Genomic DNA, 144,179 nt, shown 5'->3' with positions numbered 1-144,179 from the left:
TCAAACATGCAGATGCACGGTGATCTTTTCAGTAAATTGCCGTCCTAGTGGTTCCCGGAGAGGCAGACCCTACTGGGAATGTTTAGTTAACCTTTGACAGAAAAGAGTACCCATTAGAGTTTAATGTCTTCCACTAAGCCCTCTCATCACAAAGACATGGAGGAGTTCAAAAGCTGTACAGGAAAAGCCCCGGATGAAAGAGGGTAGAGGAGGAGATGCAGCTGAGACGCACAGAGTCAAGGGGAAAGAAGGAGACAAAGAGAAGAGAGAAGAGACAGATAGAAGAGAGGGGGAGAGAGAAGAGAGAAAATATACTAGAGAAAGGAAGAGGGAGAGAGAAGTGGAGAGGGAGAGAGAGAAGTGGAGATGACAGAGAGGGTTGAGCGTGAGGTAGGGAGAAGTGCATCTGATGCTCGGCCCAACTGCCTTCAGGGAGTTCCACAAGACAAGCTTTACAAGTCATTAGCATGGGCGCCTCATACTCACGCTGACAGCTGGGCGCTCCGAAATAACCCGCGGGGCAGACAGTGGGCTCTGGGTAAAGAGAAAGTCACACAGAGAGGGAGCGTTTTGAACTGGCTACATCATTGGGGCATGTGACAGAATGCAAATGAAAGTGAATACATGTGAATGACGAACCCTTAATATTGCCAGACGGAGACTTAGTGGTGGTTGGGTAGAGTGGATACCCTAGGAGCAGAGAGGGAGCACAGAATGTTATGGGCCAGTTCACTACAGAAAGGATCATGCTTGTTTGTGTGCATTTGAGAATAATATGCTCAACATAACACTTACAATGTAATGTAATGTACATCTTTGAAAACCGAATACATTTGGCATGGTCGTATCTATTTGGAGATAAGTCTGAAATCCAGACATCCCAGAGAAATTGAATACATTAACAAAAAAGACCTGAACATGTCATGTGTTTTTTCATCATTGCCTGCTGGGGAATACGGACATGTGTTTCGGCTCGAGAGCTAATACGTTCTAAACTCCCAGATCAAACACAGAGTTGGCCTAGGCTTCAAACCCTGTGGGGCATTTCCTGTTGTGAGAGCACTAAGGGCCTCTGAAATGACAAAGTCCAAAGTCAAAAGCAATGCTTTGAGATGAAGTGTGACACATTTAAATGTAATCCTTACGTACAAATACACCTGTGTCAAAAGCGGAGTAGTCTGCAGGTCCCCACAGAAACCTGTCAAAGGCTCTTTCAAGAAGCTGTTCTGCCCTACAAAGAGTCATCAAAAACCCCTCTCCAGATACCTTTTCGAAGCACATTCCACAATATTTTTTTTTCAAACAGTGAAAGGGAGACGCCTTAACCTACAGTCTTGTCAATCACCATGAGCTGTCTGATGGCACTGAGGGCGTGGTGGAACTAGATACTGAGGAAACCACATTCTCCGATCATTTGTGTGCTTGGGATTAATTGTGTAGGTTGGAAGAGTTTGTTAAGTGTTGTTCATGGATCCATGGTGGACCTAGATCAAGGGTTTGAATTTGTTCCGCATGAAATGCAATGCTTTCATCCTGCTATAAGTCACCTCCAATGCCGACTCAAGCCATTCGAAGAGTAAAAGTTTGCTTTAGGCTTAAAGGAAAAACGTTGGGATTTTTTTGACCCTGGGCACTGTTTTTAAACAGGTTTTTCTTTTTTCTAGGGACACTTGGCGATCGCAATGGGCCTGGAGGGCCTTTGGGAGATCATATGTCAAAAATGTCACAGCTCTTCTCCACAGGGGAGAAACCAAATATGTTTTTTCACCCAAATCATCCAATTATTTTGCTCTGCCTCTGTTGCCCCAGGTGTACATTCTCCCATGGCAGTCTGGGAGTCTCCTTCTGACCTGCACTCATCTAAACATGAGCAAAACCTGTCGGAACAGGGGGAATGGAATGGAATGGCTCTCTGTCTCCAGGAAGGGGGGACGCGATGACTCATAATCCTGGAGGCGTCAACGCCCTTCTCCCTGTTGGCTGCTTTAATTTGCTGGTGTCAGGCACTGCAGATGGACTATCTTTGGTACTATGGACTAAGACAAGCAAAGATGCTGGCTGAAATCATGGTGAGGCACGCTGAGGATAATGCATAACATGCAAGCATCGCGTTGGCGCCTCCCGATGCTGTAGCATGTTGTGTCTGCTGCTGTGCAGACTAAACGGGTGGCAGCGAGGTATTCCCACACTGGGCATGTGGTGGCAGCGAGGTATTCCCACACTGGGCATGTGGTGCCAGTTTGGGAGGGTCTGAGTGCGGATGCAGAGGGCGGACACAGAGGGTGCCAGCATGCCCTCGCTTCCTGTGAGGTCAGCAGCAGGACATCCTCAATTAAGGCCTTCTGCCCATGACATCCTCTCTCACCCACTGACCCACTGGGAACCCGAGGAGCAGGGCAGAGGCCTCACCGCCACTGGACCTCTTCTTCAATAATGCTCACCGCCACTGGAGCTCTTCTCCATTAATGATGCACACAATCTCCTCTGGTCTCCACTGGACCTCCTCTTCAATAATGCTCACCGCCACTGGAGCTCTTCTCCATTAATGATGCACACAATCTCCTCTGGTCTCCACTGGACCTCTTCTTCAATAATGCTCACCGCCACTGGACCTCCTCTTCATTAATGCTCACCGCCACTGGACCTCTTCATTAAGGCTCACCGCCACTGGACCTCTCCATTAAGGCTCACCGCCACTGGACCTCTTCATCATCAATGCTCACCGCCACTGGACCTCTTCATCATCAATGCTCACCGCCACTGGACCTCTTCATCATCAATGCTCACTGCCACTGGACCTCTTCATCATCAATGCTCACCGCCACTGGACCTCTTCATCATCAATGCTCACCGCCACTGGACCTCTTCATCATCAATGCTCACCGCCACTGGACGTCTTCTTCATTAAGGCTTCACACAATCTCCTTTGGTCTACACTGGACGTCTTCTTCGTTAATGATGCACACAATTTCCTCTGGTCTTCAGCCGCACTGTTATCCACGGCTTCATGCAACTACCTCACAGTCACCTGTAAATTCTCAGACCATAAAACTTGAACGATTTACTGTTTCACAGCTGTAGTTCTCTGATCCACTGTCCATAGTTCTTCAGAGCAAACTCCTGCACAAAAACAGTTCTAGTGCTGGGCTTACTCAAATGAATGAAATTGCGATTGAGTTCCTCTACATGAGGTTCGTTTGGTAAATACGTCGCTAGAAGGTTGACCTTGTTGCATATGCCTGAAATTACCGCCTCTCCTCCGCTTGTTTTTCAAAATGAATGTTTGGATGGGGAAAAAACTCATAATGGGGGGTAAAATGACAACCTAAGGGACACCCAACTAATCTCAGATAATGCAATAGTAATTGTGCTTACTGATGCATCGAGGGTAACCATAGTAACCATGTGCACAATGATCGCAGTTGTCTCCGCTGAACTCCGGTCGGCACTGGCAGCGTCCAGAGCCCATCTCACAGCCCTGTGTGGTCTGGGGATTGCACCTACAAGCTATACCACACACACACACACACACACACACACACACACACACACACACACACACACACACACACACACACACACACACACACACACAAAAACACACAGACACACACAGACACAGAAAGAAAATCTTATTACATAGTGTAAAGTGTGCCAAAAAACACACAAGAAGAATCATACTGATTGCTTCAGGGAATCAGGGAGCCCGTATGACATATAAGGGATTATGTGTGTCTTATGAGATCATTTTGTGCAGTTGTTGTCTAATACAAGCCAAATAGTATTATTTCAGCATGCGTGCAATTTCAGAGTGTCTTTCATAAAGTTTGATGTTTTTGTAAATGCTTATGCTCCAACAGACTGACATCAATCGCTATTCTAGTCAAGGTTTGAACCGTCTCCCCTCTGAGCCACCATAGATGACTGTTCCTTTGAAACATCCCACCTATTTCACCTATGCTGTTTTGCTCATGAAGGCCTATCACGATGGGGGGGCCTCGACTTTGTTCCCCCCCCCAGTCAACGCCATGCGCTGCTAAGCCCCCTTAATTGAGCAGGAGGCTTCTTTGGTCTTTGCGACGCGCTAAGCGCCACCCTTTTTAATTCCGTCACCTTGCGGTGTGCAAACACAGCCGCCAGCTATTTCTGTGGCAAGGAGCAGCGATGTAAACAGAGTCACTCTGAATTTAGTGTGTTATGTCTGTGGAGCCGGGGAGGGAGCGTGAGCCGCGCTCAAGGGGGCTTTGGACCCTGTCGCCAGGGAGACAGGCGCCTGATGAGGCCTAGCTGCTGCGCAGGTCACCAGTGTAGACAGATTTTTTCCAAAGGGCCATAGGGACTAGTCAATGTGACTACACTATAAACTTCCTGTGCCCCAGGTGTTACCACCACAGTGTTAATGTTGGATGATTACCTCTTGATTCAAAACGTTGTGCTAATGTTGATATCACTAATTACAAGAGCAAACAGACAAGCACAGGCAGCAATGTTACAATATACAAGCTGCTGTATAATTATATATTTCCAGTGACGCCATTAGGTAATGGGAATGAAGCCATGGCAGGCTATGCATTCTTAGCTTCATGCAAGCATTCCATACACTTGACTTCCAGTCTGTGAGCTCCCAGGTGAGAGGGGATAATGAGGGGATAAGTCTACTGAAGAGAGAAGCAGGACGTGTTCTTACATATGCATCCTGTGGGGGATTCCCTTGGCACTCCATACGGCCTGTAATATCCCTCTATGCAAACTTCGCAGTTCACTCCTGCTGTGTTGTGCTGAAAATCACACACAGACACACATATTAATGATAACATGCACAGAAACACACACAGATATGTGCACACAGACACACACACACACACACAAACATTTGTACATGCATAAACACAAACATATAACAATGTTCAAATACATTCCTGTCTCTCTTTTAGAAGTTCGTTAGGCCAGCGGACAGCTCAGCGTTCTGATTGGGCCAGAGGTCAGCCCAGCGTTCTGATTGGATCTTTAGGCCTTTCAGCCTCTCTGATTCTGGTCCACTGCTACATGAAGCCATGCCAGGTTTTTTACGTGGTTTGGGTATGGACGCCATTTTAATCAAAAGCGTGATGCAGGATAGAACACTTTGTTTCCCCTCACAACAGCACATTCCATCACGACAAAGAAATGAAATAATTTCACAACCATAAAAGGCATGATTCCTCATGTTTAACTAGGAAGCTGTTTCTGTTTTATTTTAATTGGGATTGCAATGACTCCCCTTGTGTCAACAGAGAGATAATCAAATCCACCTGCTGCGTGTGATGAGTTACATTGTTTGTTTCTTCACGGCACAGGCACAGCTGAGAGTTTCAAACTAAGGAATAACTTGGTCGTTCTCAGCTCTTGCATTAGCTGAAGAAGATCCCATTTGGGTAGACAAAGGCTGAGCTTGGCAGACAAGTTCACACAGAAAAGAGAGAAAGAGAAGGAGAGAGAGAGAGAGAGAGAGAGAGAGAAAGAGAGAGAAAAAGAAGGTTGGCCAATGGCCTTATACCTGGCAGTTGAGGCATACTCCTCCACCGTCGTAGCGACCGTAGATGTCCAAGCTGGCTGTCCTGCGCTCCACGTCTGGGTCGTAATAACAGTCAGTGGCATGTGAATGGCACTGGCAGGCTGAGAGAGAGTCCAAAGACACACACACACACACACACAAAGACACACACCAGAGTACAAATTAATATATGTCGATTGAGGCTTACACTGGCTAAATAAGTACACATTCAAAAAAAAATATATATGCTTTTTTTTCTTTGTTTTACTTTTCCATCCCCATCACAAATCTATTCATGTTATTTCTGGAAGGAACAGACGGTCAAATCTGCAATGTCAATGTCTGTGTACGCCAAGGTGTCAGGGGAGAGAGTTGAGGTCATCAAAAAAGGGAAGGAATTGGGTGGGGAAAAACCTGCACAAGAGCCTGCATGTTCCTTCTACAGCACATGACTCCTCATTCTTGCAAAACTGGGTTTAGGAAAAGGTCAAGCTGCGTTTTGAGAAAAAAAAAAATTGCCAGACGTTTCCAGACAACAAGCACATAGATGAGTCGAAATGAGGGGTATGTGTTGGCTCCTGTTACCCATCACCCGAACGTCTGATTCACCCGAGCCTGTGCCTCAGACCCAGACTATCGTTCCACACACACAGACACACACACACACACACACACACACACACACACACACACACACACACACACACACACACACACACACACACAGAGATCAGGTTAGCTGCAGTGGTCATAATAAAGCAGCCACACCCATGTGGGCACACAAGCCCCCCAACTAGATTAGAGCTGGTGTGGGGGGGTTAGGGGTGGAGGGGACGGATGGGGGGTCTTGTTCTTGTTGTGGTTTCAGGTTCACGTTTCAGCACCTCAGACACAGGAGCCGGAGAGCTGTCAGCGCTCCAGAACAATTAGGACCCAGCTGGCGCAGGGATGATACGGTCTGCCTCGGTCTGGGCCCCGGCAGCAGACGGCACGCCGCGCTGGTGAATCAGACGCACCAGGTGATGGAAGAGCTCCGTTCAGAGCCATAACAGGACGTGCGTGAGGGTAGGCACACGCGCGACCAGGCGCACGCGCACACACACACACACACACACACACACACACAGACACACACACTCTCTCTCTCTCTCTCTCTCTCTCTCTCTCTCTCTCTGTCTCTCTCTCTGTCTCTCTCTCTCTCTCTCTCAAAAACAAAAACATTTCACAAGGGTCTGCGCCTAGCACCAAAAGAGGGCAAGGAATGCCAGTCAGGTGAGCTACAGTATAACTCAGGTCTAGCTCTGAGCTGGGAAGTGAACACATGATTTACAACGTTGTTATTTCCTCGGTTTGGACCTGTGCTTTGTTGACATCCACGCTCAAAATCTATGTATCTGCAGTGGTGTCTCGCAGAGGGAAATAAGATACGCTGTTATGTGCTAATGACAGCCCACAATGTGACGCCCAGTGAGAGGAAAACCTAAAAAGGCACTGGCCTCGGATCAGCTGGCAGAGGGAGCGGGTACAGCCCAGTCGCAGTGCCACAGGAGCGGGTGATAAGAAAAGAACAGAGGAACTCACGCTGGCATTCGTTGGCACTGTCCGCCGTGGCTGGTCTCCATGGCTTCTGGTTGTATCCCGGGCAACAGCGGTCACATGACCCTCCACAGGTGTTGTGCTTACAATCACATTGCAGCCTAAATAAATAATAATGGGAATACATATGCATCAAACAAACCTGCATTATATACACGTTAGGCACACACAAACACACACACATGTATAAAATGATGGTTTATATGTTACTGTCTATTCTGTCATTTGAGTTTGTCTAAAGCGTTATTTCACCTAGATTTGATTATAACTGCTGATAATGCTATTCATCATTAAAACAAGGCAACAGCGCTAATCAAGACTTCAAAAATATCCTTCTCCCATTACAAAGGAAGGGACTAAAGAAACAGATGCCATCATTTCCTGTCAACCCAGGACTGAGCTGAGAATAGACATGTTGGATCTCAATGCTGCTGTGTTGAGGTGGGACCTAGTTGAAGCTAGTTTTACTACTTGTCCGCAATAAAATAAAAGGCATGCCTGTTGGGCAAAAACAGAAAAAAAAGGGAAAATCTCCTCTGCTTTAAATGCACCTGGATTGCATGCCAGCTACTGCATATCTGAACTTCTACCTGCACAGCTCAATATGATACAGGATAAGGCACATGCATAAATGGCAGGCTGGTCCCCGTCAGAGAAAATGAAACAGAAACTCAGGGAACTGTGAAGTGAGGGTTGGGGTGTGTGTGGAGCTCCTGCTTACCGCTCCGGGCCGCGGCCACCGCACTCCTGGGCATGACCGTGGCACACACACCGCCCGCCCACGCTGATGTCTTTGATGCTGTAGTAATACTGCCAGGAGAGAAATGGAAAAATCAGTTGGGTGGATCCACAGTGTGCGTGTGTGTGTGTCTGTGTGTGTGTGTGTGTGTGTGTGTGTGTGTGTGTGTGTGTGTGTGTGTGTGTGTGTGTGTGTGTGTGTGTGTGTGTGTGTACGTGTGTGTACGTGTGTGTACGTGTGTGTACGTGTGTGTGCGCGCAAATCACACCCTGGAAACTAGAGCTACAATCTAAGGCCCCTTTTAGTCTTTGCCATGCCTGCCAGGCATCTCTTCTTGACAGGCAGATTAGCGTGGCTAAGCAAAGGGATTAATATGGGCCTGGTGGGCAGCCTACCTGGAAAGTGCAGATTGGGGCAACATTAAACACATGGTCCATAGATCAAACTAAAGCATTGACTGGTTCATAAACGTCCTGATATGAACTCGGGATTCCAATGAAGATAAAAGGGGAACTACCAACCCATCTAGAGCACTGCCTTATTTCAAACAAGCATGACTATCCCATCTAAGACTTAACAGACAGACAGACATCCCATTTGGCTTGTACTTGATGAATGCCTGCAACCAGGGGAAGAAAAAGATATATCTCTTCCGTTCCATCCTTTAAAAAGCAGGTCCTTATCCCCCAGTGGCCCGCTGTGAAGTCTCAGTCTCCAGACAGACAGCACTTTGTGTCCGACAGAGCGGAAGCTGAGCGCTGTGTCAGACTCCACAGGGCCGTGTGAGCCGCAAGACGATGGCCGGCCGGAGAGCCGTCTGAGCCCCGATTGTACATTCCCTCCTCCAGGGCCATTTCACTGGAGCCTGTGCCCACTCAGAGTGGCCTTGGCAGAAGAGACGGCGCTGGCACTGCGCCCACCCAGGAATGTACAAGTAGGAGGAGGGGGAGGGGGGTTGAACTGGGAGGAGGGCGAGCGGTGGTGTCAGCAAACAGAGAAGTAAAATCAACAGAACCCCATTCATCATCATTAGGGATTGAACCCGGGCAAGGACGACAAAAGTCATCAGTCATCTGTGTTTGATCACTGTGCACGTATGCACTGGGGCACACTTGCTGTAATTACTGCTGGACATGTCATCGCATGCATCCGGACCAATAAAAAACATTTTAGTGCGGGACAGATAATGCAGGATGAAAATGGTTTCTGGGACATGACGGTCTTAAGACCAACCAGCTGAATACAATGCAACATGCCAAAAGAACTAAGTGTTCCACCAGAAAATATTCACAACTTATTTCATTACGTTAAGTAATGATCTGGCTGAGATACAGGCATTCATTGTTCAGAGCATCTGGTAATGGACTCCTGGCTGGTGCCATTTCCCCTTGCCTTTTCCTTTTCCCGAATTAAAAATGCAAGTCCAGGAGCTCAGCTTGATGCCTGAACTCCTTACTGAAATACAAGACGATGATAGGAGGTATGGGGGAGCACAATACCATCTCAAAACAGTTATACTAAACTCAAAAAGCCGAGCCTGACACTTATTTCATGAAAAAAATTGAATCATTCATATCTACGTATTGATATCTTAAGGGTCGTTCTGTTCCACAACCCTCTACAGTGGTCGGCCTACCCTTCGATTGACGGAGGGGTCTCGCTGGGCCTTGGAGATGAGGTGGCCCAGCAGGGTGTTGGTTCGCAGGAATCGCAGGCGAATGTTGGTGGCCTTGGTGAAATCCCGAAGCACCGGAGAGTAGGACCAGTTTCTCGACCCCGGCCGGCCATTGACCAGCGACACCACAATCTGTGCAACGCAACAGCATTAGCAAGAGCTGAACCCAGTGAAACAGCTGTAAAGTACAGATCTATCTATCGAATTACCGTACATATACCTACAGTAAATATAAAAACTAAAGGTAACACTTTAGTTAAGGGAACATATGTCAACCATTAACACATAATGAATATGTCTTTATTAGTGCCCAGACTGAAGAAGTCTGCATTAAGCAGCATTGACCTTTTATTAGGCCTGTATTTATTATTACTCACTGAAGATGTTCATTATTCTTGGTACTTCCTTTCACTGCTCAATATAATGGCACAGCAGGTTCAAGTAATGGTAGATGTCCTCACCCACGCTAATAGTGGTGACTGGGAGGCTGGTTCCCTGTTCTAAAGGGAAGGCTGATAGTTTGCATATGACAACATAAAAACGGATGAAATCCTTGTGTGAGTTTGAAATATTTATTTAGAGAAAAAAATGACAAGACAATTTCTCAGAACATACAGCGTGTGTCCAAAGTAGCCTACCCCTCCAAAGATACAGACCTTTTCCAAAGCCTTAAGCCTCCGTCAGATACTACTGATGCACATGGTGGTAAAGTCTGTTTGTTGGTAAAGTAAAGTTTGCAGGTAGGAATACCTACTCTACAACTATGCTGCCAAGGTAAGTGACCTATTCAGACAGTATATTAAAGGCTAAAACATATTTTTTTTGATCCTTGATATATCAGTAAGCTCAGGTTAAGACCAACTAGTTGGTTATTAAGGATGTACAAAGAATAAATGACCTATTCAGTGAGAAGAAGAAATTGATGAATACTGGCCTAATAAATGATCAATGATGCTTAATGCAGACCGTATTGGGCACAAATACAGACACCGATCAGTAATGTGTTAATGGCACACATTTCTTCCTTAAAGTAAAGTGTAAGCAAACAAATATTACGAATGATGGATTAATGACAATTGAAACAACTGTGTGATTCTTACTTCCCCATTCTCCAAAGGCACAGTGCGTGAGTATTCAGTGGTGCAGATCTGTTCATCATCTCCGATGATTTGCACGTTGGGCTGCTTCCCAAACCTTTCAATGCATTCCCGTTTTGAATCTGAGTTCAGAAAAATGACAATCCAGAAGTTATGAGCAGTTTATAGTCTACAAAAATAAAATAAAAACATTCAAATATGTTCCAAAATCACACTTAGATAGCAAGATATCTACGTCTTACAGGGCCGAGCAGAGAATACGAGAATTGATTAAATTCACCCCACCGATAACGATATCACATCCTGCAGCAATCTATACTTAATTACTCACACCCTCCTAGGGAAGCTCATTTGTCATCCATGACCACACCGTCACACTAGTAAATGAGAAAACAGCTTAGAGAGATAGGAAGCCAGATAGGAGAAATGACACACACTGAATACTAAGAAAGCGCTGTGAACAGAAGCCATAGGCTATATCCATATATCCATTCCATACAGAATGTACAGGGAAGGCAGCTATGCTACATGAGATCCATTATTCTATAAGATCTAAACCAAGGGAACGGTTTGATTCACGGTACAACATGATAGAAAGAAAAAAGAGACAGAAGCCTGCTAAGTGTTGTCTCATTACTCCTCTCTGTTCCATGTTTTTCTTGTCTGAGACACACACACACAAACACAATGGATCCACCTGTTGAAAGACCAAATGATCCCGTGCTTAACAGGTCAGCTGTGTGTGTGTGTGTGTGTGTGTGTGTGTGTGTGTGTGTGTGTGTGTGTGTGTGTGTGTGTGTGTGTGTGTGTGTGTGTGTGTGTGTGTGTGTGTGTGTGTGTAGAACCATAATGCATATTTTATATGACAGCAGAATGTGTGAAATTATATAGAGCTCTGGTGACTCACTGATCCTGTTCTGAAATCACAGCGAGACACACCCTGAGGTGATCATCTTCATTTATATATTTATAATCACAAACCGCCCCTGGTGGAAAATGCTGAATATTATAAAAAAAATCAAATATGCCCTGAGATGCACTCTGCAATAGCACGTCAAATGCCATTTGTTGGATGAGGATGTTCACAACCAAACACCACATGTGGGGACCTCATGTGTCTTCCCAACACTCAGTGAACTATGCTGACACAATAAGAAACAGCTAAGTGTGAACATCCCCGCAAAGCAGCAGCTCACTACACAGCTGAACACAGTCCTCAACGCCCACGGAGCAGTCGCCTTACACAGTGCTGTGAACCAGAGCAGCATCCGAGGTCATCAAATCTAACTGCCATTACAGTGCAATGTCATCCATCCAATGACACATGAGAAATGCCTCTCCACACACACTCACGTGCAAAGTACTGCCAGGGCGTGAAAGTCCTCCCGTGGTCCACAGAGTGCTCCAGGACCCAGAGGTCAGGGCGTGGTGAGTTGGCAAACTTGATGAGGACATAGGCCACGTGGAAAAGCTAAAAATAAGAGCAACAAACAACACAATACATTGATAACGAATGATGAATCACATACCAAAGTCAATCTCCACAATCTCAATTGTTAAACCATACAATAAACTTGTCTTCAACAAAACTTTCTTTGTATACATAATTTTGTGTATATGTAAATACACATGTGTTTTACATATACACACACACACACATATATATATATATATATACATATATATATACACATACGATACATGTATATACACACACATATATACACACACAGTATTTCTGTATCCATGCTCACTGGAGGATAGGGGTGTAAATCACACCCATCATGGCGATTCGATTCAGTATCGATTTCCTGACCCGATTCGATTATTTTCGATACTCATGAATACACCACGATACGATTCGATTTCGATTCGATTCGATTAATTTGTTCTTTTTTTTACCTTACAGGCTAGACAATGTTTCAGATTTGAAATAAATCAATGAAAGCTGTTATATCGTTATGCATTTTATTTGAGAAACAACAGCCAATAACAGAAGTAGAAAAGTTGTACTCCACCTAGGCCTATGACAACCTCATTCACTGAAAAATAATAATGCCCCTGTTATAGATTCTGAAAGGCCATGCATCAAAAAGTACTGTACAAAGTACAAAGTACAAAGTGTTAAGTAACAAAAATAGGCCTATACCGCATTCACTATAGAATAACAATACTCAACAAAATCAGTGCAAAAGTGCACTAGCAGCAAACGGTAACAAAAAATAGGCCTGTAGTTAATTCAATTTAAAATGACAATGCTCCACAAAATCAGTGCAATGAGTGCAAATGTGCACTAGTAGCAGCAAATGGTAACAAAAAATACCCCTGTAGGCCTACTTCATTCACTATAAAATAAAAATACTCATCAAAGTGCACTAGCAACAAAAAGTAAAAAAAAAAAAAAAAAAAAGTTTTTTTTTTTTTTTTTTTAGATCGATACTCTTGCGGACGTGTCGATGCATCGTATCGTCGGCTGTTGGATCAATGCATCGATGCAAAACGATTCTTTTTTACACCCCTACTGGAGGATATTAAATGCTGCATTCAGATGCTGCATAATCCAAGAAGAGCTGGAGGAATGACATCTCTCTCATTAACCAGCATGATTGACAGTTATACACCTGTACTCTGTCACCTTAAACCTTAAACCCTGTTTACTTCCTACATGATTTCCTTCTCAATCAGTTTCTTACTTATTCAAAGAGCCAGTGATTACACTCGACCACAAAATGTAATCAGTGAACAAAGACGAGCTGCCTGAGCGTAGCTAGCAGGAGACCACCCCTTTCCTCAGTCAAAGGCACTGTTGTTGTTGGCACACAAGGTAGCACCGAATTACACCTGGGCCCACCTGCCTCCATGTGAAAGGACTGAATGATGAGGTAAATAATACGCGTAATAATACACAATGGGCAGCTTTTGTGGAAGGAACCTACTGGAGGTCTTCAAAGGCTGGCACAGTTATCCTACGTGTCAGAACACAGTAGCTTGGAGCGAAAAGGAATTTGCGATGGAGGATGACTGGAGAGCGCAAAGCTGCCAGACATGTGCAGTGTTTCTGTTGGGGTGGGGCATATTTCAGAGGAAGTTAAGGGCAGTCAGGATCATTTAACTGTGTGTGGGCAGTCTGTCTTCTTAATGACAAATGATTTTTGCACCTGAAGGATTGGGATATTACCGAGCGCTAAGACACATGAGCCTAAAATCAAAATGGTCCCTTTAGTTTCTTTGAGCTAGCATCAGCATAGCCCTTTAACGAGTACAGTCACAATAATCAGGGTGGAAAGACAGTCTTTAAAAGGTTTTAAAAGACTCAATTGACGACTGCTGACAGGGTGCCATTTTGCCAAACAGGCCAACTTATGTACAAAATTAACATGCATGGCTTTTCCTCTGAAGAGAATTCAACCAGAAGTGCCTCTCTGAAAACCATATGCCACCTCTCTGTGCCAACGCTGCTGCCCTCTGCACCACTGTGCCAGCTTTGTTGTCGTACTGAATGCCCCCTATTTGAACAACTTTGTGCGTGAAAAGGCTTGAATGCCATGCTGCTGTAATGCACACCTGATACTGTTGTTACTGCTGCAGTGAAGGTAAGGACCTCCACCGGAGTGCCCAATCCACATTTCATACACAAGCCAATAGCCTTAATAGGGAGTTTGTAAATCTCTGTTTGAGCTTATTGAACCAGCTGCGAATAAGAGGATACTGGCTCCCAGATAGGATGGAGTAGGAGTAGGAGCATGATTGAGGCGTGTGACTTAGTGTCTGAAGCGTGCTCCTCCAGTTGGGGAGGAACAGGTCCACACTGGTTGAGAATGTATGTTGCAATGCATGTTGCCCTTCAGATGGCTTGGCTTGTCTGTGCTAATAAAAGACTTGCAGAAAAATGAAAAAAGTGACCTGCTGCCAGGAAATGCAAAAAAAAAAAAATCAGCTAGGCCGTATGATGGATGGGAGGACTTCAGGGGCCACGGACAGGTCTGGCCTTGCCTCACACACTCATGCTGGACAGTTTAATTTTACATTTAGTCATTTAGCAGACGCTTTTGTCCAAAGTGACCTACAAGGGAGAGAAAAGTCAAGTTACGAGCAATAGAGACCTAGTGTAACAATAAATATTATTTTACACAAGAAAAAGAAAAAAAAAGTGCAGAAATGTAACTGCTGTAAGTGCAAGTTAGGTAATAGTAGAAGTGAAAGTTAGGAAGGGAGGTGCTCTCTGAAGATTTCGATCTTCAAGAGCTTCTTAAAGGTAGAGAGGGACGCCCCTGCTCTGGAAGTGCTAGGCACCTTGTTCCACCGTACGAATGAAAAAAGTCTAGATTGCCGTACTTGCTCAGACAGCAGTGCTGAACGAAGCTCATTAGACAAGCGCAGCATCTTGGGGGTAACATTTGCCCTTACAAGAGCATTTAAGTAGGTGGGAGCAGAACCAGCAATCACTCTGTAAGCAAGCATAAGTAACATGAACTTGAAGTCGCTTCTTCTGGACAATAATCTTGCGCTTTAACCATGTGTGGTTTTAAATACAACTAAGTTAATGGCTAACATCAGCACTCCAACATTCAAAAGTGATTTTTTTTTTGTTGCTGTTGTGTTTTGTGGACTTCAGCCACCATGGAGAAACTTTTCAGCTTTCCATGTGAGTGCCTGCACGTCAAATGCCAGCAGGACTTCCTTGCCTGGGAGTAACATAGGAGTGGCTCCCGAGCTAATCAGGGAGCTCTTCCAGCCACGAGTAACCGGATAGGGAGAACAAAAAACAGATAGCCCACTCACGTAAACACATTCTGGGTTTCTGACCTAAAAACAGCATCAAGGACAGACTGTAGGACCAGCCAATTCTAACAATAGACGTATAGTTTCCTGGGTATGCTGTCAACAAGGATATCACCAGTGTATCCTGTCAGTCAGGTTGGAGGCCATTATTTGGTGATTTTGTGTGAATGTCCTGGAGAATAATACATTGTGTACAACTGTGTGCCTTCGATTTCCAGGTGCCTTTGCTAAGTAAGAGTTCTTCACATATTTCATTATAACTAAAGTACGGTATGTTTGCTTACGCAGGCGTGTGTGTATGCATGTTTACATGCATTCACAGAACCAGAGATAAGGGACCACAGGGACCTTCAAGCAGACATGTGCTAAAGTCTAAGATTCCAAACATGGTGTCAACATCTCACACACACATACGGGCATACATACAGGCAGGCCAAGGCAAGGCTTCATCGTCAACAACCTGTCACACAGATGGTCATATAACACTCTAGGGACTTAACTGCTGATTTAACAGAAATGTCAGCAGTTAAACTACAGACAGACAAAACATAACTATGCCAAATAAAAAACTATTATCAAAAAATACAGGCAGAGTGTGCATAAAGTGATTTTGTAATTAGACAATCACCGATGTTTAATATACACCAACCGATTAGGAGAACTATGTAGAATAAGATTAGCACACAATAAGCAGCCTAAATTGTTAGCCAAGAGCAAGAGTGAAGAAGGAAATAAGATTTGGTTTGGTATTTGTGGCCGACTTGGTTTTTCATAATGGCAATGGCAAGTGAGGACAAGCAGCAGATTTACTGCTAGGGATTTTGGTCCAACTTGCTTGTGATAAGTCTTCATCTAGTTCCAAATTCCCAAAATCCACATCCTAAAATTATTCATCTCACAGCCAACACCAAGACCTCCCCTTAGAAGCATACATTTAAGGCCAACCTCTTTTGAACTCTTCAGAACTCCTGAGGCAAACATAAAGAAAAACCTGTTTCATGTTGAAGCATATCTAGAAGCAAACGCCAAAATGGAATATTACCATTTTTATCCTGGAAAAAGAACACAGCGTCTTATATTCATGACTGTAAATCTTTAATTCCATGTCTCAGAGAATGCCTTGCGAAATGACGTGATGAGCCAGGTGTGCATCAGCAAAACACACTAAGAAAAAACTCACAAAGGCTCATCGGGACCATCCTGGTACCCTCATGCAGGAACCTACAGTGAGGAAACAACAGCCTATATTTCATTATAATGTTCTTCTTTTCACCAATATCATACAGACATGCCCAAACACTGAGTCTGGGAATAAATCAAGCTCCTTTTGTTCATTCAGAATTATGCCAATGACATCATGAGACGTGGAGGCATGAAGGGGCCTTCATGTATTGAATCGGCATTCAAAAGATGCAGCAAGGAAAGTCCCTTATCATCCTCCTGACACTATACCTGCATTGGGATTACTAGCTTTCTCCAGGGCTACAGGTGAGGGCGCATCTTTCCTCAAAAATCAGTCTACTTGTTTTTCAGGTGGGTGCTCATACATCACTAACATTATCCATCAAGCGTAAGAATGAGCCAGGGTCAGGCAGTCGAGGCCTGGGGGTCAAACAGTCAGAGGAACGGGACCCTTCACGCTCCACCTCCTGAACTTGAGCACATTCCTCCACCTGACCCCTATAAACAAGAGCATGAGTGTGGGCCAGCAGCGCACAGATCCCACTCGTGCTCCGTGATTATCACTGGAGGAGAAGAGGCGCTTGAGAGGCCTCCGGAGGTGCCTGTGCGAGCCCCATGGCTGACCGAGCCGTGCCTGGGACCCCCTGCACCTCTGCTCCCCCTGCTCCCACGGGGGCAGTGTGACTGCCCTGCCCTGGCCCGCCGTCACGGCCTGGCTGTGTTGAATGTGCGCCCTGAGGCGTTAAAAAAAAAAAGAAAAAGAAAAAGTCAGTTACAGTCACTGCTGTTAGTGCCGTGCCGTGCTGTGCCGCACCCTTCTGAATTCCTCCTCCAACTTCACACATGCCTGCGCACAGCGCGACAGCGCCAGGCACTGTTTGCCCATGCCTCTCAATCAGACGGCAGACACTGACGAGGCAGCTAGACACGCAAGGCCTGCTGCCAAGCCGACGGGATGGAGCCGGTTCCTGTTCGCGAGGAGCGCGTCTTTTCCTTGCGGCCACATGACTCAGTGGGGCCATGCATGGGACTGGTGAAGGAGTGTTGGGTGTCTCTCAGCACCTCTCTCTCTCTTGTGCAGCCATCTGCTCCAGGTGCACACGAAGCCCCAGCGACATTAAGACCGTTGTGCTACAAGCACGCAAAGAAATCGCACAACTGTCAATCAGGGACATTGCTCAACTGTGCTACTGAGTAGTAGTGATGGTGCTTCAAAGAAACCTTCAGAGAATGACCGTTCTTCATTATATAATATATTATATTGTCCAGTTATACCTAGAATACTAAAAGAGTGATTGCTTTTTGAATTCATACTCAGTGTGTGTGTGTGTGTGTGTGTGTGTGTGTGTGTGTGTGTGTGTGTGTGAGGGAAGAAGGAGGGGGTTAGAGGGAAGCCCAGCGCAGGCGGATGATCATGTGAGGTATGTGGAGAGCCGGACAGTGGCTGCATCACAAAGCCCCCAAACTGCACACGACCTCAGGCTGGAGGAATGCACAACAGATGAAGAATCACCTCACGCTTGCTGGGAGATCAGGGTGGCCAGACAGTTGGTGCTGTAGCATTTAGAAAGGCGCTGGAATCCAAATACCTCTCCTAACAATGAGGGGCAGGTTCTGTCTGTCTGCCCGGAACAGGTGGTGAAGGCGGTGTGAATCTGGGGTAGAATTATTTTCTCCTACGCAAGCATCACAAACATTCATGCCTTTGTAACCAATAGCTTCTGCAATTCAGTTCAAATTCAAAGTTAAGTGAATAAACATGATGCACGTTACCAGATTTGTAATCACTGCGTGATCTGACCAGACATTAAACCCCAGTGCCTCACAATAGTGAGCTCTTCTCTTGGTCCACCAGGGCCGCGACACCTGCTGTGAGCGTTTTAAGAGCATTTTTTTTTTTGCCCCTCACACTATTTATAAACGTCACCATGGTGCAATAACTGGGAGCCTAGCTGTGCCAAATTGGGATTACCTGACTCTTTGTGCTGTCCGCCATGTCTGCGCACATCAGAGTGCCCTGGTGCAGCACAGTGCGTCAGTGCCTGTGTCACTCAACCCTTCCACCGCCAGTGAGCACGTATCCATGGCCAAAGGCCTGGAAAAAGGTCTGACAAATCTTAGAAACAAATCCTTCAACGTTATTTCCATACTGTAACCTGGTTCTGCTTTAGGAGATGCCCCTTACGCAGACGGACCTGTGATCCACTTCTAAGGATTGGCTGCTTAACAGTGACTACAGGAATCATAAATATGGCCCCTCAGACAGAAGTCTGGCTCAGGGCCCATTAGAAAGAGAGCTTAGAGACTGCAGTGCTTGCTTTACTGAACTTCTTTCCATTTTTGCAAAACACACTTTTCAGTTCAAAGCTGTATGAGCACAGTGAAGTCATTTTATGTCTTAGAGACAACAACTACAATGAATAAATCATGACAATAATGTATTTATAGTTAAGGATATGTGTGCTTTCCCACCGTTTTGCACATTGCCACAGCCCTACAAAGGAGAAGTCCTCCAGGCTAATCTGAATTTTAACCACGCAAGGTTGAGCATGATGCAAAGAAAAGGTTTGGCTGTCTGTAACCTCCAGCAGAGAGCTGAAACAAAGCCACCTCCACCTCTCCAGGAAATAATCTGAACAGAATGCTGCAGTAAGCCCAACGCTGAGCCGGAGCCAAGGACCGACCGCAGCAAACTCCACACAAGTACAAACTCTCAGACGAACACTTACGCTTGGATACATGTGTAAACAGACTTAGACGCACATATAAACAGTTAAACAATGTACATAAGTGCACACGCACGCACACACACATGCACACGTTCTTGATGGGGCAAGACGCTACATGCACACACAATCACCGTCAGAGTTGCCACTGCCAAAAGCTACATAGCTTGCTAACAAGTGTATTTTGGTGACATATTTTTCCGACAAAGTGCAAGGTTTGGCTGATCTTATATTTTTTGACGGGTCTCGGACCCAGATATATACAGTACATGTTGAATATGGACAACAAATGAGAATGCCAGGTGTTATGCATCCATCCTTCACATGACCAAATGCCATCAAAAATGAGTTTGAGGATGTTATACAAAATAGTTAGACACAAAACATATCTTAAAACAAAACTAAAATCAGTCAAAATCTTTGAAGGGTAGTCTAAAAATTGGTAAAACGGCCCTTAGTCATCTAACTATCCGTTCTGTCTGTGTGCTCAAAAAAACTCTTGTGTTTGTAGGCAGTCCAGGCTCTGTAAATGGCAAAGAAATATAAAGACTCCGGCCAAGCCTTAAACCATTCCAGCCAATCAACACTTCAGGGTCACCGAAGGGACGGAAGTAATTTGATTGGGTTCAGAGTTCAAATATCAACAACCTATCGCCAGAATCTAAGACTCTACCTGGAAGCAAAAGTTATAACTGAAGGGAGAGCCTATAGTGAGCTGGAATAGTGTCAGATATAAACATTACTGAATCACTATGAGACAGTTAAGGGGAAAATTGTGTACAATAGTACTTGGGGTTTTACAAATAACCAAAAATTGCATACAACAATCATGATGTAATTGGATCATGGACCTAAATGTATGTGTCTGTTTACTAAAACAGTGTAACGTTGAAAGTATTTTATTTTGTATTCATAGTCCATCCGCTTTGTCAATTTAAATATACAGATAGGCATGTTTAACTGCTAAAAATAACATGCCACACAGATTAAGCTAGTGTATTTCTACAGAACACACACACACACACACACACACACACACACACACACACACACACACACACACACACACACACACACACACACACACACACACACACACACACTCACACACACACACACACACAGCTGACCTGTTAAGCACTGGATCATTTGGTCTTTCAACAGGTGGATCCATTGTGTTTGTGAGTGTGTGTCTCAGACAAGAAAAACATGGAACAGAGAGGAGTAATGAGACAACACTTAGCAGGCTTCTGTCTCTTTTTTCTTTCTATCATGTTGTACCGTGAATCAAACCTCAACACACATGTAAGATACAAAATTGAGGCTGTGCCTAAGAGAACAAACCGTGAGAAGAATATAACGTTGGCCGATATCTGAACCCACTAGGGGAACTTCCACAATATGAGCAATACCTATAGCGTGTGTTTAGACAAAGGAAAACCAGACTGCCAGACTGCATGAATACCTTACACAGAGAGAGGGGCACACAAGTCTAGGTGGAATGAGTGATCACTGGTTGTATGTGAAATAGACAACCAAAGCAGATATTATGTTATGATATATATTTACTAGACATTAGCAAACCATTTCAGTTTTATATCTAATGCATATCCATCCTCATATGGATCCTATCTAAAGATCACCATACATGATCTCCTCTTAGTCATTGCAAAAGTTACTATCAGCCTAACAAAGCCCCAATGAAAGAACCACTATGCAGAGAACATGCAAAGAACAACCTGCTCCTCTGCTGTCAATCCATGAGATTAAGCATTAAATGCCAGAGTCCAAACACTTGTTTAAACCCCCTAGAAAGAAACTATTCAGACAGGCTTGCATTTGATCCAAATAGGAATCCAATCCAATGACTGTTCTAAATCTACTTTGTCTGCTCCTGAAGGCTACCTCAATGCCCCTCATAAGCACCCTGAGAGGGGAGGCCACTGAGGCCGCAGTTCAGGACCTGAGAGGCATCTTTTAAAAATGCCCCACAAAACACTGAATCGGCCAAGCTTTCAGATCAACCCCAACACCACCACCTCTCTATGAAAAGTGCCTCAAGCAAAGAGCATGGGGTGACCCTCACCCACCGCGTAGATAGGCACCCTGATCTCAGAGCACCTAAAATACATTGCCCAGAACAATGGCACATGCCGTGGCATGTGACCAGTTAGCCTCTGCTTTCCAGGACAAGCTGTTGTTGATGTCTGCAGTAGTTTTATGAATGCCACCTCTGGCAACAAAAAGGCTGGTTTCTCCTCCAAATAGCTCTCATATTTCTACAACACATGTCTCTTCAGCATCTATTACTCAGGCAGTCTGACACCACTCGCTCCAAACCAAACCTCAAGTTTCGCTTCCAAAATGGACCATTGTTTGATGACAACCTGTACTTTTTATTCATGATTTCTGAATGGAGTCTCTAGACACAGAGTGGATTAGGCAGCTGAGGCAATAGCTTAAGGTGGCCCCCTAAACCCAAGATTCCCTAGGCAATCGTTACTAAGAATGCTCAAGGTCGCCTCCTGCCTTAAAACAAGCTTTGGTCACAGGTCAAAGTTCAAAAGGGAGAAGGAAAACAGTGGCTCTAATGTTGTTGGGCTTACACTAAGTGAATGGATTGCAAATGATTGACAGTTTTTTTGCCCTCAAGGCAAAAGGAAGTAAGTGCTTTCAACCAAACAACTAATTTTACTATCCACAGAATCAATTCTTTCATAATTTGACTGATTTCCAGAGCATTTACCCAGACAAATGTTAGGTCAAATAAGTCCATCAGAGATTCACTGGTGCATTGAAGAAATTCCAAAAACACGAAGTTCAGGTGCAGTACATCATATGCCTTTGTCTGGCGACAAAAAAAAACACTGAGCTCTTTGAACTTCCTATAGAGTTCATAAACCCAGATCATGCCATTACCCATTATGTCTGCTGAGAGTTGTAGATAACACTGGCAAAAGCAGGCACCTGTATTCTCCCAAACATGAAATACAAAGATCAGTCAGCTGGATCACAGATAGCAGACACCACATCATGAAGTCATTCATGCGTCACCAACTTATCTAATATGGTAGCACAGTAAGCCAACACAGTCTCTTTCACTCAATACAGGTTTGGGATTGAGCAAGGAACGCAAATGCCAGGAAAGCGAACGGAGTGAAGTACTCTGCGATATTTCTATTTTGACAATGCGCCTTTATTTTCCAAGATATGGTCCTTGATGTGGAGTCATGAACTTTACACGACTGTTCTCACAATAGAAATGACAAAAACATTTTGACTTGTGAATTTGAAATATGGATGAAACTAAAAGGGTTGCAACATGGTTACAACATGGGATAACATTTTTCAAAAATCAGCCCTTTTTTCCTACAAGACAAGTATGACAAATCCTAACTAATATATCACTTTGGCCAAACAATGACTCTAGACATGTATAACAGCCAGACAAGGCAAGCTTGCGCTCTCAGGGCTCAATAAAGGGTGTTGTCTGCGCCATCGGAGTGAAGTTATGGGTGAATACTTCGGGCCTGCCCTTTATAGCACCTCTTAATCCAGTAATGCCACTTTCCCCCACCATCCCAAATAAATGGAGCATTACCGCGTCTTCTGCATTGAGGTCCCTCGAGGCCTCCACCCAGTGCTATTCATAAGGCCCGCCCTCTCTACTTCCCATCCCCGAGTGAATGGGAGAGTACTTCCCACAGTCCTCTCACAGAGACAAGGCAAACCAGGGTGCAATTGTTACATTTTAGGGCTAGTGGGGGTGGCAGTTGAATGAGTTTGGTGCCAGGCTAAGTTCCAAGAGGAAACGTGTCTCGCAGCAGGTCAAGCCCACCCCCCCACCCCCCAACCCCCCACTGACCGTCTTAACATCCCCTCTTCTGATCCTTAATCCCTCGCCGGAATTCCTCCCTTTTCTACATGCAGTGCATAATTGAGCATGAGGTGGGATTTCACGGGCAGTGAGCCAAAGTTTGCGTGCAAATGCAAGCTGTAATGGATGCATATTCCCCAACCAGAGGGGGTATTAGACACTGGACTGAGGCAAAGTCCACCAGAGAGCCAAAAATAATCTAAGAGCACCTAATTCACACCTCCATGATTACAATAATAATAATATGAAGGAAAAAAACTGTGTAACACTATGAATCTGTCTGTAACTGTGTAATTGCAGCCTCACACATTTCATCATTAAACAGCATAAAGCATACAGGTACATGCAAACACATACACACAACACACAGGTACACAATGCCAATATTTCCCACTCTTTCTTAGAACAGACCAGGTGAGACAGATAATCAGTAACTGATATACAATGTTCAGTCATGCTAACAATAGCAAACATCACAGTCCCATTGATGTATTTCCCCCTTCTCATTTTCATCAGAACCTAAGAGGGCAGAGATATATTGTCCCCATAGCAACCTCAGGTAGCAGACAGATGACATCACACGCACAGCAGCAGTCATCAGAAAAGGCCAAAGCACAACTAAGACAACAACATTCCGACTGTCCACTACTACTGTGACTTCAAGGAGTTACATTTCAGATGCACGCTGGCCAGAGCAGACGTGCCAATCAACATTGTAGGCACCCATGTTGGGATGCAGAAGAGCCAAACACTCTGCCCAGGACTCACCTGTCCCAAGTCCAAGGTGACGTTTACTTCGTTGTATTCCAGTCCACGTGAGAGAGGCGGACTCTGCCACCAGTTCTCAGTTCCATCAATAGCATTTGTAACTGGATGGGCCTTGTTTGGATCATTGGAGTTACAGCGGTCGCAGAACTGACCCTGCAGAGTGGAAAACCCATACCTAGTGAACTTATTTCATGACATATTGAATACATGCATCAACTGCAATGACAAATACATGGTTTGGATAAATTAGACCACAGCGCATTAAAAACCAATTCTGGCAGGAATATCAAGAGCCCAAACTCCTTGAAGCGCACTCCAGGATGATTCCCGCTTAACGTATACCCTACAATGGGTTTGTAAAAAACAAAAAAGTACATTTCGTTGAAAATCGACTGTTCACCGTAACCCCCCGGCCAGAAAATGCGCAACATGTGCCGAAGTTTTTTTTACATTGCTCAATGTTTGAGATCTTAACAAAAACATGCATTAAACTACAATCTATCACTTTTTTATAATCTCCGCGACTGATCAGCCTCATTCAAGAGACACGGAATAACACCCATGTGGTTCATACCTGTATAGTTTGACTTGGAAGCCCAGCAGTTGGACCACCGACCAGCTTGCAGTAAAGGTCCGATCTAGGTCTTCCTAATTCGTCCTCTCCACAGGTAGCGGTGGCCGAGATCCGTGACGCTGATGCCAAGTTAAAATATGGAGGACTTAGGCTGAAACCCGAAATTTCATTAGTTGACACCTGTGCCTTCACATTACTCCCCAGTAGGACCGCGATGGCCAACAAAATGTTGCAATTAGTTCCCGTTTTCGCCATTTATGACATTTAACAGATTTCGGTTTCAAGAGAACGGCGCGCTTTTCATAATGTACAAAACATTCAAGCAAATCTCCGATATGCCGTCCTCTGTTAAATCCATAATTTGGCCACACGAGATGTTGACATGTACGCCGTTGCGGTTTTATGCCTGGTCCCTCCCAGTGTCATACTTTTCTCTACTATGATTGCGCTCGCATCATCTCCACCTACTGCAGTTCGAGCCACCCTCCGGCGTATCAAGTGTCAAGACGGGAGAGGCTAACAGCAAGAGCCTAGTGAATAGACTACCAGGCACCCTTACAGATAAAACTTCAATAGCTTGTCCAAGGTACGTCTCATGCGTTTGCCACGCATTTTGTCTGTAGTGCAGATACACTAAATAGTGGACCCGCGCAATACTGGTAGAGCAAAACAAATTACAGGATGGAGCCATTAATGGCTGCTGGCAATGGTTTCTTTGGTAATTGGCACAGAAATCAAATAATTGTTCTCAACATTTCACGTAAACTTTATTGACATGCTTATTCATGAACAAAACACTGTTATGGTGTGTTGTTGAAAGTCACTTCATCACTGAAAATTGGGTTCACATAACTGGATACATGCCATAGCTGGCGATGCCACAGGAGTTCCATTTCCTCTCGTGTAGCCCTTCTCTCCCCAGGCAGTGCCCCAGCTAGACATAGAGGGAAACAACGCTCTTACAGCACAGGCATGAAAATGACAAATTCCTCCCAAAATCAGGCCATTATTAAATTGAACCTGCATGTTCTTTATGATCCAGGAATGAACTTCTCTCTCAAACTCATAGCCCACCAATGCCACCGCATTTGTTTAGATATCTGGCAGGCTACTGCAGGATGCCTCCACATAGATACCTAACCAAGGAAAAAAGGGTATTTCATATTTTCTGATCCAACAGTCAAACACTGCTTGGTGGCATACTCACCTGATTGGTAGAGTTGGAAGCCCCCCCCCCCCAGTTGAAATAAGTAATCCTTGTTTCCAGTTGATCAGTGTAGTCTGTAGAGGTCTAAATTGGCACACAAATGTTGTCATATTGGAACTCAGCATAAGCATTCATAAATCACAAATGGTAGAGCTCATGACAGACATAAGATTCAGTGACCCACCAGACTGGCCAGGTCATTCAAGCCCATGGTAAAGCGGCTAGAACCTCCTGTTGTGTGCTTGAACAACTGCCATATTCTGTACCCATATACCCTTACGCGCTCTCGCCTCAGCGAATGAATCATTATTAGGACTGCAGGCACGAATTTGACAACCTTTCATTTAAACCAATAACTTGGTTTAAACCAAAGAGCAAGGTGCAAATGGTTTTGTAAAAAGTAATATTGCCTACCATAAACACAAAACATGATCAAGTAGGCAATTCTACCAAATAAGTAGGCCTAGTGTGTTGTACAACAATGTCTACTGCGATTCAATGAAATAATGGTTGCCTATTTCAAACCAATGGCATATCGGCTGCAAAAAAAATATTCTGAAAGACCAGTGTTTCATGAAGTAGTGAGGCCTGCTAGTAATGTGAATGTTGTTTGAGTGACATCTGGTGGTTCAAATGAGTGCTCCCATCACCTTAATCACACTTTTTGAACATGAGATAAATAGACATTTGTTTAAAAATGCTTGCTTTCTCAGGGCTGGATTGATTTAGTGGCAGCCATCCTTAGCACTATTATAACAGGCTATTTGATTCACAATAAAGTGGAGTTTCTTGGTGTCTAAGTAGAGGTTTGAGGTCATGTTAGAAGTAAACATTAAATTAGATAACTTGTTTTTAACTGTGTTGTGTTATATAATAGTAACTAAAACAGCACAACTGCACAATAGACTTAGAAGTTGTAGAAGCTTCTGATTTAACCATTTACTGTCTGCTTTCCATAGCTACTTGGTGGAAACCAGCAGCTCTTCAACTTCAGGGTAGCCCTTTTCTTCAAAGTTTGAGGCCTACTACACTCATTTTAAGAGACAAAGGGAACACCTTTCACAGGGTAAATGTCTCTGAAATGGTAATGTAATTTATCATGCATAAGACCAACTTCACAGTAGTGGTATTGCACAGTACTATTTCATGAAATATGCTTTGATTGGTTTCAGAGCCACATGCAGTTTAGAGTGTTTTATTAAATTCATGGGCTGTAAGCCAAAGGAAACAATTCAGAATGTTCAATGAATATGCTGATAAATCAAACAGAAAGGACAAAAAAATGAGTACTCAATAGTTTATTTAGAAATTGTACAATTCAGAAGTATCATCGCAGATGAGAGTCTTTGCAGTGTAGCAGCCTTTTCATTCTACTTATCTGTTGACCTGCAAGGAGTAAAAGCAATACAAAATAAGTTAGTGCCTTCCATTTTTTATTTATTTTTCAAATACAATCATAAAGATGGACGAGATCAGAATTTTTAGTGACATCAGTTGTTCAGAGAGAGAGTTCAAAAATAGTATCATCATTATCATCCATCAATACCGTTATTTAGTTCACCTTGCTGAGAAATGTTCCTGTGTATTTTAGACATTACTTATCTACATGGGCTTTATTGTTAGTCTGATTTTAAACTTACTTCAGAAAGTCCAAGCCTTTTCAACAGCAGACACCTGTCCCTGCAACAAGTTAAAGCAGAAAACATAAAATTCCTTCCATGATTCCCCAAAACAAAAATCGTTTCAAAAAGAAAAAGGATGATGTCAGGGTTTTTGTCAACATCAGCAGCTCAGAAAGAGAGTTCAAGAATAGTATCATCATTATCATCCGTCAATACCGTTATTTAGTTCACCTTACTGAGAAATGTCCCTGTGTATTTTAGACATTACTGATCCCCATTACTATAGTAGTTACACAACTGGATGGACAAACAGAACCTTTACCATAGAGGATACACAGGGGTTTTAGCAGCTCAGAAGATGTTATGGAGGATAAAATGAATCAGATCAACTTTAACTAAATGGGCTTTATTGTTAGTCTGATTTTAAACTTACTTCAGAAAGTCCACGTAACAGCCTTTTCAACACCAGACACTTGTCCCTGCAACAAGGTAAAGCAGAAAACATAAAATTCCTTCCATGATTCCCCCCACAAAAATCGTTTCAAAAAGAAGGATGATATCAGGGTTTTTGTCAACATCAGCAGCTCAGAAAGAGAGTTCAAGAATAGTATCATCATTATCATCCGTCTTGACAGAATGTGGCAAGAAATAGGGAGAGCGGTCTCAGCTCACCTGTTAGGGGGTCACACACAGTTCTGTTCCAGCATTGCAGTAAGTGGAACATGTTGAAGGGAGAGAAAAGGTAAGATTACAACAATACCGGAGGCTTCCAAAGCATTCAGAAATGATATCAGGCTGAACACTCATCATATATAACAGTACTGGACACATCAATTTCAAACCAGTTTCTTATGCCTCACTTTAAGGCACATTGATGCACTCAGGATTCTTATGAACACCACGTAATCAGGGAGTTCTGGAATATGCTCTTCATCCATCATATAAAAATAATTGCACTTGTTACTCTGGTTAGTTTACCAAACACTTATCCCACTCTGCCTACTGAGCAATCAGCAAAGGTTTTGTGACCAAAGGGCAGATGACTTGTCTATTACCTTCACAGATTGTATTCATAGGTCCTGGATTCACTGGAAATATTAACCTCGAAGTAAAGTAATATAAGTGATGCAATGTTTTCATCAGATATCTCTATCACTTGTAGCCAACGTTAGCGTTGTTAACTGAATTTGAGTTGCCACGTGCAAACCAATAGACCCACACGTGGCGTAGGCCCCCCAAGTAGGCTAAATAATCACCGAACTATCAACAAAAAACTTAACATTAAAAGGCATAAGCTTCAAATAGTTTTTCTTGCATTTCCTTGTCAAAATATAACCGCTAACTTACAAAAAACAACTGTACACTGCAACAATCACGATATCCTACATTTGTCACAGCATACGTTACCTTGCTAGGTAACGTTAGCTGAATATCTAGTCGAGCCAGGCCATAGCTGGAGTTCTATCGCATAAATGACCACCAATTTACTTCACATTAACCTGCAACAACCGTTACCAAGTACGCCAAAGTGGGGATGAATGTGAATCGCCGAAAACATCATTTATCTCCGTTCCTCATGCCGATATAGTTAGGGACTAGACAACTCCCGCATGTGAATGAATGAGGTTCATGTTTCTCTGGTGTTGGAATCGGTAGTTTCGCAATGGATTGTGGGATGTTGTTCAATGACGTCACATGTTAGCTTCTTTAACCATAGACATGTATAGATATACATGTCTATGTCTTTAACCCTTGTGGATGTAGCGTTACATTGATCTTAAATTATGCCTTGTCAGTGGGCGTGGTGTTAATTTACCCTGCAGCACAAGCACGGTATTGAAATGTATAACAACAGAACAAATTCTCCACAACATTATTCAAGTTGCATCCAATTTGCGAAGCATAACAATCACATCGGATTGACTGCATGCTTTCACCAGTATCTCTCTCCTACACCATAGGCCATATGTAGAAATTCCTTCTTGCATGCTGTGCTTGAAGACTGAAACCTGTCATGAGTTGATAATGGAGCCAGCCAGCCCTGTTCTGCAATGGAACCATCTTGCCAGATCTTTGCCAGATCAGGTCCAGATCTGTGCCAGGGTCTGGTGCCATCTTGTACCTTATTTGCTGAGCAGAAGAGCTGTTGCAAGCAAGCTGTAAGCTTTTGTATGGCTATTCCTAATTGTCAAATATTTATTTACTGGTGGAATTTAAGTATTGCTTATTGAGGAAGGCTCTTTGGACAGATGGTCGTTCCTCTTTGGAATTATCTTTTGCAGAGCAGCGATCATGCCTCCATTAGTTATTGAAAGTTGTCAGCAAAGCATCTGCAACTCATTACACTTCAGCAATCCACTAATGTTACATTCCTGTGGCATGCTGTGTTTGCTTTTTCTGAGATGTAATAAGATAAAAAAAAAAACTCTGTTCTCCTTATACAGCTCATATTTCGCATTTATCCACATTCCATTGGCCCCTGCCTGATAGATGATGGTGCTATGCCAATTTGTGGAAGACAAAATGCTATCACTCATCTGAATGTTAGCTTATTTGTCAATGTTGACAGTTGCCACCCCATTAAAAAGATAGATCACAAAAGGTGATCATTTATTTGAGCTTGTATTGAATTGGGGCGAGGCCAGTGGCAAGCTACATTAGTAATGCTATAACCTGTAATGAATGTAATGTATTATCTTAACCATTCACTTGACAAATGCTACTCTACTGCTGATGAAGTTTCTATGAAATAACAGATTTCTGCTTCATTAAAATGCTAAACACATTTCTGGTGAATCAAAAAAATGTTTGAGTGCAAGCTCTTACTTGTTTACAATAGATGTTACCTTCTTCCCTGCAATATTTTGTCTGTTTTCATGTATACATCTTAAACAAGAATCTTCTTGAGACATTATACAACCGGGTTAAATTGAAATTCACACTGGAAAATTCCTGAATGTTTTGTTTGGGAAAATTACTCCGGGAGACTGATGAGTGCAATCCTGTGCCTGTCAGGCTTTCACATCATCTCTCAACTATATCCTGGCGCTCCCTATGCTGTTGACTGCTGTATTAATAGCACCGTCATTTCGATCTTTAATGGCACGGAAATTACCAGTAACAACCTTAACAGCATGAGCTCCACTCTGATACATGCAAATCATACTTGAAATGCAATTAGTGATCAGGCTTTTGTGGGGACAATAGTTCCAGCATGTAGCTCTTCAATTCAGAATAAAGCAACATTTATGGACACATTGAAATGTTTTGATGGGTAGGATAACTACAGTCTAAATTTGCTATAAAGTCTACAACATGATGACTGTCTTCATATTATGCTTAATTCCCTACCTTTATGTGTATGAGACATGTTAGATGAAGAATCATTAAAAAATAGCCAAATATCATTAAACCACTTTTTTATATTAACATCTGACATTTATTCAACTAGTTTGGCTCATTAAACATCCTTCACTAAGTCTAATAAATAAAAATCAGAATCAAGAAATTATGACAACATCCATAAAGGGCATCAGCGTGTTTTGTGGATTATGTCTGCAATGCCACGTGTCAACAGTGACGTTGAATAGGTCATCTGTACTTACAGCAGATGATTACTCTCATACTTCATTGACAGCCTGCCTCACACTTTGTCATATCAAGTCTATACTACATGAGATATTTACAACATGTTCAAATATACATGTACAGTACTCACTGAGTTGCAAGGCAAAATGGAGTAGGTTCCTCACGTTCGAAAAACAGAAGTAAACATCACACATGAAATTAAATTCACACATTCCTCTGGGTGTGTGACCAAGAGACGTTTGGAAGATTCTAAGAACACCGCACATGATGGTGTTAGAGGATTGCAATTTTAGTTTAGTCTTATAATGCAGAGAGTTACTAAACAATTAGATGTTAACCGATTAGTTTGATTTTCTAAAGCATGTCCAATACTAAATGAAACTTCAAAACAAGGCAATTTGCCAGTGCATATCATTCTGCTTCCAGCCCAAAGCCAAAAGGATCATTTAATCTGGACGAGCAGATTCTTGTGATTGATTTTCTTCTTTTTCACATTTAAACACAAACTATTTGATGACTGCTTTTTTACCCAATATTATCTTGAACAGTCATCTGTAACTTCCGTCTCTACAACCTTCATTACAGCGCTGCTTTCGAGACAAAACAAGTTATGAATTTATGAAATTATCATGAGGCAAAAAAACTATTTCAATTTGACTTCATGCATAATAACTGGGATTTGACAGTTTGTATATGTATCATAGCACATTACAAGTGCATCATAGGCATTATAAATCATTTCTCTGTCATATTTCTGCATTAGGAGACTGAACAATATCATTATGAGTCACTAAAGAATGAAAACCCCTTCTCTTTCCTCTGGATGGTAACAAGGCTAAAGGTGTTGGCGCCTAAGATTCTTCTGATTAACCGCCTGATCTTTATGCACTTACAGTGTTCCACATAACACCTTAAGCCATTGGACTGCTCAGAGGAACAGCCAATCAGAAGTGAGGTAATCTATACAGTAAAACCTTCCATCTGAATAGCTCACCACATGGCGTAGACACACACTCAAACACATACACACACACACTGTATATACACACTCTTTCTTGCACACAGGTATACGCACTCACACAAAATGTAAATCTACATAAATACATAAATACACTCAGATATACACAGATAAAATAATTTGTGAATTTAAGGCATTCAAAAAATATTGCAGGTAGAGTTTGGACCTGTTTTTTGACAGACTCCTTCAACAGTCTACAATCTCCAGCTCTCAGTTACTACCTCAGGCAAGAGCAAAGTTGAAAATACAATAAAATGAGATGATATAAGCAATGATGAGAGAAACAGAAAATGAAAAGCAATCCTCTTTGGAAAGTAAGGTCATATTTGGTTCAGTTATCAGTCTGCATCCACATTTAGGTTTTAAGAGGGACACTCAAGTCCACACTTAAAATGATATACCTATAGTGTACAGAAGAGAGAAAAGTCTCTGTCTTCAGCTCTTTATTGTCAGTGTAGTCACTTCAGTTTGAACAAAGAAAGATCTCGGTCCAAGATGGCTTTGCACACTCAGTACTTGTCCTCGCATTTGGAAGGAAGAGCAAACTCCTTCAGTCAAAGAGGGAATCCCATTCCTGTCCGCTTTCTGACCAGAACGGACTGGTCTTCACGCCACATGACCTGAACTAGCCTAAACCCAAAGATCTCATGGCAAGACTTTTTTTTTGTCTATACACTACCAGCTGCTAAACACTCAATCAGCAGGAGCATTTTGGTGGTCTTGACTTGGTGGGGTTTGGGGGGGGGGGGGGGATTGAGGGTGGGCGGGGGGTTACTTGATGGACAACTCTGCTCCTCCGCGTGCGCGTGCACACCAGCGCTGCCATCCCGCTCACACCCACTCCTGCATGGAGCGCTTGCAGTACAGTATGTGGCGCTGGGTGTCCTTCCTCTTGAAGCGGAACACCGTGTACAGCAGGACCATCATGCACAGGGCCAGGATGCAGGGGATGGCGATGGCCACGGCCTTCTCCGTGCCACCCGTGCTCTCCAGCTTGATGATGATGTCCACGTCCTCTGGGTCGTACTGGTGCTCCTCCTGCTTAGGCTGGGCCCAGTCCATGTCCTGGTCTATGGGGATGTGGTCGCAGCCCATAAAGTCCCGCAGGATGGAGCGTGGATATCCCGGCTCCGTCCGCAGTCTCTCATTGCTGAACTTCCAATATTCCTTCCCCTTATAGAAATATGTATATCCTGCAGATGAAGCCGGAAAGAGAGGTGTTGACATATCAAAATGCTGAAAAATCATATATAAAATCTTATTTGAAAATCCTCAGGCGCTGTATTTGTTTTGTAGACTAATCTAGATTGCAAAAAAACATTATCATAGTCCTACCATTAGCTTTGTCCACGAAAGCCCCCTGCGGGGAGTCTGGGATACCCTTCCAAACAGAAACGGGTTTGGGGTACCCAGGGTCCATGGTCCTCATATCCTCATTATACCTCCAGTATCTGAACAGGGTATAAGGCAGTAAGCAGACCGAATTAGGACAATGTGCAAGCAAGAATTTACCAGACAGCAAAACCTGCTTTGGCACAACAGTGTTTTTGTAAAGTTTTCCAAAAAGATACATGGCAACAACCACAAAATTTGCCGCCCCCTTTTGTCCTTCTTGCTAATGCAGAGCAGCAGGCAGCAGTTATGAACTTTGTCATACTATTTATTTCCTGCCAAGAATGCTGCAGTACATTGCTAAGGACATTCGCACTTCTTGGGATTTTAATGACATTGCCATTGCAACTTGGCAGCTCCACATAATTAGGCACAATTATTACGGCTAGCAGTGCTCATGCAGGAATGCTGTTGTGCTGAGGGGCAGAGGCTCGGTCTGCAACACTCACCTGTCCCCTTTAAAGAAGTATGTCTTAGCAGCACCCTCCCACCAGACAGCCGTCTCAATGCTCTGAGTGGGCATCCCAGTACCAAACAGTGAAATATCCTTAGGATATGTAGGCTGCAGGGTCGTGTCTTTGAACACCCAGAACCGGTTCCCTACAAGAAACGACGGCAGTCAAACAAAAACAAAATAAAAAAAACTGTCAATCCACAGTAATTCTACATTAAAAGAACATGTGTACATTGAGAATGAATACAAATTGGGAAGGTTAAGCAACCTTAAAGGTCATTCTCACCTTTGAAGAACACAAATTTCCCTTCGCTGTTTTCATAGACTGCATCAATCTTGGAAGGCAGTCCTCTCCAGAAGTAGTTGATTTGCATCGGATACCCCGGCACCACAGAATTATCTCGCACCCTCCAAAACCACTGGTCCTAGAAAAAGAAGCGGACAAACAAGGGATTAGCATAGTTATGCCTTCAATGGGTGTTTAGAATAGTTGACAAGTTTACTATCACTTGTCAATGTCAATGAGAAGAAATAACATTAATACACACATCCTTGAAAGTCTCCCTTTCAATAAATCCTGACCTCATCCTCCAAAAACACCTGATTTCACACAAAAAGGTACCTTAAATACAAACAACTCCTTTCGCAGGATTGCCAGTGTGTTGAATCCGCCGTCGCAGATATTGGGTTTGGAGTTTTGGTTAGTTGTCTTTGTCTTCTGTGGAGGCCGGTGTGGTCGGCTCTGGCGGTCGTGCTTGCGGGGGTCAGAGGGTGGAAGCTGCAGCCGTGGGGGCGCAGCTGTCGTCAGCAGCCTGGTGGGCTGGGGGCTCCTGTCTGGAGGGCCTGTTGAGATCAGAGAGGGTGCAATGAATGACACCATGTTCAGGCAGAGGTTTTTACGGCCAGCACCACTTACAAATTGAAACACTACATTTATATTTCTGCACGTAAGCTTTCATTACGGTTAAGTTGGATCTACAATCTACCAGTGTTCCTAGACTCGTGTTTCCCCTAGAGGTGTTATATTAACCCATCATCCTATGGATGAAGTGACAGAAATATCAAATCACCATGGGCCGCAAGTAGCTCACCATAGATCTTCTGAATGCCTTGCAGATCGTCATGCGGTAGCTTGAAGCTATCTGTGTCCATATACTGGTAGAAGGGGGCCATAATGGCTGTGGGGTCATTGGAATGTTCCAGACCAAGAGCATGGCCCAGCTCATGCACTGCCACAAGGAAGAGATCATTGCCTGTAAAAAGACAGAAATGACAGAAATATACACATTTACAAGCAGTTCCAGGGCGTTCAATATTCCTTTGATATGAGTACCAGGTCCAGACAGTCCATGGATTTTCAGGTGTGTTTAGTTTTGTTGTGCTTTCACAATAATGTGGATTTTGTGCCATGTAACAGCAGCTGGCATGGATTGCGAGTTAAGTAGCGTGTTTCAGATATAATCTTGTCTGTAATCTGGGGTCATGGCATTTTGGTGCATCACATTCTCAGATAAGCTAACTGACAGTGAAAGCCGAGGGAAAGCATGGTGATCTGAACCCGTGCAGTAATTCAACCCGGAGCAAAACATAAGAGAAAATCTCGTCCTTGCCATGGGCAGGGGGGTGGGTGGCTACTGTCTTACACAACATGCCGAATGAACGGACCTATATTGCCCGAAAACACAGGGAAGTAAAAATACACACATGCACAATGAACAGTGAAAAAAAAAAAATCAGTTTTTCACCGGACCTCCACTGACAGCAAACACCTCAGGGCTTGTCTCACTAAGCACTGTATGTGTGCATGACAATTGTTGGCTTCAGCATTCCAGCGTGATACAGTGTAAGAACGTGTGCAGGCTAATGTCCACTAATCCCTGAGCCATACTGCGCCCATATCACCTTAACTGACCTTGACTCTCATCAGCCTACATGACTAACATGAGCACAACAATTTCAGCACAGGCTCTGCTTCCTTGTCCAGCTCCTCTGCGATTGAATCATCAAGTAAAAGAAAGTGAATTTCAAATCAACCGAATACGACAGAAGAAAAAACTTAAAACCATTTCCCTGCCCTTGACAGATTTGCATTATTCCTTAAGCCCTTTTTAGTGGGTGTCAGCAGTAGCATTAGTATTGCAGATCAGATAGTACTTTGATCAACATTCAAGATAATCCAGGGACCTCAAGAGAAGAGCCATGACCCTGCCCTATTAATGGGTTAAATGAGAAGCTGTAATTATGATTCAGAGCACACACACTGTCATAAAGGCCAAAAGCGAGTGATTTCAGGCTGGCAGACAGCAGTGTGAGTGCCTCTGGCTAATGCCTGTGTTTGCTGCTATCCATTATCGCTATGCTGGAGCGCTTGTCTTAAAAGCACTCAGGTCTAGGTAATTAAGGTTAAGTGCCTCTGGATGCAACAAAGTGGCGGATCTGATTACCCCATCAAAGAGTGGCTTCAGCCACCAAGTAATATTCCCAGCGCCTACCCCCAACCCAACCCCCCATCTGATCCACACACACATACACATCATCCACACTCCACAACATACACTGGCACACACAGGCCCACACACAAGTACCCATGAGGGGTGGCTGACATTTTTCATGGAGCTCGTTCTCACCATCATGGTTAGGGTTGCCAAGGGTCCAGGGCTCGTCCGAGTCAAAGTGGGTGTCCCCGCCTATGCCTGGGCCTGGAAAGTAGGCGTGCGCCAGGAAGCCCCCCTCCCCATCAAAAGGGGAGCTGTCACCATGGAAACCTGCAGCGAAGATGATGGTGATGTCCACCTCACGCTTGCCGCTCTCCAGAGCGCTGTACGGCACGGCCTCAAAGCGCAGCGGCGTCACGCCCTGCCACACGTCAAACGCCCGGCGGATGGCAGCGTGGGTCTCCGGGTTTCCCACCTTGGGCGTGAAATTCTTTAAGCTGGAGACGGAACAAAGGGTTATAATAGCTTAAATAGTTTAAAGTGTGTTTTTATACTCCTGGGCTTAATCTATTTGGAAACTCACTGTGTTACTCTATGGGACTATTTTTAAAATTGAAAAATGGAGCTCTATTTGTATGTTTGATGAGTCACTTGAGTTGTATTCCTGCATAGAGAAATGTGTGACACGCACTGAATAAAGACAAATATCCTGGCACTGAATGTAATTCCTGCGCCATGACTGTCTGAACAACAACTTAGGCAATCAATGAATTCCACTGCAGTCTAGGTCACATAGATATGAAATGAAGGGGCCCCATGAGGATGGAAACAAACACTTCTAAGGAGCACTGAAACAATCAACTGCTTATGTGAGACTGTGCATTATCCACATGAAAAACACACACACAGAGACACTCACACACACACACACACACAAACCAAGACTCACAAAACCTGGAGATGGTGAGAAAGCAATTTCCCAAAACCATAGTCCCTTCGAATCCTAGAAGCCTGAGAGTTTACTTTTAAACTGTTCCAGCAGCAGTAGCTTTGCTGAACTTTCACATTCAAGTCTTTATCTCTCGCTGACAGACACAGAAAAAAAAAAGAAAATCTCCTCTCTTTCCTCTGATTTTCCCAGAAAGAGACGCAGTCAGCAGCCTGTCCCCTTCCTGTACTGATTTACATCCCATTTGCATAGGTGCCTCAGCAATTAAAAAATAATCACAGGAGGAAGGATTTGAATACATCAGTTTTGTTATCACATGCTCTAGTCGGTCTAGTCTAAATTGGGGTGAGAGAACCTTATATTTCCTCCCTGCCTTTCGTAAATGTAAACTTACGAGCTTTAGAATATGTCCCTGAAAGGTTAGAGATAAGCAGAATGCAGTGAGGAGGTTTCTCAATTACGTGTACCGGCCGGGTCTCCATTGCAGTGGGGGAGTTTGAGAAAATGTATTCATGGCGACTTACCCGTGTAACATCGTGGAACATGCGAGACGTTTACGTCATTATAAGTGAAGAGGCACTAACTTGAAAACAGATTGTTAATAGTTACTGATGCTACCGAGTCTCAGCTCGTCATCACACCACCAGACAAGTCATCTTCCTCACTCACTCCCACCTGTATGTGATGTGCGTGCGCTGCCACTTCTGGCCCGTGAGGGCGTAGCGCCGTTTGCGGGGCCGGCTGCCGGAACTGGACACGTCGCTAAGTGGATCTGTGACTCCACACCGGGGTTTCCTCATCCAGCTGAGAAGAAGAACATGACGCATGTACATCATGGCTGGCATCTCTATCATTTTCCTGTCAATAGCTAAGCAGGTTAATGCTGTTGTCTAAGACCCCAAAGGTCCCATGTTGCTCATCACAAATCCTGCACTTAGGTTCTGTTGACTTGACTACTTTCATCTTTTTTTGGCGTTGGTTACTTGTGCATTTGTATCCCACATCGCACAAGATTCATTATCACTGCAAGCTGTTTGTAATGGTTGCCACTTTTCATTAATGTCTGCAGCCGATAAATAATGGCTGAAAAATACTCCAAAAAGCACCTGTCACCAACAACAACAACCATCATTTAGCATTGACAAGCGCATTGTGTTGAGCCACTGAAAAATTATCTTAGCTGTTCTGTTTGAACAATGCACCCTAATGGGGGAAAAAAATCTTGCCTTGTAATAAAATGATGTCGCACAGATGCAGATTGAGTATTATTAATGACTAGACAGTATTATAGGGTTTAGCCAGGGCATATCAGTGCCATAATGCACATACTGTATTTGCATTGAATAAATCTGATGCACAGATTATGTAACATTGGGAGATTATGATACATCTTCCATCAATCATACTACCCATGAAGACATCTCTCAAGTGTTTAAACCTCACGGCATAAAATCACTACATCTGGAGCACTTGTCAAAATGCTGGTACACAACTTTTAGTTTTGTTTTGTGAGTTTGTATATTAAAAGTGTGTATGCAAATATGTTTGAGAGACAGATCCTGTCTGTGTGTGGGTATGTGTGTATGTGTGCCTGTGTGCGTGTGTTTGTGTGTGTGTGTGTGTGTGTGTGTGTGTGTATGTGCATGTGTGTGTGTGCGTGTGTGCGTGTGTGCGTGTGTGTGTTGAACTGGATTTAGGCTCACCTTATAGTGTTCCTGTTTAGTGTCCCTGTGATATTAAGGCCATAAAGACGTTGCATGGCAGCGATGGCTGAATGCATGGACTGTGCTGAGCGCAAAACAGCCATTCCAGGTTCTGTGTGCGGGAGATAGCCATACTTCTGCAGCCAAGCCTACAGTAGAGTGGAAAAAAACACAAGTGAGTGAAAGGAAAGAGAGAGAGAGGGATAGGGTGAGCAGAGCTAGTGTGGGAGAGAGATTTTATCATGGGCTGCTCGTAGCTTGGACTTAATCCACATTTGGACAGACCTACATGTTACCAGCATTGTCCTCATAATGGACACATTGACTAATTAAACACAATGCAATGGAAGTAGGGATGCACCGATACCACTTTTTTACAAACCGATACGAGTACGAGTATTTTTATTTCTGTACTTGCCGATACCGAGTACCGATACCGATACTTCCAAGATTTGATTTCCATGAAAGATTTTATTTTATCCTCTGCAGGTTATGTCAAGCCTATAGTACAACATTAACAGAAGGCTATCCCAAGCCAAAAATAAAGAGCTTTCTGGTTTAAACCAAAAAAAAAAAAAAGAGTCAATATCATCACATTAGACAAAATTTGCATATAGACAGATGGCAATTTAATTTGCTGCATAGTTAACAACACAGTCTGCTTAACAAAAAGTGAACAGAACTATCCTGGATGATAAGAACATGAGCACAGTTCAGTTACAAAAGGATCAACAACTCTCTTCCTCCCCTTCTCTCTCTCTCTCTCTCTCTCTCTCTCTCTCTCTCTCTCTCTCTCTCTCTGTCTGTGTGTGTGCGTGCGCGTTTTTGTCTTTTGAAAGACGTCAGTAAAGATTGGTTGCTTGGTCTCTTAAGCCACTGGCATGAGTGAACTTTGTGTGCTTAGCACTATGGTGCGTCTTCAGATGTTTAATCAAATTGCTTGTGTCAAACGAAGTACTTTCCTTTCCCCCCTTCGACACTGTAACAGTGCAGATCTTACACTGTGCCTTACTCCTTTCATCATTTATCTTAAAATGAATCAAAATCGCCGTTAAGGCAGCACAACGGTATAGCGATTTCTTACTAGAGTTTAATGTTGACAATGAACTGGACTACGTTCTTGCAGCCAAATTGACACTTGCCTGAAGTTTGACTGTGTTAGGGAAGTTGTTTGCAACCTAGCCAACATAGCTATCACAATAACATTGCAAAGAAGTTAACGCAAAAGCACTTAATATTAGCATCAGGCGGAAAAACGGAAAAATACTAGCATCAATGTCCAAGAGTGTTAAAACAACCTTGCTAACATCGCTAACGGGATGTCTTGCTAGCGGCTACTTGCTAGCGGGTGTTTATGACAAACTAACAAGATTCCTGAAACACAAGACAAGACAGACGTCCTCTTTTACCCTCACATGTCCTCCTTTCGAGACCTAAATGCGTCCGTGTAAAAGAGGAGAAAACAAATACATTCCTGTCCCCGTCAATCAACCGTAGCAAATGGCAATAATATGTTATAGGCGCAGCGTCGCTAAAGACAGTAGGCTAGCCCCTACACTTTGCCTATGTAACAGCCGTTCTAAGTTAACTGCAAAACATAAAATAGCCGAAGATAGCACTTACCTTTACTGGAGGTCGTACGTGTTAAGTTTAAAATCTCTAGCGAAACCGCTAGCTTACGCAAGCCACCTCCACACATCGTATCCAAGCTGTTATTGAATTAATTTAAACTGCAAGTTTAACCTCAACTTATCTGTCTGCAATACCGCTCTCGGCCTCTATGCAACTCGCCGCTCTCACACCTGGCAGGCATAGACAGTAGAGGAGAAGAAAACACACGCGTTAAGACGCAACACTGGTATCGGTTTTTGGTATCGGTAATTTAAAACGAGTACGAGTACGAGTATTTTAACGAAGTATCGACCCGATACTGGTATCGGTATCGGTGCATCCCTAAATGGAAGTATAATTGCTTATTGTTGTATGAATCAATAAAAGAATGAATGTATAAATATTTGTCAATACTTATTATGGCATCTTACTGATTGTTCAAAGACAAGCAAAAAACAAAGACTTCAATTTCGTGTACTCCATTAAGAGTTTTGATATTGTCCATGACAGGACTTAATATGACTAGTATTTCTAACACTTTGTACTGACTGCTCCAGTGAGTACCAGCTGGCCTGAGGGCACAGTTAAAAGGCAGAGATTGCCAAAAGCAGTGCAACATGGGTAGCCAGTCATAGGGTTAGTTCATGGGTGTCATTAGGCCTGGGCGTCCGAGGCTACTAATATTAATATACTATTCCCCAAAGGTTTTATGAATAGCTCTAGATCTCAATTTTATTTAGATTTAAATTTTAAATAATAAAATAGCAAAACATTTTAAAATATTTTTCATAGCAGATCTATTTATCTGCCGTTCTGATCATCCATTAAAGTCCTTGAAAGCAATATGAAATTGTTAATCAAAAACCTACGGTTTGGGGTCATCTGTGTCATTCTAGCAGCAGATCTACTTCAAACCCCTTGACACTGCACATTTTGTGTAAGCACCGATTACAGGGCTTGTCAATGTTGGCATCGGGTAGGAAGCTAGCCAGCTAATTCACAATTGTAGGACTTGAAGGCCATGGAGATGATACACTTTTAAAGGATGAAGGAAACGCAGGAGCAGGCGAGGCTAGAAGAGGTGGAGGAAGAGTTATCTCCTGTTGCAATCTCCTTTTGCTGACCATTTGGCCAATTGGGGCAACCGTTTAGACCGTTTAGAATCAACTTTATTATCTCCTAATTTTAAATCTATCCCCAGACAACACTCTTTGTAGGCCTATCTACAACTCGGTTTACCTAAGGCTGACGTTGTTTTCTGATATTCAAAAAAAATGATCTTCACATGAAACGTAATTTCTGTCTATAAAAGTCTGTCCCTTTCCTGTGTCAGTGTGACCTAGCATAAACGTGTGTTCATGCAGACAAGCAGTGCGGTATAATGGACGGGGTAATGTTCATGTGAGTCAGACGGATGATGGGCCCTGTCTTTAGGCACACTGTCTCAAACTGTGTGAAAATGGTGCATTTAGCTGTCAGAAATAGAAAAAAAAAATCCCCGGGGGACAATTTCCCCAGATCTCCCTACAGGTCTGGGCTAAGCCCTAAATATGTTCAACTCTTAGCAACGCCCCTGGCTGGGTAAGTCCACAAAATCCACAGATCTGCTTGTTCTCATATATTAAAGAGTGTGGGCACTACATGCATGCACACACATGTTCTGGTGTGTGTGCATGCACGTCTTGAGAGGGGATACCTTTGTCTCCCAGGTCATCCAACCAATACTGATACAACATGATGCTGCAGCACACAACACACGTCCAGACTGATTTTACCAAACTGAGCCCTATCTCTGTTGTTTTGGAGTGTGTGTTCATGTTACCCGCTCATCACTGCAAGATAGCTCCAAAGCTGTGGCCTACTGGTTAGGGTTTCGGGCTGGTATCCAGAGGGTGGCCGGTTCGATCCCGTAGGAAAAATGTGGGCAGGGGAAGTGGTAGAGCACTGCTCTCCCATGCCCACATCCACGGCTGAGATGCCCTTGAGCAAGGCACCTAACCCCGATCACTGCTCCCCGGGCGCCGCCAAAGGGCAGCTCACTGCTCCGGGTTAGTGTGCTTCACTGTGTGTATCACTAACCTGGATGGGTGAAATGCAGAGATAAAAAATACAGAGTGTGTGTGTGTCACTATCTCTGCCGTAAAACAGTCACTAGTCACTAGGGCTCCATTTCCATTCCATTTCCATTTCCAAAGATGGGGAGAACTTCTCATGAGCAACGCCGACTAACATCACAGCTGTGCCTCCACGCTAGGCGCTCACATGGACGTGATAAGATGGAGCCAATCACTCCACCATTTCCTTCCATTCAATCAGCTCCTCCTCGAGTGGGCATCAACACCCCCCCCCCCCCCCCCTCTCCAAGCAGAAGCCAGGAAGTGAGGGAACACACCAGCTGACGGGGTGCATGTCAATAATTCATCAGGCCAGGCTGCGTAGGCTCCGCCGGCTGGCTCCCTCCAGCCCGGTGGGCACATGCCCAGGGGTCTCCATGGAAATGAAGCACCACGGATACAGTGCATTCGTCTTAGCCTGGTATCACTTCCCTTCAATTATTCAGAGGATGGCCGCAGCGTCTATACATGTGCTACTGAGATATTACTCACTGAGAGAGTCCACATGAATAATGCTTCTGCGCAGACCACGTGTGTTGAGGCCACACAAGCACATTTATATATAAATGGGTACATGAGATCAAGCCAAGACATGAAGTCAACACTAATAGCCCTTACAAATGAACAAGGAGCATGTCAAGGAAAACAATGGTGTCTCACCAGGTCACTCTCCAGGCAGGGAGAAATATTTCACAATGACCAGTAGGGACACTCAGTGCTGAGCCACCATGCCTCCATGTGAGCCCAAGCAGTGGGCAGCCCGATGCTGTGCAGGTCCATTTGTGAATAAGCTGTGCTGATGGCGCGTCCAGGCCTCCTGTGCTGTGCTGTGCTGTGCTGTGCTGTGCTGTGCTGTGCTGTGCTGTGCTGTGCTGTGCTGTGCTGTGCTGTGCTGTGCTGTGCTGTGCTGTACTGTGCTGTGCTGTGCTGTGCTGTGCTGTGGTGTGCTGTCCTTCACAGGGCGGCATGTGTGCTATCTGATTCACCTCTGGAGCCGTGCCACAGTGAGTTATGCGTTGTGTCCCGATGCTTGGGAGTGTTGTCAATCACTCTTACCATTCGTCACCGTTCTTGTTTACCACTTTCAGATGTCCCGACAGCCCGCAGTGATGCAACACACAGGGCGAAGTAATAAATCACTTTTGAGTCATCGAGACCCAAACTAAATCCAGTGAACTCCAACAATATCAACTTTGTACCAAGCCCACATTTGAATTCAATACTAATCCAGAGCACTTCTGCAGCTCAATTTCAGTTTTGCAGTGCAAAATATTTTCTTTAACAACATAGTGTTTCTTTATTGTTGTGCATTAATGTATTCACGCATTAATGTATTCACGCATTAATGTACACGACCTACTGTCCTTCAACTTTCTGTCTGTGAGCGCTTTCCCAGGTTGGCTGAGAGGTCACTGTCAGGCATGGCCAATCGAATTGAGCAAAACAACCACGCAGCTTCACTTTACTCCACTACACTAACCCACAGCTGTCTCCCTGGTACCCAGCTGCCTATGCACCAACTCACTCCAGGCTCTCAGAGCTATCACTGCCACGCCAGCTAATCCCCCCCCCCCCCCCTCCATCTCTCTCTCTCCCTCCCTCCCTCTATCTCTCTCATACTCTCGTTCGCTCGCTCCCTTGCTTTCTCTCTCCATTTCCCTCTCTCTCTCTCTCCCTCTCTGATTCCAGCTCCTAAGCCAAACCACCCCTTGATCCGCTTTTTATGCCTTTAATCAGCTGTGTGTTTGCTTGGCACACAGCTGTGCTGAGACGCAGGTTCCAGACCTTCGGAAGGAAATGATATTGTGAGTCTAAATGTGCATTTGCAAATGGGATGCCTTCCCTTTCCAATTTTTCCTGATTGACTTATACCTTTTAACCCTTCTCTTTCATTACATGATGGCAACACGACTTTCCCTGTGGCAGTGTGCAATTGTTTTCAGGGCTGTTTTCAGATTCAGGCTATGCTGTCCATCATCAGTGACAGCTAGAGCACACAAGGGCACATGGAATACAGTAGCAAATTTTGGCTAATGCCGATCTGTAGATTGTAAATCTCTGATTGCTCCTGCGGTACCCATATGATACTCCAATAAAAGTGAGCAGCTTTCAATGAAATGGATTCGGGTGTGGCTGTGTATGGATGGACCAATTAGTCGCCTGAAGTGCACAGCACAAGCACTCCAATTTTTCAATTCCACAAAGAAGCACAAGCCACACACAGATCCATGAAGGTCTCTCGCTCGTGTTGTTGCTTAGTTTGCCCCATGGGCACTTTGCACGACAAGGAGAAACACATTTCTTTCCCCACTGTTTTTAATTGGTAGTCCTGTGCATTACTGTAAATGGCTCGGGGTGCAGTGATTCCCGGAGTGCTCTCTGCTGAAGGTTCCAGCCTGTTCCCAGGCCTGTGATGGCATCTCTCCCCAGGCGTAGCCACACTCCCACACTATTAATCAAGCTAATATGAATCCAGTGACCTGAGCAGTGAGTATGCAGCAGCAGCAGCCGCCGCTGCCAGAGTCCACAGCCCTTCAACAACACAGCAGACAGCCAGTGCAGTATGGGCAGCCCCCATACGTTACCAGAGCAGAAGGAAGGTGGGGGTTAGTCGTATCCAGGTCACTGCCTTGTTCCCTTTGGCACTATTAGTGAAGGGGAACAGTGGACAGCAGTCAAGTACATAGAAATACGTGGCATTGATGAACAGGGATAGTGTTTTATTTGTATGCTCGATACTTGAACAGCAATTTCAGCTCTGAACAGCGGGGCTGAAAAATGTGTAGGTGCTGAAAATAGTTGTGGTGTCCAGATCAGCCTCCTTTAAAGGTTCATGATTGGACGGTTCCAACAAGGGAAAACAGCATTCTGTTTGCATCATGGTGCCAAAACAAGAGCAGATGTGGGATTCTGTTTTGATCTGGTGGCGCTAGCACTGAATCCCCTGCTCTCCTCCCAGCAGGTCTGACACTAAATAATGTGGGCCAGAGGGTCTAAATCTTATTACGTAACACCATGTCCTGCTAAAATCTTAATCTACGAGCATATCTAAGGGAAGCAGTGGATAGGGAGAGACGCCAATTCTCGTTGATACCTTACAATTCATAACGTCTTTAGATAGACGTTAGAGTTATCCCAGTTTGCTAAGAATATGCTGTTCCCTCATTTAATACAATTTTGAGCTTCTTTCTCGGGGTCCACATCCGTGTCAATTGTGTTCTTGCATCATGTTCGGTCTGTCATTTCATTGAGGAAATTGTAAGAATGAGGTGTCACATTCACTTTTCTGTCTGTAGGGGTTGAGCACTTGAAGTGAGCACATAGCAACATCTCTACAGACTACAGCTTTCAGGAGCTTAATATAAATTCTACGAGCAATGCTAAAAGCAGAATAGTGTAGAAAAGGATTCATGACACTTTGATCACGTTTGAGAAAACACTCAGTAATCTGCTGTGCATATGCATACATGTTCCATGTGCACGGAGTCAATTCCTCCATGAAGTACAGTGCAAAATGTGATCATTCTAGTATGACGATACTGATGCCCAGCTATTGCAGTCCAACACAACGCAATTATGCTTCAATTCATTCCGGAGATGTTATTTGCGTGTGATTCGTAACGAAATGGGAATCATCAAGCAGGACCAACGGACTCACAGTCTGAACACCCAACCCCACAACTGGGCCAAGCTTACCTCCACACTGAAGCGATGCTCGTCTCCGGACACGGCACATAAAATCCAAAGCGAAGTATGCAACCATAGCACTCCTGCGCATGTATGTTCCAGTCTTTTCCGCTTATGAAATGATTTCAAAATCATGTTTATGTTTTATGTTCGATGCTATAATAAATACAAAATCTGTCGAGGTGTTGACCAAAAATCCTCGCGCGTCAGATGAGAAAAGCCATTAGGATCCGAAAGATGCTGCGACCTACAGAGAGGAGTGTTGAGGCAGGGGGAAGACATGCATCCATGAAACTGTGCTGGCGCTGCTGGATGGTTAACCACACTCCATGTCGGATTTTTTTTGCCAGGCTCGATTATCTTGGCAACGCATTTCCGCTGCTCTTGACAGTCACCTTCCCAGTTGCCTAGCCTGCCTTTCTGTACCTAAGCAACATTTATGCGCGTATGCGATGATACCCACGGGTTAGCGCCTGCGCTTTGATTGTCTCAGCAGCTTGAAGCTTGAAGTTCACTCCCCCCGCCCCCCTCATCTCTCCTACATAGGGAACGGCGCCGTCCATAATGCCAGAATACACTTTAAGTGTAAAGATAACATGTTAAATCTCATAAAAAGCACAAAGCGCAAAACACGTCGCATTCATATAATGTTCTTTTAATACATATTGCTTTCAAATTGTGGCACGATTTAAATAGGTGACATATACCATAACATGGCACAAAAAAACACAACATAACTACTAACCTATATCACTTGTCAATATCTTTCAGTGGAATTGAGGCAAACAATTTCCTACTGTTCACTAAAGCACCTGCTAACGCAGTTTATTTTTTTCCTGCTTTCAAAAATCCATTTTACCACTAGGTGGTAATATTTCGTCACAATTTTTCTAGTACAAGCGGTTATGTGCACCTTTTGATATACTGCAAAAAATGTATTGTGTTGACAGCTGTGCTTACTTAACAAACTTAACAATGGATCAATTAATTAATTTATCTTTTTTTCCATTCAGGCATTCATTAAAACATCCATTTAAATTCCTCCTTCCCCTTCCTCTTTGGCTCTTTGGCTGTTGAGCGACCACCAGATGCCATCCAAGAGCTCAATGCCAATGATAGCTGAATCAGTCTTTCACCATACTCTGGATCTTTCCTCTACAGGCTCATCAATAAATTATAAAAATGATTTAACAACATAACACGAGTGAGAGTGGGTTTGGCAAAGGATATCCCCACGGCTGTAATTTGGCTTTAGGCACGAGGATTGATTCTAATTTCATTTGCAGTGGTCTGTACGGTTTCATAAAAGTTTCCCCCCCATGCAACCACACAGTCTGTAGCAGCCAGTGGCTATTTGAATACATCACATTAGAAATGTGTGGCAAAGTAGGCCTACAGCAAATTATTTTGAATCGCACTGTAATTGTGTCAAGAAAATAGCTGTGCTTGTTGAATGAGAAAATGCACCGAATACAGTTGGTTTCAGCTGTGAAAGCCTTGGTGGGAAATCACACTTGATTTCAAAAAACACATTGCTGAACTTTAAGCCAGCAATTAGTGTGTGCAAATGGGTGAAGACTGACCATCCTTTCTTTTCACAGGGCAGTACTTGGGTTTAGTTGATCCAAGGGGGAAATTAAATCATCTCCTCCACTCATTTAATAAGGGAGATCAGGAAGTACTCGCTGTGGTATTTGCTTTGTTAAATAAAGCTTAGTTAAGAATCCGTTCAAGGTTTCTACTTTCACAAAGGCAGATATACAGTCCATTCTGAGCTTTGGATGTTCTCAGCAATGTAGACAAGAAATGACATACTGTATTCATGTCAACAATTGATAGCACTGGTGCAGGGGCCTTTGTTACATTGTTGTGGTTCAACTCTGGTTAAATATATCACCAAGTCTGCACGAATCATTGCAATTGTGCACAGCAGTCCTTTGGGTATTCACACTCAAAGGAGTGGTGGCTAAGAACAACACAAAGAATGCCCTCTGTAGGCCACAAGCATGCATGTGTTCTGTATTCCCGCAGGGCTCGTGGAAATGGGCCACAGTTTAGTCTAATGAAGCAGAGATCAGAATACATCCTTAAAGTTTTAGAGACTGATGTTTTTTTTTCCTTCTCTGGCATTTTAATTATAAGAGCTTCATTTGGTAACTTTAGGCTTTGGGTATTTATTGTTTAACCAGGAGAGGAGTCATGACAACCACATGCTCTGACAAGTAGACCTTGACAAGTGCCTGACATGATGATTGTGAAATATTTAGTCTCAGAGCAAAATGTCCCCCACCTCTCTCTCCCTGGCTTTCTCTCTCGTTCTCCCTCTCTCTCACTCTCTCTCTCCCTCTCTCTCTCTCTCTCACTCTCTCTCTCCCTCTCTCTCTCTCTCTCTCTCTCTCTCTCTCTATATATATATATATATATATATGGAGTGTGTGTGTGTGTGTGTGTGTGTGTGTGTGTGTGTGTGTGTGTGTGTGTGTGTGTGTGTGTGTCTGTGTCTGTGTGTGCGTGTGGGTGATAGATACATAGTTTGTTCAATTTCTGTCACTGGCTCACAACAGATGGCTGCACTTGCAAGAACAGACTGAAAGATATGCAACATCTTGCTGCACACATTGAAGGACCTACGCTTCTGCAAGAGATGGTGTTCAACTTAGTCCTGGTCCTCCTAAAAATCTACATCCATCCTCTTCGTCTTGGTCACATTTAAAAAGACATGGTTGTTCCCACGCCACAAAGCAGTCCCCCAATTCCCTGTACTCAGTCTCCTGCCAACCACTGACACATCCCACAACTGCAGAGTCATCCGAACATTTCTACTGGTTACAGCACTCCGAGTTGTATTGGACGTCTGAGGTATACAGAGTGAATAGGAAAGGTGAGATTAGGTGATAGGGGTTTGGGCAGGCACGGCATGAGCCTGATCTATGGTCGACCATAGAGCCCTCTGCGTCGGTGCAAACCCTCTCCGAGCACCTCTCGTGGCCTGACATGCACCTCCCATTGGGCCTGATCACCAAGGAGGTGTGAGAAGAAAGCAGGGTGGGGTTCGTGGGGCTATGGGAGGGGAGGTAGAAGCTGAGGGTCCTGAACTGAACTGTTTGAGTGAATGCATCTAGGTCTCAAAATAACCACAAGGATTTCATTACATTTATCCATACGTGTTATAGCCATAATAACCACGTGACTTTTTCATTATTAAAGGAAAGTTTATTTACGTAGCATTTCAGCAATGCTGCTCTGTATGTGAATACAGCCCCAAGGAGTGCATCTGTTTGGAATAACACAATCACACAACCACCCTCTCTAATTAAGCCTAATTACCTCAGCCTTTTGTTTGTACTGCCCAAGGCATAGCCAGCCTATCAGCAACAACAGAAATCTGCCTCAGCTCCTCCTGATGTACCTATCTGCCCCCACTGTGGGATGTGAACTGTGTGATCTAATACAGGAGACCCATAATCAGATGGTCATTCATTTAAAAAAAAATGTAGGTTAGTGTTGTTTTCCTGATGGTTCGTCTTCGATTCTGCGCTTCGATCAGCCTAAGGTTCATCAAGAACAAATGAAAGCAAGGAGGTTTTTTTTATCACATAAACACAGGCCATCCAAGGTCCTCACTTCACAACTCAACCTTGATGAGTCTCCCCTTTTTGTATGTCTTACTTCACATTGTTTGCTTCATAGTGTTTCACGGTTAATCAAAGCCATTACCCTAGAGACCAGGTTTTTCAGCCATAAAGACAAGACCTGTTCATGTTTTATTTGGACTTGTGTCTCCTTGTGTACTTGTACGGAGCGCTGCCTCGAGTCCCGCCCTGTCCAGCTGGAGTCTGTCAGGCGAGAGCGTAAAGCTGGGTCTTATGGCAGACACACCTCCCTCACAGCATGGACACACATCATTCTTTCTGCTTCAGTAAACAACTTAATTGCATCAACTCTTTGTCTGTGGCCTAACCAGCAGTACAGTACCCATTCATCTTGATACACACTGATGATATCTTGACTGTCAGAAACCGGCGTGGACTATAGGGTCCCATTTTACTGCATCACGGTGATGATATTGTAAGAAATTGGGAAGGTAGTTTTTCTTTCAGGTTTGAGAAGTACAGTACATAAATGCTCGAACATTTTTCTCTTCTTACATGTGTCAGTCTTTTGGTCATACTTACTTCATTTTCCAGGGAAGCCTTTGCAGGTCTATACAAATCTTCCAGACAGGACAAGCCTTGTCAGTGATTAGTGGTTCGGCATTGCATGCAGACAGGTGTGGAAATGAGTGGAAACATATTTCAACATCCAACACACATGGAACAAACTAACTAACACTGTACAGTAGCTATGTGTGTGTAAAAACAGACCTCTAGTGTGATAGTTTGAGTATGTGTCTGTGAATTGGTGCGTCTGTACATGTGTTATAGAGAGAACAAGAGACACAGAGATTTGTGAGCTATAATAAGCAGAGGGAGCTGGTCTAAAGTTAATCATTTCTGACCAATAAGGGATTAAATAAAGAGTGAGGTATTCAATTCTGTGCTGTGTTTTTTAATCTTTTCCATTTCCTGAAACATGCACCTATGCTGAAGCTCTAATCCTCTATGTGAATCTGTTTGATCTGTATCTGCCCTATGTTACCAAACACACTCCAAAATGTCTCTGTGTTGATTTCACAGTATTCAAGTGGCACATTTCATTCAGATTTCATTTCTGATGAGGACACACACACATATGAATAGTATATATCGCTAATTTGCAAACCATAATCTCTTATCAACCTCTCTCTTCTATCTGAAAGGAAAAGGTGATGAAATCTTGTCAATGTTTCCATCCACCAGGTATTTTGAGATTGCTCAGCTCCTGACTCAGTCTTCTGTCTCTGTTTACATATTTTCCACTGACTTGCTCTGATGGTAGAGCCCCTTGAAATGTTCCCCTTTCCCAAGACCTGCTAGCAGCAGGTGTGTGGCAATTTAAACCAAGTACAGAAGTGCGTGTCAGAACCTTGGGAAGAAACGGGTTATGGGGCTTGTGGCTTGTTACTGTTTCTTGTGCTCTCTCTCTTTCGCTCTCTCTCTCTATTCTCTCTCTCTGTCTCTCTCTCTCTCCTCTCTCCTCTCTCTCTCTCTCTCTCTCTCTCTCTCTTTCTCTCTTTCTCGCTGGCTGGCTGGATGTCTTGCAATACATTGCAGAATCACATTCAAAATGGTCACAGATCACAGAGACAAGTAATGACATTACAAGTCCCATTTGCACAAGCATGGGATGACCTTAATGGAATAATAGCAAGTAAGAAACACTGTTGACTGATTACTTATTTTGTCTCAGACACCAGGATGTCTGCCTGGAAAACATAATCACAAGGATGCATTACTTTCAATCTCCTATGCTACATGCTGACGTCAGGCGCGGTGGTGGCATTATTTTCATTACATTACTTAGCAAGGCTGTCACTACAATACTTTATTTATCAATTGCTTTACTACACTCTACGTTTTTTTTTATATTTGTTGTATGTGATTTGTATTTACTACAAGGGACACGACTTTCTTAGTGTAGATGCATTGTAATAACGTGCGACTGGGTTTCTTTCAAGCATTAAGGCAATCAGTAGAATATTGAATATGCATTGTTTCTAGTTTGTTAAGTTAATATAACCTAAATTATTATAAACACGATTAACTGGTAAATCATATCAGCCATGGCAAACAAAACCAGCCAGACAACATATTAATATCTGTACTGTAAACATCACATAGTTGTCTATTGCCACAACAAGGGAAATGTTTTTTTTTTTTTTTTTGGGTGAGTACAGATTCACAACATGCTACAGTAGTTGGCTATATATACCAGTTAATTCTAAATTTAGTAAGGAAGAGTGATTTTTTCCTTAGGACACAATTAGTTAAAGTGGCCTTTTAACAGTGGAACACGGCTTCAATGGTCACCATGCACTATGCAGATTGAATGTGTTGTATGTATATCTCAAAATTATATGTCATATATTCAGTATTTTGGTTATAAATTGTTTGTTTACAGGTTTATAACCCACCTCAATCTGCAGCGTCCTTGGTGATGGCGAGATTTATGGTACCTCAGACCATTTACGGTAAATGTATTTAACCATGTTTATTCAAGTGACCAGAGTCTAGCTACCCTAGTAACTTAATTTATGCAACTATTTCCATTTAGGTCATTTGTCCACTCTAAAGCTTCTGGCACAGAGTTAGGCTACGTTAAACACATAGTAAACCGACATGGGGAGACGGACATGGGACTAGAAATGTCTTTGGCGAACAATGGGCTGCACATTGTTGGTGTCTTGAACTTATTGTTTGACTGAACTTGATCAATTACACCATACACAACCTATCTGAAATGACTCGTTCAAGCGCGCTTCACAGTCCTGGTCCTCCTCCTGGTGACGTCAGATACTCTGTGTCTTTCTTATCCTTCCTCAGCCAACAGTTTTCTCACTGCAGAGATTTTCAAGGGAGAAGGCGGAGCTGTCAAAGTTTTCTGTCTTAAAGTCTAGACAAGTTCTGTATGAAGTCGCTACCTTGAATGGAACGTTTCGAACATAACTAATTCAACGAATACGGTGGTAGCATGGAATAACGAGAATCAATTTCGGGACGACACGACTGATGCAATAAGTTATGGCAAAACTAAATGAGATTGGAATCGTTGTAACCTTACTAGTTTCCTTTGGTTGCTGCGCTACGCCGGAAAAGAAAGGTAAGCTTGCCTTAAGGACCGAGACATGGGTGTTGGATTCGCTTTCGGAGGTGGGATTTGATCGGAAAGGCAGTCTTGGCACAGTGGTGTCTGTCTGGCGTAGCGTCTGATGTGTGTTCATGCAATTCCTAGCTGTGTGGGAAAAGTGTGTAAAAGGGCTTATTTGAACCAGCACTGGAATGAGAGTTTAAGCAGTTGGTACAGTTTTAGTGTATGATCACATAGCGTTCGCACGTCCCACTTTTAAACATGAAACTTGTATCATTGTAGGCTACCTTAAGTTGATAGATTGATACTGAAAGCATTGCAGGCTACCTTAACTTGATTTATTGGTACCGAAATGATTGATACTGAAAAAAGTAAGGACAGTGGCATAAGAATTTACAAAGATAGGGGTGAAGTTGTAACTGGAAGTGAAGAGGCGAATGATGTAGCCTGTGCGCTTGGGGTTTAAAGCCAGGTATTTCGCAATCCACAAGACTTGTCATACCCATCCCAAACGGAACTGCTATCAGTGCTATCAGTGTCTCAAGTATATGTCATGCTGCTGCTGTTGACCTTATTTCCTGTCTGACTTCTAAGCTGGGGAGAAACAAAACGCACACGCCTAAATTCATAAGCACGTCAGTTTAAACTAAAGTAAAGAAATAATCAGTGAAAGAGTTTTCTGCACCACAGCAGCTTTTGTCAGTTTTGATCATGTAATCGCTTTGTTTAGAGCAGTGCATTCCATAATTTTCCTTTAAAGAATATATATTCCTTGAGAGATTGACCTGTTTAAAATGATGGTTAATAAACTACCCTGTTCAGCCTGGTTGAAGTAAGGAGTGTCCTCGCGTATGTGCTCAGTTGCCAAGGTGGACAGATGGGGCGCACAGAATCCAGGCTATAAGACTGAAAGCCCCCTCTGGTCCTGATGAGACAGCCACTCCACACAGGATGAAGGATGCTCTACATCTTGACTTTACTTTCCTCACTTCAGTAGAACATCACATCACTTGTAGCGTTTGTCAAGTCTTTCTTCATGGTGGCAAGTTTTTAAAATGTAGCAGCCTTTTGAAAACTTTCTAAAAATGTACGAGGCCCAATTAATTAGTGGTATAGCGTAGACCCCCCCAAAAAAGAATTCTATTAATGCATATTTGTTTTTATATTTCACTTATGCCAGTCTTTTGACATTACAGGGGTAATTGATGTATTATCTTGTTGTACAACCCATTGAATTTCTCTGGTGTGTTAAATGTATTTGTTTTGAAAATGTGAAATATGTAAAGTATATGTGGAGAAAATATTTAAAGTCACATCTTGACCCACTTAAAACAATGGCCTGTGTAGTATATCAGATTATGATTTTTGTGAGGACAACAGTTAGAAATCAAAACAGTACTCATCTCTCTCTCTCTTGTGTAACTACCAAATACTGCATAAAAAGCTAGACAATCCCTTTTCATCTGACAGAACACATTAAATAAAGGAACCCCATGTATGCATTTCAATTAATGTTTGTGGCTCAAGTCAAGAGTGTTGTTCTAAGCCTTAAGGCTGACTACCTTATTGCACTGAATGGTTCAGAAAGTCATGATGCCCTCAATCTGTTCTTTTTCCAAGTTAAAGATTTAATCACACACACTCTGATCATTAGGCTGCAGTTATTCGGTGTTCAACCAACCAATAACCAGGCAGAGTATCATTTCCTCTCCAATGTTCCTTGTACAATCTTTGGTATCCCATGAAGATATCTCCCAAGAAGGATAGAAACGATAATAAAATGATTTAACATCTCACTCAAAACCCCTTTCTAAGAGTTTATGCACGGTATGTCCCAGTCATCCATCAGTCTCCAACAAAAACATCTCAACCTGCATCCAACAAAATCATAACAAGTCTGTTGTGTTTGTGAGCCAAAAAAACAGATTTCCCAAATATTTCAGGAGAACTAAACAAAACAGACAGCTCAGTCTGGCCCTGGGGTATTGGGTGGGGAATCCACCACACGCCCTGTGAGAGGGCTGGAGGCACCTCACCTCTGAGGCCCTGGCTTGCGCATGAGGTTACTTTGCATGTCCTGTAGATCCTGTTCCGGAAGCTTCAGGTTTGGCCTAACACTTAGTTGTGCGGACAGTGGAAACCTAGTTGCTGTTTTGCTTTGTTTTCCTTTAATCTCCCTTTGGCTTGGGGCTGGAGCAGATGTTCTTGTTATTCCTGGCCTCTTCATGACGCACTCAGAAGTAGTGCAGTGCTAACGTCTGACCCTCATTACCTGGCCTTTTAATGAATCTCATCTCAAGCGTTTTGCCGTCAGGTAGACTTTGTATTACAAAATCAAGTTAAGAACATCTCAGATTGGACTGCGGATAGAACCTGCCCACACCATCCCTAAGGTGGAAAGGTGTTCAGAGATTTTGATCAAATCTGATTCGCCCCAAAACTTGCTAATTTGCTAATAAATGCTCTGTGGCGCTCAGCAGATATAGTTTCAGTAGCATGCGTCCCTGTAGGATGTTAAAATGCTCTGCCTTAATGATGTGTGGAGCTGGGGGTCCTGCCATAGCATCCTGTACGAATAAGAGAATTCATTTAACAGACAGTCGTTCTCCAGAGTCAGGCCTTGTGTGTGTGTGTGTGTGTGTGTGTGTGTGTGTGTGTGTGTGTGTGCGCGCTTTGACTTTCCAAATGACTTTGCATTATAATGATACACTTCTGAGCAATTATTTCCCACGTAAGGTCTATAGGAAATGGACTCGGTGGGTTGTGCTCTCTTGAATTGCAGATCACAGTGGAATAGTGTCAGGTGTAATTTTCATCAGCGTTCATGCTGAATGAAAATAGCAGCGTTCCTATTGAATCGAAATTACCGGAACACCACCTAGCCAGTAAATCACAGGAGCAATTCTGAACACCATCTAGCCAGTTAATCAGAGGAGGCATTCTGAACACCACCTAGCCAGTTAATCAGATGAGCAATTCTGTGTTGCTCTGCAGTTCATGTCATTATTGCTGGGTTTACTGGCAGGAGGCATATGGTCATAGCTAAAAGATAACTTGAGACAAGATGAAAGCTGTTGTCCCAGAATGTTTGTACAGCATCTCACATGTCTAGAGCTGGTGTGCACGTTGTGTGGGTGCAATTTTAACCTGATTTATGTTGTCCTAGAGTTCATTTATGAGTCATGCATGTACCAATAAAAGCACTTTTTCAAATGCATAACTGGATGTGGTCGTGTTGTTGAATTAATGCTTAGTAATGCATGATGGGTTTTTTTTGTGTCCTACCATGGCAAGTGCATCCGGTTTTGTCTGAGCACCTTCTGCTGTTTTATGTTCCAAAGTGATGCCTGGGTTCTCCTCTTTCCGTTTGTCCTCTTTCCATTTCCAGAGGTTTCTGTTATGATTTGTTTCCAGGGGCCACTCTAGCGTATCAGAGCCTTCCCCGCGGGGTAATTGGTAGCAATTCTCAGTTACCTGGAGGCATCAGAATTTCGGTGAGCTGAGGCCATTCTGGGCGCCCTCTCCAACTCTCCCCGGCCTGATGGCCTTTCCAGGAACACATCTGCTTAAGATGTTGGAACTGTCGGAGTCCAGAGAGCTGACGGAGCAATGGACCTCCTGCTTTGATAAGTTATTAGCCAGTACTGTGAAATGGCAGACATTTCATCTTCTGCGTGGGTATGGACCTAGAGAAGAACAATGCAGGTTGTTCAGTTTGGTCCAGTAGTTATGGCCACCGCTCTGTGAGTCTTAAAGGGATACTTTGTATTTTTCAACCTGGGCTCTATAGTTATAACATTTTGGGACCAAATTTTAGCTAGGGACAAAAAATTATCGACAGTTCAGTAAAAGCACATACCACAAGGTCAGGAAGCCAAGAATCCTAGTTGTTGGTTTGTAGTTGTTGGTGTGACTTATAGCATAACGAGCTAAAACTCTTCAACCCAACGCAGCCCCAACAGGTCAGGAGGTAATGATGGCAACAACTGAGGGAGTTGAAGGGCCTGAAAGGGGTTGGCTCGGAGCTGTAATTCTGCTGGACAGGCAATTATCTGGTTTGTTTCTTTCTGGGGGGAAATTAGTTATTTTCCTGAACTATGTAGCCAATGTAGCTACCTTATGTATTAGCCCAAAGCTAACATTACTCACGCTGTGTAAGCTAGTAGGTTATGTAGCTATGTTTACATGTACCATGCATGTAATCTATCTGTATGTTAACGGGTGTCTGCATTGTACTTGTGAGCAAGTGTCATTTGGGGGTTTTAATCTTATGTTAGTTTATATTGTCCTTGAACGGGATGTAGTGAGTGAGTTGTGAGAATGAAACATGAGGTAGTTGGATATGTTAAGCGATGACAGCAGTTCGCTTGACCTCCTGTCATGGTTGTATCCTTCAGCTGTAGTGTTTTGAAAGGAAAGCCTGAAGGAAGGGCTTGGATTTTTTCGGTTGTATACTTTCAAAATCAAGTTCGCTCTTGATGGTATTTCCTACCTACCCTACCTTTAAAGACATACGAAGGCCTAGGCCTCACTGAGCTAGAGCTAGAGCAAAATTAGCTTCCAAGCAAATAAGCTTTTGCCTCTCACTGTCTCGAGCACTTTCTGTGAGAATTCACCCACATTTTTTCAAAGCCTATAATCAAAGAACATGAACTAAATCGATCCTTCTCAGTTGGCATTTTGGAGTCTTGTCTTTTGTATGAGCACAGTAAGAAATCTGCATGAGTGAAGCAGCTTTAAGATTTGAGGATCTAGGACAGTCTCCCAAAAATAGCACATTGTAGAAAGGGTGAGAGCTTTGGAGTTTATGGTCTTTCCATGATTGAATGGGACTTTTGGGCTCTTGGTTGTTTGCAGTGGAAACAGACTGAGCATGGTTGGAACTGGAAAAAGAAGTTGTCAGTTACATCTCATTAAGTGCGCAGCCGTTTGAGTTAGCCATAGTTCACACAGATGAGTTAGCCATAGTTCACATAGATGCCCTTATGTTTTACGTACAGTGGAATTTGAAATAACATCTTACACTGAACAGGAAAGGCTATTTTTATTATTGCATTCACTTATGAATCTCCTTGCAGGCATGTCAGCCATAATGCAAAACACAATAAATATAAGTGACAGGTGTCAAATAAGGCACTGTGGTAAAACCTGTAGAAACTGTGGAAACAAATTTGTACAAGGAGGTAATTGATAAATTGATAATTGACATGCCTGCCTAGAGTTGATATGTAAAATGTAAAGTAACGTTCACTTCATAAACAAAGTTAAGAAGGAGAGCAACCAAAGCGCATAATCATTTTTGCAAATCCATCAGGTTTCTCTCTCTCTCTCTCTCTCTCTCTCTCTCTCTCTCTCACACACACACACACACACACACACACACACACACACACACACACACACACACACACACACACATATACACGAACACACAATCACTTATGTGCTCTCACCTACTCAGTGTTTGTCCTTGTTCCTTATTCTTATGAATGTGGGATGTTGAAATTTGTTTCACAGCTTTATGCACATTTTTCACTAATCACAGACAGTCACGCACAGATACACAGACACAAGACAACCACACATGTTCATTTATTTCTCTCCTGCACTTTTTTACCCCTGACTCAATCTTTAAGCATCCATTCTCTCTCTCTCTCCCTCTCTCTCTCTCTCTCTCTCTCTCTACAGATTTCTGACTCATGCCTTCTCCTCTCTTTCCTTTAAAGGCCATTGTCTTCCCATCTTACACCTCTCTTGTAGCATTATGTCTCAACCCTCGGTACAGTGCACTCAGCATTCAGTTTGATATAAGGAGAGTTGTGAACATGTGCATGTTTATTGTTCTTTGTCCTCAGAGCCGTAGAGTCTGTAAACAACAAGGGTAAATAATATAAAAGGTCTTCCAGCACTGAAAAACATGACGTGAGGGACCAAGATGAAGGCAAAGGTGATCTTACAACGCATGGCAATACGTCAAGAGTGAGAATCAGGGCTAATGCTGTGTTTGATTTGTCCTTAAAGGGTAATTTCCTTTGTTAGGAATCAACTGTTGAGAGTGCCTTTAAAAGTCATCTCCTGAAGGAGTCTGCCAGAGCTGATCTCTTAGATAATCTACCACAGGTGTAACCAAAGTATCTAAAAATACATTTCACCCAGCATAAATCGTAGTTTTTGTAAACTGTGTATTTTCCCACTTCTGTAGACTTCATACTGATAAAGATCTTGGATATATTTGGTCCTCGTGTGGCTTTCCCTGCCGGAGGCGTCTCTCTCTCTCTCTCTCTCTCTCTCTCTCTCTCTCTCTCTCTCTCTCTCTCTCCCCCGACCTCCACCTTGGACTGAACTGAATCTGTGGTGTGCATGTCTCAAAAGGAGGGACCATTTCCAATGCAGTTTTGACCCCTTTGTACCTTCTTTTATTTTAACTTTTCCTTTAGTTTTAAGTTCCTTACCGGCTGAGACAACAAACGCTTACCAACAGTAGGCCCTGGTCAATAATTTGACCACTGATTACTTATTGAGTTTTTCTCTGAATTTTAACAGCTCTAACTTTCATTTCTGCTCCTTAAGGAATGTGGCAGAGTCTTCTTTAATGATTACGATGGACCCAACCATGGGTCAAGGGCTGAGGAACTCAGCTGAATCCCCAATGTTTTTCTAACTTAAACTGATTGTGGCCGGCCTGACATAGCTGAAGCTGGTAGACACCAGTGTTTGGTCTACACACATATCGCCTCAGAACTTTGTTTCACCCACATCCAAGGACTCAAAGACGGGAGTGTTTAGGTGCAGTTCTGTACTCACAACTAATTGTATCTACTTGTATGTAGGCTCCACCCCTTGAGTCCTGCTGCTGCCCCACTGTGTGTGCCGCTGGTGGAGTTAATTGGCTCAAATAGTAGGCTGCAAGTAGGCAAACAGACCAACAAACTAAGCCCATGTAAATGTTCTGTACAAATATGCTCAGGCAAACCTCATAACTGTAATAGAAGACCAACAGGGATATCACTCCATAGAGGAGACAGAACTGGAACTGTTGAAAAAGGTTGGTTTTGGAAGCACTGAATGAGCTACTGCCTTTTGCATTAAGTCTCCCTCTCTCCATAGAAGGATGTGCATGTACCTTCTGCAACAGTAACACTATCTCTGGTCAGCTGTGAACCCACTTATGACCAGGATTCTCAGCTCCGTCTTTGAAAATATTAGTGTGCTCATCCTTGTATGCAACAATCCCCTCTCTCTTTCTTTCTCTCTCTCTCTCTTTCTGACTGTGTGTGTGTGTGTCCCCGTGTGTGTATGTGTGTCCTCCTCCGGAGGCTTGCAAAAAGTCTGAATGTACATTGACATCTCCCTGGAAACCATTACCTGTAGCACAAAAGGGGCATTCTTCCTGGATTTGGGATTGCCTATTCAGCAGGATTAACTTTCAATGGCACCATTGCCGTGCTCTGTTTACCCTTGAATTTACTAACACTGTTGTTCTTCCCCATTGTCAATTTTTCGGCCGAGGGCCATTTATTACCGGCCGCCTGCAGCTCTGACCAAACAGGACTGGAGCAGAGTCGCAGGTTGATGCACAGCTGAGAAAATGCTCAGAGGCATAGAATGCGAAATCCTGCCCTCACTCACGGCCCTTTCGTCAAAGGCCGTCTGTGTGCTCAGGTTCAGGTCCCCAGGAGGGGGCGGCTTCATTTTCTCTCTTGCCAAAGGAAGTTGAATCACAGCTCCCTCTCCCTCGCAGATAATGAGAACCAGCAGTGTGGATTATTCGAGAGACTTCCGCGAGATAATGAAGAGGGCTTATTTCGTCGACTCAGTTATTAATCACGACTGACTAATGAAGCTCACTCAATTAGTGCGTCTAATAGACAAACACATAACATCCTCCTTGAGTCACGGAACAGTTTCTCTCTTGATCTGGTTACCACTTCCTATGCATATTGAGCCTTCAATTAGAATAGCAGAAGCCTTCTCTGCAGTGTTTTGTCTTTTTGTCTTTGCTTTACCTTTGGCCCTTTTGAACAGTGTAGCTTATGCAGTTGAGTTTCTATTAAATCATTACTAAAATGTGTTTGTGATTCTCAGTCAGGTCTTTTAACCAGAACTAACCAGAGCATGACCCATGGATGAAAAGTTAACAATTGAATGGTGGCACCCACCCAAGAAGGGATTGTGTTTCAGATACTTGGAGGGGAAACGGTCAACGACACCTTGTGTCTCTCCACTTTCTCTTTAGTGCAAAGGGACTAAAGCATACTTTCACATTCAATACATAAAAAGTAACTCATTTGAAACTCTTTACATTACGGCACCCTTCACACATTGTTATTTCACCATTAAGCGCACACAAAGTGATTGGTGTGTGGAACAGCACATATTCTGTATGTGTATCCAAATCCTAATCCTAATCCTAACCCTATCACTGATATTTTCTTCCCCACTTGGAAAGACAAAGTATAAATGTCCTTTTATTAATCATTACTTAATATTATTCAGTGCACGCAACAGTGTAGTTCCCCTATAATGAGGGGGCTGTGATTGTAACTGTGACCAAAAGCAGCGCACAACTGCGACACATAATTACAATAATTATGACTTAATTACCTAAAATTACAAACATATAATACCTTCATTTTTACGCCACCATTCCCCAGAAAGAAACACGAGAACAGTTTTCAGTGAAAGTCGTGCTGAAATATAATCAGGTGGTGAGGTTATCCTCTCATGTCCAAGCCAGGATCAGTCTGTATTGTCTGAAGCTCAACAGCAATGCTGCCTCTGGTCCGTTGTAACCGTACGGATTTACTTGCTTGAGTTACACTGTATAGGTCATAGTTTTAACAGAGATTTAATTTTGTATATGAACTTACAAATACAATATGGTTGATTTTCAGAGATGAATGAATGATCAATTATCAATGGTACAACATATCAAAATATAAAATTTGTCCAAACTGACACAACTGCATTGGAAGGTTTAAAGTAATAACTGATATTCCCTTGTTTCAGAATGTTTCAATGCTTTTGTGCGGAATTGAGGACAGCTTTGGTTGAAATATTCCTTGCGTATGAATCTGAAAAGAGTCCAGCTTGCTAGATTAACTCCTACGCAGGATTAGTTATTTTACCCACTGAAGCAAAGCTTCTCACATAGATGACTGCAATCCGGAGCTTCTGAGATTTTAATATCGAAGCCCTTGTTTCAGCATTGAGACGTGATTATCTTTTGCCTTGTAATCACCCGTCCCTGTGTATCAGTGGGTGATTGGGCCAGGCTTAAATGGATCCAGGGTCAGAGGTCGGCTGTGCAAGTCAGACGGTTTACATAGAGACGGACCAGAGCAATGCCCGGAATGTGAGTGTGGCTGTCTGCATGGGTACGGATTCTGACACTGCCTGAAGAATCCCAGGGGGAGAGGGGAGGGGTGTTGCGGTTGCTGTTACTGTCCCAGCACCAATTGACCAAAACATATCCATGCAGTTTAACAGATAAAGAGCACTCTTCCTCCAGCAGAGAGAGGACAGAGACAAGCACACGGCTCCTGGTCCATTCCACAAAGGACAAACAGGGGAATAATGATAGGCTAGAGGAACTGCACTTAGTGGTGGCGTGTGGTCAGACACTTGCCTGGGAGTCACCTGCCTGTTTCATGTCTCACCTCCAGCTGACTTCTGAAGCAATTTCTCTCTCCCTTTTTCTTTCTCTCTCTCTCTCTCACTCTCTCTCTCACACTCTCTCTCCTCAGCTGGCCTGTGGGTTGACCGTGATGAGAATGTTCAGCTCTCGCATGTTGCCGTGCTCCCCACTTGTGTGCAGGAAACAATCTCTTCACGTAACATCCGGCACTCCGTGCAGCTGTGTGGACGGCCAAAAAAACGCATGACCTGCAGCACCTCTCTTGCGCTCTCTTTTTTTCTCTCATCTCTCTCTCTCTCTCTCTCTCTCTCTCTCTCTCTCTCTCTCTCTCTCTCTCATGCTCTGGGTTTTGGACCAAAGGCCCTCAGGCTGCTGTTGGCTCGGTTGCTCTTTAAACTCTGCGGGCCAGGACGGTGGAGATGCAAAGGGTCGTCGTCACAGGAAATGGCAAGGCAGCTGTGCGGGGAGAGCAACATCTGTTCCTAGGAACAATGTTGATGTCACCGAACGACGGCATTTGTGAAAACTGTTTGGTCGTGTTGTTTGGGTTGTGGGGGCCGGCGAGTGAACCTGTTAAAGTGTTGATGCCGGGGCAGCCTGCTGTGTTTAACCCAGATGTAACACTCTCTTCTGAAGAGAGATGTACTCGTTTGAAATGATGTAACATGTTTAAAGAAGCTGCGGTGCAGCTGAAAGAAACTGAAATGTATTGTATGATGCAGTTCGTCTGTGTTTACAAAGACATATCACAAAAGACGGCTTTCTCTGGCTAAAAAAGACAGTCATGGACTACAGGCCATTTTCAGAGCTTGATTCGGTGCCAAGTGCGTTTAAAATAAAATTAATTATGATTATTATTATTAATACATTGCAGTTTACATGGAGAAACTTGAGACTTTCTTGAGACCTGACTTCATTCACTGTCCATATCCAAAGCAGCTTTAATTCAACACAATTATTCCTACATGTTTGTGCAGGTCCAGAGGCTCGAAAACTCACAACAGTCCTGATGTGAAAAGTGTTTTGCCTATAAGGTCAGAACAAGACAGCACTTCCATCAGCAGACAGTACAACGCGCCCAAAGCAGCATGCTCTTAGTTCACTGCCAGCAGCACTTTGGGGTATTTCAGCCCATTAGCAGTGCCTGTCGTAGTGGCTCACATATCTACAGTGGTGACCACGGTTACAAAGTCCTGCTATGTTAATGTTTTTCCCAGTAGTTATATGTATTTTAAATACAATTTTGGCCTGCAAACAGACACCCTCTGGGAATATCTTTAAGTCTCAGCATAGCTGGTCATATTTCAGAGCTTGATTCGGTGCCAAGACATTTCTATGGAACTACACCCATACACCCCCCCCCCCCCCCCCCCCCCCCTTCTCTTTCTCTCAAACCCAGATGAGAGATGTGAGACAGACGGCAAGAAGGCCTTTTGTGAGTCTGCCGAGGGGGCGGCTTTAAAACAACTGGCTTCGGATGTGCTGATAACTTCAAACAAGCACAGCCATTGTTTCTGGGTGTGCTGGCTGCCGCGCTCTGGGTCTTCTTGTCTGTGGAAAGGATGACTCTCCTCCCTCAAGCACAACAAGCACCGCAAACACCAGTCTGGGCTTTGATTTCCTTTTACATCCATTTTCACACAAGAAACCTAAACATTCTGATTGGGTTCGTGAAGTCACAGGCACCAGAAACGTTTGCTTTTCAGCTTGCTTTTTCCCACTTGGAATTTTCTTAGCATGACTACGCAAAGCCCTGCTACTCGCTTCCAGACCCGAGGTCTTGGCCCCGTAGTTGCATTTTAGGCATTGCGATTTGATGTGTCATGCACGAGTCTCGACAGGCTGCACAGGCCCACAGCTTTGCACTGTGGAAATGGGGATTGGTCGCAGTGTGAGCAAATATGAGGCTGAAGGAAACCTTGCCACCATTTTTGGATGTTGTGTTGAATGAAGATCTTCATTCTGTGTTTGTTTGTGTGTCTTTGTGTGTGTGTGTGTGTGTGTGTGTGTGTGTGTGTGTGTGTGTGTGTGTGTGTGTGTGTGTGTGTGTGTGTGTGTGTGTGTGTGTGTGTGTGTGTGTGTGTGAGAGTGTGCATGTGGGTGTATGTTGGTGTGTGTCTGTTACTCTTTGTATGTGTGCCCGTGTGTTTCTAAACCTGTGTGTGTGTATGACTGTCCGTGTGTGTGCGTGCGTGTACGTGTGAGTGTGTGTGTCTGTGTGTGTGTGAGTGCGTGTGTGCCAGTGTGTGTGCTGGAGGGGGAAACTATTCATCACTGGGCCCAGAGCGAGCTCTGCTGTGTAGTAATGCGTAAAACAGAGGGTAACGGTGAGTAACAGTTGACTAACTGAAACAGCCTACGGACTGAAACCCCAGCCCTCCACTGAGCCTTACCTTCCCTGAGCTCATTTAAAGATGGCTGAGTCTGGAGCACAGTCATCTGGATCCTGTTTTTCTATTTTAGACCACTGATGCCACAGACTCAGAGCCCTTTAACCCTTGCCTTCATATAGAGAAACCTCCATGCAGAGGCACACTATGCGTCTTTTTAAAGGTTTTACCTACAGGACGTCAATTGTAAAGACTGAGTTGCCATACAAACTGTATGAAAGCATGCCTAGATGGTAGGGACAAATGTTGTTCGTCTGTTTATCCTCTGAGGGTCTGAAACAGGGTAAGGGTTGGGAAAGCGCAGGCCAATAGGGGATTCCCAGATCCAGCTGCTTAGTATTCCCGCCTGGAATCATGTGTGAAATGTGTGGGTTTTTCAGACTGCGGTGCACCATTTTTTTATTGCATAGTAAGGAGGATGTCTTAAACGGGAAAAGGAGACAGCAGTTTGCCTGCCCTACCCACTCATTCTCTCTTTCTCTCTCTCTCTCTTTCTCTGTCCCTCACTCTCTCTGTCTCAACCACCCACTCTTTCATTCACTAGCTCGCTTGCTCTCTCGCTCCCCAGGCAGACTCTCCTCTTTCCTGTGTGAATGATGAAGTGGTGTTGTGCGCCGGGCTGTTGGCAGTTGGAGTGAGTGGTAGTCCTTTGAAGCCTGAGACATTGCTGTTCTGTAAAAATATATGTATTTATTTTTATTTTACATACAGTATGTGCATGTCAAAGAATTTGTCAACGAATTTTTGAAGCGGCAGTGTGTTATTTTTCTTAAGCAATGTTAAGAATGGTCTGCTCTATGCAATGACAGATTTCCAGGAATGAGCAGAACAGAACTGGTGTACGTGTGTGTGGGGGGGGGGGGGGGGGGGGGGGGGGGGAGGCACAAGGGACCCTCTTCCTGTGAGATGGAGTTTAGCTGGCGCTCCGTGTCTGTCTCTACCACCTACCCGCTCAGCACCTCTCGATGAGCAACCAGCCGCTCACTCCACAACATGAGGAAATCTGCTGTGGGAACATGCTGATTAGTGTCAGGAGGTGCCAAACACCGGACCACTCATGGCGATGACTTCACTTTGAAGCATACTCAAGTTTACACATCTGATGGGAAAAAGAGCATAGTCAAAGGCTCTCCTTCTCTCTCTTAGTCCGTGTCTCTCTCTCACACCACTCTGGTCTTCTTGAGCCAACCAGGGGGATTCCTAACCACTTCCCAAGTGACATATGCAGTGACATGGGATATTTCTTTTTCTGACATTGAGTTTCTAAAGCTTGCCGTCTTAATCTAATCCCAGCCCCAACAGCTCAGGGAAGAGTATGTGAGGCACAGGTATTCCTTCAGGGATCTGAGAATAACCTTTCACTTCGACAGCTGTGGCATGATGCCAGCATAAATCTACCGAAGAAAAACAGGGTATAGCACCTGATAGCAACCTAGCAACAGTTCCTCACACCTGTTGTCAGTGTGTGAAAGATGACCTTTTCACAGTCAAGAAATACACTCCAACATGTCCACCTTCATATGCCATCGTCTTCTGTGTTTTCCAAGTGACTGGCTATCAGGCTGTGTTCAGTTTTTACTAATGGAGTAGTTGGCGCTTGAAAATTCTATCAGGGGAACGAAGGGGTTCACCTCCTTCTGAACAAGAGTGCTGGTTTATCTTTTGGCCAGATAATATTTCCTGCCCAAACTGAGCTAGTATCAATGATCTGTTCATGTACTCCTCTGAGAAAACCACCGTTGTTAGCTGAATTACTGAACTGCTGTAGTGCTGTTCCTCAAGACACACAACACTCTTATTCAATTAACTGAATGCCCTAATTATACTATCTTGGTATAATGAAGAAAGAGTTAGTCTATCTGGATTCAAAGAGGAACATTTTCATGCGAAAGTGTAATTGAACCCGTTCATGCTGTGAGGCCTTTGTATTCACTCTTACATGAGAACATGGCCATAGCTTGTGTTATAGCAAGTCTGTGTGCATCTGGAAGCCTCTGAATGCTGAATATAACACGGAATCAACATCCTTCCACTGCCAGAGTTCAGGGGAGAAACAAACCAACTGCCCACTAGGAAATGTTAGCAGTAACAGGCTGCTGTGCTAACTTTAGCCTTACGGGCAGTGTTTGCGTGGCTCTTTTAACCAACATTCCTCTTAAGGCTCTGAATAAACAAAGCCAAACTGCAATATTGAGTGTCTGCAGCAACCTGCTGATGGAAAGGCCCGAGGTTTTCCACAAGGAGAGAAACATGCCCATTTTGACCCCATGTTCATTCCTCTCCTTTCAGGGAAATAACTCCAACAAGGAGCTCCACTGTCTACCCACCATTACCTTCCATTGATGAAAAAAGCTCATTAGTGTGGATATTCTTTAAAAGCTGAAAGGGAGAGCCTTGATATCGGAACGGAAATTAAATAGTCATGATGATACAAAGGAAAGTAAAATATAAAAGGCACACTGCAATGTTTTAAGTTCTTTAAAAAAAAAAAAAAATGTTGGCCATTTATTATAGTGTTTGCGTGTAGGCAGCTGCAATGGGCTGGTGATGAAAATGTCCTTAGAACTGTTTTAGCAAGACAGGTATTTCACTGTGAACTGTGTCATAAGGTGTGCCAAACACTCCCAAGGTCTCTATCATAGCCAGTATGGATGGATGGGAATTGTGAAATGTGGTCAAGTTTCTTTACAATCGCATAGCGTGGTTTTCCACTTACACCTCCCTAGATTAGTCAGCCAAAGCAGGCAGGATTTATTATGCTTTTTATGAAATGATGATCCCTGTAAACTATACAGGGAAGGGAAGAGAGGATTAAAAGTTTTTTATCAAGGCTTCCTCAAGTGCTTCCTTCAGTTGGAGATTAAATTAGCCTTGAGGAGGGCCACTGGATCGCCTCGGCATCTGGCCTGCCCCAAAAGATGTGGCTTCCTCCCACCCCCAGTCCTCCTGAAGCCCCGCCAGTCCTCCTGAAGCCCCCGCCAGTCCTCCCCAGAGCCTGTCCGCATCTGGCTTTGTACCGAAGCTCTTTGACCGGGGCCCCATACCAGGAACTTCCTGCAATGTCAGAGGGGGCCATGCCGAGGAGAGAGGACATCCTCCTCTCCTTCACCCTGCCCCCCCTCACCCCTCACCCCTCACCCCTCCCCCCCCCCCCCCATTTGATGAACCCTGAGACATTCTCCCAGTGGTCCCATAGATTCTCCCACACAGAGGAGGAAGTGATTTGAAAATTCAGCATGACAAGAGCAAGAGTGGATTGAATTCAATCTCATTCATCTTGTTGCCTTGAAGCCCAGAATCTCATAACTGCTTCTCCACTTTCTTTGTGCATATTTATCTTGTGCAAGCCGGGCTGCGCTTCGCTTGAAACAATGCCGAAGGATGTACAGTGTGTCTGCCCGTCCCACCTTTCGACTGTTTGGACTTAGCGGGAGAGGGAAGCGTGGGCTGAATGCACAGGAAGAATTGAGGAAACTCTTTATTTTCCTCGCTAGCTGATAGCGGGCCTTTGAGATTTGCTGTGATGCTCTGGAAAACTGAGCTCAAGCACACACTGAGCAGCATCCAGACTTTGTTCTGAATCCAAAATGTAAGAGCCAGGCAACTGATTTGCAAAAAACAAACAAAACAAACATCTGTTTGGTCTACTTGTGCCATAAAACATTATTTGTGTTGTGTGTTACGTCAATTAGGAAACTCACCAGCTGTGATGCCTTTTCTGTATGTACGGCAAACGGAACTGGGCACTTGTTCACCTCCTGACGGAAGGCTTAATATGGACATTCATATGACATTGATTTTTTGGAAAAGGAAATGGCTTGCTTATGCAATGTAATTCTATTTTATTGTGGAGAGGGGAAAAATAAATAACAAAAAAATCAATTACGAACACCGCTTCCTTCTTATCATGGATACATTTTCCACTAACCAGATCAATCCACTCTGGCTGTAGCCTAATTTCATTGCAGGTATTTAAGGAGGGGAAGAGGCCAGACGTGGCCTGGTGCGTCCTGTCACCCATCTCCATAATGTCAGCACAGTGGGCAGGCTTCAGTGATGCATCCATGCCCTCAACAGGTTTAACTGAACCCCCCTGCCAAGTACAACACCTTCTCTTTACTTGGTTAGAATCTGCAATGTTCAAGTATTGCCTTGAGACACCAATTTTTCGCTCACACGCCCGTTTCCAGAACGTGCTCTCATGCAGCCCACACATGTAAACATCGAGGAGAGAAAATCTGACCGCAGAGCAAAACACCCAGTGTCCTCCTTTTCTCTCGGCAGCCAGCGCCCTTTTGTCCCGGGATAAAGCTGCTAACCTCCAGTGATCAATCTCCACACGCCCTCCTTTCAGAAGCCTCTTGAGAGGCACCACGCGTTCACACAAACATTGCTACACGCTCATGGGAGGGAATGTTCTGTACACCTGTTGCCCGAGGGCAGATACCTACTATTGTCTCACGCTTGTTATTACATCACAGATGGAGAGAGAGAGAGAGAGAGAGAGAGAGAGAGAGAGAGAGAGAGAGAGAGAGAGAGAGAGAGAGAGAGAGAGAGAGAGAGAGAGAGAGAGCTGCACTCTGAGAGGGTAGTGCGGTCCAGCCCTTACCTGTGTCACCCTGGCAACCTGCCCGTCCTGTTGTCAGGACATCTGGAGGAAGTGCACCATTTAGTGGGGCTTTTATTACTGTATGCATGTGTTTAGATGAGGACGTCTGGCACTGGAATCATGCTGACCTCATCTCTCAAGTGGCATGCCAACTGGATAAGCAGCCATAGATATGTGTGTGTGTGTGTGTGTGTGTGTGTGTGTGTGTGTGTGTGTGTGTGTGTGTGTGTGTGTGTGTGTGTGTGTGTGTGTGTGTGTGTGTGTGTGTGTGTGTGTGTGTGTGTGTGTGTGTGTGTGTGTGTGTGTGTGTGTGTGTGTGTGTGTGTGTGTGTGTGTGTACGTTTCATAGGACATTATGGTCCATCTATGGTTTGTTCTCAATTTCTTCCCATTTTCTATATCATTATTTTGTGGGTGCTATACAGAAAGGTCCTTATATGCCCTTATCTACTGTTAGGATTTTATCTATTACACACAGTTAATGTTCAAACCTTTCCCCAGGCACTCCATATCATTCTGAGTATTGGCATCTAATTAAACTGCACTTGCATGCTATCTTTTCATATTTCTGTCTCTGCTTCCCAGTAACAGTATGCACCACAACTGACTTTCTTTCTTGCTTGTCTGATCCTGTACTACTAACTGCAGACCAACCCTTGCCAGCCTTGAGACTTGCTTGAGGGACTTTACTCTGCTGCCGTACCTTTGTTCCCGTAGTTCAGGGAGAAACAGGAAATGAATAACTAGTGCTCAATAGAAGTGTTTATGAATTCATATTCATCAGAGCGCTAGAGGCCGCTTGCATGGTAGACAATGCTGTGTAACAGTGGCAGCCTATTGTAAACACACACCAGAGAGCCTTGGCTCAGGACTTGGGTAGTAAATGCCACTTATGATTGAACCCCCCGGGACGTCATTATTAAACTAAAAAACACGATTGCAATGCTCCCGCTAGTTTTTGGAGGCCTAGTTATAACATAGTTTCTTTTATTAATTGTTTGTTTTTGCGTCTGTGTGGCGGTGCAGCAGCTGAGTGGAGTTAATTAAATCTCAGCCTGTGTGCTAATTAAAATGGGCAGCCCGGCCCTGTAGCTTGTCTCCAGTACCTGGCTTCTGGACAAGGTGCATTTACACGCCAGTCACTACAGGCTGAGATTAATGAGGAGTGGAAGGGAGAGAGAGAGAGAGAGAGAGAGAGGGAAATGAAAAGAAAGAAAGAGAGAGATTGGCAGATGTTGTTTCCTTCCACCTACAAACTCTGTGGTCTTGTCCAAGGTAATGAATGAAGTGAAATAGAAATCCAGAGAACTGAGCACAGGTGGGAGTCAGGATGTGGACTGGTTCCCTGCCACCACCAGCAGATGAAAAGTCCAGGCTGCCATTTCAGCTGAACAAAATTATTTGGAACCCAAGACCATCACACTTGCCATTTACAATATTTTCTACAGATGTTCATCTCATTTGGTTGATTATGAGGAACAAACATCTTGTAGGTGTTTATCCTCTGGGTGTTCATCATTTCACGACTTAGTCTCAGGCATTTGATTTTACAGTAAAGGGGACTCTACACAGCATCAGGTCAACATGACTGTTGTTAATCTTGACAATTTCTGTGGATCTGTTGGAGAAGAAAAGGTCTGCGGATACCCAATTAACCCCCTACAAACAAACGTCTCATTTTGCCTTTCCGCTGCGAACGTGCGTCTTTGTCTTGATGCTAAAGCTTTTAAAACATGATGTTACTTAATGAAGAGCTTGTATAGTTCTGGCCTGTGCGTTGTACCTCTGAAGTAGCTTCATTGTTCCACAACACTGACAGAGGACCTGGGGAACAATGGTGGACCTGTTGCGGGAGGGTTGGGATTTGTTTGCTGTCAACAGAAAGCCTAGGATTGTCTTTTGTTTGTCTTATGCTGATATATCAATTTATTCTGAGCCATCAAAGGTTATTTTATGAAACTTATCAACACAAACTATTGTGTTATTCGGAAAAGTGGCCTTTGATGTAGATGGAAACTTGTTCTATGGGATTGCTCTAAGCTCTAGTTGTATTTGATGTCTACCAAATCATCACTGTGAGATACTATGCCTTTTATTTAATTTGCCTTTCTTACTTGCATTTTTTTTTTTTTACATTTGTTTATCCAGAAATAAATAGGCAGAAGGCAGGCTTTCTGTATTGCCAAAGCATACCAGAATAAACAAAATGAACATACCCAATACAACAAAATAGGAGATTTGGAGAGCAGAGGTGCACACACTTTGAATCCATAAAGGCTTAGAAACACGCTCAGATCAAGCTGACACCTCCCCAGGGCAGACCTCTCTCTTTTCTTTTGTCTTTAGATGCATGAAGATATTCTACCCGTACCTCAAATTCCTCATTCCAGATTTTTTTCTTGTGCTGGATTGTGTTCGACGTTTTATAGGAACAGTTATTTGCAGAGTCATAACCACACAAACGTTGGGATTCTCAGAAGCCATTCTGGGTCGAATCGGAACAGGGGGTTTTCCCGTCAGTGGTGCCGCATTCAGGTTCATGTATCCGTGTAGTCTGACTGAGTATGAGCTCTATTTATCTTGGCTCCAAACAGGCTCTTTCCACTGAACTGATGACTAGTTAAAACAAATGCATGCCATTTTGTGAGCTTCAGTGACTGTTGATCCTGGTTTGCATTCACTGTTATGTTTGACGTGGAGTGGGTGTTTTCCAGGGTTTTTAGCGACAGCAAAAACAAGTTAGTAAATTGCTGAAAGTTAATTGTTGAAGGGGATGAACAGACATTTTTCATGCCGTTTCAAACCGGCATGAATCAATGCAATGTGCACACACTCTGTGTGAAAAATAGACAAAACATTTGAAATCCTCTAATTTAGTTTTCGTGAAAGCTTTGAATGTACACACTGACAAGTCCTCCATTTTTCCCCATGTAGTATGCCAAGGCTCCAACAACAAACTGACGCTGTTGGGCACAACGGAAGATCACTACCAAAACCTGGTGAAGATGTATAGCAACTGCACCGTAGTCCTGGAGAACTTGGAAATCACGTACACCACGGACAAGCATGACCTGTCCTTCCTAAAGGTGAGATGCCACTCAACCACTAAATACTTTCTGCATTTATACAGTAAGTGTTGAAGCCCAGGAACACTGTGTGTATCCATTGTAGCCATGTGCAGTGCAAATGTAATGTTAATATATAGTAAGTGTGAAAGATGTTAACAATAAATGTATGTTAGCAACATTACAAATTAACTTAATTTGTAATGTTACTTCTCTGATTTAATTCACCTCTTGAATGTTCTTTTTCACAGAATATTCAGGAGGTGGGAGGCTATGTTCTGATTGCCGTCAACGAGGCTAGCAGGATACCGCTTGATAACCTGCGTATCATCAGAGGCCATACCCTCTACAATGGCATGTATGCTCTGGCAGTGCTGTCCAACTATAACAAGACCGCCGGCACAGGAACAAGGGAGCTGCGCCTAAGAAACCTCACAGGTTAAAGAGAGCCCTTCCAACACTGACACCTCACTGCTTGTCATGACATAGTTTCACTTAACTTACAGTATACTGAATCTTCAAACAACATCATAATCATAAATATTTTTGTTCCCCTCTTGATGGGTCTTTGTTAAATCCAAATAATAAACTGAATGCAATAGAATGATGGGTATGCAGTGTCTGCCTGAAGATTTAATGGCACTCGCTATAATCAAAAACTGGCATTCTGAGTTTTGATGAGTTTTAAGCTGTTCATCAGCATCGCTATGCTTCTTCCCTTGGCGCCGTCAGTGTTAGGCGTCAGACGCCTAGTGAGAAGTGGTCTGGTGCAGAGTGTAATGAAGCAAATATGTCTGTATGTGTGTGTGTGTGTCTGTGTGTGTCAGGTTACAGTGACATGCTTTGTCTTTCCTGATCCTCACAGATGTGTGTGGAAAATTAGGAAATAAGGGATTACCACTCAGACTTTCGGTGTTTGTTTTCACATTCACAGAAATTATCAAGGGAGGTGTGAAGTTCTCCCACAACTATCTCTGCTATGTGGACACGATACAGTGGGCAGACATTGTTAACATGAAGAGCAATCCCAGTATGGAGTACCCAGCTCCGAGGAATGACAAATACTGTGAGTGTTCATATACCTATGATGTAAATTGCAGCTTTAGACAGCTTTTCAAGTTTAAAAGAAATTCATTCATTATTGTATTCAGTTCATTTAATTTAATTGAGGATATCAATGGCTTACTTCATGCCGAACTACTTACGGCCAAGAAATAGGTACCCATTGACTTTAAGATACATAACATTTATTTGTTTTACTCGTAGGTAAGAAGTGTGATCCAGGCTGCCACAATGGATCTTGCTGGGCTCCTGGTCCACAAAACTGCCAGATCTGTAAGTGATTTTAACATCGCCTAAAGTGTGACAGCATCCCGTGGGGAGATATTGTGAAACGACTGCTTGTTGTTTCAATCTGTTATTTATTAAAAAAAGGAAAATACTCGTCACATTGCCCTTGCCGACTTCAGCTCATCAACCACAAGTGAACATCAGTCTTCACCATATCCTTTCCTTTCTGCTTTTTTTACTCTCCTGCAGTAACCAAGGTGATTTGTGCGGAGCAGTGCTCAGGCCGCTGTAAGGGGCCCAGGCCCAATGACTGCTGTAATGAGTACTGCGCCGCGGGCTGCGTTGGACCCCGACCCACCGACTGCCTGGTGAGCCTCCCAGCCAGCCCCAGAGCTGGATCACCCGTTCGTCTCCAAGCATTAATCTGAAACAGCTGTTTGTGCGAGTGCCTCTTTAATTAGCGCCATTTTTAGCATGCTTGTGGAAAAATCTTATGTGCTCTTATATCTCTCCGATTTTTCAGTGTCTCCACTGCTGAAATGATGCGTGCATGCTGGCCGGGCAGGATCATTTGGACCTGTCCTTTAATGTTTAATGTAGAAACACACCATGTAACTTTAGATGCCAGTAAAGTATGGCGTCACAGACTATACTCTGCAATTGGGTTTTGATGAGTAGAAGTTAAAGCACAGAGGTAAAAGATGGCTACAGCTCTACGACTAAGCTAGCTGCTCCCCGGTTGTCTTCCCTGCAGGCTTGCAGACATTTCTCAGATGAGGGGACGTGCAAGGATGACTGCCCCAGCCCGCTCATCTACGACATTAATCTGCACCAGCTGGTCCCCAACCCGAACGGGAAGTACAGCTTCGGAGCCACCTGCGTGAAAAAATGCCCACGTAAGGAATTGTCAGCCTAGAAAGAGAACCTAGGAAGGCGCTTTTGAAATATTCCTTTTCATTTTATTCCTATTCATTTTATCTCTCACTCCCATGTTCAGGAATGTTTCAAACTACAATTTGTCATGCTGTGCTGTAGACTTTTGCCTTTAGGATTCAGTCAAATGCTCCAATGCTCTCACATTGTTGCTTGCCAGGTCACCTCTGGCACCTTCGGTCAAAGAGGTGCCAGGTGCAAGGAGGTGCCAGGTGTTCATTGATCAGTGTCTGGTCATCCCGGTTAAAAAGTAATCAGTGTGAACAAGGCCAGGAGAATGATTGAGTTACAGGTTGTGCGCATGCAAGTTAATTCAAGAGCATATCTCTCAAACACACTGAGATCTCAAAACCTTGCTTCAGTCACAGGTCATGCTTTGAATTTCTTACATGGATGGCCAACCAGTGATAGACAGAGGTATTTTGGAACCCTGCCACCAGACAACCACAGAACATGTTTTGCAACCTCTGATTTCTTCCACCAGTCCCACATGGTTTTCAGTTGCCTTAAGGACTATGTTCCTTATCCTACTTGTTATTCGAATACATGTTGAAAGATGCACTTACCGTTAGATGTCTGGTAGATGTTAGATGCAGAATTGGGTTAAATGAATTGCATACAATGACAAATAATCAGATTGTACCATTGTACTGAATAGAGAGTGATTGCGTAACTGCTTGTGCAAGTGATTTTGAAGGCTTCACTCGTATGCTCATGCTGTGATTTTGTTAGAGCAATAGTGTGCAGCAATTTGCCAGTTTTTGAGGTGAGTTTTTATAGGAAATCATGTTTAAATGAATTTAGATGGTGCATTGTCATGTGAAGGAAACACAAACACACCTGTTGTTCCCCCTAGCAGTCAAGGCTATGCGCTCTGTAGTCCTGTGGTCCAGGTCAGAAACCCCCTGCGAAAATATAGAAAACGCTCACAGCATGTCACTAGCAACTACATCTCCCAGAAGACACCAGTTTGCATACTACTATGCTTTTATCAGTGCCCACTTTGCTGATGTTGGTGTTTGCAAGGCTTCTACATGCCTTTTAGGCAGTTAGTTGGCTAGTTTTAGAACCAAACTCCATACTGTTACTTTAATGATTAATACCTAATCAGTTCGATACCATCTACAGATAACTATGTAGTGACGGACCATGGAGCCTGTGTGCGAACATGCAGTTCCACACACTACGAGGCAGATGAAGGAGGCGCTAGGAAGTGCAAGCCCTGTGACGGCTTGTGTCCCAAAGGTAAAAGCTCATGGCATCCACTTTATGAGTGTCTTCTTCATCTCATGTCATCTCCAAGAGTAGGAGCCTAGATTATGGGAAGGGATGGGAGGCGGCCATCTTAATCCTAATTAGAGAGAAGATGTTTCCTAAAATTGGAATTGTTTACACGTGTCTGTAGTTTGCCATGGCCTCGGAATGGGAGCGCTGAAAGACATCTTGTCGATTAATGCCAGCAACATTGACTCCTTTCAAAACTGCACCAAAATAAATGGAGATGTGGCAATAATCCACACCACAATTTACGGGTGAGTCTGTGAGGCACATGGCTTGGTTAGGGTCATGTCTCAACATTGCCACTCATGTTTTTGATTTGATGGAGTATGTCTGAAACCTAGATTTAAACCAATCACTTTGATTTGTCCCATACATTTTAGAAGTGTATAGAATAGATGTATCAAAGTGTTGTGTTCCTAAATATAATTCATTGTGATTTTCAGAGACCCACATACAAATACACCAAAGTTGGATCCTGCCAAGCTTAGCATGTTTGAGTCAGTTAGAGAAATCACTGGTAAGCTAATTTTCCCAAACGATATGATATACCGGCATTGATGATTTAGGCTTTTAATATGATATGATCTCTAAGAAGCTAAAATTCATGACATGGCAATATCTTGTAACTGTCTCCTCATTGATTTTGTCTGAAGGGTACTTGTTGATCCAGGATTGGCCCGATAGTATGACCTCCTTAAGTGCCTTTAAAAACCTGAAGGTGATCCGCGGGCGAACAAAGAAACAGTAAGTCACCCTTAAAAGATTGACTGTAGCAGAATGGAAATGCCAGGCCACACTGTATATTCTGCCCTTGCTGACATAGTGTCATGAAGTGTTTCAAAACTTCCTCCAATTAGACAAACAGCACTAATATCAGTTAAGTAGCCTGTAGCATTTAATTATTTTAGTAGCACCATCATGTCCATGAAAACCAGAAGTCCTGAAACCAACTGTCCCTTGTGAACAGGGGGGTGGTGAGTTTCGCTGTCATCAACACCAAGATAACTCACCTGGGCCTGCACTCCCTGAGTGAGATCAGCGACGGTGAGGTGATCATCATGAGGAACACTAACCTCTGCTACACTAGCACACAGCACTGGAGGCGTCTGTTCGACCTGGACTCGCAGAAAGTCAAAATAACAGACAACAAAAGGCCGGCGATATGTGGTAAAAACACCTTAACCTGTTTCTCCAGAACTTAGACTATACTTCTCTTCATCACACAGGGTGACACTTTAACTGTCTGTCATAAGACTGACATAAGAATGTCATAAACATGTTACGGAAGATACAGTATATGAAGTTACCCATCATGACAGTTGGCATCCAATAATGTGGTGGTGTCATGTTACCATTTCCGGTGTTTTGGTAATATGACACAGCATTTGGGCTGTAACTGGACATTGACTGTTGAAATTGGCATCCACCATGTCACTTTGTCTTTGCATCACAGTCTGCCTTGTCTGACAGGAGACAAGCGGAGCTCAGTGCACCTAGCAAACCTGACAAGTCCTTTTCTTGTCCTCTTAGTCGCAGAGAACAGCGTGTGTGACGAGATGTGCACGGCCGAGGGCTGCTGGGGTCCAGGGCCGGACATGTGCTTCTCCTGCCTGCACGTGATCCGTGACGGCCACTGCGATGCCTCATGCAACCTGCTGGAGGGGTGAGTGACTGGGGGTCATCCATGGGGGGGGGGGGAATGAAGGCCTCTCTGTGTAAAAACTGTGGGAATAAAAAATTGCTTTCTGAAATATTTTTCACAGAGAACCACGGGAATCTGAGGTGAACAGGACTTGTTTGCAGTGTGACTCGGAGTGTAGGCCTCTGAACGGGACCCTGACCTGCACTGGAGCCGTGAGTACACAGTGCAGTATGCATACTGAGCTTCTGACAGACTATGCCCTGGTATTTTATTAGCAACACTTCGCAACTTACATCTGTGTGTCTGAGTATACAGTATGTATAGAATATATGTCAGTATGGCAACCAGCGATTAAATACAGTAAAATGAACTCCACTATGTAAAATAATGTTGGTCATGTTGGTGTCTCAATCTCAAATATATGTCTTTGTGAAATATTGGTTTTGATGTGACACCAGATGGATTTGATGTCTTTCAGGGTACTGACCAGTGTATGGAATGTGCCAACTTTAAAGACGGCATTCACTGTGTCCAGCGGTGCCCTCGTGGTGTGCCCACAGAAGATGGCTCCAGCATTTGGAAATACGCTGACACAGAAGGGGTGTGTCAGCCATGCCACAATAACTGCACCCAAGGGTATACTTAACCTGCTCACATAAGCGCGTTAGATGCCAAATGCAACATTTCTAAAAATGTCGGACCCTTTGACTTCATCTCACCGATTATTTTATCTAAATATGTTGCTTATTTCTCAGATGTACAGGACCAGAGCTGAAAGACTGCAAAGACTACAGAATGTAAGGGATTCTTATATTTACATTTACAGAGCTACTGGTTTCTTTGGGTAGATAGATACTACAGATTTCTAAATTGTTCACAAAATGACCAGGGTTTGAACCCTGCAGATCAAATACCCATTGAGGCACGATGCCACTGTATTGAGGAGATAATTCTGCAGTAGTATGAAGTACAAAGAGAATTCACAAAGCCGTTCTGGGTGATTTTTCAGCCATTCCAGCCTGTCGATGGTGGCCGCCGGGGTGGTTGGTGGCTTGCTGGCGTCTGTCATTCTGGCACTGGCGGTGTTTGTGGTTCTGCGCAGGCGCCACATCAAGAGGAAGAGAACACTCCGCCGACTCCTGCAGGAGAGAGAGGTGGGAAACATTCGCACTGAAGTTTGTTGTGCTTTCCTTGAGGCAATGTAAATTGTTAATGGCACTGCATAAATAATATAAGATAAACATACAGTGCTGTATAAATAAAGATAAATGTATCTAAATTGATGAGCGGGTCTTTTGGCATCATAGTTCTGCACAGTAAGATATGGTTAAAAGGAGCAAACTCTTCTGTATGGAACATGTGCTTGTAGTTCTGAGATGTTTGGCTGGATTGAGCTGGTTTGATTGCCTACCTTCTGTCTCTTACTAGGCACACCATCACTAATTGCTCATGGTTAAGATACAGGTTCAACTTTGTCTTTTCAGTTGGTGGAGCCCCTGACACCTAGTGGAGAGACGCCCAACCAGGCTTTGCTGCGAATCCTCAAAGAGACTGAGTTCAAGAAGATCAAAGTGCTTGGGTCAGGAGCTTTTGGTACTGTGTATAAGGTCAGTAGACTTCCAAGCATGATGTTTCTAAGCATCTTTTGTCTGTTGTGCAGCGTATTCTCTCCACTCAAGTTGGCGACATGAATTGACGGAAAAAGTGACAGAACTACTGTATTATGGGTGGCTGTTATTGGATTATGAGCCAAAAGACTATTATGGTGTGCGCAGTTTGTCCAAAGAGTCGTTTATCTTTGCAGGGTCTGTGGGTTCCTGAAGGGGAGGGCGTGAAGATTCCGGTTGCCATCAAAGTCTTACGAGAGGCCACTTCCCACAAGGCCAACAAGGAGATCTTGGATGTGAGTTTTCTAAAAGAACAGAACAACTTTTTTGACACAAAGCTATCAAATTGACCGGTCCAAAGTTTAACACATTTACCAAAGTTACATTTTTTTTCAATTACAGTACAGTGTATACAGTAAAATACATCATTATATAGAAATGATGCATTTCTGTACCTGGTAACACTGCTGGATAACATCACATAGGCATGGCCTGAGGCAAACTGATGTGTTACACAGGGACACTGGATCCTACACATGATTAGGATGCTTGTGGGAATGAACCGTGGTCTGGTGAAGCGTTGAGTGTGGGGCACGTTGCCCCCCCTCTGTGTTGTGAGAGATGGCTGTGGTTGAGCAGTAGGGTCTGGACTGTGCTCTCCATCACGGAGGGGCTCCAGCACGCAGCAGCTGGGGACTCATGAAAGCAGGGTCAACGAGGCCCGGAAAACAAGCCACCGCAATATCCGCTGTCCAAAGCGCCCGACATATTTTACTGCTCCAGAGAATTTCGTAGCTATTGGAACCGAGCGGATGAGTTCACGCTGTAATCTTGAGGTCACTTAGGTGGAATGCGTTCCTACGGGGCAAGATGAGGAGTGTTTCCTCTTCGTCTTAAAAACAAAAATAGAAAACAGGGGAAAATCAAACAAATTCAGTTTAATTAAAGCCCTGTTTCTGTAGACATTTAGTTTGTACTTCTTTTAAGACAACGAGCACATGTAAACACCCCTGTCTCATGTGACAAAACAGCATTTGATAGGAAACCGATGAGTAAATATGCAGAGGAGGTTTGTTTTTATGTGTGTCACGCTATACTCTCTATGTCCTCCCCTGGTTTGCTTAAATCCACTATGCCAGGATCTTGCTATCATTGGTACATAATAACTACATTGCAATAAGGTTCAGCATTTGCATGAAAGAATCTGTTGTAACCATAATTCTTCCCAATGGCATTGTTTGTGTGTGTGTGTGTGTGTGTGTGTGTGTGTGTGTGTGTGTGTGTGTGTGTGGCTGTGTTTGTGTGCATGTGTGTGTGTGTGTGTTGGTGTGTGTGTGCATGTGTGTGCGTGTGTTGTGTGCGGTCGGTGGTGTGTGTGCATGTGTGTGTGTGTGTGTGTGTGTGTGGCTGTGGCTGTGTGTGTGTGTGTGTGTGCATGTGCGTGTGTGTGCGTGTGTTGTGTGCGGTCGGTGGTGTGGGTACACATAGGAGGCGTACGTGATGGCCAGCGTGGAGCACCCCCACGTGTGCCGGCTGCTGGGCATCTGCCTGACCTCCACGGTGCAGCTCATCACCCAGCTCATGCCCTACGGATGCCTGCTGGACTACGTCAAGGAGCACAAGGACAACATCGGCTCCCAGTACCTGCTCAACTGGTGCGTGCAGATCGCCAAGGTAAAAATCTGTCAAACAAATCAAATTCACACCTTCGTGCTGACGTTATTTAGCTGGCAGGGACTCCAGGGAGTCAAGTGTTTCACCTCGCACACAGAGAAAATCATTTGTGTTTAAAAACAACAAGCCAAGCTGCTGTAGATGTGATACTCTAGTCTAGTATAGACAAGCTCATGTGTGGACAGGCAGCAGTCAAGTCAGAAATGACATCAGTCAGTAAATCCTCCTGCCTCTGTGTGTCATGCGTTCCCCTGCCTAACGGTTCCTGATGATGCTTAATGCTGGCGCCCGGAGACTAACACTAACCTGAGGTTGCACGCGGTCACGTCTGGCCTTGTCTGTCCACTGCAGGGAATGAACTATCTTGAGGATCGTCACTTGGTTCACCGTGACTTGGCAGCCAGGAATGTCTTGGTGAAGACTCCACAGCATGTCAAGATCACAGACTTCGGCCTGGCCAAGCTCCTTAACGCAGATGAGAAAGAGTACCGTGCAGATGGAGGAAAGGTTTGTCTTTAGTTTGTGGTTTTAAGGAGCCGAGGAGATTCAGTTGTATTTGAGCATTTCAGTTTTTAAAGATTGCATATGGTTTTAGGAGACCAAAAATGCATCATTTAGAGAACCAATTATGCATCATCCCTGTATTATTACAAATGGAATTGACTTTATATCTCCTGTCTTAATCATGATTTCCATACACCTCACCCAATACACTTGTGAAAATGGTCTGTTTATCTATAGGTTCCCATAAAATGGATGGCTCTTGAGTCCATACTTCATAGGACCTACACTCACCAGAGTGACGTTTGGAGCTACGGTAGGCAACCATTAAATCCCTAATCATCTTAATCCCAGTTCAAACATCCGAGTGGCATTCAATTAGTAATGTTTACAATACCGCTATCACTGTTTCCGCAGGTGTGACAGTGTGGGAGCTTATGACATTCGGGACGAAGCCCTATGACGGCATACCGGCCAGTGAGATTGCGGGAGTGCTGGAGAAGGGCGAGAGGTTACCCCAGCCCCCCATCTGCACCATTGATGTCTACATGATCATGGTGAAATGTGAGAGACGCAGAGTCCCTCCTCCTCCGGAGGCTCCCATATGAGTTACGGTGGCCTTGCCCTTGCCCCCTCTCCCGCTCTCTCATCTCACGCCGTTCATCACGCCTATCCGTCTTCTCTCTTCCTCAACAGGCTGGATGATTGATGCCGACAGCAGGCCGCGATTCAGGGAGCTCATCGCCGAGTTCACCAAGATGGCCCGGGACCCCTCGCGCTACCTGGTCATTCAGGTGAGGGTTCCGCGGGGCCGCACGCCTCACTGTTGTCACGCCGGTCCAAATGAACATGAACGTTATGACCCACTTCCTTGAACACGACTCTCTTAACAACGCATAACCTTTACCCTTTTATGATCTTCATAACATTCCTGATGTCAAGGAAGTGTAATTAATGAGTCTGAGCTGTAGTAATTCTTGTTGCCCATGACCTCTGCCCAACACTAACTGTAAATTACATTTCCTCTCCAACCCCACGCATGACACGAGTTTGCTTTTGGTTTTGTTTTTTCATCCAGGGGGATGATCGGATGCATCTGCCCAGTCCCAACGATGGCAAGTACTACCGCAGCCTGATCAGCGGAGTGGACATGGAGGACGCGGTGGACGCTGACGAGTACCTGGTGCCCAACCGCGGCTTCTTCAGCAGCCCCTGCACCTCCCGCACCCAGCTCCTGCACTCTGTGGTGAGTTAGCCCAGCTAAGGCCAGAGGGACACACCTTTAGGCAGCATGGCAAACCACCACAGACAAGCATGATATTTGATCTCCATTACTCTCTATCCCCTGCATCCACTCTCTGCATGCATAACACCCAGGCATCACCAGAAAGGTGATAAGATGTTGGGTTTGGGAAGGCATTGCAGACATTTGAATAATGTGACGTTATTTAGTATTAAAATGGCCACTTTAGAAGAGCACAGCATATGGAGTCCAGAGGGCTCTCCTGCAGACTCAGTGACATATCGGTAGAGAAGGAGAGCACCTTCACCGAGGTGTGGATCGCAATACCTGGCTTCCCCTCATCCTGGCCTCAGTAGTTGCCCACTTCCTGTTGTGATTTGATGTGATGTTCCGAAAAAATAAAAAGGTTCCACTCTTCTCTCTGCGTTGGTTCCAGCTGACGCCCACGCTTCCTCCCAGGTGCCCCTGATTAATAGCTGTTTTGATGGGAGAGAAGCACGCGTGTCTGTGAAAGGGTTCAGAGGGCTGTGAGTCCTCTCCCCTCTCCGCCTGGCTCCCTGCCCACTGCTGAGCGCAGGAGAACTCTGCTGCCTTTCAACTTTGATTGCCTTCACAGGCCTAGGATTTTTCTTTTTTTTTCTGTCGTTCTCTCGTTCTTGGCAGAAACAGCGCCGCGGCTCGAAGTAAAAAGAGGGCCAAATGATATAACGCTGTCACTGGGATATGGCCATTTAAGGCTGGAGAGCCTCTGACAGATGGCGGCCTTTTCAGCTTGTTTAACTCACTTCTGGAAGCGCCGTGCTGTCTTGTTTGGAGGAAAGGTTGGGAGCTGGTGCTGCTGCCTTTGAGGAAAGAGGTTATTTAGGGTGCGGACTGTGTTTTGAACATACACACACACATATGACTGGTATTGCATGCCATTATAAACAATACAAGGTGTTGTGCCCACACTTTTAACAACCTCAAAATCATATGCATTTTTTAATGTTCATTTATTTATGTCTTTAATTTCATGGGGAGTGTTTTTTCTTGTACTCCACTGTGTCTTGGGAACTGTCTGGTATGATTTCTTGCAGTGCGTTACAGTAAATAACCCGCCCTGAAAATTCCTCTTGGGCGGTGTGAAATGTAGCTATGAGTGTTGTTTACTCCCGCTGACATGAAGTGTATTTTGCTCTGAGCTGGGTTGTGCATAGAGTGCACTGACATGCAAAGGCAAAGGGTCCGTGAACATGACTTTACCTGTCTCTCTTGTCACAGAGCCTGAACAGCAGCATTGAGACGTGCCACAACAGGAATGGGGTAAGTGGACCATGACAGCACTGTCAGAGACTATCCACCCCACAGGGACCTGCCCGTAGTGGTATGCAGTCATGTTGATCTCATTCAGAAACAGGAAGATTCTCCACTCTTTCGTCACAAGGGTTGGTGATACTAGCTTTAAGGCACTCAAGGTGCATAGACAGCCTGTGATTCAAGAGGAAGACATTAACCACTTTAACATACACTCACATACAAAGACTGCTTTTTAATAATAGGTGTGTCTGGAGATTCAGTGCCGCTCTGAAGTGACACGTAAATCATTTGCACGTCTTGCACAATGTGGTTTCAGTGTAACATTCTGGTCATGCATGTTTGCATATTAACAACACGAGTTTTCAGATGACGCATTTGAGCGCCTTAGTCACCTTGTCTGATTTCCTGCAGCATGCCTTGCCAGCCAGGGAGAACAGCCTGGTGTTGCGTTACATCCCCGACCCCACCGACCGATTCCTGGATGGAGACTTCCAGCCGGCTCCAGGCAAGTGTCACTGAATTAAATTCAATTCAATTTTATTTATATAGCGCCATAACCATACAATTGCCTCTAGGCGCTTTACAGAGCCCAGAGCCTGAACCCCCTTAGTGCAAGCACAATGGCAACAGGGGCAAGAAAAAACTCCCTGTTAGGCAGGAAGAAACCTTAAGCAGAACCACGGCACATAAGGGGGGGACCCATCTGCTTGAGGTCGGCTGAAGCATGTGTCACTCAGCTCAGGCCACCACTGCAAAGGAGTGCATGATGAGAAGTTGTCTTGAGCTGCTCATTCCATTTTGGTGAATTTGTTTATCACATGTAATACATTTGTTTCTTTTGCAATCCCTCTGCTGTCTTTGGTGAAATAGGAGCCTCTAGTGGACATTTATTGAATTCTTTGTTGTGCTTTGTTGTGCTCGGCAAGTTACAGCCTGTGCTGCGTGCTGTTATTTAATATATATTTTTAAATGAATGTATTTTTGGTGAAATGCAAGTCAAATACATTGTCTTATGTTATACCTTCTGTCCTGCAGAATATATGAACCAGAATGGCGGCAGCACGTCAGACATGGCCAACCCAAACTATCAGCACCCGGGCCCCCCTCGCAGCATCCACTCCATAGAGGCACTCGACGAGACAGAGGAGGAGTATCTTAACTGCTTCAAGACGCCAGTAGGGGCCACCACCACCACCGTTGCCCCCGTGGCCCCTGAGTATCTCAACACCTCCCAGAACGGCCTGCTCTCTCTCTCTTCTAGTAGCAGTGCCCTCATTGGCCAGTTCAACCCGCAGAACAGCATGGACAACCCAGACTACCAGCAGGACTTCTTCCCGCTGGCGGTCAAGCCCAAACTGAACGGACATCTCCCCTCGGCTGAGAACGTAGAGTACCTGGGCTTAGCCGGCCCACTGGAGGTCCACTAGCGCCACGCACGCTCTCTCACAGATGGACGGGGGAAGAACGAGCATGTGGCTTGGCTCACCGGAATTTGTGAGGAAATGACTGGTCTGGATATATAATGCTGGTGGCTGTCCAGAGCCTGCTCGGACTGGGCACGCCAAGACGCTGGTTCACCAGACTTTGTGAAGGAGGAGGAGCCTTGCTTTCTTTGAATGCTGACCAGTGCTTCGGTGAACTAGCGAACTTCTCTGTACAACTCCGACTGTTGCCACACAAAGACCATGAACTTGTGTTCCAGGATGCTGATGGTCTGGTCAGTTTAGGAGTGAAACTAAGGCACCCAAAGAACTTTTGTAGCTGCACATAAATATAACATGTATCTAGTACTCATTGTAATATCTAAATGTACACTGTGTTTCCCAGTGACCATTTTGTTTGACTTAGTGATGAGGCACTAATGACTAAAGCTGGTTGAAGAATTCAAAAATATATATTTCACAGATAGTTCCCTTAACTGAGTTAAAATGAACAAAAACATGAATTATTAACTTCTTAATAGTAAAGAGTATTGTTTAAGCCTGAAGTTTATGATTAGTTTAGGTCAACTAATACAGTACATTCAGGATTACTTAACTACCATTATTCAGTTCATAAGTGAACATTAATAAAGCATTAACTTCTGTATTAACTAACTCTGAGAAATATTGACAACTGTAGTTTATATATTGTCATGCATTCAAATGAGAGTTAATGGGCCCTTTATATAAAACTTGGCAGATATTTCTTTTCTTTACTGTGAATGAAAAGGCCATTTAATTGGCAGGAGCAAGGCTCTCACTTATCGTCGGTACTTACGTGAAAAGTCACTGGGTAGCTGTAAATAGATGCTTTTTGAATGTTGTACTGAATAGCCAAACACTAAGATATACATGGTACTTGTGTAAGTCTTTGTCAACTTTATAAGATCACTTCTCTCATGTCATTCATTCCAACATGAAACAATGCATAGGGTCATTTACAGTATGTGTACTTCCTTTTGCTAACTTTTTCATATCAAAGCCAGTATTGAGCTCACGTCAGGTTGTCACTTTTTTTGTTGAAATAAAAAAATTGGGGTAATACGACAGTCAGTTTGACATATGCCATAAGAAAAGATATTGTGCACATTTGCATAAGTTATGAGTTATAGAGTTATGCATCTGAAAGCTGATACAAAAGATGTCAATATATTTTTTTATATTCTGATTTTATCTGATTATGAACAACTGCGTCTACCCAAGCTGGATCCAAGCAAATCATCAATTTCATCAGTTTTGTTGGAACTGTCCTAAGCTGTAATTATTAATTTCAAAATGTAATTAAAATAAAGTATAATGTTTTTTATGGAATCTTTTGTCTTGTCCTCATCCCATATATATGCACCGTAAAGGCTACAGTATCTAGGGTACCACAGGAAACATGCTGTACAACAGACTTTTCACTAGAACAAGAGTCACATTCACCCCTGCCACTCCTCATTGTGTGCTCTGATTAGTCAGCTCGTCAGGGAATAACATTGTCACTGGGTAATAAGGATTGTGTTATGAGATTGCGTCATCATCCATCAAAGGAAAACGAAGGAATTTCAAATAGACCATTTGCAGACCGTTTAGATGAACAAAAAGGATAATAGGTCCCCTTTAAGTAAAAAAAAAATTACCCTCTTCTTTAAGTCCAATCCCTTATGTCCCTTTAAGTCCTTCTTGTGTTCCAATTCTGCTCCATTGATTTAAAATACCTTCACCACAACTTAGGACAGAACCTCTTCACCAGTGTTTGTTGCTGAAGTGTGCTAAAAAAAAAAAATGAATCTATAACCTTGACCCTGTTCTTGAATCCCATTGACAGAATTTGCACACAAATGTCACTCTATAGTAAGCTTTGGCTCACTCTTTCACTTCACAAATCAGCTACTTTTTTAACTCAGCTTTGTGTTTTTGGCTATATCACCAATACTTCACTAGCATCAATCCCTTTGTATCAGTCATGGTCATGGACTGCCGAGAGTCCACAAAGCCTCTCAAGGATTCCCCAAATGCCATCTGAGCATAGCTACAGCTATGTGTGTATACAGGTGTGTCACTTCACTATTCCACTACAATCATATCACACCGTGATGAATAAGCTGGGTATGGAAAAGACTGATAAAACAATGATGACACATTTTCTAATGGATGATCGGATGTTCTTTGGAAATGGAAAATGGAGCCCTAGTGACTGTTTTACGGCAGAGAAAGTGACACACACACACTCTGCATTTTACCCATCCAGGGTAGTGATACACACAGTGAAGCACACAGTGTAGCACACTTACCCGGAGCAGTGAGCTGCCTTTGGTGGCACCCGGGGAGCAGTGATCGGGGTTAGGTGCCTTGCTCAAGGGCACCTCCCCTGTGGATGTGAGCATGTGAGAGCAGTGCTCTACCACTTCCCCCGCACACGTTTTTCCAACTGGTTGGGGATGGAACCAGCCACCCTCCGGTTACCAGCCCGAAACCCTAACCAGTGAGCCACAACTGCCCATTGCTGTTGCATAACGTTCCATTCTGTAGTTCATCCAAGACAGCAACCGATCCTTACACTCATCCGTTCAATCTGTGTTTAATCATTCTAACCTTTCCAGTTTCCCTTCTGCTGCGCTGTTTACATTTGTCCATCCCCAGTTCACCAACACAGGAGAATTTACCCCCCACACGAGGTAGGCGGGGTAGGTGGGCCTCAGAGTTGGCAGTTTTAGTGCCATTCATACCACCTTATAATATCAAAAGCCAATCCAAAATGGACAATGGCCCATGGCAGTTAGTTTAATCAGCTTCATATCTCTGACACAATCTAGCTAACTAGCACCAGCATAGAAGATATAAGAGCTGAAAGCCTTTTACAGTGTATGGAATGATCTTTCATGAGGTGTCTAACACAGTTTGTCAGATTGTGTCAGGCTCAAGTCAGGTCAGAAGCAGGCCACAGATTCCAAAACATAGTTTCCCGTAACTAGGGCCACACACATTAAAACATGTAGAGATACAGGATTTATGTTGAAGTGAATTATGATAAGGAACCAATCTGGCAACCCTTTGCTGACAAAAAGGCATTTCAAGGTTAGTTGACAAGTAGATGAGAGTTAGGCTCAGTTGACATCTATATGAAAAGGTTTCTTGAATATTTGTTAAATTGTTATGGTGCATTAAAGGTAAGTGGCCATTTGGATATTTTCATATATATTTAGGCCTACCCAAATTCACCTTTATTCATTTATGGAACAGTTCACACAGTTGGCTACTTATTTATTTTACTAAAGATCAAGTACGCTGTTTCAATACAGGGCCCTGAGTTTTAGAACAGGCTATTTTCGGTTTCTATTGATGTCTATTCATTTCTTGTATTCATTCCTGTAATTTCAATAGTTTTATTCCTTTAAAAAGCCTTGCTTTTCAATGACTGCATTGTATATTCCGATGCAGATGGGGGCAGTCGAGAACTGTTACATTTATTACGGCAAGAAGCAAAGAGAAGAAGATATGAGAGCTTGATAACAGGAAATAGAAAACGCCGATAACACACTTCCACTGTCTATGTTGAAACCTCAGCCCAGCCCAAAGAGGCTACTCTTCTGGTGAAGTTACCTTCTAGATGACATGGGGCTTTCCGTGGAAAAGCACAGTTTCTTCTTGCTATCTTTAATTATTGTGTTGTCAGGGACGCACCAGTGGGTAAGTTTGTCCAATACTTATTGTATATACAACTTTGGAAATGCTAATACGCTAACCTAAGATGTATATGACATTTGGAACAATCGTCAGATGCACACACCAGTGAGCGATTCATAGGAGGATGCACTGTTTTAATGTTACTTAACGAAATACTAACGATAGCTATCTATCTAGGTCACTTACCACTTTAATTATGCTTGTTGTGTATGGGGTTGTGGGTTGTAGGTAAAATAAAATAAATGTTTATTGAAATTGTCTGTAGTTACCTAATGTTTATTATGTCAAACATCCAAGCTCGCTGTCTAACGTTAATTATTCATGCTATTCAGTCATGCTGAAAGGACATCCAATCATGTGAGTTGCTTAGAAAAGCTGGCTCAGGGTTGTTTATTTCTTAAATCAGATACTCACTCACTGAGCGTCAATGCTGTAACAAGAAAGTTCTAGTACTCGGTCGTTAGCCAACTAGCTGTTATGGCGATTGTTCTGTATTAATAATAAAAAATGTGTGTGAATAGGGGTAGAGGATAATCAATGCGCATGATGCGCCAGTCCGCTCGGGGTGATCATTGCTCTGCTGAAACTACATTCCTTTCTGTAGTCATTGTTTACCGAGAATGGCTACAGATTATTTTTTACCGCGCTTGGAAATGGGTCGGGTTTGACCTCCGAGATTGTCAGGTTGGTTAGTCATCACAGAGACATTGAAAACAATCGATGTTTTCTTGTGAATCTTGTCAAACAGCCGGGTGCAGCCGGCTGACGAACTCAAAAGGGTAAACACATCAACCCTGCATTCTTTTGTGCTCCCGTTGTGGTGCCTTATCGGGGATTAACATTACAAGTCTGGTCCTAGTCTAAAGAGATTCCGAAGGACATGTCAAGTTAAAAGAACACGATGTGACTTAGTTACCAGCAGTGGCTGAGCTGTCAAATTTAGAGCAAAGACTTCCCCCTTGGGTTGGAATTGTATCGCAGACTACTAGGAAAGTCCGTCACGTGCTCTTGCATTGTTCGACGGGTCTAACTTTAAGGGGCAAGGTTGCATGGCAACTGACAGTTGCACTACTGAGTTTAGTTGGGCATGCAATGCAACAGTCTTTCAGGCAAGCAATGACTTACCCATAAGCTCCACTTATAGCTTCTTGTTCATTGGATGCTGCCAATGTTTGAGCTGTAAAAGATGGGGCAGAAGTTGTGTAGGAATTGTGTGGGTTCCTGTCTATATATAGGTTTGTGGTCAGGTTCTGGCTGAAAGTTGATGAGTCAGGAAGGTTCCGGGCAGCTGGCAACAGTGATGTCACCCACTGCTGACCAGTGATGGCCTGTTCAAGTTCAAATGTATTTATCATTCACAGAGGTGTTACATGGTAAGCTTAAGAGACTTGAAGATTAAGATGCTTAAAACATTGGCAATAGGAAATATAAAATAAACAACAACAATAAACAAGTTTTAATTTGAATTAAAAACATAATTATAATCCTAAAAGCATTTACTTGATAAACTCACACAGTCAACTGTTTCATTGAAGGCAGTGGAAACGTAAGCTAGTTTAAAAAAAAAAAAAATGGGTTATAGATGGGGCAGATCTGATCTCCATGGGGAGATGCTTCCAGCAGTGGGTAGCATAATGGCTAAATGCCATTTCACCTCAAGTTTCAACCCTACCAGATTTATATTCAGTCACATTTCAGAGATACATTTAGGGCCCAGATCATTTTGTGACCGTATGTAATTATGTGTCTGACTGGGAACAAAGACCAAAGAGTTGAAGTTCTCTCTGTTCTTAGTTTTTGTTAAAATTCTAGCTACAGAATTCTGAATTAGCTGTAGCTGTCTAGTTGACTTTTGAAAGGCCAGCAAGTAGAGCATTGCAGTACAATGGCATGAATATGTTTTGCTTAGACACAAAGTCTGACAATAGCTTAGTTCAGTTTTGGTTATTTCTTTTATTTAACAGTGAGCATGTCGGAAAGACACCGCATGCGGAAACTGAGGCTGCAGACATGCTGAGGTTCTGCAAGCTTAACCAACCCTGACTGATGTGTGTTGTAGACTGTGTTCACCGCTGGCCATTCTTATTGGTAATTTCAATATGTTGAGTAAGAATGCCACACTTTCTCCCATTTTGCCCCTTGCTTGTTATTGTTATCTAAGGTAGGCCATAGGCTTCAATGCTTTTACACAGAAGAAAGGCAAATCTTTATCTTGCGGTTGTGCTGTGGTTTGTGAATAGCATTCCATCCCTGAAAGTGGAATCCACTCAGACACAGGGGCTTTATGCACAGCCTATCAGTGAGGGCAGCACGTCAAGCACGTACACAAACATATCAAATATCTATCATTTTACAAATCAACTAAGGCTGTGTCCACATCTTTTTTTTGCCAAAGGTACTGACTACAGTCACCTGGAAAGCCATTGTAGTGAGGCAAACAGGTTTGATTTGAATTGGTCCTACTGCACGGTGAACCTTCTAAGCCTAAGGTGCTTGAGTCTCCAGCACTGAATTTGTGTTATGTAAAAGTAAACGGAGTTGTCCCTGAGCGGACAAAAATGGAAAGCGGAAGGGCATTAGATGCAAGAGGAAGGGCAGTAAGAATATATTTGACACACATGTGTGACACATGGTACTGCATCTGTGGAAAAGAGCCCCCTGCAGAGAGTGAGGAACTGTGGTCAGGTTTTTTTTTTCTTTCTTCTAACAGTCCTGTGGAGGTTATGTTGAAGCAATGATTCTGTTGAGGCAATGATTCAGTTGAGGCTAGGATTGTGTGAACAACTTTCTGGCAGAGAGGAGAGGTTTCACAAGGTTTCAAAAAAATTCAGCAGGTCAAGGCTAACTGAGCCACGGGCAGAATCTCATGGCTGTCCTCGTCTCATTTGTGCTGATGAAACCGAGAATCCTGTGTTTTCGTTTTCTGTGCGCTGCGATCAACCTACAAACCCCTGCTTGTGTCAAACTGCAGGCTTGTCCCCCCACCCCCCCCCCCCCCCCCCCACCCCCCTCAAAATGAGAGAAGTTTCCTCTCTGATTTCCCACTCTTCCTCTCAGGTGGAAGCACAGCACTGCGTGTGGTATGGCGAGTGCGGGGAGTCCACCGCTGTTCCAGGGAAGAAGTACAACTGCAACTACACTGGCCCCGCCATTCCCCTACCAGAGGAAGGCCACCAGCTGCTGGTGGTAAGGGGCTGGATGATCGTGTACCCTCAGCAATGCGTTACATTTAAAGGCAATATTAGCCAGTCACAGAGCCCTATCTGTACAACTATGCACAAAAGTTCCTTCAGCCTTTTTTTTGTTGATTTTCATGATGAACTAGGCATAGTAATTTTGAACTGATTAAATGTAAATGCTAACAAAAGGCCAAAAGGAACTTTGCATTGTCATCAGTCAAACAAAGCTCAATTTGCTTGTCAAAAGGATAAAGGAAGGTAAGTTGCTTTTATGATCAGGTGTATCATGATTGTGTGTGTCTGTGTTTTTGTGTTTGTGTTTGTGTGTGTGTGTGTGTGTGTGTGTGGGTGTGTGTGTGGGTGTGTGTGTTTGTGTGTGTCTGTGTTTAGGAATTGTGTCCAGGGTTTGACTATGAGAACCGGAGTGTGTGCTGTGACGTTCAGCAGCTGCGGACACTAAAGGCCAGCCTGCAGGTGCCTCTGCAGTTTCTCTCCAGGTAGCCTACCTGCTCTGACCGCAGCATCCATCTTAGATGAACATAGGACGGATGGGTATGCACCAGGGGGTGTGAGGAATGTGTGTTCAGGTTCTCCAGGGAGGACGTTTCTTTTTACACATTTTTTTTCTTGTGGTTCTGCTGTTTTCAGTTCTACAGTTCAGTCAAACATATGACTGGGTGTACATAATGTTTAGTCTAGGCAATGACTGTTGGGTTGTTTACTGATGTAGATGCTGAATAAAATGTTCTACTTTAAAACATTTTATGGAGGCCATCACTTTAACAATCAAGATTTTAGGGACCTTTTATTGACTGGTGTTGTGAATTAGACCATATCTGACTTTCTGATTGAAACATCAACAGGGCATTGACCTCCTATCATAAATCCACGGTGCCTTGGTGCAGCAAAAGCTTGTGTGATCGTCAGCAGAGGTCATGTGGTCATCAGGTACCTGTATCAAGGTGTTTTGCGTGTGTTCCTCAGGTGTCCAGCATGCTTCCAGAATCTGATGAACTTCTTCTGTGAGCTCACATGCAGTCCGAGACAGAGTGACTTCCTCAACGGCACGGACTTCAGTCCTGCCCCAAACGGCACCAACGTGGTCGAGGCCTCCTACTACATTGGCCTGACCTTTGCCAATGGTGAGGGGCTCGGGTCAGAGCACATGGCCATACACCCTGAGGCCAAGTCTGATGAGCAGTCAGTCGGCAACCTTATACTGAGGACAGCGCTTTGCAAAAAATACAGAATAGAACGCATACCTGTACTTACACTTGACACTTGCACAAGTCTTCTCTCGTCATTGACCATACATTCCATTCGTGATTCCTTAAAGGAGACGTGGAAATCATTTGAATGTGTTATTACTTTTGTATGTGCCTTGTATAGAAGCCTTTAGCCTGCCTACCCAATCTTGTCTCTTGCCCTGTTTGCCTGTCATTCTGCAGCTATGTACAATGCGTGCCGGGATGTACAGGCTCCTTCCAGCAACGTGAAGGCCCTCTCTCTGCTCTGCGGGAAGGAGGCCAGTGAGTGCACTCCCACCAACTGGATCCAGTACATGTTTGACATCAACAATGGACAGACTCCATTCGCCATTGACCCCGTTATGTCAGGTACTGACTGCAGAAACTCCAATGCTGAAGTCAGACTAGTTTGTATGACATTTGCTTTGAGTCATTTTTCCCAAGTCATTTTTAAATGCAATCCATCGTCTTGTTGCTGTAAGCACATCACTCTACCAGTTGCTCTATAGAGAAGAAATTCAACACGCCAGACATTAGCAGATAAACCTTCTATTGGCTAAAGGATGAAGCCTGAGACATGTTTGGCCTTTTGGAGAAATTCCTGAACAGCAAGTAATGGCATTGTGACTTGTGGCAATACTACACAAGTACTAGTTCTCCTCTGTCCATATGAGCTCAGTCCTGTAGTCTTGGTTACTCACTGAAAGCAGCCTCTCCTGTTCCAAATCTCACTGATAACCTTTACCCAGCTTGTTTTGAGTTGACCTCCGTTCACCCCAAACACCCTCCCCCCCCCCCCTCTTCCCGCCTGAGTTGACGTGTGGTGCCTGGCCCTTTTCCACAGACAGCCCCTCAGCAGGCATGAACCCCATGAACAACCGCACGTTCGCCTGCAGTGAGGGCCTGGACGACGGCTCGGGGCCCTGCTCCTGCCAGGACTGTAGCTTGACCTGCGGCCCCAAGCCCGTGCCCCCGCCACTGCCCCCTCCCTGGACCATCCTGGGCCTGGACGCCATGAACGTCATCATGTGGATCTCCTACAGCGCCTTCCTCCTGGTCTTCATGGGAGGCGTGCTGGGAGCCTGGTGCTACAGGTGGGTGGACACACACACACACACACACACACACACACACACACACACACACACACTGTAGCTGGTTTGGTAAGTCTGTTTTTGCTGATTCTGTACATCGCACCGTATTGAAATAGTTCTGTGTGTTGGCTGTGGTCTCTTTAAAGGAAAAGGACCATCATGTCAGAGTACGGCCCCATCCTTGGCAGCAATAATGCTCATTCACTTAACAGCGACGCCGGGGATTTAGGTGAGTAATCATTTATTTGACCTCAGCCGTCCTTTTCCAGGATTACCGTCTAAGAAACGCACCCTACGGCAGGGTTCCTTGTAAGCTAGTAGGTGTTTCTTTGTAAATGAGATAAAAACACATCTCACAATGTTTTGCTTTCCTTGTGTGGGTTGTGTGGTTTTTTTTTTTCAGTGGAGTTGGGTTTTTTCCTTAGAGTCTGTGTGCAAGTAAGGCCAGTCAACATTTGCAAATTAGTGCAAAGATGTGCTTTATATAAATTCGTCCCATCAAGTTTCCCCCTTCTTGTGAGGGGAAATTTGGTGTCTTCATTTCCCACAGATTACTCCTTTCGTTTAAAAACTCTCTCATGTTGCCTCTTGCAGTTTCATAAGGGCTCTCCCAGGCTTAAGAGACCACTTCCCCTTTTTCTCTCCCCCGACTCAACCCCCCCCCCCCCCCCCTTTCCATTCCACTCAGTCACAAACCTCTTAGACGTGACTGAAACGTTCCCAGTCCTGCCCATTGTAGACCATGGCGGCCATACTATTCCACTCCCTGTCAGCAGATTAAAGTCATGAGGGTGTTAGCAGGCTGAGGTGGTCAGCATTAGATGCGTGGGTGATGAATGACCGGGTAAAGTGAAGAGTGATGTCTGTCCTGGTCCTGTCCCTGCTCCTGGTTTCAGAATGTTGAGAGATACTCATCTGTTTCCCTCCTCGTTACCTATTCTAGATTACAGACTTGGTTTCTTCTTGGTACAACACGTAACAACAGTGGCGCTACCTTCATCGTTCAGAAGCCAATACAAACTATACGCTATGCTTCAGCCTGTTCCAGTCTTTATGTCTTCCTTTTATATGCTTCAGCCGGCTCCACCTCCCATCTCTCCCCTCTTCTCCCCCTGCTCTGCTCCTGCAGCATCGGAGGCGTCATGCTGCGAGACTCTGGGCGAGCGCTTCGAGAACGCCCTGCGGCTGGCCTTCACGCGCTGGGGCTCCCTCTGCGTGCAGCGGCCGCTGCCGGTGATGCTGTCCGGCCTGGTGCTGGTGTCGGCCTGCTCGGCCGGGCTCTACCACATGCGCATCACCACCGACCCCGTGGAGCTGTGGTCGTCGCCGGGCAGCCAGGCGCGCCAGGAGAAGGACTACTTCGACACCCACTTTGGGCCCTTCTTCCGCACAGAGCAGCTCATCATCACCACCTCGCTGCCCCCCGGCGACCCCTTCTCCCCCTACCCGACTGGTGACGACGTGCCGTTCGGGGCCCCGCTGCGCATCGATGTGCTGCACCAGGTGCGTCTGTCTGTCTGTCTGTCTGTCTCTCTCTGTCTGTCTGTCTGTCTGTCTCTGTCTCTGTCTCTGTCTCTGTCTCTGTCTCTGTCTCTGTCTCTGTCTCTGTCTCTGTCTCTGTCTCTGTCTCTGTCTCTGTCTCTGTCTCTGTCTCTGTCTCTGTCTCTGTCTCTGTCTCTGTCTCTGTCTCTGTCTGTGCCCTGAAAGGGAAGTGTGAGAGTAGTCCAGAGAAGTGAAAGCAGATGTCAACACGCTTGAGCAGGTTCATGATGTGTCGCACTCACCTGTAGAATGGCGTGTGGTGTGTTTTAATGTCAATGTTTGCTCATCATAGAGTGATCAGAGCTGGAACTCCTTTCAGCTACTCCTGCATGCCTCTAGTTTCCTTTCACTCGCTTCCACAGTGTTGCAGTTTTTCTAACACACGGAGGCGGTGATCACGCTGGCATCAGCGAGGTGGAGGCGTCAAAATGTAAGACACTGCCAGAGGCGGTGCATTCCATCTGGTTGCTAGGTGACATTTGATGTCAACAGCCTCTTTGTTTTTCTGGCCCTGTTAGAAATGTATTTGCATTAGGGCTGAAAGATTTGGGGAAATTCCCCCCCCCCCATATTGTGATTGCGATTTAATATGCAATTTTTTTTTTCTATCCTCTTTTTTGTTCCCAACAAAATGTAATGTGTGATTTTAAATATGGCCAACACAATATTAGATACATATAGTGTAAAATATTCTTTCCCACATTTTACATTTGTATTTAACTGCTCATTACAGAAACAAGAACAACAACAAAAAAACGTTATTGCGATTTTATTCGCAAATGCAATTAATCGTTCAGCCCTAATTTGCACTTGATTGGTCAGAATGGCTGAAACCAGGTTAAGCTGACGTTGGCTAGCATGATCACCACCTACAACTCTAGAGCAGGACTCATGGCTTATGACTGTGTTACGATCCTGTCATTATGTGCTGACCCCTTTGTTCTCTCACTTTCCCTTCCCTGCTTCTCCACACCTCCCTGGCTCTCTGGTTCCTCCTCAGATCCTTGACCTCCAGACGGACATTGAGAACCTGGAGGCCAGCCACGGTGGGGAGAAGGTGACCTTGAAGGACATCTGCCTGTCCCCTCTGGCTCCCTACAACAGCAACTGCACCATCTTGAGCGTGCTCAACTACTACCAGAACAGCCACGAAGTGCTGGACCACGTGGTCTGGACTGAGGACATGTTCTTTGTGGAGTCAGACTACCACAGCCACTTCCTCTACTGTGTCAGGTGAGTGCAGGGTTCACTTCCGCTCTGCTCAGGTGCTCATGGCGGCACAGTGCGTCGCCATCAGTACTTCTTACTTCTGCTCCTGGAGCCTCTGCTCCCAGCCAGAGCCCATTTAATTAACATTGTAAATATCATGCGCTTGATTTTCGTTAAACCAGGAGCGCTATGCTACTGAGAAGTGCTACTGATGGGTTAAAAGTCTGGTATGCAGAGCAGGGGAACGCCAAAAGCAGAATTGAGAACCACTGAATTAGTGTTGTTGTTTTTTTGCCATCCGTGTGAACACCTCCCTGTGTTATTTTGCTTGTTGTATTTGAACCTGTGGTGTGGTGTTGTGTTTGACTGACCTGAGTGGTGTTCTTGTCTTGGCCCCCAGTGCCCCAGCGTCCCTGAACGACACCAGTAAGCCTCATGACCCCTGCCTGGGCACCTACGGGGGGCCTGTGTTCCCCTGGCTGGTCCTGGGAGGCTACGACGGTGAGCGAAACGCTGTGTCTCACGTCCTTACATGCACTTGTAAAACACCATGCCTTTTTTTTCTTTATCACTCTATTCGCGAAAGCAAACATGTAGGTGAGGGCTATCTGGGCTGTTAACCCTCTATTTGGCTTTAGATTTACAGTTCTGTAGAAAGGGTCAGTCGTCACTCACTCGCCGAGTACAAGGTCCTCCTGTTGCTGTTTGCCATGTTAACCCATGCATTGTTTTTTTTTTAAAATCATTTCCTTTTTCTTTCCAACCACAGCCAACAACTACAACAACGCCTCAGCTCTGGTCATCACCTTCCCCGTGAACAACTACCACAATGACTCTGAGAGGGTGGGCAAGGCGAGGGCCTGGGAGAAAGAGTGAGTGCATGCAAGCATTACATCACTGCATGGCAGGGCTGTGTTGCATCCCCAGAGCAGACACTGTGTCTCTGCACACTGGTATAAACAGCAGGTCACGTTGGTTTGTGGATGGATATGACGGATTTTGTTATTGATTTACTGAGTGTTATGCATTGACCTTTAGCTATCCTAAAATAACTCGAGACTTGAAAGCTACGAATGACGGGAAAAACTCAGGAGCAACTGATGCAATTCTTTTTTGAATTTGAGTTTAATTTGAGGTAAAGGAAGGAAAGGCTGGAAGTTAAAAGCTGTTCAGAGATCAAAGAACGGCAAAGAACGTGGTTAACGCATGCGGAATAGAGACGGCTATGTTTTGGTTTGGGTTTTGGTTGGACCTGGCACGTGGTTGGTCACACAAATGAAACCCTTGTTTCACCACTTGGCAATCTTTATGGGCAAACAAGCTCAGGCTCCTATCTAAATAAATGGGGAGTTTCATAACTCTACAACGTATGGTAAAAACAGACCTTAAAAGGACAAAGTTGAATCATTGTTTAAATCTGCCATAGTATATATATAAACATTTAAATAAAATAAAGCTTAACATTTTGTGGCAAATTTCATAACCACAAAAGTGGCAAATTTAACTGCACAGATATTTCTATAGTAACGGTGGAAATACACAGGATGTTTGGGTGAGGCCTTTTTTTTAATTTTATTTTTTTACGATCTAATTGGCTCTTTGTGATACAAGGCAGAACGTCAGAAGTCCAGATCTCTCATCTTTCGCATAACAGACTCTCACCCCGCCATTCATTTTTCTCTCAGTGATTTGTCTCCTCCCTGATGAAACTCTTTTGTGTTATCTTTGTAATGCTCAGATTTTGCAAAGGGGCCACTTTGTTGCCATGTGCACTGGTACTAGCTGTGTTATCCTGCCCCTGTCTGCTGCAATCTGAGTTCTCTTTCTCTCTCTCTCTCTCCATCCGCCCCTCAGGTTTATCCGCTTCATACAGAACTACTCCAACCCCAACCTGACCATCGCCTACAGCTCTGAGCGCAGCATAGAGGACGAGATCAACCGAGAGAGCAACAGCGACCTGGGCACCGTGGTGCTCAGCTACTGCATCATGTTCCTCTACATCTCCCTGGCCCTGGGACACATTCAAAGTTTCCGACGTGTGCTGGTAAACACACACACATACACATACACACACACACACACACACACACACACACACACACACACACACACACAAACAAACTCCCCTCAGCACACAGCTAAACTTCCCCTGCCATTGTTTGAGTGTAGCTGTTTATTCTTTCTTTTTCTTTCTCTTTCTCTTTTTCTTTCCTCTCTTTCTCTCTCTCGCTCTCTCTCTCTGTTGCATTCATCAAATGGTGCTGCAGTTTAGCTGATTTGTGAGGGTGTGAAATTGCAGTCGTGACTGACCGGGCCGCTGCAGGCTCCTTCCCCAGTTTGCCCCTAGAGCAGCTCTCCGTTAGCACTGCGCTGACCGCTCTGTCTCTCTGTCTCTCTGCCCGTGCCAGGTGGACTCCAAGATCTCGCTGGGCATCGCGGGCATCCTGATCGTGCTGAGCTCCGTGGCCTGCTCCCTGGGCATCTTCAGCTACGCCGGCGTGCCGCTCACCCTCATCGTCATCGAGGTCATCCCCTTCCTCGTGCTCGCCGTCGGCGTGGACAACATCTTCATCATCGTGCAGACGTACCAGGTACGCGTTGAGCGAGCGCAGAAGCACGCGTCCCGGGGGCAGTGTGGTCAGCAGCGGGGTGCCAGGAGACCAGTTGAGACTGTGTGTGTGTGTGTGTGTGTGTGTGTGTGTGTGTGTGTGTGTGACGGTGTAGCACAGCTAGGCTCCTCACCCTCTCTCTGTCCTGTGTTTCCAGAGGGATGAGCGCATGCCGCAGGAGGAGCTGCACCAGCAGATCGGCCGTATCCTGGGAGAGGTGGCCCCCAGCATGCTCCTCTCCTCCTTCTCTGAGGCCGTGGCCTTCTTCCTGGGTATGCAGACCCCCTGCACCCCATGCAGACTGCACCTCGAAAGAGTTTTTAATTTTTTTTACCGACCCATTTGTTGATGTACCTCTGATTGGACAATGCCTTCAGTTAACAACTCTTGATCTTTCCACCTGCCTTTAATAACCCTTAGTGTTTGTTAGTTATTATATATTATATATGGTTAATATTAGTGTTTGTTGCCTCAGCCCTCAGACCAGATCATGCATATGAGTTCTGACGGGTTATGTAAGCGTGCAGGGTGACTGACGTCTATGTCTGTCACATGATGACTGAAGATTGGGCTGTTTGCTTGTGCTCTAGTCTTCAGTGCACAGCTCTGTTTGCCCGTCTGCCTTCAGGGGGGATCGTTCCCATCATCCAGATCAGAAATTTGACTCCATTGATTTTTTTTGCGTTTGTTTTGTTTTGTTTTCTATTTTCTCTCTCCACTCTGTGGATGTGAGATCACTTTATAATGATTGGTTGTGCTGTGTGTGTACTCCATGCTCCACCAGTGCTTGGCACTCACCGTGGAGAGATATCTGTAGCAGTGCATTTATCTGAGGTGGTATCAGTAGATTAAAGTTTGTGTTTATAGTAGAAACTTTTTTGGAAAAAAGCCAGGATACTTGTTTTTCTTCAGCGTCCCCCTTTGGACAATATCAGCTATTGCACCTTAAAGTTCGATCTGGTTTTGTTCGCATGGAAGACGGAGCAATTGAGCCCTGTCGAGAGTAGTGATTTATCTGGCATCCCTGCAGGCTTCTCTGTGTAATCTAACACCAGGTCACTTCCACAGGGGCCCTCTCCAGCATGCCAGCAGTGCGCACCTTCTCCCTGTTCGCCGGCCTGGCCATCCTCATCGACTTCCTGCTGCAGATCAGCTGCTTCGTCAGTCTGCTGGGCCTGGACGTGAAGAGACAGGAGGTGAGGGGTCAGGGGTCAGAGGTCGTGGCCCCTGCCGGCTGCAGGCTTTAAGGCTTTAAGGCGTTATGGTCTTTGTGGTGTGTGGTTAGTGTCTGGCCGATGGTTGACGCTGTGTTCAGCTGGTCCTGTCTTTGTTCTGTGTTGCCAGAGTAACCGCCTGGACATTTTGTGCTGCGCGAAGCTGCCTGAGGGGCAGGAGACGCGCACCGACAGCATTCTCTTCCGCTTCTTCAAGAAGGTCTACGCTCCCTTCGTCCTCAAGGAGTGGGTGCGCCCCCTGGTGGTGAGTCCCTCTCACACACACACACACACACACACACATGTGGCCAGCCTCAGCTGAGCGTTCCCCACAGCCCCCTCCTGGCAGCTTGTTATTGAGAGTAAAGTCTTCCCATTGTGCCATTGTGTGTGTGTCCTGCAGGTGGCTCTGTTTGTGGGCATTCTCTCCTTCAGCATAGCGGCGATTAATAAAGTTGAAGTGGGATTGGATCAGACCCTCTCCATGCCTGACGTAAGTCTTTGTACACATTGTGGTAGGCCACACTGTCTGAATTCAAATCAACACAGCCTGTCACTTCGGTGACTCTTATTTTTTTAACAGGACCTTCTAAAAGGGAAGTGAATGGTTTAATTTGAACATGATCTCTTGTGGTGTATTTCACTGAAACCAATCTGTAGACTTTCTGACGTTCTGCTTTTGGTGTGTGTGTTGTGTGTGTGTGTGTGTGTGTGTGTGTGTGTGGAGCAGGACTCCTACGTGCAGAACTACTTTGGCAACCTGACAGAGTACCTGCACACGGGCGCCCCCGTGTACTTCGTGGTGGAGGAGGGCCATGACTACCGCACCAGTGCGGGGCAGAACAGTGTTTGTGGCGGGGTGGGCTGCAACAACGACTCCCTGGTCCAGCAGGTCTACACCGCCTCCCTCATCAGCAACTAGTGAGTGCACTGCCAACATGTCCTCCTCTCTCCACAGCTGGGCCCAGCTGCTCGGGGAAGTTACAAGGGTCCTGTCTCTGACACGGAAGCGTCTCTCTCGGATTTCAGACTCAAAATGAATAATGTAGTCATTTCTGTCATCATCTGTTCTTTAAGCGCCTAGAGGCAATTGTATTGTTATGGCGCTATACAAATAAAATTTGAATTGAATTGAATTGAATTGAATTAAATTAGTTTGAGCTTTATTTTGTTATTCTACCGAGCCTGTCAGATGGCTTCTGTGCTCCCATATGTGTGTCTGTGTGTGTGTGTGTTTGTTTTGTCTCCTGAACGCCTGCTGTTGTGTTTCTCCTGTCCTCCCCCCGCAGCACAAAGATAGGCTTCACGCCGTCCTCCTGGCTGGACGACTACTTTGATTGGGTGAAGCCGCAGTCCAGCTGCTGCAGGTACAACAACGCCACCGGGGGCTTCTGCAACGCCTCAGGTAAACCATTAGCCACTGTGTCAACACAGCTGTGGCTCTGGGCTCTCTGCTCTGGGGAGAGCATTCTAGAAAGGGCCTTTTTCTGTTTGTTTGTTTGTTTGTTTGTTTGTTTGTTTTTTTGGTTGTTTTTCATGTCTGCACCACAAGTCTGCGTACCGCATGTATAGAAGTATGTGTAGAAGAAACTGTACTGTCTATCTCCTTAGTGTCAGTCTCATTTAAGGTGGACATAATTAAAAGGCATTTAATAGAAGCCTGTTAAGTGGCAAACCTACTTTTTAGGTCATTGTGTGATTTCTAAGTTTGAGAATGTTTTGACTCTGAACGCATCTTGATTATAACATATTTTTTTGATTGGCTGTGCAAGCCACATGAAACATTTTAGGTGTCACCATCCAGGGAGGGCCTGTAGAACGACTTCTGTTTATCTGAGCACCTTTTTATTTGTCGGTGAAGCCTTGAGAATTAAATAGTGTTTCACATTCTTCAAATATGCCAGAGTATTTTGAAAGACTGCACACAAACACTATGGACTGGGCTATTTATAGTGTAATCCCAGTACAGCTTTAGTGGCTTTGTCAAAAGGCCTTGTGGATTCAGTTGGGGAAAGTGTTGATTGTTTTGAGCAATCCCTTATTGTGGCACGGCAATAGCAGGCCAACTGGGTCAGTGTCACAATAGAGATTAGACTGAGCCACTCACATGTGACTCTGCTCAAATGACTGATGACCTTTAACCCCAAACCACAACACTCTGCATGAGCAACTTTCTAGCGCCAAGTTAAGAACGAGTGAAGTTGCTAAGGGGAAGTGAGAAGTGTTTGTGTGTGTCTGTGTGTGTGTGTGTGTGTGTGTGTGTGTTTGTGTCTCTGTGTGTGTGTGTGTGTGTGTGTGTTGGATAAGCATCATCTCTCTGGGTTTCAGTGGTGGAGCAGCTGTGTGTGCCGTGCAGGCCCATGACGCCCTCTGGTAAACAGAGACCCACTGCAGACGACTTCATGAGGTTTCTGCCCATGTTCCTGTCCGACAACCCCAACGTCAACTGTGGGAAGGGGTATGTACCATGCGGCCAAGTACACCATGTATGCACAGACACTGTTATATATATATATACACACACACACACACACACACACACACACACACACACACACATCACACATTGTCCCTTTTTACCAGGTACCCCTATAGCCAGGCACTTAATTATCAACAGTGCTAAACAAAAGTGTTTGTCTTCCAGTGGTCATGCAGCCTATGGCACGGCAGTGGATCTGACTGGAAATGCCACTAACGTGGGCGCCACCTACTTCATGACCTACCACACCATCCTGACCACCTCCCCGGACTTCATCAGCGCCATGAAGATGGCCCGCGTCCTGGCTGACAACATCACCCGCACCATGGGCCTGGGGGGCAAGGGGTACAGAGTGTTCCCCTACAGGTAAACAACGCTGGCCGGGCTCAGAGTCCATTCCGTTCAGTTCACCGAGGACTGTTCAAACACCTGAATGACCTGGCCTAGAGGAATAGACCCCCGGTGCCAAACTAAACCAAAGCCGTTTTTTTTGTCCCTGTCGACAAATCTTCCAAATAATGGGAGATCTCCTGTAATTCAGTGAAGGTGGTAGAGAGGGTTATTTACTGTCTGAACCTGGAAGTTTCCACATCTGTCCTTGAGGCTACTGACCTGGATCAGTTTACAGGTTTACAGGGGCACAATCCTTATCTTCTCTGCCTTGATTTTCTGTTGTGGCTGTGTGATGCAGTGTGGTGTAATGCGTCCCCGATGGCCCCTGCAGAAAAGGCCATGCAACAGTCCACTTTGAGAAGGGTTTGGGAGGCTGCTGTGACCCTTGCTCCAGTGCCCTGCACCTCAGTTTAGTTTGTGCTTGTCCCAGTTCAGTAGGGTCCTGCAGTCAGCCAATGTTCCTAAGCAGACTAATTGCCTTTTAGGGCATTTGTTTACAGTTTTCTGCCTTGAAAAAGGACATTTAATGTCAACAAACGCATAAGAAAACAGAAATTATGTATCTGGATAACTAATTGTCATATCTGACGTGAAACCTATTTGGGCATCCAAGTTGTGTCATTAGAGTCCTTGGGTCCTGCTTGTCATGCTCCACACTAACCCCCCCCCCCCCCATAATTCTCTGTGCAATTCTCTTTGCAGCGTGTTCTACGTGTTCTACGAGCAGTACCTCACCATCATCTACGACACGGCCCTCAGCCTGTGCGTGTCGCTGGCGTCCATCTTTGTGGTGTCCACAGTGCTGCTTGGCTTCGAGCTCTGGTCGGCCGTTCTGGTGTGCCTCACCATCGCCATGATCCTGGTCAACATGTTCGGGGTCATGTGGCTGTGGGGCATCAGCCTGAACGCCGTCTCCCTGGTCAACCTAGTCATGGTGAGTGACGGCCCACGTCTGCTGCCGCGGGGTCCGGCCTCTAGATGGCGTCTCTTCACTCACTTCCTTATAAGCTTTGTTCTCATTTTAAGGAGTTGATGTAGAGGGGAAGAATTCATGTTGCAGTCGTGCCTAGATTGTGGAATGTTTTTTTTTCTTCTTTTTCTTTTTTCTTTCTTTCAAGTCTCTGTAAATGAGGTCAGTGAGAACTACAGATGTTTCCAGACTTGCTCCCACTGACCTTAGAGCAAGAGGTGTTGTAAGCGGTCATGTGGTCCATCACACTGAGTAAATAACTCTTTGTAAGGGGGTCAAATGACAAAATATGTGTCAGAGGAACATTTTAGATATGCTTTACTTTAGCCTACATAATATGTATGGTGTACCTTTTTTGTTGGTTGTTGTTCTTCAGTGGCTGTGTGTGTTTCTGTGTGTTTCCAGTGCTGTGGCATCTCGGTGGAGTTCTGCAGTCACATAGTGCGGGCGTTCTCCGTCAGCACCCAGAGCACGAGGGTGGAGCGGGCCGAGGAGGCGCTGGCCAACATGGGCAGCTCGGTACGCACACGTGCCCACAGTCATGCCCACCACTCATGCCCACCACTTACAGTTCATACCGGTTTGACTTGCGGATTGTAAAACTGAAACGAGGTGTTCCGTCAATAACTGAACCTGTACGCGTTCCTTGTCCTCAGGTGTTCAGTGGCATCACGCTGACTAAGTTCGGTGGCATCCTGATCCTGGCTCTGTCCAAGTCCCAGATCTTCCAGGTGTTCTACTTCCGCATGTACCTGGCCATGGTGCTGCTGGGGGCCAGCCACGGCCTCCTCTTCCTGCCTGTGCTGCTAAGCTACGCAGGTGAGATGAGCCTCAGTCCGACAAACACCCTGTACCTGTCTGAGATGAGCCTCAGTCCGACAAACACCCTGTACCTGTCTGAGATGAGCCTCAGTCCGACATACAGCCTGTACCTGTCTGAGATGAGCCTCAGTCCGACATACACCCTGTTCCTGTCTGAGATGAGCCTCAGTCCGACAAACACCCTGTACCTGTCTGAGATGAGCCTCAGTCCGACAAACACCCTGTACCTGTCTGAGATGAGCCTCAGTCCGACATACAGCGCACCTGTCCCACACGAGTCACCCCCCCCCCCCCAACCAGTAGCCTCCACTGTTGGGGTTACAATGAGAGTGAAGATGTGTTAATCCATTGTAATAATCTGTCTCGGTTGTTTCTTTCTCTCTCTCTTTTTCTCTGTCTCTGTTCTCCCAGGTCCAACCGCAAATAGGGCGAAAGTCATGGCTGCACGCAAACGGGTCGTGGGTACAGAGAGGGAACGACTACTTAACTTCTAACAGCCGTGGGCAAAACACTAACCTGACATAAGACTTGAGACTACAGCATTGGTCCCGGAATTCTCATACACACATACAGATACACAAACATACACACATACAGATACACACACACACACACACACATACACAGACACACAAAATCTGTTACTCGGTAAAGCTGCCACTAATGAAGAGGACGTCGTTTACGAGAAACAGGGATTCTTCTGGTTCAGACGTGCACCCCCTCACCTCCCTGGATCCTAACAAAGGGGGACTTACTAAAGGCATCCTTACCAAGCAAGAGGAAGTGCTCCTGCCTGAACTGGCAATACATGCTATGGGGAAATGAAGAAAGAAGACAAAATATATCAACTAACTACGTTTTTGGCTAACAGTGTTTTTGTTTTGAAGAACGGGAAATGGGTATATGACCTACACTTATAATCTGTAATGATTTTCTTTTTTCTATTTATCTGAGTATTTGTCTCTTTTTTTTTTTGTATGTGACATTCAACGCAGAGAAAACGTGTAAAAACCAAGAATTTGTCGTGAACAATCAAAATCAGAGTGAATACCCCTTATAGCGCAGGGTGACACTTGGTGTGTTCCTCATCATTAAGAGTAGAGTTCAGAGTTCAGTGGCTAAACCATTTCAGCCTCCTAATGGTTAATCTGAAGTGGTGTTTTTTTAATTTATTTTTGTTCTGTTTCTTCATCTGAGTTCTGACTTGAATGCAATGATGTGTTCAATTAGCATCAATTACGTCGGGCAAAATACTCAGTGGGGTTGGATGTATGTGTGCGTTTGTTTCAACTGTGGTTACATTCCAGGAAAAACCAACCTTCAATGAATCCTCTGAAATCCCAATGTGAACATTCAGTTGAGGCAAATCAGAGAAATACAGCATGAGATTACTGGAAGGTGATAGGATTAACCCACTCAGAGTTGACTTAGTTTTAGCTGTTCAGTTGCGTCACTCACTCACTGTAGGGGTTGGGGTACTAGTCTTTGTGTGTTTTAAGACCTTTCTGGACTGTTCATGTTTTGGTTCAGATCTTTTCATTTTAAAAAGCACTGTGAGTTGTTAACTTCAGGTGATTGTGACCTATAGCAAAACACTTTGGCCAGAGTGTAGGGACGGTTGATATAGTGAAAGGCAGGGAGTTAAGCACTCTTGCCATTGGAGGATGTCGGATTAATGGAGGCAAAGGGGGCCACATGCCAACTTGTCCTGCCCCAATCAGTAATGGGAATGGGAGTTAAAGTCTTTTTTTCCCCTTTTAAGCTACATTATCTGGTGGTCCTGGTGGTAACTGGCACCATTAACTAACCTGCTCAGTTGCTATTGCAGTGGGCTTATGTGTAGCGGTCCAAAGGCACAATGCCTTGGGGCTGATGGTAGGGGTAGGGTAATGTTTTATAACATCTGGTTTAAAGGTCTTGCAAAGAACCAGTGTGGCACCAATCTTAAACAATTATACAAGAATGTGCAAGGCATTTGACACCTAAAGACCTAAGTGGCTTTATGCAGTTGCTTACTTTAAAGCACAGCTCCAATATCAAGTGATGTATAGAAAATGTTGAACATACACAGTAACCGACAATGCTGAGCATTGAGATATATTACCAAGTATAACATTATGTGAACAGCAAGGTGTGTAATGCTTCTCTTTTTAAATTAACTGATTTAAAGTTGCAGCAGAACATGTTTTCATTTCAGATGGATGATGGTATTCTAGATTTATATGACTTTTTGTTTTGGAAATAAACTTTTACTAATTTGTAATGTTGCATTTTAAGTGTTTTGACTGGGTGGATGTGTTCTTTGTGAGTAATACAGAGATGTTTGATACCAGCCAACCCCACCTCAGGCAACACTTCATCGTCAGCTAGGCTACTAGGCTTCACTACAATATTGAATCATGGAATCCAAAACCAATTATTTTCTGATCCTCTGACTAAAACATAAAAAAGGGTAATTCAATATACCAAATTTAAAAATGTTCAACGCTGAAAAGAATTCTGACTGACTTCCATTTGTTTCTATTCCACATGCTCGTCTGTGTTCAGAAAATGTAATTAATAAGCGTTACAAACACACCTGCGTTGTAGTGTTCTTTTAGACCACCGTGTGGCAGTAGCTACCACCGCGGTGATGTGAGTATGGTTTTGTTGTGGTCTACTACTACAGCGTTGACCCACTTATGCGTGAAGTTAACTAACCCATTATGGAAAGCTGTGCTAAGATGATGAGCCTGCAATTTCTGCCGAGCCTCATCACCACGTGCCGGTGAGACAGGTAAACAAGTTGAATGCATATAATGCTGCCACACACTTTTGCATTGTGATTTGATTTAGTGGTATTGAGAGGTCAGACACACAACATTAAAACACACAAGTGGAGTCAACAGAACAAACCCATTTGGAGACTGCAACAAATGTGTATACCCTGGCTTGGCTTGCTTTTAAGAATTGTTGTCAGACAAGCTGCCATCTCATCCTTTATTCATGTGTTTCTATCTCTCACAGCTTGTGGTGGTGGTGGTGGTGGTGGGGATGAAATATTAATTTGCCTCAGGCCTGGCTTGGGAGTGGGAAGGGTAGATAGGGTTCCCCGGTATTATGTAAGCGATTTAGCTAGACCCAAACTGACCCAAATTGACCTGGCACATCCTTGACCACTGGAGCAGAAAACCGACTAATGGTGAGCACTGTCACTGTCGTTGCTTTTATGAAAGAACGAAAGTGAGTAGGCTATCAATTCACCTTGCAGGGTTTAAATGGATGAATGGTGAGGCGACAGATGAAAGATGCATGATGAAATAAGTGGCTTATTCTTAAAGCCTACAACATTTGCGAGTTCACAAGTACTTTTTTAGCTTTTAGCTTCAAAGTCGAGAGGTGCTTTAGAAGAGGTTGCTGTCCGGGCAGAGGGCACTTTCACCATCCTTTTCGTTTCAGTCACCTTGAGAAAAAGTGTTATGCCATTTTCTCCTGCACTATATTTATTGAAGGTTTTAAAAAGTGACCGTTTTAGTATTTTATAAAGGGGGAGCATTGCAGTTTACACAGAAAGAAAGAAATGAATGTAGACAAATCACAAAATGCACACGTCCTTTGCTTCAGTTTCTTTGCATGGTTACCCAAGTTGGTACGGGTGGGAACGAGGACCAAATCTTTCCTCATGTCTTACGATATAGCGAGGGCCAGGGGCGTAGCCAGAACATTATTTCTGGGGGGGCCGGCTCTGGCCATTCTTTTATTTGGGGTGGCACTTGATTGACAAAAAAAATATTATTTTACAACTCACACGCGGCATCACTCAGAGCAGCAGTTTTCTAACGGCTCATCTAGCAATAAACAATGGATTGAACCTTCTTATGGACACTAATGATGTTTTATTGATAATCCCATGTTATTGGAATGGGTGCTTTGATAATGTGCAAGTTGCGATTCGTCATGATTATGGGAGTTGGTTCGGGACCTTAACATGAGACGGGGATGTTTTAGTGAAAGTGACAGACACGATATGAATTGTCATTTTAGGCGACACACACACACAGCTAGACAGAGTAGCACCTCACCTCCCAGCAGGTAAGCGCTACTCCTTTAGGCCCTTCTCACAAACTCTCCTCATTCTTCAATGACACACACACACACACACACACACACACACACACACACACTCACACTAGGTGTTGATACCAAGGTCACTGAGTTTGGAGATCAGTTTGGAGCGGATGACAGTGTTGAAAGCTGAACTGAAGTGTATGAACAGCATTCTCACATACAGTAGGTGTTGTTATTGACCAGGTGAGAAAGGGCGGAGTGTAGAGCCGTGGAGATGGCATCCTCCCTCCGTACTCCTATTCTGGCGGTAGGTGAATTGGAGGGGGTCCAGTGGGGGTGGTAAGCAGGTTTTGAGGTGAGTCAGGACCAGCCTCTTGAAGCACTTTATGATGGTGGTGGTGAGTGCAACAGCATCATTATTCTCTTGCTTGTCTTATGTGATTACCTGTGACAAACACGCACACATGCACGCACACACACACACACACACACACACACACACACACACAATGTCATATCACTAACCCCTAGTGCCTTAAGTAAATTAATTGCACACACACGCACGCACGCACGCACGCACGCACGCACGCACGCACGCACGCACGCACACACACACACTCACAGCTTGTTGTTGTTGAATAAATATGCTTATATGCAACTCCGGAGTGCTGAGGGACACCCTATCCTACACACACACCTTTTCTCCCTCTCTCTCTCTCTCTCTTTGTTTCTCTCACTCTCTAACTGTGTGTGTAATATGTGATAGTTTGTGTGTGTGTGTGTAGGGTAGTGTGTCTGTGTGTGTAAGTGTAGGGTGGTTTGCGTGTGTTTGTGTGTACGTGTAAGGTAGTGTGTGTGTAGGGTAGTGTGTGTGTGTGTGTGTGTGTCTGTAGGGTAGTGTGTGTGTGTGTGTGTGTGTGTGTGTAGGGTAGTATGTGTTTTTGTGTGTGTGTTTTTGTGTGAGTGTGTGTGTGTGTGAGTGTGTAGGGTAGTATGTGTGAATGTGTGTGTGTTTTTGTGTGTGTGTGTGTGTGTGTGTGTTTGTGTGTGTCTGTGTGTGTCTGTGTGTGTGTGTGTAGGGTAGTATGTGTGAATGTGTGTGTGTTTTTGTGTGAGTGTGTGTGTGTGTGCGAGTGTGTAGGGTAGTATGTGTTTTTTTGTGTGTGTTTTTGTGTGAGTGTGTGTGTGTGTGTGTGTGTGTGTGTGTGTGTGTGTGTGTGTGTGTGTGTGTGTGTGTGTGTAGGGTAGTGTGTGTGTGTGTGTGTGTGTGTGTGTGTGTCTGTGTGTAGGGTAGTATGTGTGAATGTGTGTGTGTGTGTGCCTGTGCGTGTGTGTGTGAGTATGTGTAGGGTAGTGTGTGCTTATGTGTGTAAGTGTAAGGTAGTGTGTGTGTGTAAGTGTGTGTATAAGTGTAAGGTAGTGTGTGTGTGTGTGTGCGTGTGTGTGTTTGTGAATGTATGTGTAGGCTACTGTGTGTTTGTGATTGTGTAGGGACGTGTTTGTGAGTATGTGTAGGGTAGTGTGTGTGTGTGTGTGTGTGTTCATGTGCGTGTGTGTGTGTGTATGTGTAGGGTAGTGTGTGCTTATGTGTGTAAGTGTAAGGTAGTGTGTGTGTGTGTTTGTGTATGTATGTGTAGGCTAGTGTGTGTTTGTGATTGTGTAGGGATGTGTTTGTGTGTATGTGTAGGGTAGTGTGTGTGTGTGTGTGTGTGTGTGTGTATGTATGTGTAAGGTATTGTCTGTGTGTGTGTGTGCTCTCTCTCCATCCACCCTTCTCTCTCCCTCTATTTTTGTCTCTCTCACTGTGTGTATGTGATAGTTTGTCTGTGTGTGTGTGTGTTTGTGTGTGCGTGTGCGTGTGCATGTGTGTGTTTGTGCACGTGTGTGTACGTGTGGGTGGGTGTGTTCATGCTGGAAACTTCACTCTTTCAAACCTATGCTATCCGTATCAGATAGTTTTATCTTCTTGCTTGTCTTCTCCCCTCTCTCCCTCTCTCCCTCTCTCCCTCTCTCTGTCCGCCCTCTCTCCCCATCCCCTGCTCTCTCCCTCTCTCTCTCTCTCTCTCTCTCTCTCTATCCCTTTCTCTCTCTCCTCCCTCCCTCCCTCTCTTTCTCTCTTTCTCTCTTTCACTCTCTCTCTCTCTCTCTCTCTCTCTCTCTCTCCCTCTCTCTCTCCCTGCAGAGGTGCGTCTCTTTCCCTGCAGGAGTTTGTGTCAACGGCTGGTACCTTCTCCTCATCTGCAGTGACCTCCTCACCATCGCCGGCAGCTCCATCAAGATTGGCATCGTGTCCAAGGTCAGTTGGCCAGTCACAACTCCCCTCCACGTGTCAGTCTAACCTCACCAGCCAATCACTGAGCTGATGTGTGGTCTTCTGCTCCGGCCCCCTACACCCTGTCGTCTTATGACGTGTTTGGGATAAGACACACACACAAAAACACACGCACCCACGCACACACACACACACACACACACACACACACACACACACACACACGCACACACACACACACCAACAGGCCATCACATAAGAAACACACACACAATCACCCACATACCTACTCACGCACACGGGCACACACACACTCCAAAACAAGCATATGCACGCGCATACGTAGATAAACACATAGATACACACACACTGATACACACCCAGATACCCACAGAGATACAAACGCACACATCAGTTCCGGTACAGAGAAGGACAGGAAGAGTCTCTCAACTCTCACAGTCTGCCTCACTTAACACAACTCTCTGCTTGGTGGTATCAGAAGAACACAAGAAGACTGAACTCTCTGCCTGGTGGTATCAGAAGGACACAAGAAGACTGAACTCTCTGCCTGGTGGTATCAGAAGGACACAAAAAGACTGAAGTCTCTGCCTGGTGGTATCAGAAGGACACAAGAAGACTGAACTCTCTGCCTGGTGGGATCAGAAGGACACAAGAAGACTGAACTCTCTGCCTGGTGGTATCAGAAGGACACAAGAAGACTGAACTCTCTGCCTGCTGGTATCAGAAGGACACAAGAAGACTGAACTTAACAGAATCACAGAACTCAGAATGGAGACCTCAGTGGTCATGAGTGGATTTCTGTTGCTGTTTGTTATCGCTGGCGCCGCCCCTGCCACTGATCCTGATATCAGTTTTAAAACCGAAGGAGAAAGTGCTGATTTTGCATGCTGGTCCTGCAGGGATAATTCTTCAGTGCTGTACAGAGTGTCTGGAGATGAAGATCTGCTTCTGTTCAACTGCTCACAGCCACAGAGACCACAGCCAGATGGCCATGAAGTCACATATGAGTATGGCGATTTTCTCATGACCAACCTCACTACTGCCCACAGTGGAGACTACAGGACTGAATGCTGCACAGGAGGAAACACCACAGAACAGGCCAGCTACCGTCTCACAGTCTGTAAGAAGAGAGGTGAATTTGAGTCAAACCATGTAAGACGTGACGGCAGTGCTGTGGTGTGCAGGGAGGATTCCACCCTGGGGCATGGGAGGAGCCTACAGCTGTACCGACTCAATAAGATAATGGAGCTGTACCCATACACTAAGTATGAGCCCGTTCTGGTCCTGGACACCAACTCCTCCCTGGAGCCACTCCTGGAGGAGATGAGAGGCCGACTGAACGTTGATATCAACAACTCTCAGGTCACACTCTCTAGGGTTACGGCTGCTGATACCTATTTCCTGTGCACAACATGGAGAGGAGCTCAGTGCCAAATTGTGACCCTTAGTTATATGGATGTATATCAAAACGTCTTAGCTCACAAAGAGGAGAACCTGACTCTTCCTTGTGTTTTAAAAAGAGAGTTCCCCGCCCAAGTGCAATGGGTCACTCCTGCTGGGGATGTCCGTCTCAGCAACAATCAGACTCGTCAACAGGAAGTGATGTACATGCTAAATGGCAGCCAGACTGGGGACTATTCCCTCATCATTCCCTCTGTGTCTCAGCAACACCATGGGGATTATCAGTGTGATGTATCTGGCCTCAGGAAGAGATTTTACCTCTTTGTTTGTGACAAACTGTCCCACTTACAGCTCATGTTTTCTCACGGTGAGAGTGTCCTTCTGGAATATAATGCCACTGCACACAACTTTAGCCGTCTAGAGTTAAGGTGGTACCGTCAGATAGCTCTACAGCCCCGGGTTCTGATTCTAGACAGACACGATGATTCTGTGCTTCTGCCTGAGGATCTGAGGGGCAGAGTGACTGACTCCGACCCTTGTCACGCCCTGAACATATCCAATCCCACAGCAGAGGACAGTGGGCTGTACACGTGGAGGGCCTTTGGACTGGTTCCAGGGAAACCAGGAGAATGGGTTTGTTCTGAGGGAAGCATCCGTCTTCTGTACAGGGACCCCTTTGGGGTGGACTCTCCTTTCTACAGGGTGTACGCTCCGCTCATGGGCTGTGGGCTGCTGGGCCTGGGGGCTGCTGGGATCTGGTTCAACCTGAGGAGCAGAAGAGGAGGACAGGCCTCTGGACGTCAGGGCGGAGAGGGGGAGCAGAGCGGAAAGGAAAACCTCTATGATGACGTGGAAGTGGCTGAAGACAGCGTCTGAACAGAACAGGCTTCTCTCCTGCGTCTGAACTGATCACGCTTCTCTCCTGCCTCTGAACTGAACACGCTTCTCTTCTGCGTCTGAACTGAACACACTTCTCTCCTGTGTCTGAACTGAACACGCTTCTCTCCTGTGTCTGAACTGAACACGCTTTTTCACGGCACTTTTTCAAGTCACGTTGGGGGCGGCACGACCAAAAAATAAATAAATAATAATCTGGGCCGTGAAGCCGTCGTCGAAGGTGCCGTCTATGTGTGAAAAGGGGGAAGGGGAGGGAGCGAGGGGGAAAAGTTCACCTCGGGGTTGGAACGGACAAGTGGGGGGACAGGGGGGATCCACTTTAGGCTATAGAGCAATACTCTAATACAATTAGTGGGCTCAAGTCAGTCACACCTCGACTTTCTTGCAAAAAACGCACATTCATAATATTATAATTACAGGCCTATAATTCCTGCACGTTTTTTGTTTTTCTGAATTGTGTGAAGTGGCTTATACAAATTGGTACTGAACGATTATGTGTCACCATGGGCAAGGTGAATTAGTTTAGTCTTAACTTCTGTACGAGTGACAGTGTTGGGGGATAGGGGGCGATTCAGTTTTCTGTGAATAATTCGAAAACCGTAGGGCCTAGGAGGACCACATTTTTTTTGTATGTTGGTCTTAAGAGGCCACGTCAAACATTCCACTACCACTTATTTCATGTATAGGTGCACCTAGTTACAAATGAAAAAGCAAAAATGGAGTGTTGTAAAACATTTTAATTGTAATATGACAAGGTCAGAACTGCACGAAATCGGAGGTGTGGGATCATTATGACACCTTCTGACTGCACGTTACGTTTCGTGGAATCCCGTTCACGTGGGGGCATGCAATAAATTGATTTATATGATTATACACCAACTGGCCTGTAGGTGGCGCGACACAGTTTTCTTCGAATATCCCGAGAACCGTAGGGCCTTGGAGGGCCAAATTGATCTTGTATGTTTGTGTCAAGGGGCCATGTCAACCCATACCATAACCAGTCATTACATGTATAGCGCCACCTAGTTAAAAATTAAAAAGCAAAAATGAGGTGTTTCAATCGAACATATGTCAAAGTGCTTGAAAAATTACCAAATTTGCCAGGGACATCAAGCCTGTAACCATCCATCTTCTGAGTTTTTGTCCATGGACGGAGCAAAATGGCTCTGTAGCGCCCCCTAGAACATTGCAAAAAAACCTGCGCATTGGGGTTATTTTGGCGAATCTTGACGGAATTCGGTACACGTCTTCATCATGCATGGACGCACCAAAAAGTCTCTTGGCGCCATGGTGGCAGGTCCACAGGAAGTCAGCCATTTTGAGTGGAAGATGTGTCTGACGGCGTTTTTCACACCTCACATCTGATCAACTCCTCCGACAGATTTAATAGTATCGCCTTCAAATGTGGTCCGGCTACTCTTCAGCCATGGGCGACTAAAAGTTATATTGGATTTTCTCATTAGTCGAAAGGTGTGGGGGCGTGGCAGACCCTCAAACTTTGCCAACTTGTTAGTGCTTGCCACAAAACACAAAGTGTCTTATAACTCAATCGCATATATGTCAAAGTGCTCGAAAAATTACCAAATTTTCCAGAGACATCAAGCCTGTAACCGTCCATCTTCAGTAGAGTTTTTGTCCATGGATGGAGCAAAATGGCTCTGTAGCGCCCCCTAGAATATTGCAAAAAAACCTGCGCATTGGGGTTATTTTGGCGTAGCTTGACGGAATTCGGTACACGTCTTCATCATGCTTGGACGCACTAAAAAGTCTCTTGACGCCATGGTGGCAGGTCCACAGGAAGTCAGCCATTTTGAGTGGAAGATGCGTTTGACGGCGTTTGCACACCTCGCATCCGACAAATTTAATGGTAACGCCTTGAAATGTGGTCAGGTTCCTCTTCAGCCATGGGCGACTAAAAGTTATATAAGATTTTCTCATTAGTCGGAAGGTGTGGGCGTGGCAGACCCTCAAACTTTGCCAACTTGCCAGTGCTTGCCACAAAACACAAAGTCTCTTATAACTCTTGCGTACATTGTTTGATCCAGAGAAAATGTCATAGGGTGGACGCTGGATCCAGCCCGAACGCGGACATATGCCTGACTGATATCACCTATACTGCCACCTATTGGTGGTTGGAAACTTCACTTTGTTTCCACACCTCTTTATTTGACCTGTTTTAACAAACTACATTGCAAAAGAAAAATATACCAAAACAATCCACAAAAAAGTAGTACACAAAACATTACATTACAAAATCATCAAAATCTATCACAAATAATTCCTTTAATACATAAAGATGAAACCCAAATCAATGTACACACACAAAACACATAAAAACACACAAACACACTGACAACCATGACTCATTCTGTGCCAAAACCTACTGAACAGTTTGGTGGTCATATTTTGTAACGCTTTGCGTTACGTCCAGTTTATTTCCATCATTTGGGTTGACTTTGGGCCGTGTAATTAGCCAACGGGGAATGTTCATATCTTCTGTAGGCAGTTTCAAAGACGGGACATTTGCCATTTGCTACAACTCTATTTCGTGACAAGGTATAGTTTACCAGTCATAAGTTGAAGTGTGACATGCATAGAATTCTAGGCAGTAACCAAGCAGCTAATTGTTCCTCCTTGAAAGATAGGTTAATAATAGAAAAATTATATATATGTAGCTCGGAGGGGGTCTCGCCCGGGGCGTAATTCCATGTAGAACTGCCACTGGCTTCTTCCCTTTCTGCACCTGTTCTGCTTTCTCCACTAGCTCCGTCTGTTTCCCTTACATCTATTTATGCGATATTCTCTGTCAGGCTTTTCCTGTCTTCCCCTGAAGCACATCCTTTTCATTGTGTCAATTTAAAGAAAAGTTTGGTAACACTTTATTTGAAGGGGTCTACATAAGGGTGACATGACACTGTCATAAGAATGACATGACACATGTCATACATTAATGACACGTTATTTTTGTTCATGACTGGTTCATGACTGTTGTCATAATGTGTCATTCAGTGTTTGTAGGGGTAGGGTTAGGGTTAGGGTTAGGGTTAGCTGTGTGTACAAACACCGAATGACACATTATGACAACAGTCATGAACCAGTCATGAACAAAATGTATGACATGTGTCATGTCATTCTTATGACAGTGTCATGTCACCCTTATGTAGACCCCTTCAAATAAAGTGTTACCAAAAGTTTTAAACAACATTAACTATAGACTGATTTACTTCAATTTCAAGTGTAAACTAGCGACAGTGTGTTATCTATGACTAAGTGACACCTGGGAATGCGCTAGCTAGCTCGCTAGCCAGATATAATCTTAAAAGTTTCAAAAATAACAGCAGCACACAGCCTAAGTCAACTCACTCTGCCACAATTCCGCAACGTCGACACATTCTTACACACTTAATTGAATGTGAAGATCACTTTATGATCTTAACATTTCAATGATCCTTTCAAGTATTACCAACTAACCTCACCTGTTAGTTACAGTGGTAACCAGTGGTTAGCTACTAGTCTCCATTGAAACGCTGTCAGAATGCAGGCACGTTGGTTTGTGTCTTGCGCTGTTGATGGGGACGTGGCCCAACATGTTGCATATATGGGGCTTGTAGCGTAAGAGACAAATTACAATATAAGACGACTTGATAAAAAGATACTAATGCATTTATTTCAGCTTTATACCTTTTCTGTTCAGGAGGGTTTTTTGTATTTTTTATTTTTTTGCCGTGCTGTGAGGTTGGGCAGGGGGGGCCGGCAGGGTGGCCATTCTCTGAGCAATGGTGGCCGTGGCCCCCCCTGGCCACCACGTGGCCACGCCCCTGGCGAGGGCGTACTATCTATATTCAGACACACACCAACCACGTTGCACACTTTAAGTCGAAAAGGAGGCTGTGGCTAAATGAAAAAAAAAAAACTTCTAATGTGAAGTTTCGTCACCGTGACTGGTGAATTAGCCTCCTGAGCTCCTCTGAATGAACTCTATGAAGCTGTTAGGAGGGGGCAAGACCCACATTAATCATCTCAACACAGCTGTTAAGATCAAATGAACCCTTAATACATGGTCCTATTACAGCAAAACTCCAAGACAGTGCTCAATACAGACTGCTTAGGGCATGGGCCTTCCTATATTTAATTTTCTATGTGCATTAATGAGGAATGTACATTACGCATACTGTGTTAATGTGTAGTACACACAATCTTTTTTTGGACATTTTTAGTGCAGCAACACTTTCTTTTTATTGTGTTTGACAAAGCGAACTTAAACTTTGATTACTAGCAATACTCAGAAACTCTGTTACCGTATTGTAATTTAAAACAATTTAATGGCAGGAATACATGTTTCTGACATCCCATAGAAAAACATGCATTTTAGACATAAAATGGCTAGCCTGCACCACCAGTCAGTATATGGAAATATAGAAAAATAAATCTTAACAGGATGGCAGGACAGGGGTCTTGTTTCGTCATGAAGGGCTTTATTTTTCAATACTGACCGGCGGACTATACATTATTAGTCCTATTATACGGTTGCTTGCCAAAATGATAAAAGACATTCTTCCAAAAGTGATTTTGTTGTTGTTTTGTGGCTTCCGCTGAGAAAAAAATAGTTCTTCACGCTTTAAAGCTTCAGCTTTATATTACATGTTGACTTCAAGTTTCACTAAATTTCAAAACAAAAAGTGAACAAACTACTTGCAGAATGGTATGAAAGATGTGAATGAGAAGCACAAAATCCGTTGCCAATGGCAGCGGTCATGAATTTTTGCAGCGGTCAATATAAAGAATTATCAGACCTTCGACCCTTGGGGTAGGCTATACAATTTAATGGAACATTTTGCAATATTCTGAGAAGCCGTATATTAATAATTATTAAGTTAAATGAAGTGTATTCCCCACCATGGACTCTGCCCTGCTCTATATACTGAATTGACTCTTCTGACTGAATTGACTTATATACTTACTCTACATTAACTGAACTGCTTTGATTTGACCCAACTGACTGAGTCAATGGAAGCTGACTGACAACTCTTTTGGTCTCTCTGTTCCCTCCACTTGTCTAGCTGTTCATGAAAATCCCATTGTGTAAAATTCCACTGTCCTCAGCCGTGTGTGTGTGTGTGTGTGTGTGTGTGTGTGTGTGTGTGTGTTAGCTGTTATGAGTTGCTCCTGGTGTGTCAGTGTTTCATAACACGGAAATAAAAGTGGTTCATTGTTTTAACCTAAATCTTTTTTCCCATGCTCTGTTCATCATAGAGGTGGTGTTTTAGGAACTGGACTCAAAGATGAGGATGTAAGAGTTTATGGACAGTTTCTGGGAACTCATTCCATTTACTGTAAGCTCATGCCAGTCCCACTATGACAAAGTATGTATGTATTCATAGTATGTATGTATTGTCATGTATGAATATTTGACAAATGTTACACACCAGCCACTGTTTAGTTATCCTGTGCAGACAGTGTCAGCTGAACTGGGGTGAGAGATGGGGACAAGCAGTCTGATAAGGTCCTGAGATAGTCAGTCAGTCAGTCAGTCAGTCCCCTCCCTCAGAGGTTTGTGGGCTGGTGTGAAATGTGCTGACATTTGAGGCCCTTCTCGACGACAGATGCACGGCAGATCATGGCCTCAGTTGTTCCTGCACCGCCTGACGGGTCGAGCGAGCCGTGAGTGGGCCGGTTCTGAAGAGAGACTTGAGACACCCGGAGGAGTGTGTGAGAGTGTGTCACCACCACCACCCCCCCCCCCCCCCCCCCATCTCTGAGAGGATATGGGTCTGTGTGTGCCGCTGTGTGTGCTGTGTGCTGCTCTCCTCGCCGCGTCTCCACTCAAAGGTAAAGTTTTGCTCTTATCTACTGGCATCTATTGTGGCTTCTAGCAGCACTCGCTACAAAGCCAGCGCAGCGAAGAACAGACACCTACAGCAGATGTGTTACAATTGGCGGAAACCTCTGGTTAGCTTATCAGACAAGTATGGTTACTATACTACTGGTTTGTTGTGTTTTCATCAAGATTTAAGATAAGACCCATGAATACACACACACACACACACACACACAAACACACCTAATAGCCAATCTCCAAACAATCTGAACTATTATGCCACTACATTTTTTCCCCTCAACAATAGTAAATAAAGCATGTAAACATCACATATTAGTTGGGCTTAAAATGAATGGCAATGCACATTAACTCCACTTAATAGTAATATACAGTACACGTGACACCTTGGGCTCCAGTGAGTCTTTCATGACAGGATGAGAGGTGATGCGTTGCTCTCGCTTGGTTTCTGTTTGGCTGGTATGGTTGCCGTAGGAGACAGTCCGTGTAGAACCCTTTCCAGGCCCGAGTGCTACAAGATAAGCAGATTAGCAGACGAGGATTTTAATTGTAAGTGGACTTCAGAGGAGGACACCAGAGGACTTTCATACACACTTCACCTGAGGTAACATGAGCATCCACAAACACAGACACAAACACAGACACAGACACAGACACAAAACACAAACACAATCCACTTGACTCTTTTACTTTACAATGACATTAGCTGAGAGCCCACAAGGACAGTGCCCTCAAGTAAACTTGACATGAGGTCATTAGATTACACTCAAGTGTACTTCATTCTAATTATAAGGTCATAAACAAGTATGTCCTGTGAACTGCCGTTTGAAAGTAAGTCATCTACTGTCAATGTGGTCTTGTTTTCTGTTCAAGGAATGAAACAGAACATTTTACTTTACATATTTATGTTGGTGAGAAGAAGGACTGTCCCCTAAGCCTGGGGAATGTGAGTGCAGACATTCTCCTGCATGTCTGGGTGTCTGCTCACTGGGACAGTGACAGTAGCTGCCGCTCTGCTGTCACCTCAGTACAACTCGACCAGGCAGGTAGAGACAGCCTTCACTCCATCTCTCCACTACCTTATACTGGAGTCTGTCAATCACAGCTCTTTAACTGGAGAGGTTCTCTGACTGGTTGTTCCACTTTAAACCCTCAGTTAAATATCCAGCGCCTAAGTTAACGATGAGTTCGAGATCCTCTGGACTGGTGTTCCTGGAGTGGGACAAGTCTCAAGACAAAAAGGGTATCGACTATGAAGTCAGATATAAGGAGACTGGAGACCCTAGCAGCACCTGGTCAATAGTAAGGGTTCATGGGGTCCTTTAACAATAAACGGTCTTTTTTTTCCGTCAGTTTCTGTCTCTTTTTTTCCTATTTTTAATAATTATGTTTTTTTGTTTTTTTTTGGTCACTCTCGGTAAAGAAAAACTTCACAACAGAAGATGACAAACCAGGTATGTGTCCTGCATATCACATGGATTTCCAAACGACACAGACATTTACACCATTACTCTCTGAGTTCTGTTTCACAAACATCTCGTTTTGTCATAGAAATGACATCTTACCTGAAATGTACACGTTGCTCAACACTGCACGCATTTCTAATGTTTTTTTTTTTTCTTCTTTAATATTTTAATACATTTCTCTCACAATCGCAGTCATGATAGCTTGAGACATACTAGTGACGCGTGTCTCCTGGTGATTTTCCCTCCTTAGATTCCTTTTCAATGAGTGCGGAGAGGGAAGCTGCCTACGAGCTCCAGGCACGCCGCAGGACTCAGGAGGTCAGATACGCAGCGTGGAGTAGTTGGAGCTCACCAATCTACATGCCTATACGTGAGTCTGCCCTGTCAATACAAACAATTAGCACAACAACAACAACAATAATAATAATTTAAATTTGAAGAGGGCAAAATAACTTTTAATTGTTTAAAATTCTCATTTTAATTTGAATAACCCGGTTTGAAGAGTACCTTTAATGCAGCAGAGACCACAGTTTGGTGAGAAAGTAAACCACTGAGGGTCCATTGAATGATTGCATTTTAAAAGATAGCAGAAAGATAAAAGAAAAGATAACAGAAAGATAACAAAAGCACTTCCTCTCCCTTCCTCTACTTCTCCTTATCTTTCCTCTAAAGCTAACTCCTCTAACTGGTACTCAACCCGCACTTACAGTAGTTACATTCCGGCATTTTGTATTTCTTATGTAAAGTAGAATTTATTGTTACACTAGGTCTCAATTGCACGTAGCTTGATTGTTCTCTTCTTTGTACGACGCTTCTTTGTACGAGCGCCTTCCAAATGACTAAATGTAAATGTCAGAAAGCTCAAAGTGAAATGGTTTCATGCTTCAGAGTGTAGTTCATTCTTTGTGCTGGCGGTTAGCTGTCTTGTGGCTCTGGTTCTGGGTAAGACCCTGCTGAGTTGCACATAATCTAGGTCAGGTCTGTGACTCACATCCTATCACGTACCTGTGTTGGAACGTTTCAGAGCTCGACAAGCCTCCTGTGGTCACATGGAACGTCACACTGAACAAGAAGCAGAATGCACGCGTGCTCAAAGTGTCCTGGAAGGTAAGGCAGTGCTTGTGTGTGTGTGTGTGGGGAGTGTGAAATAACAAGTGCAATTAACAAGTGTGACAAGGCTTCAAAGGTATACACTTCAATTACACATAAACACACACACAAGACCCCAGACCACACCCAGCCACCAAGACCCCCGACCACACCTGCTGCGCCCCCTATTGTTATGCCCTTGGAGGGACACCCACAGAGATGCTGCGGCTGGAAGAGACCTGGATCCACTGGATCTCCACCACCAGATCCCTGTTAGATCCACTGGATCTCCACCACCAGATCCCTGTTAGATCCACTGGATCTCCACCACCAGATCCCTGTTAGATCCACTGGATCTCCACCACCAGATCCCTGTTAGATCCACTGGATCTCATCCACCAGATCCCAGTTAGATCCACTGGATCTCTGCCACCAGAATCCTGTTAGATCCACTGGATCTCCTCCATCAGATCCCAGTTAGATCCACTGGGAATGCAGGTGGGGTCTGTTCTGAGTCAGCTGATATCTGGGCAGTGAGCTGACAGAGGGATGGGAAGCATTTCCCAAGTTTCTGTGTATTCACTTCTCTTTATCACTCTCCCATTCTCTCCCTCTCTCTCATTCCCTTTGTCTTACCTCTACCCCTCTCCCTTCCTCTCTCTCCCTTTCTTCCTTCCCCTCTCCTCTTTCTCCTCCTTTCTTCCCCTCCCCTCTCTCCTCCTCTCTCTACCCCTCTCTCCTCCTCTCTTCCCCTCCCCTCTCTCCTCCTCTCCCTTCCTCCTCCAGCCCCCTCCTGTTGAGGCGAGTGTGGGAGGCCTGCACTATAATCTCTCCCTCTACATTTGGCCTTGTGCCAAACAGCCCCACAGCCACAGCACCATCAGCACAGAGTTCAGCACCACCATCACCTTATCTGTGGTCCGGGTCACCATCTACGCCAGCAACAGCTTAGGATCGTCTCCGAGCCAGAACATCACTGTGCCTGCAGCCCAGCACCTGAGAAGTATGTGTGGGTCAAGAATGTCTATAGAGATTTAGTGCCCTTTTTTTAATACCCAAAGATGCACGCACGCACGCACGCACGCACGCACACACACACACACACACGCACAATCACACACTTACTCACTCACATAGACACACCTAATCACACTCACACACCCTCGCTTACATAGACACACCTAATCACACACAAAAACAGACTCTCTCTCTCTCACACACACACACACACACATACACACACACACACACACACACACACACACACACACACACACACACACACACACACACACACACACACACACACAGGACTCAGTAGAACTGCCCCAGACTTCCCCCTTGGAACTACTTTTATAATAATGTCTGTCTCTTGCACTGCAGACTGTTCCAAGGAGATGGAGATGGATAAGATGAGAAAGAAAGAGTTGAAGGGGATATGCTGGGAGTGGTACAGACTGGAGGACGGAGAGACACAACCTGAAGAGGTGAAGAACGCTACGAAGAGGACAGAGACTCACATCACACAGAGTAAGGATTTGATTGCATCTTAATAAACGACTATCTTAAGCCACTTACAGTACAGTTCAGTTCAGAGAGCCATCAGGGCCAGATCAGGGCCAGATCAGGGGCCAGATCAAGGGCCAGATCAGGGCCAGCATCAGGGCCAGATCAGGGCCAGATCAGGGGCCAGATCAAGGGCCAGATCAGGGCCAGCATCAGGGCCAGATCAGGGCCAGCATCAGGGCCAGCATCAGGGCCAGCATCAGGGCCAGCATCAGGGCCAGATCAGGACCAGATCAGGGCCAGATCAGGGCCAGCATCAACCAGAGCTAAATTACAAAGATGCTGATTTGCTTCAGCTTTTACTGTAATGCTTCAGTGCTGTAGTGTTAAAGTCTATGGCACTCACATGATCCTGTTGTTGTTGTTGTTGTTGTTGTCTGTAGTTGCAGACATGGAGGACTTTGTGCGCTACTACTACTATGCTCACTTGCCAACTAATAGTAAGAGGAGGCCCTACACCCGCTACAGCTGCCCTGTGTACAAGACAGAGTCAAGTACGTCTCCTGGCTCATCAAGAGATCATATCATATTGGGGTTGTGTCAAGTTTCATGTTCATATCATATCATATCATGCCCCACAGCTGAAAAATGTGTCTGACTGGGCCCAGGTTGCTGTTCCGTTGGGTGAAGCTCTCTCTCTCTCTCTCACACACACAGACACACACACTCACACACACACACACACACATAGTCATGCTCTCTGGGGATATGTGTGTTGTTCCAGCTCCGCTGGTGGCGCCCCAGAACCTTACGATGGTGGAGGTGACGTCTACGTCTGTGACAGTGTGCTGGCAGCCCATCCCTGTGCCACTACAGAGGGGCTTCCTCACACACTACGGCCTCTGCCTGTCTGAAGGTGAGGAACATGCACACACACACACACACACACACACACACACACACACACACACCACACACACACACCTCTGCCTTCAGGGGGTGAGGAACATGCACACACACCTCTGGCTGTCAGGAGCTGAGGAACATGCACACACACCTATGCCTGTCAGGAGGTGAGGAACATGAGCACACACACCTATGCCCATCAGGAGCTGAGGAACATGCACACACACACCTCTGCCTGTCTGAAGGTGAGGAACATGCTGCAGGACACACTGCTCTCTCGCACACACACCTCTGCCTGTCAGGAGCTGAGGAACATGAACACACACACACACCTCTTCCTGATAGGAGCTGAGGAACATGCACACACACCTCTTCCTGATAGGAGCTGAGGAACATGCACACACACCTCTTACTGATAGGAGCTGAGGAACATGCACACACACCTCTTCCTGATAGGAGCTGAGGAACATGTACACACACCTCTGCCTGTCAGGAGCTGAGGAACATGCACACACACCTCTTCCTGATAGGAGCTGAGGAACATGCACACACACCTCTTACTGATAGGAGCTGAGGAACATGCACACACACCTCTTCCTGATAGGAGCTGAGGAACATGCACACACACCTCTGCCTGTCAGGAGCTGAGGAACATTCACACACACCTCTTCCTGATAGGAGCTGAGGAACATGCACACACACATCCCTGGCTGTCAGGAGCTGAGGAACATTCACACACACCTCTTCTTGTCAGGAGCTGAGGAACATGCTGCAGATTGTGAGAATGTTCCAGAACCTCAGACCTGCAAAACATTCCGTGATCTCAAGCCTGCCTCCGAGTACAGCATCACAGTTGCCGGGGAGACCAGTATGGGCTCTGGGCCCAGCTATAGGGAGAACATCTGGACAAGCCTTGAGGACGGCACAGGACAGACAGGTAGAGTAGCACTCCACTCTCTGTTCTCTTGTGTGAGGCGTGCTAGTGAGGATTAGCATAGCACTAGCACTCCACTCTCTGCTCTCTTGTGTGAGTCGTGCTAGTGAGGGTTAGCACTAGCACTGGCACTAGCGCTCCACTCTCTGCTCTCTTGTGCGAGGTGTGCTAGTGAGGGTTAGCACTAGCACTAGCTCTCTGCTCTCTTGTGCGAGGTGTGCTAGTGAGGGTTAGCACTAGCACTAGCGCTCCACTCTCTGCTCTCTTGTGTGAGGTGTGCTAGTGAGGGTTAGCACTAGCACTAGCGCTCCACTCTCTACTCTCTTGTGTGAGGTGTGCTAGTGAGGGTTAGCACTCGCACTCCAAGACTAATTACAGGAATATTAGAAAACATTTAAATTAAATACTGCCAACCATGAATCTCAACCTGCCAAAGAGATCCCTAATAATGATAATTTTATATATAGATTATATATAGATAGATTATGTATCTATATAGTATATTATTATATATAAAATTGGGGATGGAGAGATGGGGATGGGGATGGGGATGGGGATGGGGATGGGGAGATGCAATATTTAATGTGGTGTGAAGTGAGGCAGCCTCCTGGGGTACGAGTCCTGTGCCCTGCTCTCTCCCTCACAGGCACGCAGAGCGAGTGGATAATCATCGGCTCTCTGCTGGGTCTGTCCTTCTTGATAGCCTGCCCACTCATCCTCATCAGGTGAGTGTCTACACAGACAAGGTCATGAATGTTTTATGGTGTCATGAGGGAATGGACGCTAACCGTCAAAATGTTAGTCAATGCCCTGACGACCCATTACCATAAACGATAATCCTCTTGACACGCTTGCTAACTGACACGTGGCTAACAGTCGGGAAATAACAGTATTAGCTGTGGCTAACAGTCGAGAAATAACAGTATTAGCTGTGGCTAACAGTCGGGAAATAACAGTATTAGCTGTGGCTTACAGTCGGGAAATAACAGTATTAGCTGTGGCTTACAGTCGGGAAATAACAGTATTAGCTGCAGTTAACAGTCGGGAAATAAACGTTTTTTTTTTCAGACTCAGAAACAAGCTGCCAGCAATCCCAAAGCCTGTCATCCAACTCTCAGCAAAGTACTCCCCTAGCTCTCAGGTGAGACCTCGACACACACACACACGCACACACACACACACACACACACACACACACACACACACACACACACACACACACACATCATAGTTTCTCAGAATACACATGGGCTGTGTCTCAAACCAAGCACTTGTGCACTTTGAACATTGGCTTTCAGTGATTAGGGCGTTCACCCTGACAGAATCAGCAGATTTCAGGGCACTGAAAGTACCCGGATTGCGCACTGAAAACGGTCCAAAAATACAGTGTAAAACAATAGACACCACTCGCCCTAAACGGGCGCCATCTTGGCTACGTAGCGGAAGAGGAGGAGCCATCGGCAGCTTTTCAGTTTGGAAAGTTGACTGACTGACGCCTCACAAATCACTTCAACCATTATTACTTGTTACAATAACTGTGTTATCTGATAGAACAATGTCGATATCTCGGTAACTTTTAAAAGTCTAAGCGAGAAAATGTACATACAAAACACGGCCGTCAGCTGAGTTTGGTCCGCCATCTTTGTTTAAAATGTCCAGTGTTCAATAAAAGACAACACCAATCAGCGACAGAACGCACTACAGATGTAAGTGCACTGTATTGCAGTGCACTGTGTTGCAGTGTACTTCGTCAAGTGTCCAGTTTGAGACACAGCTATGGTCCAGGAAAGTTAAACACCCTTCAGTGTGTGATTTACTCAAAACCCAGCAAACACAGAACACACACACAAACACACACACACACCATAGTTTCTCAGGATACACACGGTCCAGGAAAGTAATACACCCTGCGGTGTGTGATAGCTAGCACAGAGCACCAGCTATCTGATAAAATGTTCATACCTATCAGGCTCTGCATTCGGAGTGATAAGTATGGACCAGTTTAGTAACACTCCAACCATAACTGGTATCATAATATGGTTATCAATCTGTAATGAGTATGTTTATTATTATGTTTAGTAATGTGGTGGGTACGTTACAGGTTTATGGAACATGGTCTACCACATCCAGGGTTCTGGATGAAGATGTAGGCTGTTTTGAGCTATTTTAGGCTATATTAGGCTATTGATGATTTGATTCACCATGAGCTGATGCCACCTCATAAGGCGAGGCAAGGCCAGATTAAATGTATAGATTTAGCACAGGTCATACTAAACAGAGATTCAAGAAATCATAAAAAGGAGCATATAAAGGTTGAATAATAATAAAGGCCCCAAGATCGCCCCCTGGTGGACACCACAGGTCAAGTATGTTGGTGTTTTGGGTGGAGGAGGACAGTGAGCCCAGAGCCCTATAAAGGTAACGCACACACAAACACACACACACACATGCGCACGCACAAATGCATGCACACACACACACACACACACACACACACACACACACACACACACACACACACATGTGCATGTAGCAGCAGCACAGAGCATGAGCATGATGTGATGAGGAGGCGTTGCGGCTCAAGAGCCGTTGAGATTCTGATGACCCCGCAACTCCCATCAGGCTTTGCTCCGCTCTCAAGCCATCTGCTCCTTCAGACACCTCAGACTGATCCATGTCACTTAACTTTGACACACTTCCCCTAATGTCATCTTCAGATCACACTTTATGTCTTTGTGGTTTAACTCCCTTCTGCAGGAAGTGCACCCACCCAAGGAGGAAGTGTATGTGGTCACCCTGGAGCACATGCGGGAGACCACCGAACCTCTGCGCTTCACCCCAGAAGAGGAGGAGGAGGAGGAGGGAGAGGAGGGGCGCACGTTGCTGCGGGGGGAGCAGGTGGGGAGCGAGAGTGAGGAGGAGAAGGAGGAAGAGGAGGAAAAGCAGGATGATGTCATGAGTGTGACAAATGAGTGTGACGTCACTTTAAACCCCGACTACAAACGGCAGACACTCGGGATCGCCGTGTTCACAGAAACGATGGAGAGAACATTGGGAGAAAACGAGCGCAACGTCACATCGGCCGTCTACAAGAACGGGCTGTTCTGCGACGTGAACCTACGAGTCATGTGAGAACAACGAACCTACTAGTCATGTGTGACAACAACGAACCTACGAGTCATGTGAGAACATGGGAACTCTCGGTACAATAAACTGGTTCAATGGGATGTTCTTTTTTTGGGGGGGGGGGGGGATTTTTGGGCTTTTTGGCCTTTAAAGCCCCATTGTGCAACAATTATACTTCAGTATTAGTGTTAGGATAAGCAGTTTAACCTTAAAGGCACCCAGTGCAACTTTATATAAACATTCAATGAAAAATAAACATTCAATTTCTAGTCTTTTTACATGTAGTAAGTTTCAATAACTCCATACCATTACATATCGACATTCAAGGAGCAAAGATGAGACGTCGTTCTGTGGTGAGAACTGATAGAAAATCGTAAACAACAACAATCGCCGGTGGGGAGAGGGCATTTTTCCATTGACTGGAATCCTGCTTTATTTATTGTAGGTTACAAAAAATAAAGAACATGGCAGCGATTGTTGTTGTTATCGATTTTCTATCAGTTCTCACCACACAACGTCGTCTCATCTTTGCTACTTGAATGTCGATATGTAATGGTATGGAGTTATTGAAACTTACTATGTGTAAAAAAGACTAGAAATTGAATGTTTATTTTTAAGCCTCGAAAGTTGCACTGGGTGCCTGGGGCGCTACAATGACTTTTAATATGGAGAATCGCCTGCTTGCCATTGCCATACCAGGGTCCATAGGCATATAACCGCGTTCTGTAGATTTGCCTGCCGCAGCCCGACAGCCTGACTTGTTTACTTTCTGCCGAACTTGTAAGTAGCTTATTTTGCCGTCTTGCTTTGTCTTGTGTTGCACTTGCTTGATGTTTGACTGTGTAAGGACAGTCATTGAGTAACTAGTTTGTCATAATGTCAAAGTCAGCACATATTCAAGAGATTTCGTTAGTTTTAGCTGCTAGCATACCGTTAGCGAATAGCTATTGATCCGTCGTGCTGCTTTAATCGATAGTTTATAGTGAAGAGTGGGACAGGAAATGAGAGGGAGAAAAGAAGGGTAGTGGACAGGAGAAATGACATGAGGGTGGAATCGAGCCTGTGTCCTCCATGGCATCAAGCCTGTATGTGGTTGGGGCTACTGGTTGCGCCAATGCCCCCCCCAATGAGATGTTCTAACCTGATGAGCCCTGATCTGGTCTGGAGAGCCGGAGAAGCACAGCTGTGGGGACTGTACGCAGAGAGCGTTATCCCTCAATGATGTCATCAGACTGAGGTGTTCACTGAATGAGCTTCATAGTGTCAAAGATGCACTCATCATGGGCCGGAAACTATCAGGCGGCTCTGTGAGGCTACTGGTTAACAAGTGTCATCACCTACACAGCTTGAGGTTTCATTGTGGTTGATTTCACTGAACAGCAGTGCATTAGCCATTAGCAAACACTGCAGTATTACACTGCAGCATTAGCCATTAGCAAACAAACCCCCCAGACAACCCGGGTTCATTGTTAGATTTACCTTTATGTTATTGACTTAATTTTTAATAAAAGATATTGTGACATTTGGCTTGTATACGTCCTCAGATCCTGATATTGAGACTGAAATTGATCACACACACACACACACACACACAAACACAAACACACCCACACACACATAAATTGTGGTTTACACATGCAGCACATGCACAAAGGCAAATTAGAGATAGCAGCTTGCTCTAGAACACATCTAGTTCTTCCCTTCTGAACTGAGAAAGTATATTTTTAACATTATAGATAGCTCATACTGCCTCTGTGAGGTGATTTGACATTATATTTTAGTTGTCTTTAAGTGTTTTGGAACCAACGTTCTAAATAAAAAAGGATTTGGACATGCATATATGGATGATAGCCTCCCAATACAGTTTAATCCACTGAGGGGGAATTCAGAGACATTAAAGTGATGCGTAATCTGGAGAAATGATTATTGCACTGAACTGCACACTACTTATTAAGTGTTACATGATACTAACATTATTTAGATTTTAAAAAGGGCAGGTTGATTCTGTTATGCGTATCTCTGTGCTTGCATATGTGTGTGTGTTCAGAATCCTATAGCAGCCTCTATCTGTGTTCCTCCTTATGAAAGGCCGATTGATTCTCCTGGACCCTCATCAAAAAATCATGAGGCATTTTGTGTCCTGTCGTGCGTCACAGGCTCTCTGTTACCGGTCCTATTAGACAGGAAAATGGCCAACGAGAGCCGCAGTGGTTGATTAGATGGCCATCTCAGCCTCAGGCTGGAGGATCTCATTCACTGGGCCATCATTCGCGCTTCACCTCCCGAGGCCGAGCTGATAAACAACTAACAAGAAGGCCCGGCGCTCATTCACTGGCAGTCATGGTCAGCCACACAAAACATTCAATTAGGCCCATTCAGAGCTACTCACAGGCCACTTCCTTGTTTACAAACTGATAATAATGGCGAGCTGGCCTGCTGGACCAAGGGGGAGAAAAGCAAGCCGAGGGGGGGGGGGGGGGGGAGAGAGAACCCTCTGAGTCACAGAATTGGGAAGGGCATAATGTGCCGCCTCAGCCAATTTCAGGCGTTTTGAAAAGGAAGCACGTCGAGCACAGCTTGCCCTGGCGATGTACACATACTTTTCCACAATGAGGGTCACTGATGTGTGACCAGGGCCCAGGAAAAGCTGTCAATAGCTTGCTTTCATGCGGCGCTGAGGGAGGAATTACCCGTTCAATGGAGGTGGCTAAGCCACGTATGCAGCGTGTCCCGGGTCAAGCCCTTGTGTTTGTTTTGATCGCTGCACGAGACCAGCGTGACTGCAGGGCCTGTTTACCCTGGAACTGTGTCAGGCCCTCGGGGCACACACACACATACACCACCCGTACTTTTATTTCTAAGCTAACATCAACACACGTTTTGAAACAGATTCTGTGCCTGGATGGCAGAACCTTCTGGTGGCTTATATAATGGATAATGTTGTGGTTTCTTACGTCAGCTAGTAATAATAGCATTAGCTTTTGTCCGTCCCTTTCATAATCACTTTGCTGTTTTGTGACTATTCAATGTGTTGACATATGAGTTAAGACATATTATGAGTTAAGGCATTGAGCTTGTGCTGTAGGCCTTAAGATGGCTGCCTCCTGAAAGACAGCATGGAACCCTTCACAGAGGAAACAACTCTAAACAGAGGAACAAACTTTAAATGACTTCTTCACAAGCTTTCATTATCTTTTTTTATTGAACAAGCAAAGCAGCATATTTACACACCCACCCACACACTCACACCCACCCTCACACAAACATACGCGCACAAGCACACACTCTCTAAAGTGTACATATTTTACAACAGCAAACACATACACATTGTTGAGAATATGTATGTATTTACTTCTTAATTTTGGTGGATAAAATCATTTGTATCACAAACATCTAAAGTGCATGTCCTGAGGCCAAATTCTATTTCCAAAAATTGACATATTACTTTTGGTTTCTCCCAACTAAAATCCATTTGAAATCAGAACGTTACCTGCGTTGGGTTTATTATGCACTTTTCCACACTACCAGAATGTTGATTGGCAAATCATAGTGTTATTTAACATACTGATTTAACATGAGAACTATATTAAAGAAGTGAAGTGGCCACAGTCAGAACCTTGAAAGAACTTATTTAATGCTGGTTAGCGTTTGTACCACAGCTTTTTGAGAAAAAAAAATCAACTTCCCATTCAAACAGTGGCTCTCACCACTGCCAGAGAAGAGACATGACCAGGAATTCCTGATGAAACACTGACTCCAAACAAAAACAACAAACCGACATACATCATTGATCCAAAAACAAACAAACGGACAAACCCTAAGAGCAAAATAGAGATATTAACAGAAAAAAAACTGTAATCTATGAACAGAGTGAACGTCATTTGAACAGGATTTAAGAATAAAAAAAACTTGAGTCAACATTGCTATGATGTTTCCAAAAAAAAACGTAGCTTATTATTAAAGAACCAGACTAGGGATCTTCATCTCCTTTGCTCTCTGTCCACAATTACTGAATGCTCAGCGATCGCTGTCGTCGTAATCATCATCATCTTGGTCGCTGTCTGCTGCAGGCCACCTGCGGTGCCTCCCGCCCATCTCCCATGTAGCACTGTTAACCGTGCTGATAATCCACTCTAACATAGAGCAGGGGACAGGAGTACTGCTGCAGTAGGGCCTAGTTACCAAATGTTCAAAGTCAGCACACAATAGTAGAAAAAAAACTAAAACAAAAAAAAACAACAGGCTCTGCGTACATCAAAGTACTGCTTACAAGAGTATAAAATTCCACAGAGGCAAGCTGTTCTCTTTTTCCCTCAGAGAGAGAGAGAAATAAAGGGTTTCTCATTAAAAAAAAAGAAACGGTTGATGATGAAAAACAAGCCTAGGTTTAACATAAAAGTAATACATTGTAGTATTTGTTAAATCTTCTTGTCTGCCGACATCGAAGAATGGTTTCAAAACTCACAGCTGAAGAATGTCTTCATGAGATACATGTTATATATGTGTGTGTGTGTGTGTGTGTGTGTGTGTGTGTGCGTGTGTGTGTGTGTGTGTTTTGTAATGTTTAATATTTGACACACAGGTCTGGTCAGAAAAACCAAGACAGAAAAGTGCACTTCTAGTGATAGGAGAATGAGATGAGAGTGTTTTCACCATTGTGAAGTCACTGTTAGACATTAACAGTCGTTTTGCATTCAGCTCTGGAATCATTCGGATAAGAAAGTAAGGCAAAATGCCATGAGGATGAAAAAGAAAATAATAACTTGTTAATCAGGCTTGTGAGTAACGTCAAACTTTGGGATTCGGAAAAATTAAAGTGGCAAACACTTGCACATCACCAAGCTGCTTGTTCCGTGCACAAGCATTCTCCCTATCTTGCTCTCACTTGGGAAACATTCATATAAAACTACTCAGCTACAGCAGACAGCAACAGTCGTGGCCCCTGAACCCTACACGCAGGGATGGGTGCCATAGCTTGGAGAGCAAGAGGAAGAAATAAAATAAAAAAAAAAACGTCAAGAGATCAAGAGGCCAAATGTGTACAACAGATCCTGTACTGACAAACAAAACAAAAAATAGGAAATCAGCTTTGGAGAGGGGCGGAGGAGGGGCTCCCTTTCAAATGCTTCCTTCCCCATCAAGTCTAAAGAGACGCTCAGTAGACGCAGGTGCCTTTGGCTAATCTGGGGACTACGGTAGGGGTAGGGTGTGTTCATTTCAAATGCAGGCAGGGGACAGGGTACAGGACGTCCGGCCCGGGTGGAGGAGGTGCTGCTGGGGATCAGGAGAGGCGGAGCGGGGGGGGGGGGGGGCTCTCCTGACGAGGAGCTGCTGTTAGGACGCCTGCAGGAGGCGTCTGTAGTGGGGCATCACCTCGTGCTCGGGCAGGTGCAGGTTGAACTCCAGCGCCACCAGCACAGGGAACTCGAAGGCGATCAGCTCGCGGCGGTTCACCCGAAACCTCTCCTCCAGTTTCTGGCAGAGAGGGGGATGACAGGAACAGACACACCATGTGCTCATTCATTTTAGATCAGACACCCAGGAGGACCTGACCGTGCACCTCATGACCTCATATGGACACGTGCAAGCCCTCTTCACACACTGGCCCACCCTGTTATTCGTCTCAGACAGATGTGACATTTACAGCCAGTGATTTTTGACAAGACAGAAAAATGTGTTAAATGCCAATGAAGCCCTAAATGAGTCAAGGGCACACGTTACAATTCAACTCTAAAAACTGGACGACGTGAAAAATGGGAGCAAAATCAGTGTGGAAACAGGTATGATTGAGCGCCCCTCCCCAAAGCCCTGAGTTGACACTCACATCTATGAGATGTTTGACCTCGTGCTTCTTGAGGTCACCGCCGATCTTGGCGGCGAGGAGTACACAGGCGCCGGTGCAGAGCTTGCGGTTCTGCTTGTTGAGTTTGCCCTGCAGCACCAGCTTCTCAAAGTAGACGAAGGCCATGGCCACCGTGGGCTCCTCGTAGCCACACTCATCCTGAGCCAGCTTGCGGATCTCCCTCTTCAGACTGGAAAACACACAGACACACACACACACACACACACACACAGACACACAGACACACACACACACACACACACACACACACACACAACACACACAAACGCACACACACACACACACACACAGTCAGCAAGGCTACACATCTTCTAATACAAAGAAACCCTAAACACGCATGTTTGACTTAACATCACGGTAGACATTTGTGATCATCTGAAGTCGCGTGAACTTGTGAAGCTCTGAACAACAAATGCCACTTGTCTCTATTGTTTTTCTGACCTTCGGATTTTGCTCAAGGTCAGGCGAATGTGCGGAAACTTCTCCTTGAACGTCTCATTCATGTCCTTCTTGAGGTCGGAGGGCTTGACGTATTCGATGACCGTGGTCTGTGGGATAAGGCAGACAGTGTGGCTGGTTAGCGGGAGCCCGGCAGCAGCCCTTTCCATGAGGTCACAGGCAGTGTCAGGGCACAGGTCATTCGGCTCCTGTTCCACTGTCCTTCAGCACACAACAACACGCCATCAAAGTAGCACATTTTTTCGGGGGGAAAGACAGGGCCTGTCTTGTCTTTTCGTTTCGGTTGGCTCTGTCTCGAATGGATTACACTGTGAAACTGCTGATAAGAAATATATTCAACTGTTATGGTGTAATAGAATACGTCCTATAGTTGTCTGGTGGCACTAGAGGTTGGCCAAATATTAAGAAATTATGCTCGGGCTTGGGTTCGGGCTCGACATATCAGCACGATAAGATATTCAACATTCCATATTTCAAATATCTTAATAAGTAGTGAAGTCAACGTGCCTGGTTTACATGATGCAGAGGTTCTTTTTTGAGAATAAAATAAATCACATTTAGGATAACAGCCTTCTTCCTGTGGCAGGAATTTGTTTATGTCCTAGCTGTAACAACGCGATTACAGGCGGCAAATTGGGATCATGGAGGAAGATAAGATGTTGGATATGTCCAATGTAAGAAGTGTGAAGTTTTAATGAAATATGATTGAAGCCACCCTCTTTCTCCACAACAACATGGATTAAACCTCGATGGTTGGACTATGTAGACAGTTTAATAATGAACGTTGCCGTGCACTTAAAGTTTTCAAGAGAAAAAAAAAGATTTTCAATAGTAAGACTTGTTTGTTGTGCCTCTTCTGGTGTAGCATATAAAGTGAGTTTTATTTAGGGCTAGCAAATGCCTGGCGTGTGTAGCCTATTTCATTCCGTTCTTGCAATGTGAATAATTTAATTTCAATATTCTTATTGGCCCTCTAGTACGCGATTGTGCATTTAAAAGTGCTTGTTTGTGCGAGTGAGTGCATTTGTCTGTTGATGCCCGAGTTAAGTAAAGGCAGGCTATTCATAAAAATATGTATGTATATGCGTCATTAGTATGAATAGTTGAGACATTGACTCCCTCGGGCTCGGGTCGGGTTCAGACAAAATGTTTTAATGTCGGGCTCAGGCCAGGCTCGGGCACTACTCTGTCGGACACGGGCTGGAATCAGACAGAAAAATCCCGCCTGATCCACACTCTAGGTGGCAATATGTATTTAGCAGAAGTAGAAATTTCGAAATAATTTGTGATGGAACATAGTATCACACAACTCTATTTTATTTAACTACTAGGAATTTTATATTACCTTCCTATAGTGAGACAAAACATAACAGTTAGAAAACAGGGAAGGAAGTGATGAAAACAATGTTATGTGTACTTTCTCTCACTTTACTTCTGCATGGGATCATGGGAATGTATTCTGAGTACCCACTCCAAAAACATCAATGGAGAAGCACTACAATGGGCCCCTACTGAGGGCCAAACACTGTGTTGACTTCTGGTTTCTAGTAACATTCCGGTCAGAACAATGGGAATTGTTTTGAGACTTGGGAGGCAAGTACCGTCTGGCCTTGGCCTTTTCTTTTTTTTTTCTACTTTTGCCTGAAGTATCTACTTGTGTCTACTATCCAGCACAATAACAGAGACGCAGCAGAGGGCAGCATGGGAATAGAGACGGGAGGGTGCTATTATGTAAACACCATCTAAACCCACTCTCTGTCTCTCTCTGTCTCTCTCTCTCTCTCTCTCTCTCTCTTTGCTGGTGTATGAGAAAGCAAAAAGATGAGGAACACAAAACAAAACTCCTCGGGTGAAATGACCAGGCTCTTAAAGAGAGGTTACCAAGAGGACAGACTACAGACTGTGAGGTCATCCTGACAGCGAGGGGAAACGGACCCAACCACTGATTTACAGTGCTGTGGTTGACAATTAGCAAACGCTCGAGTCATGGCATGAACCAAACACAACAGATACAAAATGCTCTTTGTCTAACAGTGTTTTTGTATGGTGATTCCCAGTTAATCACATGCAGGGCTAGTCACTACTGTCTAGAAATCATCAACCTCTTTGTTTACATGGACAATCTGGCCAGAGTTGGTGGCTAGAGCCTGCACACCATGGCCTCTCCTTGACTGTTTGACTAAGCTAATGGCCACCCAGTGGGAAATGTAGGCTGTACATGCTAGAAGCTAATGGCATGGGCCAGTGGAAGTGATGCACTCGGAATGACAAAGACAGGAAAAACACTGGCATTCCGTGCTCAATGAAACGACAACAATTGGGAGCGCTGGACACCTCTGGACAAATGAATGAAAACACTGTGTGCTCTACAAAGGGACCAAACAGCTTACCACGTTACCACACAGGACATGGCAGCCTCTGAGTCAATGCCATTGCTATTCCAAACAGTCCGAAAAAGTCAAGCGAAGGGATTGGGTTTCAAAAAGTGACCGTGGGCCTCTGTGTTTTAACGTTCATGTCTATTTAAACAAGCAACTCTGGGAATGTCATAAAATGAGGTGAGGTGTTGTTGTTCCCAGTCAGCCCCAGACTCACCATGTAGGAGGGGAATATGAGCACCCTCTTGTGTTTTCCGCATGGCCACTGAGGGTCATCCAGGAGATTAGGGTCATACTCCCGAATGTCTTCCAAGTTATTCCCTAATGGCCACGGAACAGAAGCAGACAGTCTTTCATCATGACTTCACAAACCAACAGCAGGAAACACAACAGTGAAATAAGCTGCACATCTGCAACCATCTCTAACGTCTTTATTTTGAAATCAGAATGCCCTGGGTGAGGTCTTAAACCACTGATTTGCAATTAAAACCAGCGGTGACGACTCAACAGACAGAAGACAGGAGACATTTGAGGAGAGAGGGCAGAACAATAGGGCAGAGGGGAGACATGTTATACTGGGCTTAGAATGCCCGCTGGCAACACAGACCTGTGTCAAGGCTGCTCTGGTTGCTGTTGGCACGTGCCAGGCTCAGACTCCTGTGGCTGGCATTGCGAGACTGCGAGAAGGACGAGGTGGAGTCGATGGTGTTTCTCCGGCCAAGCACGTTGGTGGGATAAAGGAACTGAGTGTACGACACAGTCTGCAGGGGAGGAGAACACACACACACACACACACACACACACACACAGCACATAAACATCCACACGAGCACACAGCAGTACCCTCAACTAGAATATATTTACTGTCGTTCAGACTCGAAAAACCAGCAGCACGTCCCAGCGTGGCAGACAGAGAGTTCCAGAAGCCCTCCTCACCTTGCCATCTGCCCCCAGCTCCACGCCCTCCAGCCCGATCACCATCTCCTTGGCACTGACGCCACCCGAGGGGTGCCGCTGGCGCCCACTCTCCATTTTCACATCCCTGCTGAGGCAAGAGCATCACGTCAGACTCGCCTCCCTGAAAGCGACGGCCTCTGCCATCCAATGTCCTTCTGCCGTTCCCCCAACACTGACACTGACGCAGCCAACCCCCACCCCGCCCCAGGAGCCCACATAAGTCCCACACCCAGACAAGTAAGCCTCTACAGAAAGCTTTTCCATGTTTCCCAAGCAAAGGTATCAATTTAAGATTTGAATACAGTTCTTTCTGGGCAGATTAGTTCGTTTGGGGAAGGGCTGAATTGCAAAAGTTTTGAGAGGATTGAGTCACACACTATGCCAATGGGGAAAGAAGACATTTTTCAATTTTGGCAGCCGGTGCAGGATTGCAAACTTACAGCTAGGCCCATTGCATCACCAGTGTGTAACATTTCATACTTCTTTAGCAGATTCCAAATGCATAGTTAACACAGAGAACTGAATTGGAGCCTAATCCTATACGATTTTGTTGAATTATCATGTCGAACTATCATGTGGGACTACTGCGCACAGAAAATAGAGGAGATGGTATCGGGCGTAACCTTCTTCACAGGCATCTGATTAAGGAAACTCTTTGTTGTAAGATAAGGGGAGGCTTCCTCACGTTTCATAATTGTTGTTTTTCATGCACTGTGCACGTTCCCTACAAAAGTTAACTCCTGAAGTCTAATGCTTCCACACGCCGACATTTCACAGCCTGCCCTCTGCTCCTCATCTAACAGTTTGCCCACAGACGGTGCTACCACCATGTTAAAACAGGAGGGCACTCCAGCTGTGGGCAAAACTCGTTAATCTAAAACTCATAATTAATCTCTTTCAGGTGACTTGCGCTTGAAGGGCAGCCTGATATGACGCGATAGCGTCAAGAGCACATCGGAGTGGTTATGGCAAACAAATAAAGCTAATCCGGAGCATCGGGATCTGTCATTGACAGTTTGGGCTACAAGGCTACTGTAGAAGGGATTAGCGAAGGGGGTGATGCTAGTGAGTGTTAGCCCATCAGTCTGTCATCTCTGTTTACATTCAGACTGCACAGGCAGGGCCAGTGGGAGAGGAGCCTATCTGGGGGAAGTAGAGCGGATTCTGGCTCCTTCAGTACGACACAGTTGATTGTTTTCAGCATGATTGGGTTACCTAGCTAAAACGCTTGAGGTGTCAGCGTAAGCAGTCACTAAGGCAAGACAGACAAAGGGATGAACCAGACAATCTCCCCGTAAAGGCACGCTTCCCCATGTTAATGCATGTGCAACATACAGCGGGTAGGAGAGGGAGGAGGGCGTGGAGGAGGAGACCAGACGGGAGAGGTCAAACAGGGAGGAACCTGAAGCACAGCTCAAAGAAAGAAATCCCCCAACGGAACGAACAGAACTTTCAGATCCTTTTACCTGTCCAAGGGCAAAGCAACCAGACTTAAAAAAGGGGGGGGGACAACGGCAGCTCATCTTTCCTCATCTCACTACTGTGAACCTCTAGGGACAGAGGCCAATTAGCAGACTAACAGACCTGCTCATTCACGGAAATCAATCACTGTAACTAGGCCAAAATAAATCCTCACCATCACCAGCGCGGTCACGGAAGATAGAAAGAGGAACCCAGGAATACTGAAGTGTTCCAAAGGCGGGGGACATGACCTACATCCAGCGGTATAAAGAGGCTACACTTCTACAGGGTTTTCAGTCAACACAACAGCTACCGCATGGCGTGTTCTGATAAGGCCAGTCCTAACTGTCAGGTCCAGAGCTGAGGTGGAGAAGGAGTGGAGAGCAGGGAGAGGAGGGGAGTTCTAGTTCACAGGGTCAGCTCCGCACTAGGCTGCCAAATGCACCAGGGGTCTTCCCGTGGCCACTTCCTGTGGAGACTGTGGAGGGACACTGGCAGGGGAGGCTCTAATTGTGCAGCAATATTTACGGTTCTGCTTTCCGACAGTGCTCAACAATGTCGGGGACTGTCTTTGGATGGATCTTAAAAGCAGACACCTGATAGTTCATAAAAGGGAGGATTCACTGGCTTTCATCCCCCTCTCTCCTCCCAGTGTTTATCAGTTCATTTCCTCCTCCTGTTTTGCTCTGCCGAGACCCGGGAGGCAGCGGCTTGAAGGTCGCGTCCAAGCTGCCCTGCCGCTGAGGAGGTGGGAGACAGTACAGAGTCTGTGGGCCAGAATGACTCCCCCCATGTGAAATAATGTACCCTCCATTCACTATTGTTTCAGCCAAAGACCAGCCTATAGAAAAGCACTTCCAGACTCCCAGACTCCCTGACACAATCTCAGCCCAGTGGGTGGCTGTGTGTTTGAGTGGTGGCTGTGGTCTGGGAGGGGACTGGGGGGGGGGGGGGGGGGGGGGGGGTTCAATATCTGCATTGTTTACTTCCCCCTCATCTTAAAACCGAAACAGTAAAGCCAATATCGGAGCCGGGCCAACAAACAGTGTTAGGTTTTAAACAATTCATTTTTTTTTTAAGGAATGAGGTTTGCTGAGAGGGAACATTAATGTTAGAGCTCAGGGATCAAAATGAAGCATGCCGGAGAGGAGGACGCAGGTGGCAGAGAAGCAACAGTAAAGCTCAGTCGGAATATGAAGTCACAGAAAAGCCTCTCGCTCAGAATTCCAGTACAATTGTGCATCAAATGACACCACCACGAGGTGGGAATATCTGAACCCTGACCTAGGAGTTAAAACAGTAACAGAAAAGATGACTGCCAAGATCCACCTCTTTTTAACCGCACACGGATCAGTGTGCAGGCAGCACGCCAGCTGCAGCTCTGATACTGAGACAGATTACTCATCCTTTAGTGCTGTCTGAGAGTGCCTCTATATCTGCAGTCAATCTAGCCCATTACTGAGAGACATTGGCGTTAATACAGAATGACTTGCATAACGTGTGAGTGTTGTCTGCTTCAGGGCTCCTCTCTATGCAACTGCATACACAGGACAAAATGAGAGCGCGCACGGACGGACGGAGGAGGAGGAGGAGGAGAAGGAGGACAAGGAGGACAAGGAGGGGAGAAGATGGAGGCTTGAAATAAAGGAGGTTTGCATGCTGAAGAATACATACCCTGCTTGGCTACAATCTCGATAGGGAAGGACTGAAAAAACACTATAGAAGGATCTTCTGCCACTCATAAGGACTATCCTATAAGACAAAATGATAAATAAACTAATTAAAGTGACTGGGTGCAGAACTCACAGAGTTGCAGGTGCAGCAGAGATGAAATATTTAAATGACCAAGATAAGGAAATGAAGACAAAAGAGCCCATTTCTACAGTCCGTGATGCTTTCATCATTGTGTCGAGTCAGGGTTTCCCCCAGGTCTGTGGAACATTAGGGCTGTTTAAATGAGGCTTGAACCTGTGTGTGAAAAATTAGAAATAAAAGAAGACATAACCGAGAAATAAACCTGGGAGTGCTTTCTCAGCAAAGCTAAACATTTCTCCCTCATGGATTGGTGTTTTATCTTGTCCCCTGCTGTGTGTCTTGTGTGACCTTTTCTTCTTTGAGTGGTAGTGGCTGCACAATCTAACACATTCGTATATTACTCTGGTGTGTTTGGCTAATAAAATGGCAAGAATGTGTAAGTGGTAGTTTTTAGTCTTTGGAGCTGGTGTATCTTGTTACCAACATGAATTTCTGCTGACATGCTTCTCACAACACAACTTGGCGCTTTGCAGTCCTTGCTGTGCCTCAGTCTGGGATATCACAACAGTATCTCAGTAAAGAAGGAACTGACATAAACAAACAAACAAACAAACAAACAAACAAAACAAGCAAAACAAACAAAGCCTGCAGACAACCTCTAGCTGCCACTTTACCATGTCCTGAGGAAAGAAAGTCAACTTCTCCTCTAACCATTTTTAGATCCACCAAAAACAGCTCCATATCCACTCTCTCCTGAACCCACGCTATCTATCATTTATGACCTGCAAGGGCTGTGTCTCTCACAAACAGGGAATGCTCATCAGAGCAGTTCTTTTTTCAGAGCACAGCAATGTGACTATATTAAAGATCAACCTGAAGATGTGGTCCAGAACTTACTAATCATCTTGGGTGTCACACAGAGCAAACCAGCTGTCAATTATTTAAAACAAATTCACCTCTTTGCGTCCTGAGGCGGTTTTAAAATCTTGCTTAAGCTCTGTTTACATTTGGGTTTAAAATGCGTCTCGGGCAATCAAATGACTTCTCGAGGTGGTCCTGAAATGCATCTGAACACATTTATTTTGCCGTGTAAATGCCAATGCATTCCCGACAAGGCAGCAGCCAAACATAGGCAGTAATGAAATCTGAACACACGTGGTCAGCTGGACACCTGTGAGATGCATGACAGACACAGGTGTGAATGGCAATGTGTCTCAGCTGTCCACTTGTGATCCGATCACCCAAGATTGGATTTTATAACCAAGTGTGAATAGGGCCTTGGAGGGCCAAGAGGTTAAAACTGCACTTCTCAAACACTGATGGACAATCCATGTTCGAAGAAGACGTGCTACTCATTCACAACCTTAATTGCAGAGTGGTAAATTACAACCACAAACATTGACATCTCACTCGTTGAACTTCTGCTTTCCTTCAAAATTTTAGTGAACCATTATCTATAGCTCTGCGCTCAAAAATAAGTGGCAGTTAGCTATGATCACACATCCCAGTAGTGGTGTCAGATTTGAGACCGTATTTGAATGTGAAATGTGTAAATTTAAAATCTGAATGCTGATTTTACCCCTTCACCATCTTAATGAATCATGGCCTACACATGTGCATGATTTCTATAAATCACTAAAGGCTTATGGTGATTCGTGTACTGTGGAATGGAGT

The 144,179-nt window shown here is 44.7% G+C and overlaps 5 protein-coding genes and 1 long non-coding RNA gene across 8 annotated transcripts in view; 2 read left to right on the top strand and 4 right to left on the bottom strand.

The window, feature by feature from the left end:
• LOC308364490 (laminin subunit alpha-3-like) overlaps positions 1 to 24,804 on the bottom strand; it is a gene marked incomplete at its 5' end in the record, with an annotated part of 66,883 nt that extends 42,079 nt beyond the window's left edge. Inside the window, 12 exons of the mRNA XM_080837624.1 lie at positions 487 to 534; positions 640 to 690; positions 3,376 to 3,507; positions 4,688 to 4,778; positions 5,537 to 5,655; positions 7,115 to 7,230; positions 7,851 to 7,939; positions 9,505 to 9,675; positions 10,644 to 10,762; positions 11,994 to 12,111; positions 23,976 to 24,128; positions 24,550 to 24,804. Of these exons, the coding sequence (XP_080693750.1) occupies positions 487 to 534; positions 640 to 690; positions 3,376 to 3,507; positions 4,688 to 4,778; positions 5,537 to 5,655; positions 7,115 to 7,230; positions 7,851 to 7,939; positions 9,505 to 9,675; positions 10,644 to 10,762; positions 11,994 to 12,111; positions 23,976 to 24,128; positions 24,550 to 24,804 (1,462 nt within the window). The remainder of the gene's footprint in view (positions 1 to 486; positions 535 to 639; positions 691 to 3,375; positions 3,508 to 4,687; positions 4,779 to 5,536; positions 5,656 to 7,114; positions 7,231 to 7,850; positions 7,940 to 9,504; positions 9,676 to 10,643; positions 10,763 to 11,993; positions 12,112 to 23,975; positions 24,129 to 24,549) is intronic.
• A 2,241-nt stretch (positions 24,805 to 27,045) lies between these two features.
• LOC308364829 lies at positions 27,046 to 28,067 on the bottom strand. Its single transcript, XR_013968639.1, has 3 exons — positions 27,812 to 28,067; positions 27,397 to 27,436; positions 27,046 to 27,142 (listed from the first exon to the last, which is right to left on the bottom strand). It is a non-coding gene; the product is annotated as an uncharacterized lncRNA (long non-coding RNA).
• A 4,748-nt stretch (positions 28,068 to 32,815) lies between these two features.
• On the bottom strand, positions 32,816 to 46,464 carry mmp16b (matrix metallopeptidase 16b (membrane-inserted); the record flags this gene model as incomplete). The annotated part of the gene is made up of 10 exons (XM_080837934.1): positions 32,816 to 33,177; positions 33,320 to 33,435; positions 33,826 to 33,976; positions 34,117 to 34,255; positions 34,453 to 34,673; positions 34,922 to 35,083; positions 36,458 to 36,762; positions 37,890 to 38,018; positions 38,918 to 39,066; positions 46,339 to 46,464. The coding sequence occupies 10 exons, from the start codon at positions 46,462 to 46,464 to the stop codon at positions 32,816 to 32,818; spliced, it is 1,860 nt and encodes a 619-aa protein (XP_080694060.1).
• A 6,400-nt stretch (positions 46,465 to 52,864) lies between these two features.
• egfra (epidermal growth factor receptor a (erythroblastic leukemia viral (v-erb-b) oncogene homolog, avian)) lies at positions 52,865 to 87,015 on the top strand. The gene is made up of 28 exons (XM_080838110.1): positions 52,865 to 53,067; positions 72,626 to 72,777; positions 73,008 to 73,194; positions 73,691 to 73,822; positions 74,023 to 74,091; positions 74,296 to 74,414; positions 74,801 to 74,942; positions 76,108 to 76,224; positions 76,385 to 76,511; positions 76,704 to 76,777; positions 76,914 to 77,004; positions 77,228 to 77,427; positions 77,791 to 77,923; positions 78,024 to 78,114; positions 78,381 to 78,538; positions 78,658 to 78,699; positions 78,912 to 79,056; positions 79,387 to 79,509; positions 79,707 to 79,805; positions 80,998 to 81,183; positions 81,535 to 81,690; positions 81,925 to 82,000; positions 82,102 to 82,248; positions 82,381 to 82,478; positions 82,763 to 82,930; positions 84,188 to 84,229; positions 84,635 to 84,728; positions 85,259 to 87,015. Exons 1-28 carry the CDS (start codon positions 52,989 to 52,991, stop codon positions 85,648 to 85,650), a joined length of 3,639 nt encoding a protein of 1,212 aa, XP_080694236.1. The 5' UTR covers positions 52,865 to 52,988; the 3' UTR covers positions 85,651 to 87,015.
• Positions 87,016 to 89,240: 2,225 nt separating this feature from the next.
• On the top strand, positions 89,241 to 108,322 carry npc1 (Niemann-Pick disease, type C1). The gene is made up of 25 exons (XM_080836371.1): positions 89,241 to 89,376; positions 92,431 to 92,559; positions 92,943 to 93,049; positions 93,537 to 93,694; positions 94,001 to 94,168; positions 94,644 to 94,893; positions 95,040 to 95,122; positions 96,023 to 96,396; positions 97,436 to 97,668; positions 98,045 to 98,145; positions 98,414 to 98,516; positions 99,499 to 99,688; positions 100,053 to 100,235; positions 100,411 to 100,525; positions 101,322 to 101,449; positions 101,598 to 101,732; positions 101,871 to 101,960; positions 102,198 to 102,388; positions 102,757 to 102,872; positions 103,796 to 103,925; positions 104,112 to 104,312; positions 105,042 to 105,273; positions 105,715 to 105,828; positions 105,966 to 106,128; positions 106,543 to 108,322. The coding sequence occupies exons 1-25, from the start codon at positions 89,302 to 89,304 to the stop codon at positions 106,623 to 106,625; spliced, it is 3,852 nt and encodes a 1,283-aa protein (XP_080692497.1). The 5' UTR covers positions 89,241 to 89,301; the 3' UTR covers positions 106,626 to 108,322.
• A 26,644-nt stretch (positions 108,323 to 134,966) lies between these two features.
• Positions 134,967 to 144,179, bottom strand: part of cables1 (Cdk5 and Abl enzyme substrate 1) — a gene marked incomplete at both ends in the record, with an annotated part of 18,606 nt that continues 9,393 nt past the window's right edge. For all 3 annotated transcript variants that reach the window (XM_080837764.1, XM_080837765.1, XM_080837766.1), the window contains 7 exons: positions 134,967 to 135,107; positions 135,457 to 135,664; positions 135,937 to 136,043; positions 138,550 to 138,653; positions 138,940 to 139,093; positions 139,269 to 139,374; positions 142,425 to 142,502. In XM_080837764.1, the coding sequence (XP_080693890.1) occupies positions 134,967 to 135,107; positions 135,457 to 135,664; positions 135,937 to 136,043; positions 138,550 to 138,653; positions 138,940 to 139,093; positions 139,269 to 139,374; positions 142,425 to 142,502 (898 nt within the window). The remainder of the gene's footprint in view (positions 135,108 to 135,456; positions 135,665 to 135,936; positions 136,044 to 138,549; positions 138,654 to 138,939; positions 139,094 to 139,268; positions 139,375 to 142,424; positions 142,503 to 144,179) is intronic.

This window comes from Sprattus sprattus (assembly GCF_963457725.1).
Source record: "Sprattus sprattus genome assembly, chromosome: 4".
NCBI lineage: Eukaryota > Metazoa > Chordata > Actinopteri > Clupeiformes > Clupeidae > Sprattus > Sprattus sprattus.
This window is presented reverse-complemented; position numbering and strand designations above follow the sequence as displayed.

What these genes read in the sequence shown, in the direction of transcription:
- npc1 (XM_080836371.1), top strand. Translation starts at nt 89,302, where the DNA reads ATGGGGCTTTCCGTGGAAAAGCACAGTTTCTTCTTGCTATCTTTAATT. An exon ending in GGCCGTGGCCTTCTTCCTGG is followed by an intron (nt 100,526 to 101,321) that starts GTATGCAGACCC and finishes TCACTTCCACAG; the next exon opens with GGGCCCTCTCCAGCATGCCA. An exon ending in GCCTCCCTCATCAGCAACTA is followed by an intron (nt 102,389 to 102,756) that starts GTGAGTGCACTG and finishes CTCCCCCCGCAG; the next exon opens with CACAAAGATAGGCTTCACGC.
- egfra (XM_080838110.1), top strand. Translation starts at nt 52,989, where the DNA reads ATGGCAAAACTAAATGAGATTGGAATCGTTGTAACCTTACTAGTTTCC. An exon ending in TCCACAAAACTGCCAGATCT is followed by an intron (nt 74,092 to 74,295) that starts GTAAGTGATTTT and finishes ACTCTCCTGCAG; the next exon opens with TAACCAAGGTGATTTGTGCG. An exon ending in CCCAGCTCCTGCACTCTGTG is followed by an intron (nt 82,931 to 84,187) that starts GTGAGTTAGCCC and finishes CTCTTGTCACAG; the next exon opens with AGCCTGAACAGCAGCATTGA.